We start from the raw sequence: 140785 nt of genomic DNA on the forward strand, positions 1-140785 counted from the left end.
CTTGCCAGACTTCAGTGGCCCCTGTTCTGCCTTGACTTGGTCTCTTGCCTCCCTGCCCTGATCACTTAATAGGAAGCATTTTGTGAAGACTTTGCTGCTATGTTAGTTTTACTATTTTTTTTTCAGTCAGTCAGGTTTTGATGGGGAAGTTATGGTGGTAGGTGCTTGTCTAGGCCTTGGGGTAGAGCAGTGGGCAGGGCTTCCCTTGTAGCTCAGTCAATAAAGAATCCACCTGCAATGCAGGAGACCCAGGTTCGATTCCTGGGTTGGAAAGATCCTGTGGAGAAAGAAATGTCAACCCATTCCAGTATTCCTGCTGAGAAATCCCATGGACAGAGGAGCTTGGCAGGCTACAGTCCATGGGTTTGCAGGAGTCAGACACGATTTAGTGACTAAACCACACCAGAGCAGTAGGCAAGATGGGCTTTTGTGGGATGTACATTCTCAAAGTGGAAAGTTAAAGTAAGTAGGCTGGTAAATGAAACAAGGTAGCTTGAGAGAACAGCCCGGAGGGTGGGCATCTCACAGTTGTCAGCTCTGCTGCTCAGGGCTGTGCCGAGGGAAGGTGTCATGTGCTCATGTCTGTTTTCTGGCAAGGAGACTGCAACGCCGAGAGGAAGACTCTGGTCCAGGGTCACACAGTTGATGAGCATCCAGGTTGAGTGAATTAGTGTGTGTTGCTGCATAACCTGTTACCCCAAAACAGTGGCTTAAGAAAATAACCATTTATATGTCTCATGGTTTTGTGGCTCAGGAACTCAGGACAGTGGAGAGATTTGAAGGTTGGGGGTTGGAATCCTCAGAAGGGTCTAGAGACGGGGGTTGGCCAAGACCTCAGCCGGGACTGTGGGCTGGAACCCCTACACCTTGCCTTTCCATGCAGTCTGGGATTCCTTATAACATGGTGCCTGGATTCCAAAGGCAAGGGTCTGAGCCAGCTGTGTTGAAGCCCAACTTTTTTCTGACACAGGCTTGGAAGTCACATAGCATCACTTCTGCTGAATCCCCAATGGTTGGGGCAGTCACAAGGCCATGCCCAGATTGAAGGAGAGGAAGAACGGACCCCACTTCATGGTGGGCTGAGCATCAGTCCCACTGTGAAAAGAACACGTGGGATGGGATAAATATGTTGCTGCAACCTTCTTTGGAAAGAAAGATCCACCGCATCTGGTCTGTCTGTTCCAAAGCAAGTGTTCATGGCACCTCACACACTGCTTTCTACCCACCCGGGCCCATCACCCAGGCATTGCTTGCTGTTTGCTGTCTTTCAGTCTCTTTCTGGGTCTTTGGTTGCTTCTGGATGCTTCAGGGCCAGCAGTAGTCCCACACCTAACCCTTCCTGCCAACTGTAGTTCCTCCCACGGTCCATTGTAATTTTAGGCCACTCTGGAGAGTTTATTCTCTCTGGTTTTTGAAGCAAGAAATTCTCTTATTTTGTACTTCAGGTTCCATTAACCAAAGGGGAATTGGAGAGTGGGCTTCAAATCAGACAGTCCTCTCCCCTCCCCCACCAAAAGGGTTGATTTTCAGAATACTTAATCAATGAAGCATCCACTTAAACAGCCTGTGGAGCAAGGAAGGGAATCCCCAGCGATGAAAGGGCTGCCACCGTGAACTGCACAGAGGCCTCCGCGAGAGGGCGCTGTGCTGGGACCGAGTGGCAGTAAAGCTAAGCAGGACAGGAGTGTTCTGGGGGTGGAGGGGAAGAGAAATAATCTTTTTCTTCTAGAACCCATCTAGGTTCTTTATTTAGCTGGGGCCCTGGAAATGAGACCAACAAAAGACAGATCAGCAAGAGAAAAACAGAAGTTTATTACCATGTGCATCGTGCATGCACTTGGGAATAGTCAGTGATGAGAAACCCAGAGAGACCATTAGAACTGGGGCTTATATACCGTTTTAGGCTAAACAAAGGAAAAGGGGTTTTGAGTTTCTGGGTGGTGGAGGCAAGTTTTGGGAAAGCGATCAGGAAAAGTGTGTGCTAAGTCAGTCGCTTCCGTTGTGTCTGACTCTTTGTGACCACATGGACTGTAGTCTGCCAGGCTCCTCTGTCCATGGGATTCTCCAGGCAAGATTGCTGGAGTGGGTTGCCTTTTCCTCCTCCAGGGGATCTTCTCGACCCAGGGATTGAACCTGCATCTCTTAATCTACTGCATTGGCAGGCAGGTTCTTTACCGCTAGTGCCACATGGGAAGGAAAAGTGTAGTTAATAAGTATTGTTACTAAGGTTTGTTATGCAGATTTAAGCCAGTTCCTTCTCTTTAGAGTGTTGTTAAAACTCCTTTTTCCAGGTACATGATGGGGAGACACATTAATAAATGCAAGTTTCTTTTATAAAAAGAAAACCTGTGCTCTGCTATAGAGCTTTTCCCACAGCTGTGGGTTAATGGCCTTTAGCTTAAAATAATCCATATACCAGAGAGACATGTTTTGGGGTAGCATATCTTGGAACCTTTCAGGCATGAGTGATGAATTCTGGTCAGGGCATTTGGGAAGGCAGGCTTCAGCAGATGCTGGAGGGACACAACAGAAGCTGGGCTTATGCTTCCGGACCTATTCGTGGTGCAGTGAGCCCTTCAGAAGTGAACTAGAGGTTATACCCTGAGGTTCCTGAATAAGGTCCTTTAAGTGCTTCTAGGGCTTTCCAGGCAGCGCTAGTGGTAAAGACTCTGCCTGGCAATGAAGGAGACTCAAGAGACTCCATCCCTGGGTTGGGAAGATTCCCTTGGGGAAGGGCATGGCAACATACTCCAATATTCTTTCCTGGAGAATCCTATGGACAGAGGAGCCTGGGGGACTACAGTCCATAGGGTCACAAAGAGTCTGACATGACTGAAGTGACTGAACGCTAGTGCTTCCAACTTGAATGTCCTACTGGTTAAGGAAGTGCCCACATTCACAGGGGGTAAATCTTATAGTCTTTAATTGTTTGTAAGGGTATCCCTTTTTCCACTTGTATCCAGTTCAATAGCTTCTACATGTTTCTATAATAACTTGTATTTTCCTTTTTAAACATTTGGCTCCCTGGTGTAACTCCTTTCCTCACATCTTTCCATCTTAATGCACAACATACATTAGCTCATTTCCACACAGTGAATTGGCAAATATTTCACGTTAATATTGTTCCCTCTGCTGTGTTTCAAGCCTCTTTGAGGAATTCTCTGATGCCCACACCACCCACACGTTCGTACACTTTATTCTTTCATTCTCTATGCCTTTGGCTTCATACTTGCCCGCAACTCAGTTGTGTGCATGCTAAGTCGCTTCAGTCTTGTTCAGTTCTTTGCGACCCTGTGGACTGTAGCCCACCAGGCTCCTCTGTCCATGGGACTCTCCAGGTGACAGGTGAGAATACCGGAGTGGGTTGTCATGCCCTTCTCCAGGGGACCGTCCCGACCCGGGGACTGAACCCGTGTCTCCTGCATTGGCAGGCAGGTTCTTTAGCACTGGTGCCACCTGGGGAGCCCCAACTCAGTTGTGTAGTGGTTACTTATGTTGGAATTGTGTCTCTGACCATCTCAACCTGCTTCAAACACTTTGAGGGTTGTGAGTAAGTGAATTTGTGCTGGATTTTCTCCTGGAGTATCCAGCAGATAACTGTCCACACAGACTAAATGCATTTGGAATGTTAGTCCTAAAGCCTCTGTTAAACCATTTATTCAACAAATTAGGTTTAATGAAAACAGATTATTTACACTGCTTCATTTAACTCTCTGTTGTATTTCCCCTAGAATCTCTAGAAAGGATTTTCCTGTATGAGAACATTAGGGTTTTTGGGCATAGGTAGCTGATAAACAGACAAAAAAGAGCAGAAATTTCCAGGTTCCACTGAGAGAAAGAGGATGGAGGTGATCATGAGGAAAAGGTATTACATAAGTGATTTGAAAAGTAGAACTAGGGTTGGCATCACTTGTGGGGTTGAGATTCAGTTCAGTTCAGTCGCTTAGTCATGTCCGATTCTTTGTGATCCCATGAATCCTATGCGATCACAGCATGCCAGGCCTCCCTGTCCATCACCAACTCCTGGAATTTTCCCAAACTCATGTCCATTGAGTCGGTGATGCCATCCAACCATCTCATCCTCTGTTGTCCCCTTCTCCTCCAGCCCCCAATCCTTCCCTGCATCAGGGTCTTTTCCAATGAGTCAACTCTTCACATGAGGTGGCCAAAGTATTGGAGTTTCACTTCAACATCAGTCCTTCCATTGAACACCCAGGACTGATCTCCTTTAGGATGGACTGGTTGGATCTTCTTGCAGTCCAAGGGACTCTCAAGAGTCTTCTCCAACACCATAGCTCAAAAGCATCAATTCTTTGGTGCTCAGCCTTCTTCACAGTCCAACTCTCACATCCATACATGACTACTGGAAAAACCATAGCCTTGATCAGACAGACCTTTGTTGGCAAAGTAATGTCTCTGCTTTTTAATATGCTATCTAGGTTGGTCATAACTTTCCTTCCAAGGAGTAAGCGTCTTTTAATTTCATGGCTGCAATCACCATCTGCAGTGATTTTGGAGCCCCCAAAATAAAGTCAGCCACTGTTTCCACTGTTTCCCCATCTATTTCCCATGAAGTGATGGGACCAGATGCCATGATCTTAGTTTTCTGAATGTTGAGCTTTAAGCCAACTTTTTCACTCCCCTCTTTCACTTTCATCAAGAGGCTTTTTAGTTCATCTTCACTTTCTGCCATAAGGGTGGTGTTGTCTGCATATCTGAGATTATTGATATTTCTCCAGGCAATCTTGATTCCAGCTTGTGCTTCTTCCAGCTCAGCGTTTCTCATGATGAGATGAGGATTAGTAAATTTAAAACAGGGATCTACATTGAGATTAGGATACAATCTAATTAGGAGGCCAAGGACACAAGAACATTAGTCCATGAAGGCTGAAATGAAGATTAGGATTAAAATAGAGTTAATGCTGCTGTGTTGTGCTGATGCCAGTGTAAATGTTGAATTAAAGCTGTTTTGTGTTGGGACTAGAATAAAACTAGGTTTTTCCTTGTTCTTATTTGTCAGCATGTGCCCGAGAGAATTTGGTGTTGTCTTTGCCATGGAAAAGTGGGAGACAGCAACTGTGAGAGTAGGATCCCAGAACCCTTTACACATTCTTTGGAAACATTAACTCATTCACTCATTCATTTATAGAACTAATTAGGGGCCAACTGTCTGCAACATTATGGTCTGTACTGGGAGTCTGAAATCTAGTGGAGAACTGAGGAATACACCCCATGAGCTATCCCGAAACTTCCTCCAGGCAAGCTATTGTTTCTTGTTCCCAGGGAACAAGAAGTTCCTTGGAGTTCCTGTAGGATGCTCTTAGTTCAGGGAAGCAAACCTCCTTCAGCTGAGGGATCAAATTATTTCTAGACGGGGATGATTTCCTCAATGTTCACTGAGAGCTTGAGACTTCTCACCTGTGCTGGGGAGACACTATTTGTATCCAGCCGCAGGGTTGAGACCATGAGGACTTGAATCAGTCCTCTTGGGTCCAAATATCTGACATGGTTCAACTGCTACGTAAACTCTGCTTTTGGGAGAGGATAATGATATCTATTTCATAGTGTTGTACTAGAGATTAAATGTGTGGTCTACTTTAATTTACCCCTGGGATATCACAATCACTATATAAAAACCAAATAATAACAATATGATAATTATCATCTTTCTGAGCAAGAGTACAGGATTGATAACCACGGTGGACCACCGCGAGGTCTTAGGTCAGGAGTCAGGGATGCCAGATGCAATACCACATTACGCCATTAGATGGCACCAAACCCACATTGTCCAAACATTGACTCCTGCCTCCTTGTTCTTAATCACATTAATAATTGGTTCTGCCTAATGAAGATAACTCGGAGAAGGCAATGGCAACCCACACCGGTACTCTTGCCTGGAGAATCCCATGGATGGAGGAGCCTGGTGGGCTGCAGTCCATGGGGTCGCTAAGAGTCGGACACAACTGAGCGACTTCACTTTCACTTTTCACTTTGATGCATTGGAGAAGGAAAGGGCAACCCACTCCAGTATTCTTGCCTGGAGAATCTCAGGGACGGGGGAGCCTGGTGGGCTGCCGTCTATGGGGTCGCACAGAGTCGGACACGACTGAAGTGACTTAGCAGTAGCAGCAATGAAGATAAACGGGAGAACTATATAAATACATTGCTCTGTTGGGGGAAGAAGGTTCTTTCCTGAACAATAAAAATAGAAGATTCTAATTTATAATTTAAGAACAGTGAATATGACTTTTCAAATGTTATCCTTATAACGCTACCTGTCAGGGACAATGCAGTAGAAAGATTTCTATGTGACTTTGATCTATCACATCAACCATGATGGTTTGTGTATCATTAGGAAATTTGAGTCAGCATCATATCAAGGGTTAAAAGGCTTCTGCATCCACTTTTACTTTGTTTGAAAAATATTTATTGGGACTTCCCTGGTGGTCCAGTGGTTAAGGCCCCATGCTTCCTGTGCAGTGGTTGCAGGTTCAATCCCTAGTCAGAGAATTAAGATCCCATGTGCTTTGTGGTGTGGTCAAAAAAATTAAATGAGAAGTATTTATGAAATTACAGCCAGGAACCTCAGAGGTCATCTAGCTCAAAGACTTCCTTTTACACATGATAATGTTGAGGGAGAGGGACATGAAGTGACTTCCTCATATCAAGTCACTAGTCAAAGGCAGTTTTGCTGGGTGCAACCTGGGGCTCCTGACTAAGGGTCTTTCCTGGACCCAGATGACTCTGGACTTAAAGGCTGCTACAGATGTGCTCTGCAAAGAGTTGGACACATGTGCTGGTCTGTATGGCTCATGATCGTCACACTAGATGGTAAGCAGGAGTGGCATGGACATTGGACACAGCCTGGAAGAGAGATTCACCACAGATTAAAATTCGTAGTCGGCAGTATACTGGGTTGTATTAATAGAGGTAGAGCAGCTGAAACAAAGGAGGTGATAGTTGTGATCTCCCCAGTGTTGGTTATACCAGCCTGGGACATTGCAGCTGTTTTCAGGCAGAACACACTTTCAAAGAAGGGGGTTGGGAGGCTCAAAGAGAAATCTGTCTTCAAGTATCTGAAGGGCTATCATGTGAGAGGAAGATTAGATTTCTACTTTGGCCCCGAGGAGTACAACCAGAAGCAGGGAAGCGGCAAAAGAGCACTAGTCTGGAAATCAAACAGGCTTGATTACACAGGGCCACTCACTAGTTATGACCTTGGGATGATTTACCTTATTGATGTCAAGTTTGTTCATTTATAGGAGGGAGATTCTACCTTCTTCATAGAATTTTCTGGTAAATATATCAACTAGGGTATACTAATATTTGGCTGCCTTCCTAAACTAAGGGTTCAGATCTGTAAATGAGCTCCAGTGGACACCTAAGCATGTGTGTGCTGCCATCCGTTCTCCCTCCGCGCTCTGCATGGTCTGGGTTTTCCTTTGCTGGTAAGGGACACATCACCCTGTGTGTGTTGTCTGCCCAACCTTCCTCGAGTTTCCTGCCTTAGGGCAACCACAGCCCACAGAAGCACTTCCTCCTGCTGGGCTTCGCCGACTGGCCCTCCCTGCAGCCTGTCCTCTTGGCCCTCCTCCTCTGCTGCCTCCTGATTGTAACTGGCAGCTCGGCGCTGGTCCTGCGGGCAGTGTGTGCCCATGTACTACTTCCTCTGCCATCTGACCCTGGTGGGCTTCACCACGAGCATGGTGCCACCCCTGCTGGCCAACATGCACCGCCAGGCGCTGAGGAGCGTGGTGGCTGCCTGGCACGGCTGTGTGCATTGCTGGCGCTGGGCTCGGCTGAGTGTGTCCTCCTGGCGGTGATGGCTCTGGACTGCGCAGCTGCTGGTGTGGTCTGCCATCATCCTGGCCTACCTGGTGCCGTGGCCCATGCTGTATGGGGCATGAGGACCACAGGCAGCTGCAGGAAAGTAGTGGGCACCTGTAGGTCTCACCTGACAGCCATCTGCCTGTTCCATTGATCCGCCATCTACCTCTACCTGCAGCCCAGGCACAGCTGCAACCAGCGTTGGGTAAATTCATTTCTCTTTTCTACACTGTAGTCACACCCGCCCTCAACCCACTCCTTACCACCCTCAGGAATAAGGAAGTGAAGGGGGCAGCGAAGAGGTACCTGGGGGCGGGGGTGTGGGGAGAGGGCAAGATGCACAGAGTCAGGCGGGGAGGGAAAGAGGGGAGTGTTACCCCAGGGCCCAAGGATGGGAATGCCCACTGGAAAGTCAGTCAGTTTAGCCTTCAGGCTGTTCATTTCTCTATGAGAATCTGTAAGATTTGTCCTTAAGCAGCCAGTGGTTAATGGGGGAGATCCCTTCCTCCCATCAGGAAGGGTTCATGTGCTTCTAGGGAAGTGTCTATATCTGTACACATGTAGGTTTAGTGTTGGTGGAAATGGCCCTCTGGCTCTCTCTAAGCCAATAAAGAGAGAATACATGATTTGAGGAAGAATTTCCCCATCCTCAGGGGATGCTATAAGCAACACCCCCCCCCCCCCCCCAGAGATTCCACGTGCTAAAATGATGTACGACTTGATCACGGCTGTTAGAAGAGACCATGGAAGACCCCGTGGCCTGCTATCAGAGTATCCCCAAATGACAAGAGGATCATGGATTTTTCCCTGCAGGAGACCCCATCCAGAAGCATAAGCCCTGGTCTCTCATCTCAGGGAATCAGTCCAACCACGTGTCCCCCTGCCCACTTGAATAGCACCCACCCCAGAACATCTGAGTCATGGTTTTGATGAGCAACACCTATGACTGTGCTTTGTGCTGAGTGGTGTTACGTTCAGAAACTCTTCTGCAGGAAGTTCTTGAGACAATTGTAAAGAAGGGAAGACACTAGTAGGGGAGAGGGTGGACATATATCAGGTCAAGAGAAAAGCATATATATGATCAGGAGGGAGACTTGACGTGGTGACAGAGGAGGAAAGGAAGGGAATGAGATGGAGGAAGCAGAGAGGGAAAAGCTCTGCCTAGCCAGACTGGGCAGAGTGTTGAGGTCAACCCAGAAACCAATCTCCACCCCCCTCACTCAACCCAGAGAAGACCTGCTAGAGCCTGAGGCAGGCAGGAAAGAGACTGCTCCTCAATACCCCACCTTTATGAACATGTTCCCACCTCCAGCATACCTGTTCCCAAAGAGCTCCCACTGGAGGCATAAAATCTCTAGATCTCCAAGGTGAATATCTTGCCATGATCACCATCATCTCCAGAAATAAGAACCATTTAAGTGGGTGTGAGAATAACAGGGGGCTTGGTACCAAGTTTCATTCATACCAAATAGCTTTTAAAAAGTCAAGAGGACATAGCGTAATTGAATTTCTGTATTATTTAAGAATAAGCCTGCAATCATGTCAGAGTAAGTAATTAACTCACTTCGTAATAAACTATTTCACTCTTCTCTGTAAATAGAAAGTGTGTTTGGCTCAATGTTTATTCACTGATATGACAGATGAAGAACTGGGCTAAACATAGATGCAAATACAAATATAAGTAAAACATGAGACCCCCACCTAAAACTTCCTATATTGTTGGATGGAAAAGAAATAGACATTTTGAGATAAATCAGAGGGAACCAAGAAAGGATTAAATTGCAAGCTTCCTTGAATGTTATCTCTAATTTGCCTTAAATTTTCATTTACTAGTTTATAGTATATTATGTCTATATTATATGAATTCTGCCATTTAGTCAATTATGTTAGAATCAAAGAATCTGAGCTAGAAATATTCTGCAGGTTTCCTCCCTACTCTGTCCACTCTTTGAGTTCTATTTATCTTTCTGATTAATTTTGAGAATTTTTCGAAGGATGTGATTAGTGAGTAAGAATAAAAACGGTAAACGGTGTTTTACTCCAGGTATCACCGCACTCCCAGGATGGTCATCTATCAGTGCAGTGCTATGTCAGAAAGAGTAAATGATCTTTGCTGTACCCCACAAAAAACACGACATTGCAAATCAGTTATACATCAACCATAACAAGTTTGAAATCATCCAAATGGACCCTGCCTCGCAGGGCAGAGGCCTACTTGTCCTGCTTCACTTCTGATCCCAGCTCCTTGCTAAAATAGTTTTTCAGCATATCCACCAGCTGCTCCTGCAGGGTCTCACTGCCCATGACCAGCATGGTCAGCTGCTCAACATTTGTCCAAGGCAGCTGCCTAAGGATGGCAATGGCATTGATAAACAGCCTCTCCTGTTTGTCAGCCAGTAGCTCCATTATGGTCTGAGGAACTGGCTTAAACTTTCCACTCATCATCCATGCACCTAACAGACCCCTGATGGCTCCCCCAATGGCTATTCCTGGTGGACCGCCCATCAAACCACCCACAAAGACCATAGTCCTGGTGACTATGGCGCCCAACCAGGAGTACTTGAAGGCCGCCTTCATCTTCCTCTTCTCAGAGATGGAGCACAACAGCCTCATGATGTCCTCCACTGAGACGTCAATGCTAGGCACATAGGCCCCATTCTCTCGGGATCCTCTGGGGGTCCTCTGGGGTTTTATGGTCTTCGAACTCCTCTGAAGGACTTTGTTTTTCACTGGAAACTGGTCTTCAGACCGGATGTGGTCAGTGATGTTCTTCACTCTGTCCTCCGAAGCCCTTTAATTTCCCTTGCTCAGACTGGACATTCACTGGGACAATGGAGGACAGAAGACAATTACCTACAGTGCCTGCTACCATTTGCACCCTTTATTCCCTCTTCTTATTGCTCCCACGCTTCAATGCCTGCCTGATCCTCCTCACCCATTACAACAAGCTATATCCCTTCCTTCTTTGCAATTTTCCAGGTTATAAGGCAAGAAAAACTGTCCTATTCCTTTGTGATCATACCTTGTACCCATCCCCAGATATTTCAATGATTTCCCACCTCATTTGCCTATTTCCTATCCATACAAAGTTTGTCAGATGTCAAGACCCACTGCAACTTGGAATTGACATATATACACCATTGATCCTATGTATAAAATAGATGCCTAACGAGAACAACTTACTGTATAGCACAGGGAACTCCACTCAGTGCTTTGGTGGTGAACTAAATGGGAAGAAAATCCCAAAAAACACGGGCTACATGTGCACATATATCTGATTGACTTTGCTGCACAGCAGAAGGTAACACGACATTGTAAAGACACTGTGTGTGTTGCGTGTGTGTGTGTGTGTGTGTCCATGGGCATGTACACATGTGCTTAGTTGTGTCTGACTCTTTGCAACCCTAAGGACTGTAGTCTGCCAGGCTCTTCTGTCCATGTGATTTTCCAGACAAGAGTATTGGACTGTGTTTTCATTTCCTTCTCCAGGGGATCTTCCTAAGCCAGGGATGGATCCTGGATTTCTTGTGTCTTCTGCTATGGCAGGCAGTTTCTTTACCACTGAAACACCTGGGAAGCCACCTGGGAAGACACTACACTCCAATAAAATATTTTTAAAAATTAAATACAATTACAAAGTATCCAAAGATGTACACCACATTTCCAAAGAGAGTTTCTCAGATTTGAGAACCTAATGAAATGCTCACAGGGCTTCCTTCTTGAATATGTTACAAGGAAATCCTGCTTAGAAGATGCATCCTCTGTCTTGTTAGTCTCTTTTTTAATGTCCCAATGGTTTATAGTAATAACTCATGTATTATAGTGACACTATGTTCAATATAGGTGGAATCAATATAGGGAGGAGAAACATCAACAACCTCAGATATGCAGATGATACCACTATAATGGCAGAAAGCAAAGAGGAACTAAAGAGCCTCTTGATGAGGGTGAAGGAAGAAAGTGAAAGCGCTGGCTTAAAACTCGTATTAAAAAAACTAAGACCATGGCATCCATCCCCATTACTTCATGGCAAATAGAAGGGAAAAAGGTGGAAATAGTGACAGATTTCCTCTTCCTGGGCTCTAAAATCACTGTGGATGGTGATGCAGCAATGAAATCAGACCTCTGCTTCTTGGCAGGAAAGCTATGACAACCTAGTGTGTTGAAAAGCAGAGACATTACTCACCGACAAAGGTCCATATAGTCAAGACTATGGTCTTCCCAGTGGTTACATTCAGTTGTGGGAGCTGGACTGTAAAGAAGGCAGAGCACCAAAGAATTGATGCCTTCAAACTCTGGTGCTGGAGAAGACTCCTGAGAAGACCCTGGACAGCAAAGAGATCAAACCAGTCAATCTTAAAGGAAAATCAGCTCTGAATACTTGTTGAATACTATCCTGAAGTTGAAATTCAGCTGTTCACATTAGATGACTGAAATACTGGACTTGTTGGAAAAGTCCCTGATGCTGGGAAAGATTGAAGGCAGAAGGAGAAGAGGGCATTAGAGGATGAGATGGTTGGACGGCATCACTGATGCAATGGACATGAACTTGGGCAAACTCCAGGAGATGGTGAGGGATAGAGAGACCTGGTGTGCTGCAGTCTATGAGGTTGCAGAGTCAGACACGACTTGGCAACTGAACAACAACAATAATGTTCAATATTTGGGCTTCCCAGGTGGCACTAATGGTAAAGAATCTTTCTGCTATAATACTAGAAACTATAAAACTCTTAGAGGAAAACATAGGCAAAACACTCAATGACATAAAGCAAGATCCTCTATGACCCACCTCCTACAGTAATGGAAATAAAAACAAAAGTAAACAAATGCGGCATGATTAAGCTTAAAAGCTTTTGCACAGCAAAGGAAACTATAAGCAAGGTGAAAAGACAACCCTCAGAATGGGAAAAAATAATAGCAAATGAAGCAACTGACAAAGGATTAATTTCCAAAATATACAAGCAGCTCATACAACTCAATACCAGGAAAATAAACAACCCAATCAAAAAGTGGGAAAAAGACCTAAATAGACATTTCTCCAAAGAAGACATACAGATGGCTAACAAACATGAAAAGATGCTCAACATCACTCATTATTTGAAAAATGAAAATCAAAACCACAAGGAGATATCACCTCACACCAGTCAGAATGGCCATCATCAAAAAGTCTACAAACAATAAATGCTGGAGAGGGTGGGGACAAAACAGAATGCTCTTGCGCTGTTGGTGGGAATGTAAATTGATACAGCCACAGTGGAAGATGGTATGTAGATTCCTTTAAAAACTAGGAATAAAACCACCATATGACCCACAATCCCACTCCTCGGCATATACCCTGAGGAAAACAGGGTTGAAAAAGACACATGTATCCCGTTGTTCATTGTAGCACTATTTACAATAGCTAGAACATGGAAGCAATCTAGATGCCTATCAACAGATGAATGGATAAAGAAGTTGTGGTACATATACACAATGGAATATTACTCAGCCATAAAAAGGAATGCATTTGAGTTAGTTCTGATGAGGTGGATGAACCTAGAACCTATTATACAGAGTGAAGTGAGTCAGAAAGACAAAGATAAATATCATATTCTAACACACATATATGGAATCTGGAAAAATGGTTCTGAAGAATTTATTTACAGGGCAGCAATGCCCTGTACAGACACAGAGAATAGACTTATGGACATGGGGAGAGGGGAGGAGAGGGTGAGATGTATGGAAAGAGTAACATGGAAACTTAGATTATCATATGTAAAATAGATAGCCAATGGGAATTTGCTGTACGGCTCAGGAAACTCAAACAGGGGTTCTGTATCAACCTAGAGGGGTGGGATGGTGAGGGAGATGGGAGGGAGTTTCAAAAGGGAGGGGATATATGTACACCTATGGCTCACTCATATTGAGGTTTGACAGAAAACAACAAAAGTCTGTAAAGCTATTATCCTTCAATTAAAAAAAAAAAGAGAGAGAGAATCCTGCCAATGCAGGAGACTTAAGAGGCATCACTTTGATCAGGAAGATCCCTTGAAAGAGGGCATGTAAACACACTCCAGTATTCTTTCCTGGCAAGTCCCATAGACAGGGGAGCCTAGTCAGCTATAGTCCATGGGGTCGCAAGGAGTCAGATACGACTGAAGTGACTTAGCATGCTTACGTTCAATATCACTTGCTCATCTGTATTTCCTGTGTTTTTAAATTTACCTGTTGCAGAAAATGATCTCTTCCTTTAATCCAGTCAGGGTTCCACTTACAGAAAGTAGGAGGCATGTCTAAGTCAAAAAGTTCAAAATTCTGAATGTGGGAATTCTAATACCTACCTTGTCACTGGACTGCCTCAGAGGACCTCTTCCAGGCTTCATTCAAAAATATCTTCCTAATCTAGATGCCACATTTCTTTCCTGAAGTCTCACTCTCCTGTGCTAAGCATTGCCCTGATGCCAAGTTCCTTCTGAGTGTTTATATTCTTACGAGGTTAACAGCTCAGGTCATAAAGAATATAGGATAATAGAGTTATGTGAACCTCTCTCTGGGGAGTAGAAGGAGGTTTAAGAGCCCTGGATCCCTAAACAAGATAAGGGAAATGGGAATCAAAACAGTGTTTCCATAGTTTGAAGTTTTGCCAGCTCTGCTGAGCACAAAGGCTACTCCCACTTCATACCACATACCCTACCAGTGGCCATGGCAAAGGTCTCAATACCAGAGAACTCAGGAGCCCAACAACCAGGTCCTCTTCATAGAAACTTACTTCACATTGCGTAGGTATCCATGCCTGTCTTCTCCACTTCCAGATGTCTTCCTGGCCACCCCATCTCCCCAGCACTGTCCCTCATGCACCCCTGAGAGCTCCATCAAATCTCTGAGGTCCTCTCTCTTTGCCCTTCGCAGTATCAAATCCCAACTTACACCACGGGTGGCAGCCATCTCTGCGCTCAAGAGAGTAGAAACGGGAGAGAGAGCAAGGGAACTGGCCTCCCGTTTATAGAAGCAGCTAAGTTGGAAATGCCCTGCCTGTCTGCTGTGTGTGTCAGGATTTTCTGGATCCTTTCTTCTTACAATTGCTTTCACTTTCTCTACAGCGGATTCTGTAAGCAGAAATGTCATCTAATCAAGCATGTCTCCGCGCAGCTAATCCATTGCCCTCCTTGTTTCTAATGTGAGATGACTCTTTTCTGTTGGAAATTGTGTGCTTAACCACCCACCACTCCAAATCCTGACTTTTATGTAGCCCTGGACCCTCAGTGACTGGAAGAATTTGAACACTCTGTGGTCCTCTCCAATGCTTTTAAGAACCCTACCGACCCTGACCCCTCCTCCTCCTGCCAGTAGTTAGGGGTCTTTCTGAGAGCAAGGGTGCCCTGGAGATGACAGTGAGAGTTGCTGTGGGTGATGTGACTAGGAGAAGCCTGTTCACACCAGCCTGACAGAATGTGTGAAGGAGGAGGAGACATGAGGAGCAGGAGGAGCAGACATAAGACACGTAACCCTGCACTGAGAAGAGACATGATTCTAGTCCAGGGACACCACCTGCTGAATTAACTTGGGCAAATCTGTTCATGTCCCGAGATGTCGGTTTTCTGGTCTATAAATGACATGATTGGAGAGAACTCCTAAAGGTCTTCAGGCTCAAGAAACTTTTTTAATAAACTGTCCCTTACAAAGAACTTTAGATTCCTGACTCTTGACTTCCTAGCAACTCTTCCTCTCCTGTCTGAGAACCTGCAAACCAAATCCACTACCTGAGAACTACCCAGAACCACCAGTCAAACACTGACTCCCACCTTCCAGATGTCAAAACAATCACACATCCACTCTCACACCGTAGTTCCTCTACTTCTTGGCCTTTCCTCCTGGAGACTCACTAGTGTCATCTCACACGTTCCTAAGGCGCTTCTTACCCATGCCTCTTTGGATTTGAATCGGGACGACAAGGGAGTACATAAGCTGTGTGTTCTCCTGGAAGTTTTTCCTTACCCTGATCTCCTAACTTCTCAGATTAATCTCTGCCCTCTTCCAAAGACTCAGGACATTTCTACACACCCCTCTCCCCTTTTCTGAGAGTGATTACTAAAAGTTCCTCCTAAAGTTCAACGTAAAAAGTCTGCAGAAATGCCAGGTATTCATCTTCATTTGCTGTGTTTCAGTGACCCTTTCGTGTACCTTCACTCCCTGACAGGTTTCAAATGATCCCATTTTACTTCCAGCTCTTTCTACCTGGAGAATATGATTTTACAGAAGTGTCCGTGTAATGAAAATAATGGGAGCTGAGAACTCATTCCAGTACTTTAAAAACCTTAACATAAATCATGTTCTCCTTTTTTAAATTCTCACTAGAGAGAGAATCAAGTTGGAAAACCTAATACTTATTTAAGCATATTTCGTGTGTGTGTGGGGAAGGACATATATTCTGAAACACACAGAATAAGTATGAAGGTGGAAGAATGCCTGATGGAATTGAGTGAAAACCTTGACCTGCCTTTTCTCCCTTCAGATAGTTTTCCAGGTTCCTATTGTCCCTGAGTTTAGAAGACAAGATTGTGACCTTGGGCTGAAGCACAGCAGCAAAGGGCTTCCCCCCACCCTCCCCGAGTCCACTGTCCAATAGGATCGGGGGATTCTGAAACCTCACCAGTGTCCAGGCAGAAAAGCTCAGATCAGGTTGAGGTTGATCTGGAAAGAGGAAGTCCTGCAGCAGGACAGGGATTGGGGATTGGCCCGGAGAGATTTAAAGTTTGTCTGTCTGAACTAGTGTGCTTCTACGTAATCACAGAATTAGGTGATTTGACTTTTTATAACTCTGCATCTCTAGAACCACGGGTCTATAAGTCTGAATGTCATCTCTTGCATTTATTCATCTCCAGTATGACTATAAAATCATCAAATCACTGGACCAAGGCGGTTCTGTTAGGTGAAACTCAGGTCTCCTGACTAATGTTTTTTCCTCCACACAGGTGTCTCTGCATTTAAATGCTGTTATACTTGTGCCCATCTGTGTTGCTCATGATCGTCACACTAGATGGTAAGCAGGAGTGGCATGGACTTTGGACATACCCTGGAAGAGAGACTCACCACAGATTAAAATTCAGTAGTCCGCACTATATTGAATGTATTATTAGGGTTATAGTAGAGCACCTGAAACAAAAGTGTCAGTTCTGATCTACCCCGTGTTGGTTATACTAACCTGGAGCATTTCATCTATTTTTAGGCACTTTTTTACATGCTTCCAAAGAAGGGGGTTGGGAGGCTCAAAATAGAAATCAGTCTTCAAATATCTGAAGGGCTATCACGTGAGAGGAAGTTCAGATTTCTACTTTCTACTTTGGCCCCTAGGAATACACCAGAAACAGGGAAGCAGCAAAAGAGTACTGGCTCGGAAATCAAACAGGTGCTGAGTACATGTCCAAAGGACCACTCAGTGGCTATGACCTTTGGATGCTTTATCTTATAGAGCCCAAGTGTGTTCATCTCTAGGAGGGAGATTCTATCTTCCTCATAGAATTTTCTGGTAAATACATCAACTAGGGTATCCTTATACATGGCTGTCTTCCTAAACTAAGGGTTCAGATCTGTAAATGAGCTCCAATGGACACCTAAGCATGTGTGTGCTGCCATCCATTTCCCTTCTGCACTTGCCATCCCTTTGCTTGTAAGGGATACATCACCCTGTGTGTGTCGTCCTTCCAAACCTTCTGTGAGTTCCCCCTTCAGGGCCAGGGGCAGTCGCAGGAAAGCGGTGGGCACCTGTGGGTCCCACATGAGAGCTGTCTGACTGTTCGGTGGATCCCTCCTCTGCAGCTACCTGCAACCCACGCACAGCTACAACCAGTGGCAGGCAAGTTCATTTCTCTTTTCTGCACTGTCACTCACCTGCCCTCAACCAACTGCTCTCCACCCTCAGGAATAAGGAAGTGAGGGGGCAGCGAGGAGGTTCCTGAGGGATTTGGGAGAGGGCAAGAGCACAGTGAGTCAGTCAGGGAGGGAAGGAGGGGCATGTTACCCAGGGCCCAAGGATGGGAATGTCTGGTGTAAAGACTTTAGCCTTCAGGCTATTCATTTCTCCAGGAGAATCTGCAAGATTTGTCCCTAAGGAGCCCGCGGTTAATGGGGAGTTCCCTTCCTCCCATCAGGAAAGGTTCACGTGCTGTAGGGAAAACCCCCATGTCCTTTATCTGTGCAAGTTTAGTGAGGGAGCATTGGCCTTTGGGCTTTCTCCTGATATGATGAAAAAAACTGTGATTTTGGGAGGGACTTTCCCATCTTCAGGGGTACTATATCTCCCAGTTAATAGCTCATTTGCTGGTAAGAGATGTACGAATATTCCAGTCTAGTGGAAGAGACCATGGAGGACCCCATGGTGTCTGCCATCAGACATATCCCTAAGTGACAATCAAATCATAGACTCAGCCGTGTAGGAGATTCCATCCAAAAAAAAGAAAAGCTCTAGCCTCTCATCGCAGGGCATCAGTACAAGCAAATGCCCTCCTAACAAGTTAATAGGGCCCACCCCAGAGCACTTGACTCATAATTGTAATGAGCAACACCTATGCTGAGTGGGGTTACGTTCATAAACGCTTCTACCAGAGGTGGTTCTTGAGACAGTTATAAAGAGGAGACTAGTGGGAAAGAGGGTGGACACGTTTCAGGCTGTGAGAAAACATACAGGTGATCACGAGGGAGATATGAGATGGAGGAAGAAAGGAAGGGAGGGAGATGGAGGACACAGAGAGGGACAAGCTCCACTAGCCAGACTATGGGCAGAGTGTTGGGGTCAATCCAGAAATCAACCCCCACCCCCACATCCAAACCAGAGAAGTCCTGACAGAGCCTCAGGCAGGCAGGCCAGAGACTGCTCTAACACTCACTCACTTTTCTGAAAGTTTGTTTCCACCTAAAGTATATCTATTCCCAAGGAGCCCCTGCTAGAGGCATAAAATCTTGAGATCCCCAAGGTGAATATCTTGCTATGACCACCATCATCCCCAGAAATAAGAGTGGTTTAATTGGGTGTGGGAACCAGAGAGTAAGAAGGGGCATGGTGCCAAGTTTCACTTCATAACAAACAGCTTTAAATAAGGAGAGGGGAAGTAGTTTAATTTTTCTAAATTTTATTAACATTATGTCACAGTAAAGAAATCACTTCATAATAAATCATTTCACTATTGTCTACAGGCAGAGAGTCAGTGTGACTCAGTGATTATTGAGTCATATGAGAGAGAAACACTGAGCTAAATATAGATGCAACACAGTAATTAGAAGAACATGGATCACAACCTAAAATGGTCTATCATGTTGATTGGGAAAAGAAATAGGAGTTTTTCTATGAATCAGACAGAACCAAGACAGGATGAAACTGCAACTGTCATTGAATATCATCTCTAATAGGCCTTCAAATTCTAATATATTCTAACATATCAAATACACACAATTTTGCCAAAATTCAAATTCATTCTTGCTAGAATGAAAGAATCAATTGGTTAGAAATATTCTAGTCTTTCGCTTCTCCTATCACTCCATCTGCAGGATGGTCACCCGCCAATGCAGTGGTATGTCAGGAAGAGTAAATGGCCCTTTTTGATGCCATAATCTCCCATGATCTTCCCATCTTCCAGTTTCTTTCCATTGCAGTTCACAATCTGCTTCTTAGGGGGTATAGCGGTCTTCATCTTGATCATCTTCTTCACCTGGGTCACTGAGCTGGATCTTCGCACCTGGAGCTCATGCCTCTGCCCCTCATAACCAGGCTCCACCAAAACCAAGGGCAGCTTCTCATCACTGGGCTTCACCACCTTCAGGGTGAGGTGGATGGTCGTCTCCTTGTCGATGCCATACGATGACAGAGTTCTCTGGGACTTCAGGGTCTTCGAGCCCAGCTGGAGGACCTGTTCCTGAACGGGAACCTTGGTCCTAGACCGGACATGTTCATTGATCTTATTCACTCTGTCTCCCGGATGGGCAGTGAAGGTCATTGGTCTCCATTGCTCAGAGTGGACAGTCACCTGGACAAAAAAAGGCCAAGAGACAGTTGCCTAGATTGCCTGCCCTCTTCTACACCCATTGTGCCCACTCCTTCATCGCTACCCCATTCACTGCCAGTCTGGTGCTCCAGATCCTTTACAACAAGCCGTGTCCTTCCCTTGTTTCAAACTTGTCTTTTGAAATTACTAGGTTATAAAGTGAGAAAACCAGTCTTATTCTTTTGTAAGCATACCTCTTATCCATCCCCAAAATGTTATCAATGGTTTCCCACCTCATTTACCTGTCTCCTATCCAGATAAACTTTGTCAGATGTCAAAAACAAAACATCTGAAAATGTACACTAGGATTTATAAACACCTCTCAAAGAGAATTTTGAAGACTTGACAATCTCATGGAATACTCATAGGGCTGTCCTCCATGACTGTGACTACTTTAGATGAAAACCCTGTTTAGGAAACATCTTCTCTGTACTGTTAGTACTTTTTTTGGTAATAATAATTCATTTCTTATAGTGTCCCTATTTTCAGTATCATTTGGCCACATGTATTTCCTATGTTTTCCTATCCACCCATTATAGAATATGATCTCTTCCTTTAATCAAATCAGGGCTCCACTCACAGAAAGTAGGGACTACTTCTGAGTCTTACTTCAGTAATCTCAACACAGGGAATCTCATTCCTGTGCTGCAGATGGAAAGTCTCAGAGGACTTCTTTCAGGCTTCATTCAAAAATATCTCCCCAGTCCAGATGCCACAGAGATTTCTTCACTGAACTGTCACTCTTCTGTGCTAAGCATGGCCCTCATTCCAGGTTCTCTTTGTAGAGAATATAGTCTTACACAAGGTAATGTAACAGGACTTTAACAACTTAAAATAAGTGAATCCTGTCAACCTCTCTTTTGGAAAAAGAAGAAAGCTTAAGTTTAATTGCCCTGGAGGCCTAAACAGGGTAAAAGAGAAAGGGATCAAGACAATATTTTCATAGTTTCAAGCTTGCCAGCCCTGTTGAGCATAAAGCCCACTCCTGCTTCCTATCACATACCCCTAAGTGTGACCAGTGCAAGGTCTTGACGTAAGAGAACTCAGGAGCCCAAGAACTCTTTATAGGAACTTTCTTCACATTCAGTAGGTATCGATGCTCATCTCCTCCCCTTCCAGATGTCTTCCCAGCAACCCCCCCTTCATCTCCCAGTGCACTGTCCCTCATCTATTCCTCAGTCCTTTCCCATGTCTCAGAGGTCTTCTCCCTTTCCCCACCCCTGGTATCAAGTCTCAACTCACATCGATGGCAGTGGCCGCCATGTCTGCGATCAGAGGAGCAGAATCAGGAGACAGAGCAAAGGACCTCGCCTCCAGTTTATATAAGCAGCTGAACCGGAAATGCCCTGCCTGCCTGCTCTGTTTATTAAGCTTCCCTGTACCATTTGCTCTTGCATGGTATGCTGAATTTACTTTCACTTTTGCTACTGGGGAGTCAATAAACAAAAACACCTCCTAACCAAGCACTTCTCAGGTCAGCCAATCCATTTGCGCTCCTTGTTCCAAACATGGGATGGTCTTTCTCTGTTGAGAATTTTTCTCTGATTAACCACCCACCACTTCCAATCCTGACTTGTGACTTCCAGCCTGCAGCTCTGACCCTCATTAGCTTGAAAACCTTTAACACTGGTGGTCCTCCCCTTAGCTTTTAAGAGCCCCCCCGGCCCTAACTGCCACCATTAGTCAGAGAACTTCCTGAGAACAGAGGTGCCCAGGAGAGGACAGTGAGAGTTGCCATGTGTGATGTGACCAGGAGCAGCCTGTTAACCCTAGCTTAGCAGAATGTGAGAAGCTGGTCTAGAGAAAACATGGGATAAATAACTCTGGACTGAGAAGAGCCATGAATTCTGGTCCTAGGACTGACACTCAGTTAACCTGGGCAAATCTGTTCACCTCCCTGGATGTTGGTTTTCTGGTCTATAAAATGATATGATTGGAGAGAATTCCTAAGTGTATTCCAGGCTCAGAAAATTTTGTTTATAAATATTATTTATAAAGAACTTTAGATTCCTGGGTCTTGAGCTTTCTAGCACTTCCTACTGTATCTGCAAACCAAACCCACTACTTGAGAGCAACCCAAATCCAACAGTCAAAAGCTGACTACCACCTTCCACATGGAAAACAATCACACATTTCTTTCGCACCACAGTGCCTCCATTTCCTCACCTTTACTCCTGGATATTCACTAGGAGCTATTTGCTCCCCGGCTCTTCAGATTTGGATTAGGACAAAAAGGGAATACATAACTGTGTGTGCTCAGGGAATTTTCTTGATATCTCCTCCGAACATTCCAAATTAATCGCTGTCTTTTCCCAAAGTCTCAGGTCTGTGCGCGCTAAGTCACTTCAGTCCTGTCTGACTCATTGTGACCCCATGGACTGCAGGCTCCTCTGTCCATGGGATTCTCCAGGCAAGAATACTGGAGTGGTTTGCTGTGCCCTCCTCCAAGGGATCTTCCCGACCAGGCATCAAACTCACGTCTCTTGTGTCTCTTGCATTGGCAGGCAGGTTCTTTACCACTAGGGCCTCCTGGGAACCCCCCAAACCCACTTTAAGAAAAACATTTATTGAAAAGTGCTTTAAATGCTTTCAGAATACAAGGTCTGTAAAAATGCCAAGTTGTTATCTTTGTTTACTGTGTTTTCACTGATCATTTACCATACCTTGAGAACTATCAAATGATCCCGTTTAGTCCAGGGATTTCTATCCTGGAGAACTTGGCTTTACACAAGTGCCTACACAGAGTAATGGGATCCAAGAGCTCATTCCAATGTATCAATAAGCTTAACATAAATTATGTTCTCCTATTTGAAGCTCTTATCAGTTAATAAAATTGGAAAAACTAATTGCCGTTTAAGTTATTTTGTGGGATAGACATACTTTTTTAAACTCATAGGGTGTGTTTGAAGGGGAAAGAATGCCTGATGGAATAGCTTGGAGACCTTGATCTTCTATTCTCCCTTCAGATATCTCACCACATTCTCTATTTAGAAAACATCATTATGACATCTAACTCCTCCACTGTCCAATAGGATATGGGGACTCTGAAACATCACCAGTGGCCAAGCAGAAAATGCCTGATCAGGTTGAGGGTGACAGAGAAAGTGAGACCCCTGCAGTAGGACAAGGATAGGGGATGGGTCTGGAGAGAGAAAGGGAAAACTGCACAAAGCAGACTTGAAGGAAGTGTTCTCAGTTTTCAAATTTTATTTGTACCTTAGGTCTTCATGTCATTTCTGGAAAGAGAACAGGGAGAGTAGATGGTTAAAACTTCTTATAATTAAATCTCTCTCTTCTCATAAACTTTCTCTCACCCCGAGGCATACAGGATCTTAGTTCTCTGGACCAGGGATTGAACCCATGCCCCTCTGCAGTGGGAGAGTGGAGTCTTAGCCATTGGACCTCCAGGGAAGTCTAGCCTACACCATCTTGGTGCCAACCTCTGCATTCTCTGGGGAAGCAGGGAACCTTAGTCAGAATCTCCTGGTGGGAGAGCCCAGGAATGACATTTCCCAGGGATGATATTTGTCTGTGGATACCCCTCAGATCTGTGCCCTCAGCCGGCCCTGAGCTGCAGATCTGTAGGTCTAGCTGCTTTCGTGCATGGTTCCCTGGACTCCCTGCATGTTTTGAACATGCCAAGGTCTCTCTGTCACTGGGTCACTGAGCATGACTTTCCATCCACTGTATTCCCAACACTGTGGATTTACAATAATATGCAAGGTAAGCAGCATCTCCTCCAGGAAAACCTCCCTGACTTTCTTCCATCCTGTTCAGGGTTACATACCATCTTCTGTTCTTCTATACTTCCTCTGCAAACCTCTCAGAGGCCATTTCTCAGCCATAAGTTCATCTGCTTACTTGTGCTTTACCCTCACTCAACAGTAGGAGTCTAGGAGGTCATAATTGTGTCTCTTTTTTGGCTGTGCCATGTAGCTTATGGGATCATAGTTCCCTGACCAGGGGTTGAACCTGTGCCTCCTGCATTGGAAGTGAGGCATTTTAATGTCTGGACCACCAGGGAAGTCCTTCATAATTGTGTCTTAATTGTCTTGGATGTTTAGCACTCCTCAGGCATGCTGTCTGGCACACTAAATAATAACTATTCAGTAAATGCATGAATGAATTATTAAATGGATAAATAAGTGAATAAAAAGTGAGAAATAACATTTAGTGAGTATCATTATATTTCAGAAACTGCACAGGTATTATTAAATGGTACCTCATTAAAATTTTAGCATTCTAGTAAGGTAAGTATTAGTAATTTTGTTGATAAGTAAGAGTCCTATTAGTAGTAGCTGGTAAGCAAGGGTTCAAATACAAACCTCTATTTCTACACTCCTTGTCTTCTCCTTTTCCTCTTTCAGTGGAAAGAAAAGTGAGGCTTGTGTACACGTGTGTGCTTTTTTATTACAGCAAAGATACAGGTTGAGGGTAGGAATAGAAAGATAAAGGAAAGCCGAGGATGCAAGGAGCCTTAGGATGAATGAGAGCAAGAAGGGTTTGGCGGAGGGGGGTCTATTCGTAGGTAGAAGCATCCCTGGGTGGTGGACCCTACCTGGAACAACATATGCGCCTCCACTGGGCAGAAGGGAACAGAGTCCGTGAGTGCAGGACTCAAAGTCTGGAGGAAGGCTGCACCCTGGTGCAAAGGTAGAGGAGAACTGCTTTCTCAGGACTATGAGTGGAAAAAGACAACACTGCAAGGCAATTCCACAGAGCAGTAAAGACACTGCCCATTGCAGCTGGGGATTTCCTGCTTAGACAGGATCTGGATTCTGGGAAACAGTGATCTTTCAAGGAAGGAGAATAACAAATCCAGACTTGGAGCTCTCTTTTCCCTCTTCCGTTCTTATGTGAAATTCCCTCCCAGCCCAAGTCCAGGGAGAGGGCTATCCTAAATGTCCCAATGTCCTTTTGCTGACCACAGGTTTTTCTTGGGAACTGACTCCTCTTCGCTTTTTACCGCAGCGTCCATCTGACTTTTTTTCCATCTGTCACAATTAAACTTTTTCAGAGGCAAATAAAAATCTCTTTTCTTTTGCTCCTCTAACAAATCTGGAAAACCAGCCAAGGTCAAAGATCATGCTGTGGAGATTTTGGCAGGTTTTAAAACAAGTATCTCAGACATCCAGAGCCTCCCAGCTTGGTCCTAGCTGGCTGGGTGATCTAGTGTTCGTCACTGTCCCCACTGGGATGCCCTGGAGCAGATGCTTCCTTCCCATAGCTTTCATAAATGCCCGTGAAAGAGGTTGTAAAACTGGGATCAGGAATATTGCTTCAGAAATGCCAAGCAAACTCAATCAAAATATACCTGTAAATTCTTATATAATGATGGTTAGGGGGAAAGTCCATCCACTCTCAAGAAGGACCATTTGGAAAATATCTGCCAAACTCCAAAATGGACATGCCAAACTAAAACAACCCAAATATTTTTCAGTAATAGGGAAATAGATAACTGAACTATAGAACAGCATCAGCAATAAACATGGCTGAATTATACCTGCAAGCAACGATACGGATGGACACGCCACATACCAATTGAGTGAAAGAAAACAAGGCCAAAGAGACTACAGAAAGTATGATACTCTTCATAACTCTTCAAGCAAAACTACACAGAGAGACAGAGAAAGAGATAAATTACTTTGAAATTCAGAGTATATTTGTTTTTTAAATAAATGAAGCCCAATCTAAATGCTGATAGGAGTTACTTAAAGATTTTCAACAGGGAATAGGCATTTAAGAACCCTCTGATAGCCTATCCTGTTATATTTAGAGTCTAAAGTTTAACTTTGGGAACTTAATGTTTGGTGACACAATGTATTGAATATAACTAATGTATGTTTGTGTTAGTCGCTCAGTTGTGTTCAACTCTTTGTGACTCCATGGACTGTAGCCTGCCAGACTCTTCTGTTTATGAGATTCTCCAGGCATGAACACTGGAGTGGGCTGCCATTTCCTTCTCCATAATGTGTGTTACCTTATTAATTAATTCAGAGATTAACATAAATTAATTAAGAGATTAACTTTATTAAAGGTACAATAATGTTATAACCTGGGCTTCCCTGGTGGCTCAGCTGGTAAAGAAATCTGCCAGCAATGTAGGAGACCTTGGTTTGATCCCTGGGTTGGGAAGATCCCCTGGAGAAGGGAAAGGCTACCCTCTCCAGTATTTGCCTGGAGAATTCCATTGAGCGTATAGTCCATGAGATTGCAAAGAGTTGGACACTATTCAGTGACTTTCATTCACTCACTCACTCAGTATTATGACCTAAAACATAAATGGTTCTAAAGGGAAATAAACATAAGCAAAACTGAATAATCAGTGTTTGGACCATATATGTGTGCATTTAAGCTGTCATAAAAATTTGAAAACCGTGAGTGTTGATTATGACAAAATTATGCTTTAGAGTTTGCATATATTACATATATTCATTTGTGATACCAAAGTTGGTGACAAAATTATAAGTTTTTAAAAAACTCATATACATATCCTAAATCCAACAATTCCACTTCAGGAATTTATTCTATTAATATACTCATATGTATTAAATAAAATATATGTCAATGCAAGTATATAGTCATGTGGTATTATTTGTAATTAAAAATAGAAACAACATTTATCAATAAGGAACTAAAAAAAAAAAAGAATGGGAAAAAATGACCTCAGATGATTAAAAAAATGATGAGTTGTAAGGGGATTTTGGTGCATCAAATGAAGATTAAACAATGTCCTAAATGGCTCTTCAAAACTTGAGATTCAAAAAAAAAAAAATAAAAACTTGAGATTCTTGAATTTGTGCTTCTTACCCTGTAGTCCAACACAGAGAGAATAAAATAAAAGAATCTGAAAATTTACAACGAAGAGAACAGCCTGCATTAGATTACCTCTCCTGTCAATAATAATTATAAATTCTCTGAAAATAAAAAATATATAAAAAACAACTTCACATAAAGTCAGTGGGCATGATCAAAAGCAAGGAGAAGCTAGAGGACATTTGACCCTTGAAAAAAGAGAGTTATTCTATCAGGAAATTAAGGAGAAAACCCAGGAAAGAGGAAACTGCAAAAGGACACTCCCCCACCCCCAAACTACATATTTATGAAAGAGAAATTCAGTCAAAAGTATTGCTTTGTTAATACCGTCTGGATACATAACAGAATATTGAGAAATAGTGCAGTATTCAACAAAATAGGTGCTTAATAACTGATTGCTGAATTAATGAAAACTAATTCATTAATCCATATTTTACATTAGTTTCTTTTGTCTTCACTTGGTGAGTCTGAGATTCCATTGTGAGGCTCCATGTGTTTTCTGCACGTTCATGGCTTCCTCACTCCCACTGGACCACATTTGACCAGGAGGAACAGGGGAAGAGAAGGAGCTGCTGGATGGTGCTGTGCTGGGAAAGAGGCTGAGTGAGTGACAACAGAAGAGAACGTCCACCAGGTATGACCTGACAAGAACCCAGGGTGAGCTATTATAAAACAGGTGAGAACACACGTTCAGACAGCCCTCAGGAAAAGGCCTCTAGGTCTGGACAGGAATAGGCCATGGTTAACCACAGCTCGCTGGTGAACTTCCTCCTTCTGGGCTTCTCTGAACACCCAGGGTTCCCAAAAAATCATGAGCCCTGACTTTTCATGGTTCAGTGAGCCCTTCAGAAGTGAACTGGTGATTATATCTTGAGGTTCTTGAATAATGTCCCTTACATGCTGCCAACTTATGTGTCATATTACATACACTCATAGGCTGTAGATCTTCTGATTTTTAATTATCTGTACAAATGTTTCCATTTGTATCCAATTCAGTAGCTTCTATATGTTTCTCTCTCTCTGCTCTACTAAGTGGTATCCAACTCTTTGTGACCCTGTGGACTGTAAGCTCCTCTCTTCATGGGATTTTCCAGGCAAGAATACTAGAGTGGGTTGCCATTTCCTCCTCCAGGGGATCTTCCCGACCCAGGGATTGAACCTGTATCTCCTTCATTGCAGGCAGATTCTTTACCTGCTGAATCATCGGGGAAGCCCCTCTATATGTTTCTAACATAACCTACATTTTTCCCTTAATCATTTGATTCCCCAGTGTAACTCTTCCTATCTTTCTTTTCTTTTTTGTGTGTAATAAAGTTTTATTAAAGTATAAAGGAGATAGAGAAAGCTTCTGACATAGGCATCAGATAAAATTTTATTAAAGTATAAAGGAGATAGAGAAAGCTTCTGACATAGGCATCAGATAAAGTTTTATTAAAGTATAAAGGAGATAGAGAAAGCTTCTGACATAGGCATCAGAAGGGGGCAAAAGAGTACCCCTTTGCTAGTGTTAGCAATGGAGTTATATACTCTCCAATGAATCCAAAGAATGTCTGGAGGTTGCAAAGACCTCACCAGACCCACTCCCATAATTTACATTTTAAGATAAAAGAGTTGGCCAGAACTCTTCCTATCTTAATGCACAACATACATTAGCTCATTTCCACACAGTGAATTGGTAAATATTTCATATTAATATTGATTCCTCTGCTGTGTTTCAAACCTCTTGGAAGAATTCTCTGATACCCACACTACCCACACACACACACTCGTACACTTTATTCTTTCATTCTCTATGCCTTTGGCCTCGTACTTGCCCCAAACTCAGTTGTGTAGTGGCTATTTATGTTGGAATTGTGTCTCTGACCATCTCGATCTGCTTCAGACACTTTGAGATTGTGATTGAGTGATCTCGTGGTGGAGTATCTAATAGATAAGTGTCCACACAGACTGAGTGCATTCGGAATGTTAGTCCTAAAGCCTCTGTTAAACCATTTATTCAACAAATCAGGTTTCATGAAAACATATTGTTTACACAGCTTCATTTAATTCTCTATTGTATTTCCCCTACAGTCTGTCTAGAAAGGACTTTCTTGTATAGGAACATTAGGGCCTCTGGGCAGAGGAAGTTGATAAACAGGCAAGAAGAGTAGAGGTTTTCTGGTTCCACTAAGAGAAAGAAGATGGAGGTGGTATATGGTCAGGCCACTCAAGATGGATGCTCTTTTGCTCTCTCTGTTCACTCCTGCTGACCAGTTCCTGCCTTACCTCTCCCTACTCACAGGACTGACCTTCCCCCCCTTAGTCATAGAGCTTAATCAGTAACTATCTCCGTGCTGGCCCCAGGCTCCGGCAGTGATTGTTCTTATCTTTGGGTCAGGTCAGAACAGTTTCACTATGCTAGTTTATCAGAGAAAAACATCTGATCCTTGACTGACGTAATGGAGGGGTTAACCTGCCTCCTGAGAAATCTGTATGCAGGTCAAGAAGCAACAGTTAGAACTGGACATGGAATAACAGAATGGTTCCGAATCAGGAAAGGAGTACGTCAAGGTTGTATATTGTCACCCTGCTTTAATATGCAGAGTACATCATGCAAAATGCCAGGCTGGATGAAGCACACGCTGGAATCAAGTTTGTCAGGAGAAAAATCAATAACCTCAGATGGGCAGATGACACCACCCTTATGGCAGAAAGTAAAGAGAAACTAAAAAACCTCTTGATGAAAGTGTAAGAGGAGAGTGAAAAAGTTGGCTTAAAGCTCAACATTCAGAAAACTAAGATCATGGCATCTGGTCCCATCACTTCATGGCAAATAGATGGGGAAACAGTGGAAACAGTGACAGCCTTTATTTTTGGGGGCTCCAAACTCACTGCAGATGGTAACTACAGCCAATGTGAGAAAGATTGAAAGTGGGAGGAGAAGGGGATGACAGAGGATGAGATGGTTGGATGGCATCACCAACTCAATGGACATGAGTCTGAGTAAACTCCAGGAGTTGGTGATGGACAGGGAGGTCTGCATGCTGTAGTCCATGGGGCTGCAAAGAGCTGGACATGACTGAGCGACTGAACTGAACTGAACTGAACTGATGAGAGGTGTGCTCCTCTGCTCGTTTCCCTGGTAATAGATGGGCAAACCAGAAGTCAATTTCCCCTATAACTGGTAACCTCCCCTCATCCCTACCCCCACAGCTAATGTCTGCTCTATGCCTTATGCTGTGCAGGGATCACTCCAAGATCTTTCTCTATCCAATAAACTGATATTCAGTAAATCATTGATGTCTCTGTCACTGTTCTGGGCTCTTTCTTCAGACTTAAGGCTGGGTGTTTACAGGGCTTGAGAACCTTCATGGTGTAGCCCAATAGGTAATCATGAAAAAAATGTATTACAAATGTTTGAAAAGTGGAATTAGGCTTAGCATTCACTGTAGGGCAAGATTAGAATTAATAAACAAAATGGGAGATCTACATTGAAATTATGATAAGGCTAGTAAGGAGGCCAAGGAGACAAGGTTAGTTCATGGATGGCTGAAATGAGGATTAGGATTAAAATAGAGTTAATGCTGCTGTTGTTTGCTGATGCCAGAGTAAATGTTAAATCAAAGCTGTTTTGTGTTGGGACTGGAATGGAGGTGGAAGTGTTAGTCACTAAGTTGTGCCCGACTCTTTGTGACCCCATGGACTGGAGCCTGCCAGACTCCTCCATCCATGAAATTCTCCAGGCAAGAATACTGGAAAAAAAAAAAAAGAATACTGGAGTGCCATTCCCTTCTCCAGGGGATCTTCCCGATCCAGGGATTGAACCTGGGCTCCACATTGCAGGTGGATTCTTTACCATCTGAGCCACCAAACCCAGGCTTTTCCATTTTCTTATTTTATCAGCACGTACCTGAGAGAATTTGGTATTGCTGTCATTGCCATGGGAAAGCTGGGACATGGTATCTGTGAGATGAGGACTCCAGAACCCTTTACACGTTCTTCAGAGACATTCACTCACTCATTCTTTTATAGAACTAATTAGGGACCAACTTTCTGCAACTTCCTGGTCCTTGCTTCTAGGACTCTGAAATCCAGTGCAGGAACTGAGGAACACACACCATGTACCAAAACTTCCTCCAGGCAGGCTATTGTTTCTTGGGATACTTTGGAGCATGTTATAAACTCTTATTCCAGGGGAGCAAACACTTTTTAGACTGGGATGATTTCCTCAAAGTTAAAAAAAAATACTTATGGTTGCACTGGGTCTCAGTTGCAGCATACAAGATCTTTTAGTTGTAGCATGGGAATACTTAGGGCATGTGGGGTCTAGTTCTCTGATCAGGGATGGAACCCAGGTGTTCTACACTAGGAGCATGGTCAGAGAAGTCCCCAATTTCCTCAAAGTTTACTGAGAGCTTAAGAATTCTCACCTGCACTGGGGAGACACTATTTGTATCCAACTGCAGGATGAAGATCATGAAAACTCAACCGAGTCCTCTTGGGTCCACATCTCTGACATTGTTAAGCTGCTACTAAATTTTGGGTCTTAGCTTCTGCATCTGATAAAGGATATTACATGTTTCATAGTACTGTAATAGAGATTAAAAGAGCTAATGTGTGTAAACTACTTTAAATGGTACCTGGGATATCATACTATTTAAATACTTAATAATAACAATATGATAATTATCATCTTTCTGAGCAAGAATAAAGGACTGATGACCCTGGACAGGTCTTAGGTCAGGAGTCTGAGATGCCAGATGTAATACCACATATTGCCATTAGTAGTGTTAGTCACTTAGTCGTGTCTGACTTTTTGAGACCCATGAACTAGCCCGCCAGGCTCTTCTTTTCATGGGATTCTCCGGGCAAGAATACTGGAGTGGTTTGCCATTCCCTTCTCCAGAGGATCTTCCCAACCCAAGGATAGAACCCGGGTCTCCTGCATTATAGGCAGATTCTTTACTGTTTGGGCTACAGGGAAGATCCATTAGATGGCCCCAATCCTTCCTTGTCAAAACTGTTCCACCAGCATAAATATTTTGATGTCTCCCTCTCTGTCTTAGAGGTTGGTCTGTCATCTGTGGGTGCCAGAGAAGAGGAAACAGCAGAACTGAAGAAACTAAGGTTTCTCCTAAGCCTCTGTTCTGACTTCCAGCCCAAGTATATGGAAATGTTTGATGCTGGTATGAAAACAACTGCCTGGAATTGTGAAGCTGCCTGATGGAACTCGTGGAACCTGGGATTTAGTCCTAACACTGTGTGTCCTTGGGTGAGTCTCGGAACTCCCTGGGCTTCATCTCCCTATCTCCTTGCTGTCATGTGGGGGTAAAATAGAATGAGATAGCAAAATAGACACATCAGTTCAGTTCAGTTCAGTCGCTCAGTTGTGTCCGATCTTTGCGACCCCATGAACCGCAGCACACCAGGCCTCCCTGTCCATCACCAACTCCTGGAGTTTACCCAAACTCAAGTTCACCGAGTCGGTGATGTCATCCAGCCATCTCATCCTCTGTTGTCCCCTTCTCCTCCTGCCCCCAATCCCTCCCAGCATCAGGGTCTTTTCCAATGAGTCAGCTCTTTGCATGAGGTGGCCAAAGTATTGGAGTTTCAACTTCAACATCAGTCCTTCCAATGAACACCCAGGACTGATCTCCTTTAGGATGGACTGGTTGGATCTCCTTGCAGTCCAAGGGACTCTCAAGAGGCTTCTCCAACACCACAGTTCAAAAGCATCAATTTTTTGGTGCTCAGCTTTCATCACAGTCCAACTCTCACATCCATACATGACCACTGGGAAAACCATAGCCTTGACTAGACAGACCTTTGTTGGCAAAGTAATGTCTCTGCTTTTTAATATGCTATCTAGGTTGGTCATAACTTTCCTTCCAAGGAGTAAGCATCTTTTAATTTCATGGCTGCAATCACCATCTGCAGTGATTTTGGAGCCCCCCCAAAATAAAGTCTGACACTGTTTCCACTGTTTCCCCATCTATTTCCCATGAAGTTATGGAACCAGATGCCATGATCTTAGTTTTCTGAATGTTGAGCTTTAAGCCAACTTTTTCACTCTCCTCTTTCACTTTCATCAAGAGGTTTTTTAGTTTCTCTTTACTTTCTGCCATAAGGGTGGTGTCATCTGCATATCTGAGGTTATTGATATTTCTCCCAGCAATCTTGATTCCAGCTTGTGCTTCTTCCAGCCCAGTGTTTCTCATGATATACTCTGCATATAAGTTAAATAAGCAGGGTGACAATATATAGCCTTGACAGACTCCTTTTTCTATTTGGAACCAGTTTGCTGTTCCATGTCCAGTTCTAACTGTTGCTTCCTGACCTGCATATAGGTTTCTCAAGAGGCAGGTCAGGTGGTCTGGTATTCCCATCTCTTTCAGAATTTTCCTCAGTTTATTGTGATCCACACAGTCAAAGGCTTTGGCATAGTCAATAAAGCAGAAACAGATGTTTTTCTGGAACTCTCTTGCTTTTTCGATGATCCATTGGATGTTGGCAATTTGATCTTTGGTTCCTCTGCCTTTTCTAAAACCAGCTTGGGGAAGTGGAAAAAACTTAAGAGAGAACTAAAGAAACTACAGTAGAAATTAGAAGTGGAGGTGAAGAGATAGTGACAATGTGACAAGGAGGTGAGTTAGAAATGGAAATGATAAAGTTGGGGAGATCAACATTCACAAAATAGGGAAAATATTAAATTTGATTCATACGCTTCATATACATAACTCCACTTAACACATTTTCAGTTTTTGTTTCTCTCTCTTTGTGTGTCTCTGTGTCGCACATACACACTCACACTTGTGTGCACGCACACACAGGGGCTGTCATCCATCTCTGAGGCATCTCTCTGTGTCACACATCCACACTCACACTTCCACGCACACAGAGGGGGCTGCCATCCATTTCTGTGGTATGATGGGTGTGAGGAGAGCAGAGTTGTGTGGACACAGACTTCCTGACAAAACTACTGAGAAGCTGTTCTTGCTTTTCCAGCACATCAGGCAGCTGTCCCTCGGCTTTCCCTGGAGTCCTTGTCTTTCCCCAGCAACCTCCTTAGTGCCCTCTTTACCTCCTTGTTCCTCAGGGTGTATATGAGGGGATTAAGTAAAGGAGTGCCCACTGCATAGAAGAGACCAAAGAACTTGCCCCTCTTCTGGGCGTAGGGATTTTTGGGCTGGAGGTAGACAGCAATGACTGAGCTGTAGAAAAGAGTGACCACGATGAGATGGGAGGAGCAGGTCCCCAGAGCCTTCCTCCATGCTACGGCAGTGTTAATCCTCAGCACTGCCCGGGTAATGGCACCGTAAGAAACCAGGATGAGGCTGAGAGGCACAACCAAGATGAAGACACTGGACACAGCTAACTGGATCTCATTGTAGGTGGTGTCTCCACAGGAGAGGCGAATTAGAGCTGGGACCTCGCACACAAAGTCATCCACTTGCTGGTGGCCGCAGAAAGGCAGACGAAGGGTTGGTGGTGTCTGGACCACTGACTCCACCAGCCCAACGACCCAGGCCACGGCCGCCAGCTGCCGGCACAGGCAGGGGTGGATGATGGTGGCATAGTGGAGGCGCTGGCAGACAGCCACGTAGCGGTCAAAGGCCATCATGGTCAGGAGGACACACTCCGTGGTCCCCAGGAACAGGAAGATGAAGAGCTGGACAGAGCAGCCAAGGAAGCTGATGGTCTTCCTTGGGCCCCAGAGGTGGACCAGCATTTGCGGGACACAGCTTGTGGTGACGCTGAGGTCCAGGAAGGAGAGGTTGGAGAGGAAAAAGTACATTGGGGAGTGGAGCCTGGGGTCCAGCACGGACAGCAGGATGATGAGTGTGTTGCCCACCAGAGTCAGGAGGTAAGAGATCAAGACAACCACGAAGAGGATTCTTTCAAGCCCTGGGTGTTCAGAGAAGCCCAGAAGGAGAAAGTCCACTGGGGAGCTGTGGTTGACCATGGCCTGTTCCTGTCCAGACCTAGAGGGATGAGGGCTGTCTGAGCTGTGTGTTCCCACCTGTCTTATAATAACTCACCCTGGGTGCTTGTCAGGTCATACCGGGTGGACATTTCTCTTCTGTTGTCACTCACTCAGCCTCTTTCCCAGCACATCACTGTCCAGCAGCTCCTTCTCTTCCCCTGCTCCTCCTGGTCAAATGTGGTCCAGTGAGAGTGAGGAAGCTATGAAAGTGCAGAAGATAGATGGAGCTTCACATTGGTCTCAGATTCACTGGTTCAGTTTAAAGAGGGCTGGTGTAAAGCATGGATTAATTAATTCACCCAACGTGCATTTATGGAGTGCTGCTATTTTCAGAGCACTATTCTAAGTGTTGTCTTTTTCCTTATGTATTTTTTGGAAGAAATAGCAAGGTATATACTTTGAATACATTTTCTGATTGTAAATGAAGTCTTTAGATTTGATCATTTCTCTATTGTTCTGATGAATTTTTAGAGCTACTTATTCATACTCCATGGATTTTATGCTTGTTTATTTTCATGTTAGCTTATCAGACACAGAATGTTTATCTAAGAGACAGGTTTTCCCTTTGTGTCTAATGACAGTTAAGTTTGCTTGCCTGAGTCACTGAAGCAGCAGTCCTGGTTGGTGAGTTGATCCACGCGCTCAGTCTCTGCCACAGAAAGCCTACAGGCAGGAGGCGAGGTGGTCCTGTGTACATTAAAATTATGGAGGAGATCTCGGGAACATTGTCAAAGACTCCTAGATAAAGGTCAGGAATACCAATACACTGAGTGAATTAGAGGAAAAGTCAGAAAGATGACAGACCAACTTGGGTAGGTGTATCTGGGAAAGCTTCCTAGAGGAGGTAACTGGATTAAAAAAAATAAATAGGGGAGTACTGGGGTATAGAAGGTCAGCTCAGGAATGGGGTGGAGGCTGCAGCCACTCTGGCAGTTCAGAGACAAGGACTCAGGGTTCTCTGGTCTTACAAGACCTTCAGAAGGCCGCTGGGGGATGGTGGCAGGTGGCAAAAGTGCCCCTGAAGCTCTAGGGTGGCCTGAACATCTTCCATCACAAGATCTCCATCCGTGTTTAAGCTCTATTGTATCCCCTTCTTGCCAGAAAGTTCTGCTTTTGTATCTTTCTTGGTTTGTTCTTTCTTTTTCTTCCATAGTTCTTTTCTCCTTTATAGGATATATTTAAAAGTACTTTCAGATTGTTATATGCTCAAATGAAAGTGTAAGCAAAGCATATCTCTATAGTCTAAAGAGTAATAAAGTCAACCCTGGTATACGTGCCAACCTGGACTGAACCAACGTCTCAAGTATCTTAGAAGCTCCTAGTGGCCCCTCCCTGACTGCTCAATTGCCTGTTCCTGAAAGTGTAACCACCATTTTGAATTTGTTTTTAACATTTTGAATTTTAAATTGTGACTTTGTTTTCTTTTTTGAAGATATATTTTACACACCATAAATTCACCCTTTTAAAGTGTATAACTTAATGGTTTTTCGTATATTCATAAATCGTGCAACAAGCATTATCAGTTCCAGAATGTTTCATCTCCCAAAAAAGAAATCCCAGGCCCCTTGAGCAGTCATCACCTCCTTTATTTTATTTACTATAAAAGCCCTTGTACCCTTAATCAATAACCAACTATTTTTTAAGATTAATTCACCAGCTATCATCCTAATCTTTTTTTTTTGCATTTCTAACTTTCTCATTCTTTCGCCATTTCACTCCCTTTCTTCCTCTGCTTTATTCCTGAGTCTCTTTAAGTGAGATCTTTCTTAGTGAGTCTCTTCTTTTTCTCTCCTTTGATCTGTCTTTTCTACTTTTATTTTCATTTAGCATCTTCCTCCTAGTCCCTTTCCCTCTGACACATTGATTCTTCAGCTTATGCATTGATACAGTTTTTGCACCCCAAAAGTACCAGCCTTGTGCTAGGAGCCAGGGCAGGGGTTGGCGGGTCCACTAAAAGGAGTTTTAAATAATCCAATGATTAGTACCTGCTTTAGCTATTAGTCACAACATTTGTTAAATACTTCCTACGAGTCAAGCTTGGTGCCGGTCAACTCTTTGAACACCTGGTTCTCATAGTAACGCTGCAATATGATGTTATTAACCCAAATTTACCAAGAAAGGGACAGTTTCAGAGAGGTTAAGTAACTTGGCTAAGGTCAACCAGCCAGTTAGTTTCGGGGCCGGGATTCTAGTCCCTGTTTTAGTTTGAAGCTGTTGAAGACATGTGAAACATGAAAACTCATGCCTCAAAGGAGGAGAACAGGCTATTTATTTACCCTCAATCACATAAAAATCTCTTCTGCTGCCAATGTTGACAAAACTCTTAACTGGTGCCTAGCCTTCTTTTGGACATCGAGGGGAAAACCTAAAGTAAAGAGGAATGGACATCCTTGAATGGGCAGTAGGTCTCTGATCACAATACAGATTGCTAATACTTATTGCTAGGCATTTTTCTAAGTGTATGTACATGTGATGTGTTGCAGTTGACTCATACTAGCTCTTGATTGTTTAATTTTCAGGAATTTTGTGAAACACATGCTAAACTATTGGTAGCTTGAATGGCAGAAATATTTACATAATGGAAACTGGCAACACTTCAATTTAAACACTTTAAGACAGGGCTCCGTCTCCCCCACAGCCAAGCTGGTTGTTAAACCTTTGCCGGCACATCGCTGATTGTCCTTACCACAGTTCTCTGTGTTATCTTCCTTTTGGCGGTAGTGGTGGTGGTTTAGTCGCTAAGGAAGATGAGAAAACTGAAACTAAGAATATTTAAATAGCTTGTGCTCCCTCTGGGCAGCACATATACTAAAATTAGAATGATACAGAGAAGATTAGCATGGCCCCTGCTCATGAATGTTTAAATAACTTTACCCAGACAATGTAGTTAGTAAGCTGATATTTGAAACTAAGTAGTGAGTTGTAGAACCCACTCCAGTATTTTTGCCTGGAGAATCCCATGGACAGAGGAGCCTGGCTGGCTACAGTCCATGGGGTCAGAAAGAGTCAGACATGACTGAAGTGACTTAGCACACACTCATACAGTGGGTTGCAGAGACTGTGCCCCAACCACAGCCCTGAATATCTCTGGAGGGAAGGTGAGGCCAATGGAGTGGAGGTCAGAGTTACCTATGCTGTGGAGCTCCTTGTGAACAATCTTCTCCCTCTGTCTAGAGGAGCTGTTAGCCTGTTTTAATGGCAAGGGAGGTTAAGGATTGACACTGTGTGCTGGTGGAGGGAGGGGTCCCAGGACTCCCATCCCACGGAGAGGTAGCACTCATTACTCTGCTAGGACCCTGGGGCCTCACAGTTCAGGTTAATTAGCTAGTCACTAGTCATTGTAGAGAGGGTGGGGGGAGCAGGGGAGGGGGATATCTAGAGGAGATGCGCCAGCAATAGTCATCCCTGTGGGAGGTAAAAAGGTCACCGACCCATTCTGTCAGTAGGGAGAACAAAGTGATCTCTCCTTTCTACCACCTCCAGAGAGTCCGCCCAGGCTTCCAGATAGTCCTTTCAAGCCTCTGATTCATCAATTCAGGATCCCATTTTTATTTTTTTGGCTCTGCCTGAGGTCTTAGTTGCCATGGGCAGGCTTTTCTCTAGTTGTGATTTTAGGGTTTCATAGCATGTGGGCTCTTAATTCCCCAGTCAGGGATTGAACCCGAATCCCCTGCTTTGGAAGATGGATTCTCAACCTCGGGACCATCAGGGAAGTCCCAGGACGCCATGTTTATTTTAGTTTTTAAAATTGATTAATTAATTTTTGGGTTTGGTTTTCATTTCTAAAGCATTATTTTTTCTATTCTGTTAATAGTGTGTTTTCAAAGCACTTTCTCACATTCTCTCATGAGACTTTACTCCTAGAAGGAAAGGAAGCATCTTCCCCATGGAGGACTTGATGGGTGGATTGATTTGGTCAAGGCCACTCCATCATCCTGGGGCAAGACGGGAGGTTCATGGGCCTATGTGCTACTTAATCCATCTCCTTAACCTGTCAGAATTCCCACAGTCTAATTCTACTCCTTGTCTGATTTATTTTTATATTGCTAGAGAATAAACAGGGTCTTCTCAGGTGGCTCAGTAGTAAAGAACCCATGTAGGAGATGTGGGTTCGATCCCTGGGTAGGGAAGGTCCCCTGGAGAAGGAAATAACAACTCACTCCAGTATTCTTGCCTGGGAAATCCCATGGACAGAGGAGCCTGGTGGACTACAGTCCATTGGGTCACAAAAGGGTTGGGCATGACTTAGCAACTAAGCAACAAAAACTGCAGAAAATAAATAAACTGAGAATATTCTGTCTTGAAGAGAGTTTTGCTTTTTTAGGACACAGAGCAAGAGAATCCATTCTGATGCTGCATTCGTAGCCAAGGATGTGTGAAAACTCCTGAGGAAAAAAAATGTTTTTGATCAAGAATGAAGGCAGCCAGGGAGTCCAGGTCTGTTCTGTCTCTGGGAGGGAGGTAATTTCACACAGGAAGGGAGGAGGAAAGAGGGATGACCAGGATCCCAGGTTTGTTTTCACATCTCTTGAAAGGGCAGCATTTCTCTGAACTCTGGCCCTCAATGGGTAGGAAATCCCCTGGGTTAGTCTTTCCCAGAAGGAACTCATGTTTCCTCCTGTAACAGCTGCAGGCTGTAAATCCCCAGCTCCAGTGGGCAGGTTCTCTGTTGTCAACTAGGGTCTGGCCAGTCAGGACCAACATGACACTCAGTGACTTTGGAGGTGAGGATTTCTATTTGTGAAATCTGTAAGGGGAGGGGGACTTACTGTAAGTGACAGCAAGAGGTAACTGACACACCTCTAAAACTCTGTGTCTTAAAGTATAGTGTATTAATAGATACAGATATGAAAATCGGTATGCCAACAGTTTGGAAAATGATGGCCTCTGAAGAGATGGTTTATTACTCATAGATTTCAAGAGCAGGTGGCCGTGCAGGGCCACATTAGAAAGCAGCAAAGTTGGTCACAGGAAGAGAGAGGAGCAGAGAACTGTGGGCAAGAGGCTTTCACATGGTTTCGGCAGAAAGGAGTGGACAAGACAGAAGGAGGTTGAGAACTAGCTAGTTTGTATAATTTCAGTGGACTCTGCCAAAGGGGCTGTTTCTAGTTGTCTGGAACCTGGCCCTGGCGAGATTAGGGTGGGTGGATGGTGGCCTGGAGTGTGAGAGCGTGATGAAGGAGGTGATTGGGGTCTGAGCTCTGAGTTGGTTGATTTGCATTTGAAAAGCCACTCTCAGGGTGACCGTTTACTGCGCAGCTGTTGTGCCAGGGCTTTCTCCAGTTGTGGCGGGGGCTGCTCTCTAGTTCCGGTGCATAGGTTTCACATGAGGTGGCTTCTCTTATTGCGGAGCACAGGCTCTAGGTGCATGGGCTTCAGTAGTTGCAGCACTCAGGGTCAGTAATTGTGGCTTTCTGGCTCTAGGGCATGCGGGTTTCAGAAGCTGCAGCATTGGGGTTCACTAGTTTTGGCTCAAGGATTCTAGAGCCGGCAGGCTTCATTAGTTGCGGTTCTCAGGCTCTAGAGCAGGGGCTTGGTAGTTGTGGCACCATTGCTCCGAGGCATGCAGAATCTTCCAGGACCAGGGGTTGAACCTGTGTCCCCTGCACTGGCAGGTGAATCCTTATCCATTGTGCCATCAGGGAGGTCCAGGAATGAGCTAGTCTTGGGGCAAGTCCCTCCAGAGTCAACAAAACCCCAGATGTCAAAGCATCAGGATATAACAAATGAAAGACATGATTAATATATTCTGCCTGGGAGTGGAGACCTCAGGGGTTTAGTCTTTGCTTTGCTCAACTGTTGAGACCCTGGCAACCCAGCAGGAGCCTGCAGGCCATGTGGCATCAGCTGATGGGTGCGAGTGTCGTCTGAAGTACAGGCTGGTGGGGCCCTGAACACTCACAGTCCTGGGGGAACAGTTCTTGTCTACCTGTCCTCCAGGCTGCATGCTTCCTTCAGGCCCCGTCCCCTGCATTCAGGGGCTGTTTTCTTCCCTTTGTAAAGTATGGGAAAAGTGCACGGGGAGGGGTAGCAGGGAAGGCCCGCCATCCAAAGACACTTTCTCCTGCCTACATGTAGACCCCAGACCTCTCCTTGATTTCACTCATACCAAAGCTCCTTGAAGTTCTCTCTACTCTTTTTTTTTTTTTAAACTCTGTTTCCCTTTTTCCAACACACATGTCTCCTGTAACATACACACACACAGACACACACACACAGACACACACACACAGACATACTGTGAACGGCCATAGTAACTTGGATAGGTATAGGGAAGGCTGTAGACTGGAGGGGTCAAACTTGTTCAAAAAAAAATAAAGAATATCCTCTCAATGAAAGCACATCAAGCAGCTCACCTTTAGTTCTCCCTGGAGTCCCTGTCTTTCCCCAGCAACCTCCTGAGCGCCCTCTTTACCTCCTTGTTCCTCAGGGTGTATATGAGGGGATTAAGTAAAGGAGTGCCCACTGTGTAGAAGAGACCAAAGAACTTGCCCCTCTTCTGGGCGTAGGGATTTTTGGGCTGGAGGTAGACAGCAATGACTAAACTGTAGAAAAGAGTGACCACAATGAGATGGGAGGAGCAGGTCCCCAGAGCCTTCCTCCATGCTATGGCAGAGTTAATCCTCAGCACTGCCCGGGCAACGGCACCGTAAGAGATAAGGATGAGGGTAAGTGGCATGACCAGGAAGATGACACTGGACACAGCTAACTGGATCTCATTGTAGGTGGTGTCTCCACAGGACAGTTGAATTAGAGAAGGGACTTCACACACAAAGTCATCTATCTGCCGATGTGGGCAGAAGGGCAGGCGGAGGGTCGGTGGTGTCTGGACTGCCGATTGGACCAGACCCATTACCCAGGCCACGGCTGCCAGCTGCCGGCACAGGCGGGGGTGGATGATGGTGGCATAGTGGAGGGGCTGGCAGACAGCCACGTAGCGGTCAAAGGCCATCACGGTCAGGAGGACACACTCCGTGGTCCCCAGGAACAGGAAGATGAAGAGCTGGACAGAGCAGCCAAGGAAGCTGATGGTCTTCCTTGGGCCCCAGAGGTGGACCAGCATCTGTGGGACACAGCTTGTGGTGACGCTGAGGTCCAGGAAGGAGAGGTTGGAGAGGAAAAAGTACATCGGGTAGTGGAGCCTGGGGTCCAGCACGGACAGCAGGATGATGAGTGTGTTGCCCACCAGAGTCAGGAGGTAAGAGATCAAGACAACCACGAAGAGGATTCTTTCAAGCCCTGGGTGTTCAGAGAAGCCCAGAAGGAGAAAGTCCACTGGGGAGCTGTGGTTGACCATGGCCTGTTCCTGTCCAGACCTAGAGGGATGAGGGCTGTCTGAGCTGTGTGTTCCCACCTGTCTTATAATAACTCACCCTGGGTGCTTGTCAGGTCATACCGGGTGGACATTTCTCTTCTGTTGTCACTCACTCAGCCTCTTTCCCAGCACATCACCATCCAGCAGCTCCTTCTCTTCCCCTGCTCCTCCTGGTCAAATGTGGTCCAGTGAGAGTGAGGAAGCTATGAATGTGCAGAAGACAGATGAAAACTCACACTGGTATCTCAGACTTACTGAGTGAAGGCAAAATAAACTGATGTGAAATATGGAATAATTAATTTGTTTTCCTTAATTCAACAATCATTTACTGAATGCCTATTTTGTTCTGAGGACTGTGGTAGTTTTGATATTCCCTTATGTCAGAAATCATTACCAAAGGAATCATTTTTACTAGTTTCCTTCCTGAGAGTATCTATGCAGTACTTCCTACTTTGGATAATAAATTGGATCACTCATGTTTTATTCCCTTTACTCTCATTTTTAGGAGAGCCACCAAAGGCAAAATGTATGAATTAAGGACATTTCTTCTCTGTATGAAGTGACCCCACCACAGAGCTATTAACTAGGTTATACTGTCCCATGAAAAAATTGTGATTGGGACTTCCCTGGTGGTCCAGTGGCTAAGACACCGAGCTCCCAATACAGGGGGCTAGGGTTTGATCCCTGATCAGGGAACCACATCCCACATACATGTCAGAACTGGCACAGGCAAATATTTAAAAAAATTGTGATTTATTAAACTAAGTACAAGAGTGTTTTCTATAAGTAAAAAACCCTGGTGGTCTTTCTATAAGTAAAAAACCAGAGGACTTCCCTGGTGGTCAGTGGCTAAGATTTTGAGCTCCTAATGCAGGAGGCCCAGATTCGATCCCTGGTCAGGGAATTAGATTCTACATGTCACAGCTAAAAATCCCACGTGCCACACTAAGACCTCATGCAATCGAATAAGTAAATAAATATTTTTTTTTATAAAGCCCTAAGCTCAACTTAAATTACATGCATGTCACAAAATAATACCAAACAGGCTGCCAGTTGTCTTGCTTTGGAAGTAGAAACATCTATACTAATTGGACCTTAAAATAAGGAAGATGATGTAATTAAAAAAAAATACTTTCCCTTTCAAATAAGATTACATCAAAAGGAAAACATGCTGAGTTGATATTGAGATATTTAAGTAGAATATAGAATTTGTTGAATGCTTTCTTAATTCTACTCAGTATTTGAGATTTTAAAACTTTCTATATCCAACTCTGAAAGTTGCAGAAAATTTCCAAGTCTAAAAATTCTTGTTTATTAATTGTAATTAATAAATTAATAATAAATAAATAAACTAATTTATTAATTAAACAATCAAATTATTAATAATATTATTAATAAATAAATTTATTAATTTATTAAAATTAAATATAAAATTGTATTAAAACTATTAATAAATTGTTAGTATTTGCCACTTTTAAATCATTCTATCTTTTCTTTATATACAGCTATATTTATTCAGAGCTATTGGCGAGTAAGTTGCATACATAATGCTTCTTCACACCTTCATATGTTAGCATGTAGTTTCTAATCAAAAGGAAATTCTTTTATGTAAACACAGTGAAGTGAAGTGAAGTCGCTTAGTCATGTCCGACTCTTTGCTACCCCGTGGACTATAGCCTTCCAGGTTCTTCTGTCCATGGGATTCTCCAGGCAAGAATACTGGACTGGGTTGCCATTTCCTTCTCCAGGGGATCTTCCCGACCCAGAGATCGAACCCAGGTCTCCTGCATTGCAGGCAGAATCTTTAACCTCTGAACCACCAGGAAAGCCCCAGTATAGCTACTCAATACAGAAAATCCACCATTGACAAAACATTGACTGTAGCTCATATTCATAACTTTGCTAATAATGTTTTTTATAGCAAATTTCCCCATAAAAGATCCAATGCCTATCACTTACGTGTGACCTTGGTCCTATAGTAGCCTTTCCTCAGCTACTGAAATAAACAAGTCTTCAAGTATAAGGTGATGGGTTCAAGTCTCACCAGGAGAAGCAGAGGTTGGCGTACAGCTGGCCTCATGCAGAAGTTCAAAAGGGAGGAAAGGCATAGAAAATGTCTACACTGCCAAGAAATTGAAGGCAAATAAAGCAAAGATGATGGGTGTGTGAGAGAAGGAAGTCTGCACAGTAAGGAGGATTCTGGGCAAGTAAGCCAAGAAAACATCCTGGAGAAGGTGACCTGAATCTTTGCTGTGATAGACAGTTTGGGTCACAGGTGAGCTCACAAACAATCCTAAAGGAAATCAGTCCTGAATATTCATTGGAAGGACTGATGCTGAAGCTGAAACTCCAATACTTTAGCCACCTGATGAGAAGAACTGACTCATTGGAAAAGACCCTGATGCTGGGGAAGATTGAAGGCACGAGGAGAAGGGGACGACAGTGGATGAGACGGTTGGATGGTATCACTGACTGGATAGACCTGAGTTTGAGTAAGCTCCAGGAGTTGGTGATGGACAGGGAAGCCTGGCATGCTGCAGTCCATGGGGTCACAAAGAGTTGGACATGACTGAATGACTTGACTGAACTGAGCCCACAGATGGTTGTGAGATGTGGAACCACTCCAGCAGTCAAGGGGCAGAACTGGGGGTCTTCTGAGAAGAGACAGTTGTAGGAAGCCATTCAGGGGATGTGGTGGCAAGCATGTGGGTAGCTTTGATGGCAGAAAATGTCCCAGAAGCTTCTGGAATGGGATAGGCTTCCATGTTGGCTCAGTGGTAAAGAATCTGTCTACCAGTGCAGGGGATGCAGGAGATGTGTTTGATCCCCGGGTCGGGAAGATCCCCTGGAGGAGGAAATGGCAGCCCACTCCAGTATTCTTGCCTGGAAGATTCCAGAGGAGCCTGGCAGGGTACAGTCCATAGGGTCACCAAAGAGTCAACACGACTTCGCTACTAAATAACAACAACAACAACAAAACATCTCTTCATCACAAAGTCGCCATTTTGTGTTAGAAGCTACATTTCATTCCCATTTTGTTAGGACTCCTTTTTGTCTTCTTCGCCAGTTCTTCTTCCATCATTACTTTTCTTTTGAGGATAAGATTTGTTCCCTTTAATAACTTTTTTTTTTTTTTGCAGCTTGCGGGATATTAGTTCCCTGACCAGGCATTGAATCCATGCAGTGAAAATGTGGAGTCCTAACCACTGGACCACCAGGGAATTCCCAACAATTTATTATTTGAGTAATAAAGAGTGTATAAAATATGTCTATAAGCTTTACAGGATAATAAAGTAAACACATGGCATACCTGCCCCCCGACTCTAATTTAAGAGCAGAACAAATGTTACCCATAGCTCTGGGTACCTCTCTGATCACATCTGATCACAAAGAGACATCTTCTCTTTGCCCTTTAGGAAGTAATCAGTATTCTGCTTATTTTAAATTTCTTTTGAACTTTATAGTTGTCCTATTGCTTGTATCTCAGCAATTACCTACCAAGTTTTATTTATCCATCAGCTGTAGAATTTCCCATATTCTTATTTTCTTGGCAATGTGTTGCCTTACTCTGTATGTTATTTCTGGATATCTTCAGGTTCTATCTTTCTTTGACTCTCTGTTCCTTCTTTTTGTCTGTCTTTTGTAACAGGTCTTTTCCTCACCCACTTTCTCTAAGTTCTTCTTTTCTCTTACCCCAAGAAAGGCAAATACTGCCTCCCAGTTACCATTGATTCCAATATTTATATGCATGTTTAATCTCTTATCGGTCACCAAAGAGTCAGTCATTTCTAAGAGCTACAAGGTCATGAGATGCAAAGTCTGCATCCAGTAATGATAATCTCATATGATTTTCATAGTTATCATCTCTTGAGTGTTTCCTAAACACCAGGCACTATGTTAAAAAAAATTCTCAATATCTGTATCTCATAAAAACCATGAAAAAACTTGTTGATACTATCCCCCATTTATAGAAGAAACAGCCTCAGAAAGGATAAGTAAGTCACCTAGGATTATCCAGCTAGTAAGTGCCAGGGCCAGATTTCTAGACCCTGTTTCATTTGTAATATTGATGATAATATATAGTAATGGATGGGCTATAGGAGAAGAATAAATATGTGACTTACCCACAATCAAGTCACAGTCTCCTCATTGCCTTGCTGCCAGGGCATCCCCATGATATGGAGCTTTTGGACTGGTTCAAGCCTTCACTTGATCCTCACACTGAAAACTAAAAGCAAATTATGAGAAATACTTTATCCTTGAAATTGATTAAAGCTCAGATTTCAGGTAAGGGTAAATGATTGCTATGGCTTCCCTCCCCAGTCACTTTGCAAAGCACATCATAGTATATTGCTCCTTATGACAACTTCAAGAGATGGGCACAATTATTATGTTCTCTTTTGGACAAAGAAATGAAAATGAACAGAGGATGAATCACTTGTTCTGAAAGTGTAGCTAGCAAGCACAATTGCTGAGATTTGAACCCAGGATGGTGGCTGAGGAGGTCATGTAATAACCACATCCCACCATCACTTTGCAGAATATCTGAGGCCAGAGGCAACCTTTTACTGTGGAGGTTTAATAACAAGTTCTCCTCCTCAGTCCAGGAAGTTAACTTCTCTTTTAGTGGTACCGGAGGTAGAAAGGGAAGAGTGGTGAGGTGATGGAGGGAGTGATCCCAGGACTCTTATCCCATGGAGAGAAACAGCTCCTCCATTCTGCCAAGACTGGGGGCCTCACAATTCACAATTAATTAGCGACTGCCACTAATCATGGTTAAGAAAAGACAGGAGGATCTAGAATAAATGTGCCAGAAACAATGCTCCCTTTGGTAAATAGAAAGGTCTCCCTCTGCTCCTCTGTGTCACAGGGGAGTACAAGGGTATTGTTTTCTTTTTACTACCACCTCCTGAGTGTCATGGGCTTCCTTCCTCGCTCAGCGGTAAAGAGTCTGCCTGCCAGTGCAAGAGATGCAGGAGATGCGGGTTCGATCTCTGGGTCGGGAAAATCCCCTGGAGAAGGAAATGGCAACCTACTCCAGTATTCTTGCCTGGAAAATCCCACGGACAGAGGAGCCTGGTCGGCCACAGGCCATGGGGTCACAAAAGAGTTGGACACGACTTAGCAACCAAACAACAACAAAAAGGGGAGCAACAACATGCCTACTCAGAGTAAAGACTGTTTCACAGCCTCTCTTTCAATTTCATGTGGTTGTAAGATGTCAGGCAATAGGATGTAGGAGAAATCTCTTCTGGCTACTTCATGGAGCCTTTTTAAAAATACCATTGAAGCCCTCTCTTCCTGGAATAATGATGTAATGGCTGGAGCACTAGATGCCATTTTGGACCATAACAATGTGGACTGTGTCTTAAAAACAGCAGAGCTCAAAGGAAGGTGGTCCTAAGTTGCTTTCTTTTGAACAGAATTATCACATTGGCTCTAAATCTTCTACTTTTAAGTTTTGAAGTCACTTTGTTTTTATGAAGACAAATATTTTTAGGTATCTGTTAATAGTAACAGAGCTTAATCCTAAGTGAAATCCCCTGCTGACAGAAGAAAGTACTAAGCTTGAGGATGGTTAAATAACTTGCATAAAAGTAGGAAGCAGAACCTGAATTTATTCTAGGAAGGCCTAACGGCTGCAAAGTAGACGTGGGCCACTGGCCCACATGCCACCCCACACATCCTAGTGCATTAACTACTCCAGGTATTTTGTGCATTTAGTCAATTTTCACATGTTGCCATCAGACTAAGATCGTGGTTCAGTGACAGTTCTTGAGTTGTATATATATAATATATATACTATATATATTTGGTTTATTTGGTTAGATTTGACCAAAAATCTAATCAAAGATTAGATTTGACCTCTGATTTTAGCTAATTTTAAATTCCCTTCATTTCAGATAATATTATAGAGTATATTATTGATCTTTCCAAGCTGTGGATTATGTAAAATATTAGTGGATGTTTCATGTTTGGGAGTAGGGAAGGCACAAGATCATGACAATTAACCTACTATCAGTTCAGTTCAGCTGCTCAGTCGTGTCTGACTCTTTGCAACCCCATGGACTGCAGCACGCCAGGCCTCCCTGTCCATCACCAACTCCTGGAGCTTACCCAAACTCATGTCCACTGAGTCAGTGATGCCATCCAACCATCTCATCCTCTGTTGTCCCCTTCTCCTTCTGCCCTCAATCTTTCCCAGCATTAGGGTCTTTCCAAATGAGTCAGCTCTTCGCATCAGGTGGCCAAAGTATTGGAGTTTCAGCTTCAACATCAGTCCTTCCAATGAACACTCAGGATTGATCTCCTTTAGGATGGACTGGTTGGATCTCCTCACAGTCCAGGGGACTCTCAAGAGTCTTCTCCAACACCACAGTTCAAAAACATCAATTTTTCAGCACTCAGCTTTCTTTATAGTCCAACTCTCACATCCATACATGACCACTGGAAAAACCATAGCCTTGACTAGAAGGACCTTTGTCGACAAAGTTATGTCTCTGATTTTTAATATGTTGTCTATGTTGGTCATAGCTTTCCTTCCAAGGGGTAAGCATCTTTTAATTTCATGGCTGCAGTCACCATCTGCAGTGATTATGGAGCCCAAGAAAATAAAGTCAGCCGCTGTTTCCACTGTTTCCCCATCTATTTGCCATGAAGTGATGGGACCGGATGTCATGATCTTAGTTTTCTGAATGTTGAGCTTTAAGCCAACTTTTTCACTCTCCTCTTTAACTGTCATCAAGAGGCTCTTTAGGTTCTTCTTTACTTCCTGCCATAAGGGTGGTGCATATCTGAAGTTATTGATATTTCTCCTGGCAGTCTTGATTCCAGCTTGTGCATCATCCAGCCCAGCATTTCTCATGATGTACTCTCCATATAAGTTAAATAAGCAGAGTGACAATATACAGCCTTGACAGACTCCTTTTCCTATTTGGAACCGTTCTGTTGTTCCATGTCCAGTTCTAACTGTTACTCCCTGACCTGCATACAGATTTCTCAAGAGGCAGGTCCTGTGGTCTGGTATTCCCATCTCTTTCAGAATTTTCCACAATTTATTGTGATCCACACAGTCAAAGGCTTTGACATAGTCAATAAATCAGAAATAGATGTTTTTCTGGAACTCTCTTGCTTTTTCGATGATCCAGCAGATGTTGGCAATTTGACCTCTGATTCCTCTGCCTTTTCTAAAACCAGGTTGAACATCTGGAAGTTCACGGTTCACATATTGCCCAAGCCTGGCTTGGAGAATTTTGAGCATTGCTTTACTAGCATGTGAGATGACCTACTATAGTGCTAGCTTTTCATGGCCATCTGTTTAGCAGCTAGTGATTGAACACAGAAACTGGTTCCCATCGGTGCATGGTGCAGAGCTTGTAGCCAGTTTTATCTTGAGCCAGTGACGGTATAAAAAAGATACATACCCCTTTGCTCACCCCTTTCTCTGTTCCCTCCTCTTTTTTGCTATTGAATAGGTAATACATACACAGGAGGCCGAGAAAAGAAATATTGCTGGCTGTATCAGAAAACAGTGTCACAGTCATCAGAGATGGCAGCACAGGTGAGCTGGTGAGCCCTGAGGGAACTCAGGAAGGAAACAAAGAGTACCTGCCATCTAGCATCCATCAGACTGCAGCCGTTCCTTACAGTGAGCCCTGAGAGAGCTCAGGATGAGAAAAATACTGGATACTGGCCCCAGAGAGCTGAGATGCATATCAAAGGAAGGATTTCATTGAGTCCAGACTCTTACATCTTCCCATAGGTAGAAAAGCACTGAATTCCTTAAGATACCTAGTTTTCTGTTATTAACAGTAATCTTTTATTTCTAGTACCTGCCCTTTGTTGCAAAACTCCTATATATCCTAGCTTCCACTTCACCTTCTTGAAGCAGTTTTCTCAGGGTTACTTGAGATGTTGCTCTAAAGCTTAAAGTTGTTGGTATGTCCCCTGAAGAAAACACAACCCTTAACTTTTAGGTTAAGATCATGGCATCCGTTCCCATCACCTCATGGCAAATAGATGGGGAAACAGTGGCTGACTTTATTTTTCTGGGCTCCAAAATCACTGAAGATGGTGATTGCAGCCATGAAATTAAAAGACGCTTACTCCTTGAAAGGAAAGTTATGACCAACATAGATAGCATATTAAAAAGCAGAGACATTACTTTGCCAACAAAGATCTGTCTAGTCAAGGCTATGGTTTTTCCAGTGGTCATGTATGGATGTGAGAGTTGGACTATAAAGAAAGCTGAGTGCCGAAGAAATGATGTTTTTGAACTGTGGTATTGGAGAAGACTCTTGAGAGTCCCTTGGACTGTGAGGAGATCCAACCAGTCCACCCTAAAGGAGATCAGTCCTGGGTGTTCATTGGAAGGACTGATGTTGAAGCTGAAACTCCAATACTTTGGCCACCTGATGCGAAGAGCTGACTCACTGGAAAAGACCCTGATGCTGGGAAAGATTGGGGGCAGGAGGAGAAGGGGATGACAGAGGATGAGATGGTTGAATGGCATCACCAACTCAATGGACATGAATTTGGGTGGACTCAGGGAGTTGGTGATGGACAGGGAGGCCTGGCGTGCTGCAGTTCATGGGGTATCAAAGAGTCGGATATGACTGAGCGACTGAACTGAACTGAACTTTTAGGTGTTGAATATATTTTTTTAGTCGACAATGCAAAACTAAAAACAGTAACAGCACAAGGCACATAATAAGTAAATCTCCCTCCCATTCCAGTTCCTTATGCAATACGGTTTCTTTCCTCTCAGAGATATTGCAAGTATGCATATTTCAGCATATGTGTGTATATATTTTTCTTTTTTAAATATCAGAAAATTATACATTTTGTAAATTGTTTCTTTCAGTTAATTCTTTTGTATACACTTTCATTTATTTAATTCCTTGTTGATAAATGTTGTTTCCATATTTTGCATGACAAGTAATACCACATGAATATGCTTGTATTGATACATATCTTATTTCATACATACATGAGTATACTGATAGAATAAATTCCTAAAGTGAAATTGCTGGGTTTAAGATAGATAGATGAAAAAAAAATTAGTTATAGCTTTAGTACCACAAATGAATCATGTAACATATATAAACTCTAAAGCGTAATTGTGTCATAATCAACACTTATGGTTTTTACATTTTTATGACAGCTTGATGATACACTCTATGGTCTTAAACACTAATTGTTGTTTTGCTTGTATTTATTTCCCTTTAGAACATTTATGTTTTAGGTTATAACATTATTTTATCTTTAATTGACTGAACATATGGTTTCTCTTAATTAATTAATAAGGCAACATACATTAGTTACATTCAATACATTGCTTCACCAAACATTAAGCTCCCAAAGTTAAACTTTAAACTCTAAATATGACAGGATGGGGCTTCCCTGGTAGCTTAGCTGGTAAAGAATCCACCTGCAATTCAGGAGACCTGGGTTGGATCCCTGGGTGGGGAAGATCCCCTGGAGAAGGAAATGGCAATCCACTCCAGTATTCTTGCCTGCAGAATCCCCATGGACAGAGGAGCCTGGTGGGCTATTGTCTATGGGGTCACCAAGAGTCAGACATGACTGAGCACAGAACAGCGTGTGACAGGATGAGCTATCAGAGGGTTCTTAAATGTCTTATTCGCTGTTGAAAATCTTCAAGTGACCCCTTTCAGCATTTAGATTGGGCTTCATTTATTTAAAAAGCAAATACACTCTGAATTTCAAAGAAGCTTATCTCTTTCTCTGTCTCTCTGTGTAGATCTGCTTGTTTTGAGGAGTTATGAAGAGTATCATACTCCCCGTAGTCTCACTGGCCTTGTTTTCTTTCACTCAGCCGGTATGTGGCATGTCCATCCATATCGTTGCTTGCAGGTATAATTCAACCATGTTTATTGCTGATGCTGTTCTACAGTTTCGTTATCTATTTCCCTATTACTAAAAGGTATTTGGGTTGTTTTAGTTTGGCATGCCCATTTTTTATTCTGACAAATATTTTCCAAATGGTCATTCTTTGAGATTAGACAGACTTTCCCTATAGCCATTATTAAATAAGAATTCACAGATGCATTTTAATTGCATTTGGTTGGCATTTCTTTTTATTTATTTATGGCTATCTGAGTCTTCCCTGCTGCATGGATGTATCTCTAGCTTCTGTGAGTGGGGACTTCTCTCTAGTTGCAGTACACGGGCTTCTCATCACAATGGCTTCTCTTGTTGCAGAACACAGGGTATAGGGCCAGCAGGCTTTGGTAGTTGTGGCATATAGGCCCAGCAGCTGTGGCTCCCCGGCTCTAGAGCACAGGTTCAATAGTTGCGGCGCGTGGGCTTAGCTGCTCTGTGGCATGTGGGATCTTCTCGGACCAGGGATCGAACCTGTGTCTCCTGCATTGGCAGGCAGATTCTTCATCACTGAGCCACCAGAGAAGCCTTCTGATTGGAATTTCTGAAGCAATATTCCTGATCTCAAGGCAGTTTTACAAACTGTTTCATGAGTGTTTTGAAAGAGATGGGAAAGAGGCTTCTGCTCCAGGGAGTCCCAGTAGGGACAGTGACATGCCCTAGACCACCAAGTCAGCAGAGAAGCCTTCTGATTGGAATTTCTGAAGCAATATTCCTGATCTCAAGGCAGTTTTACAAACTGTTTCATGAGTGTTTTGAAAGAGATGGGAAAGAGGCTTCTGCTCCAGGGAGTCCCAGTAGGGACAGTGACATGCCCTAGACCACCAAGTCAGCTAGGGCCAAGCTGGGAGGCTGTGGATATCCAAGACATTTGTTTTAAAACCTGCCAAAGTTTCCACAGCATGATCTTTGAACTTGGCTAGTTTTCTGAATTTGTTAGAGGGGCAAAGGAAAAGAGATCTTTCTGCCTCTGAAAAAGTGTATTGTGACAAGAGGAAAAAAACAAGGCAGATGGACACTGTGGTGAGAAGCAAGAGGAGTCAGTTCCCAAGAAGAACCTATAGACAGCAAGGGACATCGGAGTGTTTGGGACAGCCCCTCCCCCTGACTTAGGCTGGGAGGGAATTTCACATAAGAAGGGAGAAGGGCAAAGAGCGATCAGAGTCCAGATGTGTTATTCTCGTTCCTTGAAAGGACTGAGTTTCTCGGAATCCAGATGTTATCTGGGGAGGGAATCATATGAACTAGCTTTTCCTGGGAAAATCTGTGGCTTGCCCTAGAGTAACTTAAGGCTGTAAAATCCCCAGCTCCAGCAGGTGGTTTTTCTACCGCTCTGTGGAACTGCCTCGCAGCGTTGTCTTTTATTACTCACAGTCCTGGGAGAGCAGTTCTCTCCCAGGGCGCAGTCTTCCTCCAGGCTCTGAGTCCTGCACTCGCCACCGCTCTTTGCTTACCTCTGCCCAGGCAGGGTCTGCCACATGCATCCAAAGGCTCCTTGCATCCTCTGCTTTCCTTTATCTATTTATTCCCTCGACTCATACTTTTCCGGTAATAAAAAGGTATGCAAGGGCATATACTCCCCACCCTTCTTTCCACTGAAGTACAATGTGAGATGAGGACTGTAGAAATAGAGGTTTGCATTTGAACCCTTACCTGTTATTTAGTCTCTCAATTGGGTTCAACTCTTTGCGACCCTATGGACTGTAGCCCGCCAGGCTCCTCTGTCCAAGGGATTTCCCAGGCAAGAATACTGGAGTGGGGTGCCATTCCCTTCTCCAGGGGATCTTGTGGATCCATGGATTGAACCCATTTCTCCTTCACTGGCAGGTGAATTCTTTACTGCTGAGCCACCAGGGACGCCTGTGGAACCGTTACTTACCAGCAAGCACTAATATGACTGTGGGTAAGTTAGCATCCTGTTTATCCATAAGGGTACTAATACTTACTTGTCAGAATCCTAAATTACTTAATGAGGTACCATTTAATAAAACCTTGTGCAGTTCCTGTAATATAATTGGTACTCACTGTTATTTTCCTATTATTATTTACTTACTTATTCATTCATTTATTGATTTACTCATACATTTGGTAAATATTTAGTAAGAATGGAGTGTCAGACAGCCTGGGAAGTGTTGAAGATACAAGTTAAGACTTAGCCATGACCCTCAAGAGTCTCACTGTTTACTGAGGGTGAAGGACAAGTATGCTGATGACATTTCTAGAGAAACATGCTCTGGGAAGTTTGCTGAAGGAGTATAGAAGGACAGAAAATGGGCATGTAACCCAGCATAGGATGGAAGAGAGTCAGGGAGGTCTTCCTGGAGGAGACGCTACTTCTGTTGTATATTCTTATAAATCCATGGTGTTGGGGGTAGAGTTAAAGGGAAAGCCATGTTCAATGATCTGGTGGTGGAGAGCCTGGCATGTTAAAAAATACACAGGGAATTCAGGACCCCATGCATGGAAAGAAGTGTCTAGACCTACACATCTGCAGTTCAGGATGGGGCTGTGGATACAGATGTAAAGCATATCAGCAGACAAATATCACCCCTGGGAAATATTCCTGGGATCCTCCTCCCTCTGAGAATGTAAACATTGGCACCAAGGTGGTATAGGTGCTAATATTTATTCCCAGGCCAGAAAGGCAAAGCAGAAAGGGTATGAAAAAAGAATGATTTAATTTAAAGCAGCTTTAACCATCTATTCTCCCTCTTCTCTTTCCAATAATGATGTGGAGACCTAAGAAATTGAGGCGTGTAAATAAAATGTGAAAACTGAAAGCCGTTTCCTCAAGTCTGCTTTGTACAGCTTTTTCTTTCTCTCTCCAGACCCAACACCCATCCTTGTCCTGCTAGAGGAGTTTCACTTCTTCTTTCACTCTCAACTTGATCTGATGTTTTTTGCCTGGCCACTGATGATGTTTCAGAGTTCCCAGATCTTATTGGACAGTGGGTGAGGGGTAGCCCTTTTCTACTGTGGGGTAGCCAGAGGTCACAATCATGTTTTCTAAACAGAGAGACTCTTGGAACCTGCAGAAATATCTGAAGGGAGAAGAGAAGGTCAGGGCTTTTAGTCTATTCCATCAGGTTGCATTCTTCCCTCTTCATATTCATTCTGTTTATAGAAAAGTTTGTCTACCCCACAAAGTATATTTAAACAATAATTAGTTTTACCAACTTTATTAACTATCTATTAAGAGCTTCAGTTAAAAGAACATGATTTATGTTAAGCTTGTTGAAACATTGGAATGAGTTCCTGGATCCCATTACTTGTGTAGACACTTCTGCAAAGCCAAGTTCTCTAGGCTGGAAACTCCTGGAATAAAATGGGATCATGTGAAATTTATCAGTGAATGAAGGGACAGTAAATGTTCACTGAAAACCAGTAAAGAAATTAACTTTTTACAGACTTTTTACTTTGAAGTACTTTACTTGGAGCACTTTAAATACATATTGTATTTTAAAAAATGGGTTTTATGGAGATGTCCTGAGACTTTCAGAGAGAGCAGGGATTAACTTGAAATGTTAGGAGATCAGAGTGATCAAGAAAATCCTCTGAGCACGCACAGTTTTTGTATTCTCTCTCTTTTTAAAAAAATTATTCATTTACTTGGCAGTGCCAGGTCATAGCTGCAGCGGGTGGGATGGCATGGGAATCCTTCGAGGAGGCATGTGGGATACATTTCCCTGACCAGGTTGAACCTGGGTCCCCTGGATTGGGAGCTTGGAGTCCTAGTCACTGGACCACCAGGAAGGTCCCCTCTCTTTTTGTCCCCAATCCAAATCTGAAGATTCAGGGGTAAACAGCTCCTTAGGCATTTCTGAGGTCACACTAGTGAGGGTCCAGGGGTAAGGGTGAGGAAATAGAGGCACTGTGGTGCGACAAGGATATATGGTTGTTTTGCATGTGGAAGGTGGGAGTCACTGTTTGTTGGCTTCAGATTGTTCTCAAGTAGTGGATTTGGTTTCCAGGTTCTCAGATAGCGTGAGAAGAATGTTAGAAAACTCAAGACCCAGGAATCTAAAGTTCTTTGTAAAGGACATTTATAAAAAATTTTTTCTGAGTCTGGAAGACACTTAGGAATTCTCTCCAATCATATCATTTTATAGACCAGAAAGCCAACATCCAGGGAGGTGAACAGACTTACCCAGGTTAATTGAGTGTCAGCCCTGGGACTGGAACTTATGGCTCTTCTCAGTCCAGGGTTATTTATGTGTTTTCTCCAGGTCAGCTTCACACATTCTGCTAGGTTAGGGTTAACAGGCTGCTCCTGGTCACATGACCCATGGCAACTCTCACTGTCCTCTCCCGGGCACCTCTGTTCTCAGGAAGTTCTCTGACTAATGGCAGTGGGGGGGGGGGCGCTGCTCTTAAAAGCTAAGGGGAGGACCACAAGTGTTAAAGGTTTTCAAACTAGTGACGGTCAGAGCTGCAGGCTAGGAAGTCACAAGTCAGGATTGGGAGTGGTGGGTTGTAAATCAGGGGAAAATTCTCAACAGAGAAAGACCATCCCATGTTTGGAACAGGGAGGACAAATGGGTTGACTGTGGGGCCAAGTGCTTAATCATAAGGTATTTTTGTTTACTGACTCCCCAGTAGCAAAAGTGAAAGTAACTCGAGGAGGTCTGACAACAAAGGGTAGAGAAAAACTTGAAAACCACAGCAGGCAGGCAGGGGATTTCCAATTTAGCTGCTTATATAAACTGGAGGCTAGGTCCTTTGCTCTGCCTCCTGATTCTGCTCCTCTGATTGCAGACATGGCCACTGTCGTCGATGTGAGTTGGGATTTGATACTGAGGGTGGGGAAAGGGAGAGGACCTCTGAGGCATGGGAGAGAATTGGGAATGGATGAGGGACAGTGCTGGGAGGTGAAGCGGGGGTTGCTGGAAAGGCATCTGGAAGGGGAGGAGATGGGCATTGTTACTTACTGAGTGTGAAGAAAGTTTCCATGAAAAGAACCAGGTCGCTTGGCTCCTGAGTTCTCTTGCATTGAGACCTGGCACTGGTCACACTTAGGGGTATGTGGTAGGACATGGGCTTTGTGCTCAGCATTGGCTGGCAAGACTTGAAACTATGGGCATATTTTCTTGATCCTTTTCTTTCTTATCCTGTTTAGGCCTCCAGGGCTCTTAAACTTGAGCGTTCTCCTTGTCCCAAAAGAGAGGTCCACAGAATACATTTATTCTAAGTTGTTAATGCCTGTGTAAGACTATATGCTGTACAAAAAGAACTTGGAATGAGGCTAATGCTTAGCATAGAAAAGTGAGAGTTTAGTGAAGAAATGTCTGTGACATCTAGTTTGGGAAGATATTTTGAATGAAGCCTGAAAGAGGTCCTCCAAGACTTTCAGGTGATAGCACAGGAGTGAGATCCCCTGTGTTCATATTATTGAAATGAGACTCAGATGTAGTCCCTACTTTCTGTGAGCCGGACCCTGATCCAATTAAAGGAGGGATCATATTCTACAACAGGTGTATATAAGAACAGAGGAAACAGATGAACAGGTGATATTGAACATAGCTTCACTACAGTGTGTGGGTTATTATTTAAAGCATTAAGAAAGAAACTAACAGTACAGAAAAGATGTGTTGTAAACAGAATTTCCTTCTAAAGAAGTCATAGTCATGGAGGATAGCCATGTGAGTATTCCATTAGGCTGTCAAGTCTTGGGAATTCTGTTTGAGAGCTGTTTTTCAAATCTGGTGTACCTCTTTGGATGCTTTCTAGTTGTATTTAGTTTTTGACATTTGACAACATTTATCTGGAGAGGAGACAGGTAAATAAGATAGGAAATTATCAATAACATTTTGCAGTGGATAAGAGGACAAAGGGATAAGATTGGTTTTCTTGCATTACGACCTGGAAATTTCAAAGACAAGTTTCAAACAAGGGAGGGGCACAGCTTGTTGTAAAGGATCTGGAGGACCAGATAGACAGAGAGGGGTGGGAGCAATGGAGGAGGGGGTACAAAGGGTGTAGAAGAGGACAGGCATTCTAGGCAACTGTCTCTTGGCCACTTTTGTCCAGGTGACTGTCCACTCTGAGCAATGGAGACCAATGACCTTCACTGCCCATGCGGGAGACAGAGTGAATAAGATCAATGAACATGTCCGGTCTAGGACCAAGGTTCCCGTTCAGGAACAGGTCCTCCAGCTGGGCTCGAAGACCCTGAAGTCCCAGAGAACTCTGTCATCGTATGGCATCGACAAGGAGACGACCATCCACCTCACCCTGAAGGTGGTGAAGCCCAGTGATGAGGAGCTGCCCTTGGTTTTGGTGGAGCCGGGTGATGAGGGGCAGAGGCATGAGCTCCAGGTGCGAAGGTCCAGCTCAGTGACCCAGGTGAAGGAGATGATCACGATGAAGACCGCTATACCCCCTAAGAAGCAGATTGTGAACTGCAATGGAAAGAAACTGGAAGATGGGAAGATCATGGGAGATTATGGCATCAAAAAGGGCCATTTACTCTTCCTGACATACCACTGCATTGGCGGGTGACCATCCTGCAGATGGAGTGATAGCAGAAACGAAAGAGCTCATTTCCTCTTACTTCTTACTCACTAACCACACCCTCTGAAAATCTCCCAACGTTAATGTGAACGATAAATAGAAAGAGAAGATTTAGGTTGGGCTGGTGAAGAATGTTATAGAACATTTCTAATTCATTGATTCTTTCATTCTCACATGATTGAATAATTGCAAAATTGCATATAATACATTATATGTTGATATGTTAGAATATATTGGAATTTGAACACCTATTAGAGGTAATATTCAAAGCCAGCTTGTGGTTTGATCCTGAATTGGTTCTGTCTGACTCATAGAAAAACTATTTCCTTTCGCAATCAAAAAGAGTATATTTGAGGTTGTGATCCATGTTCTTCTAATTACTGTGTTTGCATCTATGTTTAGTGCAGTGCTTCTTCTATCATATCACTCAAAAATTGTTGAGCTACACTTACTTTCTACTTATAGAGAATAGTGAAATGCTTTATCATGAAGTGAGTTATTTACTGTGATGATTCCAATCTTATTAATAAATAATTTAGAAATTCAATCAAATGACTTCCCCTCGCCTTATTTAAAGCTATTTGTTATGAAGTGAAACTTGGCACCATGCCCCTTTTTACTCTCTATTTCTCATACTCTTATTAAACCATTCTTATTTCTGGGGATGATGGTGGTCATGGCAAGGTATTCCCGGTGGGAATCTAGAGATTTTATGCCTCTAGTGGGGGCTCCTTGGGAGTAGATGTACTTTAGGTGGGAACAGATTTTTAGAAAATTGAATGACTGTGGAGCGGTCTCTGGTCTGACTGCCTTAGGCTCTAGCAGGTCTTCTCTGGGTTGGATGGGGGCTGAGGGTTGGTTTCTGGGTTGACCCCAACACTTTACCCGCAGTCTGGCTGGTGGAGCGTTCCCCTCTCTGCTTCCTCCATCTCTCTCCCTTCCTTTTCTCCTCTGTCTCACCACCTTGGGTCTCCTTCCCAATCACCTATGTTTTTCTTGAGGCCTGAAACATGTCTACCCTCTTCCCTGCGAGTCTCTTCTCTTCTTTCTAACTGTCTCAAGAACCACTTCCTGCAGAAGACTTTCTGAACTTAACCCCACTCAGCACAAACCGCACTTACAGGTGTTGCTCACTATAATTATGGGTCAAGTTCTCTGGGGTGGGCGCTATTTAACTGGGTAGCAGGGCATTTGTTTGCACTAATGCCCTGCAATGAGAGACTGTGTCTTCTTTTTTTTTGGATGGAATCTCCCGCAGGGCTGAGTCTATGATTTTATTGTCACTTAGCGATATGTCTGATGACAGACACCACGGGGTCTTCCATGGCCTCTTCCACTAGACTGGGATCTTCATACACCTCTTACCATCTCTTACGGACTCTTGTCGGGGATATGGTAAGCCTGAAAATGTGAAAGGTCCTCCCCAAATCTCACTTTCTTATTTTCATCAGTTTAGGAGAAAGCCCCAGGGCCATCTTCGGCTCACTAAACCTGCACAGTTAAAGGACATGGCCGGGGGTGGGGGTGGGGGGTGGGGGGGTGTTTCCCTACAGCACAAGAACCTTTCCTGATGGGAGGAAGGGACCTCCCCATTAACCATGGGCTTCTTAAGGACAAATCTTATGGATTCTTGTAGAGAAATGAACAGCCTGAAGGCTAAACCCTTTCCACTGGGCATTCCCATCCTTGGGCCCCGGGGTAACACTCCCCTCCTTCCCTCCCCGCCTGACTCACTGTGCATCTTGCCCTCCCCCCACACCCCCCAGGAGCCTCCTCGCTGCCCCCTTCACTTCCTTATTCCTGAGGGTGTAGATGAGTGGGTTGAGGGCGGGTGTGACTACAGTGTAGAAAAGAGAAATGAACTTGCCTCGCCGTTGGTTGTAGTTGTGCGCGGGTTGCAGGTAGGTGTAGATGGCTGAGCCATAGAACAGGCAGACGGCTGTCAGGTGAGACCCACAGGTGCCCACCGCTTTCCTGCGGCTGCCTCTGGTCCTCATGCTCCATACAGCGCGGGCCACGCCGCCATAAGAGGCCAGGATGACGGCGGAAGGCACCAGCAGGATGAAGACGCGGGCAGCAAACATCTGGCGCTCGGTGGAGTCCTGGCCGCCGCCGTCGCAGGCCAGCTGGAGCAGCGCGGGCAGCTCACAGATGAAGTGGTCCACCCGTCGGGGCGCGCACAGCGGCCGAGCGGCCAGGAGCGCGGTTTGCGCGGCAGAGTTGGTGAGGCCACCGAGCCAGGCGGCGCCGGCCAGCGCGTGGCAGAGGCGCGGGGAGGCGAGGCCGGCGTAGCGCAGCGGGCGACACACGGCGGCTGCGCGGTCCAGAGCCATCACCGCCAGGAGGACGCACTCGGCCAAGCCCAGCGCCAGCGATGCGCACAGCTGCGCCAGGCAGCCGCAGCGCTCCAGCCTCAGCGCCCGGCCGCGCAGGTTGGCCAGCAGGGATGGCACCACGCTCGTGGTGAAGCCCGTATCCACCAGGGCCAGGTGGCAGAGGAAGTAGTACATGGGCGTGTGTAGTCGCGGCTCGCGCACCGCCAGCAGCACCAGCGCCGAGTTGCCCATCAGAGTCAGGAGGTAGCAGAGGAGGACGAGGACGAAGAGGACAGGCTGCAGGGAGGGCCAGTCGGAGAAGCCCAGCAGGAGGAAGCGCTCCTCTGTGCTGAGGTTGCCCTAAAGGGAAACGCGCAGGTTTGGAAGGACGACACACACAGGGCGATGTGTCCCTTACAAGCAATGGAAAACCCGGACCATGGGAGTGGGGAGGGGGAACAGATGGCGGCACACACATGCTTAGGTGTCCATTGGAGCGCATTTACAGATCTGAACCCTTAGTTTAGGAAGGCGGCCATATATGTTAGTATACTCTAGTTATGTATTTACCAGAAAATTCTATGAGGAAATAGAATCTCCCTCCTAGAGATGAACAGACTTGGGCTCAGTAAGGTAAAGCATCCCAAGGGCATAAATAAGTGAGTGGCCCTGTGGACGTGTACTCAGGACTGTTTGATTTCCAAAATCAGTGTTTTATCAGTGGCGTTCCTGCCAGAAGGGGAAATTTTAATTTGTGGTGAATCTCTCTTCTAGGCTGTGTCCAATGCCCACGCCACTCCTGCTTACCAGCTACTGTGATGAGCGTGAACAACACAGATGGACACACGTGTACTAGCCTTTAAATCCAGAGTCATCTGGGTAGAGAAAGACCACTAATCAGTAGACATGGGTTTCACCTAGTAGAACTCGCTTTGGCTAATGATTTGATATGGGGATGTCACTTCATTTCCTCCCACCTCAATTTTTTTTCATGTGTGAACCATTGAGTTTGAACTAAATGACCTCTGAGGTTCCTGTACTACCTTCCTGGCTCTCATTTTAATACATGTTTTTTTCATTTTAATAACTATTTTTCAAACAAAGTAAAAGTGGATGCAAAAGTCTTAACTTTTGAGGTAATGCTGAATCAAATTCTAACAGTACAGAAACCATCATGGTTGATGTGATGGGTAAAAGTTGCATAGAAATCTTCCTACTGCATGGTCCCGACAGTTATCATTATAAGGATAACTTATTTTAAAAATCATATTCACTGTTCATAAATTATAATCCTGTATTTTTTATTGTTCAGAAAAGAACCTTCTTCCCCCTAATACAACATTGTATTTGTATGGTTTTCTCATTTATCTTAAGCAGAACAAGTATTAATGTTTTGATTAACAATAAGGGTTTGGGGGACTTCCCTGGTGGTCCAGGGGCTAAGACTCGGCACTCCCAATGCAAAGACCCTTTGTTCAATCCCTTGTCAGGGAACCAGATCCCACATGCCACAACTAACAGTTCACGTGACACAACAAAAGAGTCCTGCATGCCGCAATGAAGATACTTTATGTTGTAACTAAGACCTGGCACAGCCAAATATTGATAAATAAATAAATATAATAAAAAAAACACAAGGATTTGGGAGTCAGACTGCCCCGTTCCATTCTTGCTTCTCTCATTTCTTACCTGAGCAACCTTGGCCAATGTTGTTTAACCTCTCTGTGCCTCAGTTTCCTCATATGAAAGTAGAATTGGTTAAGTAGGTCAAACATGTAAAGCTCTTAGATCAGTTTCTGACAACGTAGTAATGGTGAATAAATGTTAACTATTGAACCCTATTTCATATCAGGAAATAGGTTTTTAGAGGGTTCCTATACTAGGTAAGGACAAAACGGGTGTGTGAATTTATATCCCTTTTCATATATTCACTCTGACCTTATGTGAAAAATTAGATAATACCCTCATTTTATACAGTAAGAGAGGAGGGCAATTGAGGTTAAATAACTTGCTAAAAGTCATAGTTTGTAAATGCCTCTCAGGATTTCAACCCAAACCTGATTAATTTGGGGATCCTTGCTTTTATAAATGAACCAGGCTCTAATATGCTAAGGACTGTGATGGATAAAATTCCATACAAAGATTTACCTTTATTTCTGGATAATATTATAGTCATATCAGAGATGAAAAAAGTGTGAAAACTGACATTCAGGCTTATGGTTCAATGGCGTTAGGGACATTGAGTTATAAAAAGTCAAATTTTCTAATTCTGTGGCTACATAGACACACAACAGTTCACCTAGGCAAGCCTTAAGACATTCTTTTGCAAACCCACCAAACTCTGAAAACAGGCACACAGTGGTAAAATTGCACAGACATCTTTACTGCAGGTACACACAAATTCCCAAACACATAGCTCAGAGATGTTTGTACACACACACAAACACCCCATAACCCCCCTCAAGCATCCAGAACACAAATATGTCATAAAAAATATTCTAACGTGTCCTCACACATCATTTGGTGTTCTAGAATGCACCCCTCATCCATAAGACCATTTTTAAAAAATGGGATGCGGTAATAAGCCTACCTTCATGTCTTATTCTTTGGCACTGATGTTTAGGCCTTCAGCTAACAGATGAGAGGCTGGTCTCTTGCTCCTCCTCTGGATTCTCTGGGTTTGAAGTGGCCCGGGGAGGGATGAAAGAAAGGCCAAGTCACATGACTATTGATTTCTGGAATGGGTGCCTGAGATCAGAGCAGTTACCTTAGGGAAGAAGACTTAGGGTGTGTGATTCTTGCTGGTCAGCAGAGGAATGAATAGAATGTCCTGGGGCAAGAAGCCCCCTAAGTCCTGGGATACACTGAGATCCAGGTAGAGGTGGTGATGCAGGTTCCCGGAGAACCCTGTAATGAGGTTTAGACAAGGTGAGGACCTGGCCCTTGTGGTGATGGCAAATCAGTATTAGCTGGTGGTGGTAGCAAAGATGTCTTTCCTTAAAAATGCTTTTTAAAAAATGAAAAAAAGCCCACATCTCATTTTATTAGATTTGATTCTTATGTGTTAGAAACAAAAAAAAGAAGCATAAAAATATTTTTTTAAAAATAGAAAAAGTCCATATCCCACTTTATTAGATTTGATTCTTTATGTATTTAAAACAAACAAACAAAGAAACAAAAAACATTAAAATGTTTTTAAAATATAGAAAAAAAATGTCCGTCCCGATTCTTAAGGGCAGAGCAGTTGCAGAGAATGAGGAAGGAGCCCAGGAATTAACGGGTTCCTGTTATTTAGAGAGAAGGTGGAGCTCGGGGGACTCTATGACCCTCTCCCATAATTAGTCCTTTGTATGGAGGTGTCTGGAGATAGAGCTCTCCCAGGGTAGGCAAGGGAAAATACTAGAGGGAACAGTCCTTTTGGGTAGAGTGTCCCTGGCAGTGTGTGGAAGCCAGAGGCAGCATGATTCCTTCTCACATCGTTGCTACTCTTAATTTTTAACTGGTTTAGGATTTCATTCTCTGCTGGGTGACCTTCAGTCAGCTGTTCGACCTCAGTGATTCTTGATGTCACCATCTGTAAAACATAGATAGCAACCCTGACCTGTGGGAGATGTTGGATATTTGATGATGTCATCGTCAGTTTTTTTTTTTCATCCTCAGTTTTGAACGCAGATTCGGCTCTCACTTCATCAGCTTTACCCCCAACATTCTTCGTTGCTGTCATTTCCCACCTCACCCACTTTGTTTTCCTTTGAAACACACACATATGTATGTACCACTTTACATCTCCACCAACAGCACACCAGGGTTCTCTTCCCCACATCCTCACTGACACTAGTTCTCTCTCTTGTCTTTTTGATGACAGCTGTTGTAATGAGTGTAAGGTGATATCTCATTATGTTTTTTTGGGGGGGTCTGTGATGGGTCTTAGTTGTGGTGTGCTGGTTCTTTATTTGTGGCACTCGAGCTTAATTTCTCCGAGGCATGTGGGATCTTATTTCCCAGACCAAGGATTGAACCCGTGTTTCCTGCATTGAAAGGCAGATTCTTAACCACTGGACCACCAGGGAAGTCCAGTCCCCTCTCATTGTGGTTCTGAGTTGCATTTCCCTGATGACTAGTGACATCAAGCACCTTTTCATGTTCCTGGTAGCCTTTTTTATATCTTTGGAAAAAACATCTACTCAGATCCTTTGTCCATTTTTTAATCAGATATTTTTTTTTCCTGAAAAATATCTATTCGAGTCCTTTGACAATTATTTAATTAAAATTATTTTGCTAATGAGTTGTATATGTTTTTGTTTTGAATATTAACCCCTTATCAGATAATATGGTTTACAAATGTTTCCTCCCATTCTGTAAGCTGCCTCTTTTGGGGACCTAGTGAAAACACTTGAAGACAGAAACCTTCACCATGGTCCCTTTGATCTTCTCTCCATGTCTCTCAGGATCTTTCAGAGTCCTTTTATTCATCTTGAATTTAACTTAAATGATTCCTGCCTCCATAAGAGTGTTGGAAGGTTAGAGAAGTACGTGACTTTCTCCAGTGCCCCCTTCCCAGATAGAGCCAGTAGTCTGAGGTCTGGCATTCAAGGCTTCAAGAATCCTGCCTCAAGTTTCCAAGCCCAGCATGTGTTCTGCTTTTTCTCACATAAACTTGCTGCATTGGTGGGGTTGGGTGACTCTATGTGCATCCCCACCTCTCTATCTTCGCTTGAAGGAATGCCCTCCTTGTCCCCTTGCACTGACTTCATTCCTCCCCACCCCTCCAGCTTCAAAACAAGCATCACCTCCTCCAGGAAGCCTTTCCAAGCCTCTTTCCACTTCCCACAGCCTTTAGAATTTGCAAAAACAAACAATCTTTTTCACCTTCTGCATTTCATTTCATTATAGGGCTTCCCCTGTGGTCCAGTGGTTAAGAATCTGCCTGCCAATTTAGGGGACTTGGGTTGAATCCCTGGTCCAACATCTCTGGAGGACCCAGAGCTCCTGTTTCTCAGCCCCGTGGCACCTGAGTTTCTCCCACTTTCCTCTCCTCTTCCCCAGTTGACCCTGACAGTGAAAGCACACACCCTAGAGAGATAGAGAGGCTGCCAGTGAACAGAGTGAGCACCCACTCCTGTTTTCTGAACTGAGCTGAAGCCTTTGTCTCTATTCCTCACCCACTCCTGCTTCCTACATCTCTTTCCTGGCCCCCAAAGGAGATCCTCTACTGCCAGGCTCTCCAGTCCTTCCCTGCAACCCTGATCTGTGAATCCCAGAGAGCCTGGGGAGGAGGAGAAGCAAGGGGATCCGGGAATGCAGGCTGGGGAGGTGAGATCCATGCATGAGCGCGCTGCTCCATGGCTCCTAAAAGAGGCTGGCCTAGGGAGCCCAGACACCAATTTCCCTGTGAGCTAGCGGGTTTTCCTCTGGGCTGTTGTGGTGGTCCTTCTCTTCTCTACCAGCGGGTCACCCTGCCTGCAGCCCTCCTTTTCCTATCCCAGTCACCACCCACCTTGTTCTGCAGAGTGAGGGGCGGAGGCCACTTCCTGAGCGGATGCCTATGAGCGGGAGGCACTTTAGAGGGTGGGCCCTCTGGGGATGAGGAAGTTAAGGGAGGGAAAGTCAGGGGAGAAAGGCCGGGAAGAGGAAGCCTGAGGGAAAGGGCAGTGGGAGGTGAAGAGGAGGGCCAGGGGTTGTTGTGGGCAAGGGCAGGATCCGAGAATAGAGCAGGATGTGGATAGGGGTGATAGCTCCTAGGTGTCAGGTTCAGGGAGGCAGAATGGAGTGGGGGGTGATACCCTCAAGAATGGGATCTCTAATGGCCTCCCCAGCTTAACTTTCCCCTATCTTCATCCTCCACAGACTAACTGTGACATCCGTGCACTTTGCAAGTGGGGTTCAGGGGAGAATGTGGCCTCTTGACTTCCCCCTTGTCTTTTCTTCTACCTCTTCCTCTTTTCTACTTTTGTGGCGACTCTGTGTTCCTTTTCCTTTTTGCTCTTTGGGCTAGTACTCAGCCATCTCTTTCCTTTTACTCCATCTCACAAGCCTGACTGTTTCAATTTTCTCTGAACCCAAAGCTCTGACTTGTCTTATGATGAAACCAGGTGGGCAGGATGCATTCATTTGTTCATTCAGCTTGTATGTAGAGGCAAGATCACAATGGCCAGAGAACTTGGTAGGGCCAAAGGAGACCTAGGATTCTGATTCTGCACTAGGTAGGTTTGTGACCATGGACACATTTAAGTCTCTCTATGCCTTTGTTTTCTCATCTTCCAAATGATGGGATTAGACCAGATAAGCCCATTTTTCTGCTCAGATGCCCTATTGACTCCTTGATGCTGGAGTTATGTTTATTAAGCAGTGCTGGCCACCTAGTTCATTTGGTCCTATTGGTTCAGGTCACTCTGCCTTTATCTGCTCCTTATGTCATCCTCCTCTCTGTGTCTTTGAATCCTGCTTCCTCTTCACATTTGAATGTCCTTTCTTGTCCTTCAGCCCTTGTGTATCTCATCCTTGGGCTCTCATGCTATTCCAGGGTTGCTGACATTTGAGGAGGTGGCTGTGAGTTTCTTCTGGGAAGAGTGAGGGTGTCTGGACTCTGTTTTCCTTGTAGACCTCCTCATCATGGAATGGTTATTCTGCATATCCTCCCCCTATCCCCCACTCCCCACCCATATGGCTTCTCATCTGCTGGGTTTATATGCAGCTTACAGCTCTCTCTGAGTCCTTTAAGAGAGTTTCAGCTGTCAGTACTTCATAGCCCTAACACCCAGATCTCATTGTATTTTAATCCTTGCCTTGCTGGATTGGGTGGGTGAAAGGAGAAACTCCAGCCTAAAAGGGTTCTTGCTAAAGTTTAGGAAAATATTCTTGAATAAAGATTTCTCAAATTGTTGGATGTGAGAAATGGAATATTTCCTGCCATATTAATGAACAATGATGTCACAGTCCACAGTTGTCAGTGATTCCAGACCTCCAGTGTGAGCCTAAAGGCATCCAGGAAGGAGAAGAATACCTGAGATCTAATAGCCATCAGGTTGCAGCCACTCCCTACAGTGAGCCCAAGGGAGCTCAGGATGTGAAAAACACAAGATGCTGGCCCTGGATAGCTGAGACGGATATGAAAGGAATGATCTCAGTTAGCCCAGATTCTTTCTTGCATCCTCCCATACATAGAAAAGTGCTAAATTCCTTAACTTGAGATATCTCATTTTCTTTAATTAACAATAATCTTTTGATATTTAGACTATCTGCTCTTTGTTGCAAGACTTCTATAAAACCTGGCTTCTTCCCATCAGCTCCTCAGAGCAGTTCTCTCAGGGTCACTTGAGATGATCTCTCCTGGGCTTAAGTCCCAAAAATTCCCACTGAGTAAAACAAAGCTCAAGTTTTAGGTTGTGAATATTTTTTAAGTCGATAGGTGCATTTGGTCAATTTCTAGAGCCCTCCCATTATTGTTTTTGACAAATCTGTACAGTTTTTTTTGTTGTTGGTGGTGGTGGTGGTGAGAGTATTTGCTGAGTGCTTGCCTCACTCAGATATTTAAAAATTTCCCCTCCACCTTAACCTCCCTAACCCCTAAATAATGGTAAGTCAGGTAGAATCAGGAAATTAAATCTACTAAGACCAAGTAGAAACAACCTTTTATTTGCTTTCTTTTTGAAATGTCTGAGTTTCATGCGAGAATCCAGACCATGGAGTCTGAAGTAACCCTGGACACCTTCCCCTTTCCAAGTGCTCCATTCAGCACGTATTTATTAAACAGCTTTATAATCATACAGACCTGTTAAGTATGTCTTATTTCCCCCATTTTACAGATGAGGAAGAAGGCTTAGTTAGAGATCCTGAGTGATTTGCTCCATGGGTCAATATTAGCCTCAGTACTAAGGCTCCAATCTGCCAATTTGCGCTGCACTTCATTTCCACCCATCTAGAACCCTGGCCTCTGCTTTCCCCTACAGGCGACATCGTGAAATCCCTAGCGAGCCCAGGAGGTCTGTGAGGCAGGGACTCCTTTCCCCAGCTCTGTCAGTGGGGATGAGGTCTCCGAGGAGCCTTCTGATAAGGTTCTCTACTGGTGCCCGTTAGAGGGCAAGGAACTGACCCTTTGCACTGCCATCGACTCTCGCTGATGACCCTTTAATGCTCCAGACCCGCGCAAGCCTTACCAATGCCCGCGGCGGGGCAAGGGCGTCAGCCGCCCCTCCAAACGAACCGCCAACAGCGCAGCCCCAGGGAGGAGAAGCTTTTCCAGGGTCCACATCTCAATCAGAGCCTGAGCTGGAGCTCAGATCCGACGTGTCACTGCTCAGGCACCACGGGGAGGCTCCTTTCTGCTGCGCGCAGTCCGCGGAGCGCTTTGGCCTCAAATCTCTTGAGTTGCCGAGGACACGGGACATCGGCAGTGCATGCACGCCGCTGAGCTGCCCTGCCCGCAGTGCACCCGCAGCTTTGGCCGCATCTCATCATGCTCGCGCACCGGCGCATCCACAGGGGCCAGCAGCCCTACCGCGACAGTGAGTTTCGACAAGTGTTTCTGTTGCAGGAAGGGGGACCCCTTCCAGGGCCCAAAATTGGGCTCTATGTCTAACACTCGGAAATGAATTGTCCGAGGAGACACATATGCTGACAAAGCAAGAGATTTTATTGGGAAAGGGCACCCGGGTGGAGAGCAGGAGGGTAAGGGAACCCAGGAGAACTGCTCTGCCGCGTGGCTCACAGTCTTGGGTTTTATGGTGATGGGATTAGTTTCCAGGTGGTCTTTGGCCAATCATTCTAATTCAGAGTCTTTCCTGGTGGCGCAGGCATTGCTCAGCCAAGATGGATGCTAGCAAGAGGGATTCTGGGAAGTGGACTGACAGGTAGTGTCTCCTCTCAACCTTTCCCGAACTCTTCCGGCTGGTGGTGGCTTAATAGTTCTGTATTCCTTATCAGGATCTCCTGTCATAAAACAACTCATGCAAATGGTTACTATGGTGCCTGGCCAGGGTGGGCGGTTTCAATCAGTGTGCTTCCCCTAACATTTCTGCCTTGGCCAAGATCTGGCACCAGCTCATCCACGGTGGAAAGAGGCCCCACAATTGCGCGGATTGTACCAAGTGTTTCAGCCACCGCGCCAACCTCCTTCCGCCCAGGCGCGTCCCCACTGGCAAGAAGCCCGGCAAGACAAGTGGCGGGATGGCACGGAGCTCGCACCTCATCCCGCACCTGTGGCTGGGGATGGCTACGACCAGGGCTTCAGCAGATGGTCGCGCACCGCAGGGTCCATATGCGCGAGAAGCCCTAAGGCTGCGCGACAGGGGTGTGGGGAGCTGGGGTGGGGGTGGCAGGAGCTTCAGTCCTAAATCCAAACTCATCACGTCCAGAAGCTGCAAGCCTTTGGCCACCTGATGCGAACAATGGACTCACTGGAAAAGACTCTGATGCTGGGGAAAGAATGAAGGCAGGAGGAGAAGGGATGATAGAGGATGTGATGCTTGGATGGCAGCACTGACCCAACAGACATGAGTTTGAGCAAGCTCTGGGAGATGGTGAAGGACAGGGAAGCCTGGCGTGCTGCGGTGATGGGGTCGCAAGGAGTCAGACACGTCTGAACTACTGAACAACAACAACCAGGGTTTTGCCTTTTCTCAGGGTGAAGAAGAACTAAAGAGCCTCTTGAGGAAAGTGAAAGAAGAGAGTGAAAATGTTGGCTTAAAACTCAGCATTCAGAAAACTAAAATCATGGTATCAGGTCCCATCACTTTGTTGTAGCCACGAGTTCTAGGAAACAAACTCTCTCAGAAGGACAATGCAGATAGTGGAGTGCAGTTTATTACACCGGCGGGCCCAAGACAGAGTCTCCTCTTAGCCAAGGACCCCCACCAGTTTTTGTGAAAACCTTATATACCCTAAGTGTACATGCACAAACCTGCCTCCCCAAATTCCCTGAGACTAGTCTGAACAAAGGAAAAAGAAAGATACAATCAAAGTTTACCCGTGATTTGTATGCCTTAAGCCTAGGAAGTTAACAGTGGACAATTAGCAATAGGCCTGTGGTCATACTCCAATAAGCATTATAGAATGTATGATTCTATTTGGTTACCCAGATAATTAGGGTATTCTTTTAGGTTACAGAGAGCCCTGGGGCTCTTCCTTCTGGGGGCCTGGTTTTCCAGTTGGTATGTCGTTTCCATAGATACTGGGTATATAGCTCAAAGTCCACAGTCCGGCCGAAGATGGAGTCCTGCTTTCAAGATAGAGCCTGTTCTGTTTTCCTCCTTGACTTTATGGCAAATAGATGTGAAAACAATGGAAACAGTGAGAGAGTTTTTTTTGTTTGTTTTTTTGTTTGGGCTCCAAAATCACTGCAGATGGTGACTGCACCCATGAAATTAAAAGATGCTTGCTCCTTGGATGAAAAGCTATGACCAACCTAGACAGCATATTAAAAAGCAGAGACATTAAAAAAAAAAAAAGCAGAGACATTACTTTGCTAACAAATATCCATCTAGTCAAAGCTATGGTTTTTCCAGTAGTCATGTATGGATGTGAGAGTTGAACTATAAAGAAAGCTGAGCACCAAAGAACTGATGCTTTTGAACTGTGGTGTTGGAGAAGATTCTTGAGAGTCCCTTAGACTGAAGGAGATCTAACTAGTCCATCCTAAAGGAAATCAGTCCTGAATATTCATTGGAAGGCCTGATGCTGAAGCTGAAACTCCAATACTTTGGTCACCTGTTGTGAAGAACCGACTCACTGGAAAAGACCCTGATGCTGGGAAAGATTAAAGGCGGGAGGAGAAGGGAATGACAGAGGATGAGATGGTTGGATGGCATCACTGACTTGATGTACATGAGTTTGAGTAAGCTCTGGGAGTTGATGATGGACAGGGAAGACTGGCATGCTGCGGTCCATGGGGTCACAAAGAGTCCGACATGACTGAGTAACTAAATTGAACTGAGTGGCCTTCAGGCAAATCTCTGGGGTTGATGGTTACTAAGTAGAGTTTCTAAGCAGGCCTAGATCCTTCCTGCCTATTCAGTGTCTTCCATGCCCCATCCCAAAAGTGTAAGAAATCCTAGAGAGCATCAGACAGCAAATCCCTGGGTCCTTAGGGAATGATCCGGGAGCAGAAGGTACGGGGCAGGTGGTATGTGCTCAGATTAAATCTGTTTGTAGAGTTTTCTCATCTAACTTACATTATCTTATTTTCTAAGGTTTTTATTCTCACTTGTTGGAGCCCCTGGTTTATCTCATGGGAGAAGATAAAGAGGGAGAAGAAGGTGGCCCCTTTTTGAAGAGGTTCCTTGAAATATTTTCACCTCCCAAATGACCTGAGCCCTGCAGTCCAAGTGTTCTCATTTGCACCAGCCCATGGTCAACTTGCTCCTCCTCCCTCACCCAAATCTTTTGATTTTCAGAGTTCTGAATTTTGGTGTTATGGGGTTGTGTTGTTTTCTTTAGAATTGTATTCTGCTTCACTGGTGCAACTTCCTGCCTAAGTGCTGCATTAGGGCAGGATGTGGTGGGAGTCTGTGTGACTAGCAATTAAAAAAGCCAAACAAACAGCACTTTTTGTGTTTAAACAGAACTCAAAACAGGGGATAGAAGTCAAACACAGGGGAACTGGTGGTGGAGAGTTAGCGGCCCAGTTTCCTCTCAGCACCTGATGTTTTCTGGTTGAAGAGGTGTCAGAGGTGATATGGTAAGAGTAGCAATACCATTCTTTGCTCAGTCCTCCAACTGAAAATCAGACTTTCTGGAGGTGAAAGTTATCACCAAATTCCACTGGATGCACCTCCTAGAGGTTGGTACTTCCTATATGTTTCTTTGTGCACTGACTTTTCCCTTCAGTTAGCTGTCTTTTCGCTGGAAGAAAATTATTTTAAAGCTTGTGGTTGGTGGAAGCCAGCACTTCTCTTTCTAGATGAATTATTTGACCACTGGTTTAAAAATACTTTCATTTTGACTTTCCAATTCTGAACTTTCCAGGAACCTACCAAGTTCTGGGCAGAGGCCTTTCCCTCTGTCGTTACATTTAGGTAAAAATATCAGGAGTTCCAAAGGATAGCGAGTAGAGATAAGAAAGCCTTTTTAAGTGAACAATACAAAGAAATAGAGGAAAACAATAGAAGGGGAAAGACTAGAGCTCTCTTAAAAAAACCTAGAGATACCAAGGGAACATTTCATGCAAAGATGGGCACAATAAAGGACAGAAATGGTATGGATCTAACAGAAGCAGAAGATTTTAAGAAGAGGTGGCAACAATACACAGAACTATACAAAAAAGATCTTCACGACCCAAATAACCACGATGGTGTGATCACTCACCCAGAGCCAGACATCCTGGAATGCGAAGTCAAGTGGGCCTTAGGAAGCATCAGTATGAATAAAGCTAGTGGAAGTGATGGAATTCCAGCTGAGCTATTTCAAATCCTAAAAGATGATGCTATGAAAGTGCTGCACTCAATATGCCAACAAATTTAGAAAACTAGGTAGTGGCCACAGGACTGGAAAAGGTGTTTTCACTCCAATCCCAAAGAAAGGCAATGCCAAAGAATACTCTAACTACCACACAATTACACTCATTTCACGTCCTAGCAAGGTCATGCTCAAAATCCTTCAAGCTAGACTTCAACAGTATGTGAAGCAAGAACTTCTAGAGGTACAAGCTGGATTTAGAAAAGGCAGAGGAGCCAGAGATCAAATTGTCAACATCCACTGGATCATAGGAAAAGCAAAAGAATTCCAGAAAAATCTGCTTCTGCTTCATTTTTGACTATGACAAAGCCTTTGGCTGTATGGATCACAACAAATTGTGGAAAATTCTTAAAGATATGGGGTTACCAGACCATCTTAACCTGCCTCGTGTGAAAACTGTATGCAGGTCAAGAAGCAACTTTTAGAAATGCATGTAGAACAATAGACTGGTTCAAAATTGGGAAAGGAGTACATCAAGGCTGTATATTGTCACCCTGTTTATTTAACTTATATGCAGAGTACATCATGGGAAATGCCAGACTGGATGAAGCACAAGCTGGAATCAATATTGCTGGGAGAAATATCAATAACCTCAGATATGCAGATGACACCACCCTAATGGCAAAAAGGGAAGAGGAATTAAGGAGCCTTTTGATGAAAGTGAAAGAGGAGAGTGAAAAAGCTGGCTTAAAACTCAACATTCAAAAAACGAAGATCATGGCATCCGGTCCCATCACTTCATGGCAAATAGATGGGGAAACAATGGAAACAGTGACAGACTATTTTCTTGGGCTTCAAATCACTACAGACAGTGGCTGCAGGCAAGAAATAAAAGACACTTGCTCCTTGGAAGAAAAGCTGTGACAAACCTAGATAGCATATTAAAAATCAGAGAGTACTTTGCCAACAAAGGTCCATATAGTCAAAGCTATGGTTTTTTAGTAGTCATGTATAGATGGAGAAGGCAATGGCACCCCACTCCAGTACTTTTGCCTAGAAAATCCCATGGACGGAGGAGCCTGGTAGGCTGCAGTCCATGGGGTCGCACAGAGTTGGACACGACTGAAGTGACTTAGCAGCAGCATAGATGTGAGAACTGGACAATAAAAAATACTGAGCACTGAAGAATTGATGCTTTTGAACTGTGGTGTTGGAGAAGACTCTTGAGAGTCCCTTGGATTGCAAGGAGATCCAACCAGTCCATCCTAAAGGAAATCAATCCTGAATATTCATTGGAAGGGCTGATGCTGAAGCTGAAACTCCCAATACTTTGGCCACCTGATGCGAAGAGCTGACTCATTGGAAAAGACCCTGATGCTGGGAAAGATTGAAGGCAGGACGAGAAGGGGACGACAGAGGATGAGATGGTTGGATGACATCATCTACTCAATGGATGTGAGTTGAGCAAACTCCGGCAAATAGTGGAAAACACAGAAGTCCGGTGTGCTGCCGTCCAAGGGGACTCAGGGAGAGGCGGACTGAGAGACTGAACATCAGGATGTCAGGATTGGTCTGCCACCCTGTGGTCGTAATAGAGAACTGCATCATCTCCAGAATTCTGGCGAGCAAGACCCGATCCTGAAATTCTGTGGCAAGTATCCCTTGAGCTAAGGTCTAGACTACTAATTTTAGTCTCTAAGCTGGATTTTACCCATAGAATTCCTGATTCAGTAGGTCTGGGAGGCACCTGAGAATTTTACATTCCTACGTTCCTGAGAGATGTCGTTCCTGCTGGTTAGGAGACTGCATTTTAAGAACCACTGTCCTAGTTTAGTGAGAAGCCAGTAGTATAGAGCCCTCAGCTCCATCACTGCACTTTCCCACCCATATCCAAACCAAAGGTGATTAGGGTGTTCCAGTCTGTTCAGTCTGTATTGAAGAGATGGAGATTGTAATCTGTACCAGTCCCTGACCACAAGGGGGCGTGTTATAAAATTGTCTGTTTCATTAGTTCATCAGGAAAAGTTCAGAAAGTGCACGGAAATGAGAGAACCCAGATGAAGTCTGGCTTACCCAGGAGAAGCCCTACGGTTGACCAGGGCACACTGGGATGTGAACAAGGTCGAACTTGGCCACCTTTCCAGACCCTTCCTTTTATTTACTTAACATTTTGGCTGGATGACAGGTGGGATCTTAGTTCCCTGACCAGGAATGGAATCTGTACCCCCTTGCAGTGGAAGTGCAGAGTCTTAACCACTGGACCACCAGGGAAGTTCTCGGACCCTTCATTTTTATTTGGCCTCTCCATCTGTCTAGGTTTCATGTTATGAAGTGTCTTGCTCTTAGAACTCTACCTTAACCTGTGAATGAGAAATGATTACTTTTTCAGAAATTCCTGAAGTAAAAATTGCCTGTGATTCAAAGGGAAGGGCTTTTATGAGTCTTTAAAAGTGCGCTTCAGGCACCTGGTCAGGCAGTTGTGTTACTGTTTTTTGCATGTGTCTGGTGTGCAAATCCACCACGATGTTGGGACTGCCTCCTAATAACCCCGTAGATGCTGAGGAGACTTCCCCTCTTTGGGAGATCTCATCCAGACACAGGGCTGATGGCCTGTGTGAGACACAGTAACCTCAGATGACATTTTCTAGGTGGGTGAGATACTGGCTGCCTCGACACAGCTCCCAGATATGACGAGTATCCATCAGAAAGATGGGACAGAAGCCACATTGGATTTGGGAAGCAGATTCAGGTGTGTCAGATTCCTTAACCTTGGGTGATGATGGACACTGGCCACCCAGAAATCTCTCTGATAACTGGCTCCTCCCTGTATCTTTTCCTTCTTTCCTGATGAACATATGCTTGTCTGCTCTCTGCTAGAAATCTCCACGTGAATAAACAGAAATGTGAATTCTTTTATATCCAGGGTCATAGTTCAGAATTTAGAAACTTGCTGTCTATTTTGAGTGGTATTTGCCATGGCGGCAAGGGGACAGCTTGTGTTGGCCAAGATTCAAGCTTCCCTGGTGGCTCAGATGGTTAGAGTCTGCCTGCAATGCAGGGGACTCAGGTTCAATCACTGAGTCAGGAAGATCTCCCAGAGAAAGTAATGACTACCCACTCCAGTATTCTTGCCTGGAGAATTCCATGGATAGAGGAACCTGGTGAGGAGCCATGGAGTCGCAAAGAGTTGGACACAACTGAGCAACTAACACACATACACAATGTAGTTCAAGGTCCCTTGCTAGCAATGGTGGGGAGGGAGCGTTTACCAGATCTTTTTTTTGGTTCTTTATCCAAGAATCAGCCACAAGAAGCAGGAAGTCCTCAGGGAAATTGGCATGGAATAGTGGAGCTTGAACCTGACATAGAGCTCGTTTGATTCAGCCCTTTTCCTTTCAGCCCTCCTCTCTGCTGTCTTTTCTACGCTCATGACCCTAGATCTTGTTCTAGAAAAACTTTAACAAGCCTTACCTATTATCCACAAAGTAAGGATGAGGTAGACTGAACAAAGAAAACAGCAGAATAGAAAAAATAAGGTGATGTCAGATATCAGGTGAATATTTCAAAAGTGTACTGTGAGGGAATGTACATTCCTGGAGATGACTTACAAATTTGGCTTTAAGTTTACTAGTTGTCATGCAAGCAGGGCAAAGTGATTAATTAGTTTCTTAAAAAGTTAAACACTTTCCGTATGATCCAGCTATTCCACACCTAAATATTTTTTTTAATTTAAAAAATTTTAAAATATAAATTTACTTATTTTACTTGGAGGCTAATTACTTTACACTATTGTAGTGGTTTTGCCATACATTGACATGAATCCGCCATGGGTGTACATGTGTTCCCCATCCTGAATCCCCCTCCCACCTCCCTCCCCATCCCATCCCTCTGGGTCATCCCAGGGCACCAGCCCCGAGCACCCTGTATCATGCATTGAACCTGGACTGGCGATTCATTTCACATATGATAATATATATGTTTCAATGCCATTCTCCCATATCATCCTACCCTTGCCCTCTCCCACAGAGTCCAAAAGACTGTTCAATGCATCTATGTCTCTTTTTCTGTCTTGCATACAGGGTTATTGTTACTATCTTTCTAAAGTTCATATATATGCGTCAGTATACTCTATTGGTGTTTTTCTTTCTTGCTTACTTCACTCTGTATAATGGACTCCAGTTTCATCCACCTCATTAGAACTGATTCAAATGTATTCTTTTTAATGGCTGAGTAATATTCCATTGTGTATATGTACATATGTACATATGTGTATATGTACCATTCATATGTGTATATGAATAGCTTTCTTAGCTATTCATCTGCTGAGGGACATCTAGGTTGCTTCCATTTCCTGGCTATTATAAACAGTGCTGTGATGAACATTGGGGTGCACGTGTCTTTTTCAATTCTGGTTTCCTCGGCCACACCTAAATACTAACTGAAGAGAAATAAAAGCAGACAAAGACTTGTACATAATGTTCAGAGCAGCTTTATTTGTAATAACCAGAAACTGAAAACAACCCAAAATTCCACCAATAGGTTAATGGATAAATATTTTGTCATATGTTTGTATAATGGAATAACAGCAATAAAAAGAAATGAGCTGTTGATTCACACAACATAGATGACTTTCAAATTAATTGTGCTGAATGAAAGAAGTCACAAAAGAGTACATACTTTGTGATTCCATTTATATAAAACTCTAGAAAAGGTAAAATAATCTATAGCCACAGAAAGCTGATCAGAGGTTGCTTGGGAATGAGCAATGTGTGGAGGGGTAGAAGGGAGAAATTGAAACAGGACATGAGAAAACTTTTGAAGGGCTTGAATACTATTCCCTTCTCCAGGTGGTCGTCCCAACCCAGGAATGGATCAGGTCTTCTGCATTGCAGATGGATTCTTTATCAGCTGAGCCACCAGGGAAGTCTGATTCTCATAAGAATATTATCTTTATTGAAACTTTTTTCATTGCTCTCACTTCTTAAGGGCTTTTTTTCTACCTGGTGATGGATTTACTTAGGTATAATTATGTGTGCTAAGTACTAACCAGCAGGACCACCCAGAGAATAAATGCCTTACTTCAGAATTTACAAATGTCAAATAACTTCAAGGATCATTACTCTGGTTGGAAATTTTATTACCTTCATTGATGAGGACGACAATTTGCAACGTTTTCCCAACTGTCAACTTGCTCGGCTTATAAAGTTAATCCTCCATCCTAAATTTTTCCTGTTTCTTAGGAGAAGGCAGAATAGTGTTTGAATGCGTGTGCGTGCATGGGTTGCTGAAGTCGGAGGAGGGGTTTTGAGTCCAGTAGTTCTCTAAGATAACATTTTCATCTTGACAAGCTGCCCTCTCCCAAGAACCACACCTCCTCGCCCTTTGATCTTTGGTGATTTGGGGCTGACTGGGAATGGGGGTCATCATCAACGACGCTTTGTCAAATTTTTGCCGGCCCCATTTTCTGGATGGTTCTCTTTAGGGCAGCCTTGACATCAGCGTTCCGGAGGCTGTAGATGATGGGATTGAGGATGGGGGTGACTACAGCATAGAAGAGGGAGACAAGAGGGTCACTGGCAGGATCATAGCTGGCCTTCGGCCGGATGTAGATAAAGATAGCGGTGCCATAGAAAAGGCACACCACCACCAGGTGGGAAGAGCAGGTGGAGAAGGCTTTGAGGCGGCCAGCAGCAGAGGGGATCCGGAAGATAGTAGCCAGGATACGCCCGTAGGAACCCAGGATGAGGCCAAAGGGACAGAGGATGAGGAGAGCAGCGGCCAGGATAATCTGTAGTTCGTTGAGAGAGGTGTTCCCGCATACCAGCTGCAGGACAGCCTGGATCTCACAGAGGAAGTGTGGGATGGCATTGGGGCCGCAGAAGGGCAAGGAGAAGATAAAGGAGGTGTGGCCCAGGCCCACCAGTGCCCCGCAGGCCCACGCTGACCCAGCTAGACACAGGCACGTCCATTGGCTCAGTAGCAGTGGGTAGCGAAGGGGTTGGCATATGGCGGCGTAGCGGTCATAGGCCATGGCTGCCAGGAGGCAACACTCTGTGGCACCGAAAAGGAGAAAGAAGAACATTTGGAGAGCACAACCAGAGCGAGGGATGCGGCGCTGACCGGTGAGGAGGTGGTGAAGCAGCAGGGGGACCGTGACAGACCTGTAGCCGATCTCCAGGGTTGAGAGGTTTCGAAGGAAGAAATACATGGGGGTCCGGAGGGCAGCGTCAGCGGAGACCAGCACCACGATGAGGAGGTTGCCGGCCACGGTGAGCAGGTAGACGGTGAGAAAGAAGGAGAAGAGGAAGCCCTGGAGGTCGGCCAGGCGGGAGAAGCCGACAAGAATGAATTCAGTCACCACGGAGGTGTTTGTAGGCATCCTGCTCAAATCCCTTCTGATGAAGGACGAAAGAAATGGCGAGGGAAAGTTGCAATTATGGAGTCGTGAGGTGGGCAAAGATGGCGTTTTGTTGGGACTTCTCTGTCCGTCAGGTGGCTAAGACTCCTCTTCCAGTGCAGGGGATGCGGGTTCCACGCCTGGTAGGGGAACTAAGATCTCAGGTGGCACAGGGTGTGGCCAACAATTAAAAATAAATAAACCTTGTTTCAAAATTTGAAATTTTAAAAAAGATGACCTCTTGTATCTGAGCTAAGCATTGGAACTTCCCGTCTTTTACAATTTCATGGCCTTTTAGGCAGCACAGTCTTGAGTCCTTATTAGACTCTTGCTGGCTCTTGGAACCCTGGGTGAATAGTGCTCCCTGTGCCTAACTCCCTCACCGGACTTCTCCCTGGTGGTGCCCACCTTTCATAACAACACACTGAACTGTGTTTTCAGTTACTCCAGGGATGAAGGCTGGATCGTCCTAGCCTCCTTTTTGCTCTTTTCTCCCTTGCCCATCCTTCCCACAGTGCTGGGGACAGAATTTTCCCTCCTAGCAAATATTTCCCTCCTCAAAGTCAGATGTGTTCCATGTTCAGGGAGGGCATGAAAAATTCCGTTTTAGTCGGAATTTTCCTCTGTGTTTTTTCCTTTTTGAGTCCTTCTGTCTGTCTTTTACTTTCCTTCTTTCACATGTTTCCTTTTTCCATTCCCTCAATTTGTCTCCCCTCTCACACGATTTTCACATAGTTTCCCCCCGCTTTCAGCTCTTTCTTCAGTTACCAGATCCACTCAACCTCTCTCTCTCTCTCTTTTTCCCCATCAGTTTGCCATTAGATAAGTTTCATGGTTTTCAAAGGGGAGAGAAGAAATTAGAAAGATTCTCTCTCCTATAGGCAGTTAAACTGTTAATTATCCAAAGGAGTGAGAATTGCTCTAGTTTTTAAAGATACGCAGGAAGGAGGCGACAAAATCCTTCCTGGTTGCTTATTTCTGCATTTTACAGCCCTCAAACTTCATCTCTATTTATCTTAATATGTATGTAAAAATCCAAACCACATATGTAAACTTCACAGATCCACACACTAACATATTACATTTCTAAACACAAGCACAGAAAAATAGCCCAATAGCCTCAGATGCTAGAATCAGCTAAGGTCACAAATAAATCATGTACTGTATATACACACAAATATCATTACAAATAACAATGAATGTGAAAATACATTTAACCTAGAAATATAAATGCACCCAGATATATAATAGAAGCATAAATCTAAATTCTTTGCAAAAATAAAACCGTATTCAAGAACATCAATTAAAAATACAAGCTCACACACTGGTTTCCTTTCGCAGTTTGAAAGTCCTTGGTTCATTCCACCTTAGTGGCTCTTTCAGTGTTTTTCAGGAGATGTTATCAGAATTCTGTCTTTTTATTTGAAGAAACAGCCAGTGATAAAGGCAGATGGTCTTTGATGACTTGCTTATTTTCTCCTTTCCCTACACAGTGGATCCCTCCCGAGGAAGGTACTGTTCAATTTGGTGTCTCTTTCATGTCTCTGAGGACCTGAGTCTCCAAGCATATTTGACTTTCCAAAGGGAAGAACTCTTCACAAAACCAATTAATGTGTTATTTTAAAGTCTGTTTCTTAGGTTGCAGAAATTGTAGGGTGACTTGTCAGGAGCATATCAGAGAAAATGTCCAGGGCTATTGTTTTTCTTAGCTCTCCCATAACATAAAAAAACTAACCCAATTAAAAAAATGGGCAGATGAACAGACATTTTTTCCAAAGAAGAAATACAGATGGCCATCAGGCACATGAAAAGATGCTTAATATTGCTAATTATCAGGGAAATGCAAACCTGAAACACAATGACATATCACCTCACATTTATTGGAATGGCTATAATCAAAAAGAACACAAACAGCAAATGTTGGTGAGGATATGGAGAAAGAGAACCCTTGTACACTGTTGGTGAGAATGTAACTGGTTCAGCCGCTATGGAAAACAGTACAGAGGTTTCTGAAAAAACTACAAATAGAACTATGACCCAGCAGTTCCACTCCTGGGTATATATCCAAACCAAACCAAACCAAACTGAATCAAAACACTAAAAAAATACATGCACCCGTGATTGTAGCAGCGTTATTTACAATTGTCAAAAAATGGAGGAAACCTAAGTGTCCATCAACAGGTGAATGGATATGGGAGATGTATTACACACACACACACACACACACACACACACACACACACACAGAAAGGAATATTACTCAGCCAAAAAAGGGATGAAATAATGCCATTTGCAGCAACATGGAGGGACCTAGAGATTATCATACTAAGTAAAGTAAGCCAGACAAAGACAAATATTATATAATATTGCTTATATGTGGAATTTAAAAAATGATACAAATGAACCTCTATACAAAACAGAAATACACCCACAGACATAGAAAACAGATTTATGGTTACCAAAGGGGAAAGGAGGGGAGGGAAAATTAGGAGTTTGCTATTAACATATACACACTATTGTATGTAAAACAGATAACCTACAAAGAATCTATTGTATAGCACAAGGAACTGTACTCAGTATTTTGTAATAACCTTTAAGGGAAAAGAATCTGAAAAAGAAGGTATATATATATGAATAATTTTACTGTGTACCTGAAACTAACATAACATTGTAAATCAATTAAACTTCAATAAAAAAGAAAAGAACAGGCAAAGTTTATTTGGGCTGCTATAACAAAGTATCACAGATGGGATGGATTAAATAAAGAGATTCATTAACTCACAGTTCTGGAGTCTGGAGATCCAAGTGTTGGCAAGGTTAATTTCTACTGAGTCTACTCCCATTGCTTATAGAAGTCTGTTTTCTCCTATGTATTAAGACACTGGTTTTCCCTCTGTGTATCTGTGTCCTAGTTGCCTCTTCTTAAAAGGATACTAGTAGTCATTGGATTAGGCCCCATCCCAGGTACCTCATTTATCCTTAATCATCTCTTTAAAGATGCTGTCTCCAGATACAGCCTCATTCTGAGGCATGGATCATTAGGGCTTCAACATACGAATTTTTCTGGGTCGGAGGATGTGGTCACACACAGTCCAGCTCATAATAGCACTGCAAGGAAAGAAAACCACATACCAACGTAATCTAATAAACCAGCACTTGTTCACTGCTTTCAGTTTAGTTGCTCACCCATGTCCGACTCTTTGAGACCCCATGGACTGCAGCACACCAGGCTTCCCTGTTCATCACCAACTCCCGGAACCTACTCAAACTCATGTCCATCGTGTTGGGGATGCCGTCCAACCAGCTCATCCTCTGTTGGCCCCTTCTCCTCTTGCCTTCAGTCTTTCCCAGCATCAGGATCTTTTCCAATGAGTTGGTTCTTCCCATCAGGTGGCCAAAGTATTGGAGTTTCAGCTTCAGCATCAGGCCTTCCAGTGAATATTCAGGACTGATTTCTTTTAGGATTGACTGGTTGGATCTCCTTGCTGTCCAAGGGACTCTCAAGAGTCTTCTCCAACACCACAGTTCAAAAGCATCAATTCTTTGGCTTTGCACGTTCACTGCTTTGCATGTTATTAAGTCAACTGAAGATTAGAACTACTCTCTGAGAGAACTAAAAAGGATTTGATGTCCTTTGGTTACCTGCCCGATAGCAAGTGAGGGAGCTGAATGTCCAACCCAGATGCACAGACTATACACCCTGTGCAATTTCCCAGCACTTATATGAACACAAGAATATTCACTCTTCTGGAGAAGCTGAGCAATGGAAGGAACAGGCAGCAAATGCGCACGCTGGGTGGAAGGAGGTGCAACTGTTTCACTTAAAATGTGCCATGGATAACTCCCCAGAGCAAATATATAGACTTAATGATTAGACTTCCCTGGTCATACGGTGGATGGGAATCTGCCTACCAATGCAGGGACACTTGTTCAGTCCCTGGTCTGGGAAGATTCCTCATGCTTGGGGCAACTAAAGTGGGTGTGCCACAACTACTGAGCTCACACATTGCAACCACTGAAGCTCCTGTGCCTACAGCTTGTGCTCCAGAGCAAGAGAAGCCACTGCCATGAGAAGCCAGTGCAGTGGCAAGAGTAACCCCTAATTGTTGCAACTAGAGAAAGGCTGCACAAAGCAATGAAAACAGTGCAACCAAAAATTAAAAAAAATAAAAAGCTAAGTTAATGATTAAAAAAGTTACCTTGCACTGGTAAAACGCAATGACTAGGAGTTATTTTCTGCTGGATATCCCACAAGCTTTGCTTTCTCTGCTTCTCCTGTGGCTCCATCACTTTGTCTCCCTGCTTGAGTGGTAGACCTTTTTCATCCGGGACACCAAGACTTTCAGAGCTTCCTTGACATCCTTGTTACGGAGTGTATAGATGAGAGGATTGAGAAGGGGAGTGATGACTGAGTAGAAAATAGCCACAATCTTGTTGATACTTGACTCATACTTAACTGCGGGGCGGACATACATGAATATGAGAGTGCCAAAGTAGATGGTGACCACGGAAAGATGAGCTGTGCATGTGGAAAAGGCCTTACGCTGAGCAGCAGCTGAGGCCATGGCTAGAATTGTGGCCAGGATGTGGGCATAGGAAGCCATGGTAAAGACCAGGGCCCCTAGGATAATGACAGTGCTAAAAGCATAGCCCACAGCTTGGATGGCATATGTGTCTGTGCAAGAAAGGCGGAAAATCTGGTCAGCATCACAGAAGAAGTGGTTGATCTGGTTGGGGGTGCAGAAGGAGATCTGTGTAAGGAGGAATGAGGGGAACATGGGGCAGAGGAATCCCACACACCAGCAGACGCCAGCCAGGGTACCACATGTTTGAGGGCTGAGCAGCAGCGGGTAGTGGAGTGGTCGGCAGATGGCCGCATAGCGGTCATAGGCCATGGTGGTGAGAAAGAAGAGTTCTGTGGCAGCCAAAGAGAAGAAGAAGTAGTATTGGGTGATGCAGCTGGGAACTGAGATGACCCCTTGGGAACTGAGAAAATTGGCCAGCATTTTGGGCACGGTAACTGTGGTGTACCAGAGCTCTACCAAGGAGAGGTTGCAGATAAAGAAGTACATGGGGGTGTGGAGGCGCCCATCCAGGGCCACAATGAGCACAATGAGCCCATTGCCCACCAGGGATAAGAGGTAGACCAGGAGGAAGAGGGAGAAGAAGAGCAGCTGCAGATGTGGAGAGTTGGAAAACCTCACGAAGACAAACTGAGTGACCAAGGTGCGGTTGGCTCTCTCCATTCAGCCTGGTGGGTCAACTGGGCATGGAGAAGACATATGAAGATCTTGAGATGTCTTCAGTTACATGGTTTCCTCTCCAGCTTTATCCCACCATCTGGACTCCACACACTCCCAGTATTCCTTTTAATTCACTCTTTGACTGCCTCAGAGCTTCTCCAAAGCAGAGAGTACTCTACTTCTTGAAAAGTAGGGTTACTAAATATTCAAGACGCTCTCTCTTTCTCCTCATTGAAATAAGTCCTAAAATGCAACAGTTCCCAGGGATTCTCTTTAGAATGATTAGAGGGGAGGATTCAGCTTTGGTGGCTCTAAGTAGGGTGAACATGGAGCCACGCTGTCCCCAAGCATAGGTTGAATTGCATATTAGTGTAGATATCAACTTTTTTGGACCTCAGACCAGGAATTTCATATTATTTAGCTTAATGTTTCTGAGGGTTGGTTAGTGTGTATCCTTGAGCTCTTTGATCCCAAGAATCTTTAAACTTCAAGCTTGCAGAAGATATGGGATTTTACTGATCTTCTATCTGCCTGCTCTGGACAGTAGCTCTGTCTTTTGCCATCAGATCTCAGAAGGTGGGGAGTAGTGAGTGTGCTATCCTTTGTACAGATTCTAGGACAAGACTGGACAGAGGCCTTTCATGGAGACTCTTTGATTCTGAGAATCAAAGGCAGAGTAGGAGAGATCTTCTTGCTCAGTGGAGGGTAAGGAGTGGAATATAGTTTAACGTGAAGAGAAAATGTAGGCTTGGATTCCCAGATGGGAATTTGGGAATGGGTTAAGATTCTTAAAGGAAGCAACTGTTATAGATATGTGCTTAAATCCAAACTGATCACAAAAGCAAGGCTCAGAGGATAGTCAGGTTTGCATAGTTGAAGTTCATTGGGATGGATGAAGATGATAGCCCTGACGTTATTGAGACGTGAGTTTTACGTATTTTCCAAATCTTGCAGGTTTCTTCATTTGAAGTACTCTAAAAATGGAAATATCAAATATATTCATCATTAGAAGTAAGATTAATTATGCTATACATTAAAATACATGAAATAAATAAAATACATGAGAAATTGTTTTGACACAATGTAAAGGTATGATGCAAAATCTAATATTCAATATGATCTGGTATACATGCCCAAGATATCAGATTACCAGTGACTTCTTAAACGTAAATTTTTGTGTCATCAAACACTTTATAATAAATACACTTTTAATATCATGAGAGATATTTTATTTTGCTATTAAAATATTTATTTTATTTTGATGTCAGAAATAAGTTAGTTGATAAAGATTCTTTGGGCTGCAACCAAGTCCTGGCATAGCCAACTAAGTAAATTAATATTAAGAAAGAAATGCATTGAGTTAGTTGAGAAAAACTAGAAAAAGTTGACAAGTAGTAAAAAGAAATTAAGAATCATCTAAATATTTTCCATTCAATGTGAGAAACATTATTTATATTGGGATGTTAACTTTTGAAATATTTTATTTTGACTTATGTATTTATACACACATATATACACACACACATGCAAAGACAAATGCACACTTGAAACCATAAAAAGAAATTTCTGAACTGTTCATCCTTTACTTTCCATTCTTCTACTGCCATCCTGATTCAGGCTTGGTACCATCTCCTTTGTTCATGACGCTACCACCTGTCAGGTTTCCCTTACTGCAAATATGGATTCATGTTCAATGACTCCCTTGTTCCCTTCTCTCTTTCTCTGCCCCCATGTTAATACTTACTAAAGTGCTTTGTGATATATCTGTTTATGTCTATTTTTCTACTATTAAACTTCAGCTCCTTGAGGTTGGGAGCTCTACATTATTCACAGTTTTATTCTCAAAACCTAGGATACAGCATGGAAGACCGAGCAGTAAAAACTGTCAAGTGGAGGAATGAATAAATACAGCATCAAAGCTGCTTGCTAGTTGTTACCCAGCTTCTTTCTCTTCCAAAGTGTCCAGAATTCCCTGCCAGATGGATTTTCCTGGACACAGTTCATTCCATCATTCTTTTGCCTATGGCACAGTGATTCCTATGATACATTATATCTGGTTCCAATTCCTTTGCTTGGCATTCTTTTGCAGATCCTGCAAAATGTGTTCATATACCGCCTGTCTAAGAAAGTGTGGTTTTAAGTTTGCTGGTGGGATTTTTCCTATTTCCCCAGAACTCTTTCTAAATACAAACTTTCTGAGTCTGTTTTCTGCCAGTAAGAGCTGCTGAGAGATTTATGTCAGAAGAAAGAACTCTTCCTCTCCACTCTCTCCAGTCCCAAGTTTTTTACTTATCTATGAATAACATTGAGCTTCTGACTTCAAGAAGCTCATGCCTAATAGTAGAAATCTAGATATAGACAGATGTATCATGAAGCATTTTGGTAAGTGTTAAAAACATGGGCTAGTCAAAGAACCTTAAGGAAACCATCGCAGTTGAAGGATCTGACTTTTTAGAAGCAGAGAAAGGTTTCACAGAGGAGGTCAAATTCAACATCAGTCTTTATGAATACAAAGGAGTTTTTAGGTATCAAAGAGTAGGGTGTTTGCAAATGCATGGAGGCAAGAACTGAACACTGAGGAGTTCCCTAAGGCTTTGCTTAAGGTGAGGGCTGGGAGGAAGGGGTGGGTCATTTTTGTGAGGAAGGCAGGGCTTGCCTGCAGGGACAGGCTATCTCCATCTCTGACCTTCCAAAAATCTTCTTCCCTAAGTCAACTTCTTTCTTTCCTCGAAGGAAAAGGGAGACCTGCAGAGATAGCACACTGACTTCTGATTTCTTCACTGGATGTTCACCCACCAGCAGATACTGATGGGGCTAGGGGAGGAACTTTGGGAGAGGTGATGTGGTGAGACCTCCAGGTAGAGAAGAAACAGATCTTGCTTCCTTGAATTATTGATTTCTTAGTGGAATGAAGATGAATCCATGTGTAGGTACAGGCTCCAGAGTCAGGGCTATAGAGAGCTGATGCATTTGGGGCCATACTGGATCATCAGGCAAAGAGTTTGAGGCATCAGGAATTTCATATGAGGCTCTCAGTTGGGAGTCAACTGGCAAGATGAAACTGAGTGGATGGCCAAGGCTTAAGGGAGCTGCTCGACTTCTGTTTAAATTAACTAACTTTGGCTTGAGCCAAAGTTCCCACTAAGAAGAGGATGCAAACTTACCAGCATATTGTTCCTCTTCCTTATCTGCCCAACCAGATAAAGTAGGTATGGGGGGAGAGTGGGGTTCATGTGAGGAGGCAAGGTTCTCTCCCTTTTTCTCCTAATAGAGCTAATAGAGCAAATCTAGGACTGGCTGGCTGGGGTTATTAAAATGGAACATTGATATGAAAATGTGATTGGAACAAAAACTAACAGGGATTTGTGTGAAAAATTTTACCCTAATAGAAGCAAAGGAAAAGTAAATGTCTTAATAGCCAGAGAACACTTTGAAAAATAAAGATGACCGACAAATTAGGGAATCTGACTCAGGGTCATTAGGCAGTTGGTGACCCAGTGGAAAGGGAGGGGGTAAACAGTGTATGGCAGTAACCATAAAAATACAACTGCTGTACATTTGCAATCCATACATTGAGTCTTCTTAGTATACTATATACATTTATCAGCAATCACTGATGCACATTTAACATTTGGAGAATCTAGAGGTTGGGGGCCATTTTGGGCAGCTTTCCTTATTTTGCCCCAAACCCTAGATTCCTTCCTGCCACAGTGCCTTTGCTCATGCTTGGCATCCTCCCCATCCTCCCAGCAACCATTCTTTTTGATTCATTTATGAAGTCTCAACCAAATGTTCTAGTCCAGGGACTAGTGAAACAGTGCTGAATTCTTACTGTTCAGAGAGCTATACAGTTCAGAAGAATGGCAACTGGACCTGGAAATTCTGATGCAATAAACTTCACCTACAATAAATGCTCTGCAGCCCAGAGAGGAAGGGGCTTGGAACAATCTCATCTCTTTTCATCCATGCTGGATTCTGAATAACAGAACTGACGGCAGCATATTTAAATTTTATCTTTGTACCCTGGAACCGGTGTTCACAATACTATTGTTTTTCCCTGTATAAATCTGATATTTCTTACCATATTTTATTTTCCAGGATGGGAATGAGTGAGAAGGTATGGGGGAGTAAAACAGACTCTATGCTCCCATAAATTTTGTGGTCAAATAAGTAGTGATCCCCTTCCTCCCACCACCAAGAGGCTGTGCTTGTAGTTGCTGGTATCACAATATTTATGCCTAGAATTTGGGCCAGGAATTAAGAAATGGCATTTATCATTTCTCATTGGGTCATCTTAAAGAATTCATTTAATTTTCTGAGTCAAATGTTCCTCTGAAACTTTGGACAAATCATCTCTAATCCTAACTATAAAGACTCTTGGAAAATGTCTTGAAAACCATTTTCAAAATGTCATTGAAAACTCTTGAAAACCATTATAAATATGTTCCTTTTCTTACCTTCATTTATTATTTAATTTCAAAAACAGGCAAATATATAATTTTATTGAAAATAAATTTTCAGATATCATTGAGCGAGAGCCATTGACTGCGTCACTGCTCTTTGTGATGTTATGGACAAAGTTGAGTCAGAGGGATATACATGAAAATGGCCAGTCTTTAAAAATATCAGGTAGAGGTCAAACAGCGAGTTGGTGTTCAGTTGTCTCCGAGAAGCCGAGTATGATTCAGAAATGAACAGCTCTAGGTGCTGCACCTTCTCCATCGCTCTCCCTACTTCAGCAGCTGATAATACTTTTCTCTCATCCATCACTCTGGACATTTATTCTCTAATTCTAAAGAGGGGGAGAAATACTCTATTCCATTCTGCTGTTCAATGAGGCTCCAGGTTACTTTTGGAGTGTCCTATCATGGTCTTTTTGAATTTAGATTTTCCTTCCTTCCTTCCCCTACCCCCTTTCTTTCTTTTTAAAATAGAGACCCATGCTAAGTCACTTCAGTCGTGTCTGACTCTTTGTGACCCTATGGACTGTAGCCCTCCAGGCTCCTCTGTCCATGGGATTCTCCAGGCAAGAATACTGGAGTGGGTCACCATGCCCTCCTCCAGGGGATCTTCCCCACCCAGGGATCGAACTCCAGTCTCCTGCGGCTTCTGCATTGCCGGGCCAGCCGGAAGATTTCAGCGAGCAACACGACGCTTTCCTTTAGGCTAAGAAATAAGGAGACAGAACAGATGGGGTCGAGAGGATCGCTGCAGTCAACGATGATTCTTAATTTCTCAGGGTTACATATATACTAAACCAAGAAGAGAGGCATCTCAAAGAAAATTCTTCCCCATGTACATCATCTTTAAGATAACAATCACCAGAGCTCTCTCCTGGCGCCAAAGGCATCCTACTTATCTTAAGGGCAGTCGTGCAAAGCCATCTATCTGCACCTTGTGTGCATTCAAGGCTCACTAATGGTCTGTTAGGAGTTAACTTGGATAGTAAATTTCAGAGGGGTGGCGGGACAGAGAGCTATGTCTGCGAACAGACCCTCGATAATCAATCAAGGCAGCTCCCAGAGTCAGCTCTTTCAAGCCGCTCCCCGCACTGCATTGCAGGCAGATTCTGTCAGCCACTGCGGAAGACTTTAAAATAGGGATAATGCAACTGAACTCTGACTAACAGAGCAGATCTGGCTCACTATCATTAATTACACTCTAACTTTCCATTCCTAATTCTTTTTACATGAATAAAGACACTGACCCTCACTACCTTAGGCATCAGGGCAGGAGGAGATAGCACTCACCAATGATGGGAAAGAAGACCGGAAAGATGCATCAGTTGGTTTGCGGGACAAAGAGGTAGGATGCAGCTTTTGTCTTAGGAAAATCAGTAACAAAGTTCAACTGAGGGAGGTGGTGTTGGAGAGGAGTCCCCTGTGTCCTCTTCTCCCATCTCCCTTTTCAGAAGCATGTCTTCCTTAGAGGGTCAGGTTCTCTGGAAAACCATGGAATCTTCAGAAACACCTTCAGTGTATTTTCCAGTTTTTGAGCCTCCATGCTCTGAGGTGATTGCCCTGTGAAGGGAAGTGTTGTTGATGTGTGTCTCCTTTCCTCAGGGGAACTATACTTGCTGAGACCCATGCACCCCAGGGTGACTCACAGAGATGATTGGTGTCAGGAGCCCAGCGGCCACACTGTTCCCTTAGAGTCAGAAAGCCCTGCCAGTGCAGACAATTCCCTGTAGAAGGACCACATCTGCCTCTCTGTGTATGGAGCAGGCTGATGGGGACCAGGTTTCCTCTTCTGCTCTCTGGAGTGTCAACTCTGAGGTTATTGGTTCCAGGATTTCTTGATGTCATATTGTTCGATCTAGAGTCACTGAAGACGATCACTCCCCACACAGAGTCCTGTACAGTCAGCAATGACTGTTAGTAATTGGGAGTGTGTCCAATGCCCACCTCTTTTTTTTTAAGGTTATAATTTTTTTTATGTTTGTTTATTTATTTGGGCTTCCCTGGTGGCTCAACGGTAAAGAATCTTCCTGCAATGCAGGAGATGCAGTTTTGAGCACTGGGTCAGGAAGATCCCCTGGAGAAGGAATGGCAACCCACTCCAGTATTCTTGACTGGAAATTTCATGGACAGAGGAGCCTGGTGAGCCACAGTCTATGGGACCTCAAAGAGCTGGACACGACTGAGCGACCAACCAACAGCAACAATATGTTTATTTATTTGGCTTCACTGGGTCTTAGTTGCAGCATGTGGGGTCTTGTTCCCTGACCAGGAATAGAACCCGGACCCTCTGCACTGGGAGCGTGGAGTCTTAGTCATTGGATCACCAGGGAAGACCCCAATGCCCACTTTTTATGGTTTTGTTGAACACAAACATTTCTTTTCAGGCTTTAGGGAAGACCTTCCTCTGTGGGAGTAAACAGAGTTAAGGAGGGGAAAGGTAACAGCAACTTGCCTGAATTCATTAATGAGGGCTTGAGGAAATTTCTCCCAAGTACAGTTTGTGACAGGACAGGAAAAGTCCCATCAAGCTTGAATAATCACTACAATGAATATGCTGTTTTTTCATTCTATAACATTTTCAATTCACTGCTGCATTAGGGTAAAAAAATTTTGATATTGGAAAATCCCCCGAAGCTTGTCTGATGCCTTGTCCTCCTCCTCGTTTCCCTTGTGTGTTTTTTCTTTTCCTATTGTGTCCTAGGAAGTAAGCATACAGCAGAGAGAGCAGTGAACAGGCCAGGGTTTTGATCTTGGTTGTTGAATGTGATAAATAGAAAATAAATTTAAAGAGCAATTTGTATGGTAATTGGCAAACACATAAAATATTTAAACATGGTAAAGTTTTTATATGGGAAAAAACAAAAAAATGTATGAAATGAAAATCATGTCAATCACCCCAAATCCCCAATAGCAAGAATTAGTAATTTTGATGCCAACCAGGTTCTTGGCCTTCCACAGTCAATAGAAACTGACTACAGACCAGACAAGAAATTCAGGCAAGGCTTCATTGGGGCTCCTGCATCAGCTGCAGGAGGAAGAGAAAGCAAGTAACACATTCCCTTGCTTGTTCCAGGGGAGGGGCGAGCTCATTCCTTGCATGGGTGAGGGTAGGAGTGTTTTACCAATAGTCATGTACGGATGTAAAAGTTGGTCCATAAGGAAGGCTAAGCACCAAAGAATTGATGGTTTCAAATAGTGTTGCTGGAGAAACTCTTGAGAGTCCCTTGTACTGCCAGGAGATCAAACCAGTCAATCCTAAAGGAAATTAGCCCTGATTATTCTTTGGAAAGACTGTTGCTGAAGCTGAAGCTCCAGTGCTTTGGCCACCTGATGCGAAGAGCCTGCTCATTGGAAAATATCCTGATGCTGGGAAAGATTGAAGGCAAAAGGAGAGGGAGCAGCAGAGGATGAGATGGTTAGATCTCATCTAATCATCTTAGTTAGTTGATGCTAATTAACTAATGGATGAACTCAATGGACATGAATTTGAGAAAACTTTAGAAGATAGTGTAGGACAGAGGAGCCTGGTGTGCTACAGTGCATGGGGCCACAAAGAGTTGGACACTATATAGTGACTGAACAACAAGAAGTGTGTCCAGAGCTTGGGTTGGAGGTGTGGCTTAGGTGGTTTGCCCACCCTTTTGTGGTGTTGAGAGCAGGAGGGCATGTGCAGTACCCTGTTTTTGCTCCCGATACCTAGTTTTTGCTTCCAGCTCTTCAGAAATGGCAGTTGGAACTTTTGTACCTTTTGGTCTAGAATTTGCCCCAACTGCGTATGCACACAGTTATTTTTAGTCCCGTATAATTTCTTTGTATTTTGTAGCTGGAAGAGAGGTGTGTCCAGGTGTAAGCTTTGCAGTATTGCCGCAAAGGATCCCAGGTCTCAGCGTTGTCTCAATTTCTTGATTTTGTCCACAGAAACAGATGTGAGTGGTTTATTTTACTTTTTTATACAAGCAGGAATGGAACACACTAAGCATACTATTTTGTACTTTATTCTTTTCTGTTTAACAAATATTGTAGAGCTCTTTGGCACCACTGGAAATAATCATAGGATATTAGGGCTTCCCAGGTGATGCAATGGTAAAGAATCTGCCTACAGAGGCATTATATTTGCAAATGTTTTTATAAGTAAATGGAAAAGTATGTAAAGACAGATGCCAATATTTAAACAATGGTTTCATCAAGGTAGGTGGAGTGTTCTGGGGGAAGAAAGAGAGAATATTCATTTTCTTTAGAGATTGCTATTTTATTTGAATTGTTATAGTTAGGGTGCATTATATCTATGATTTAAGCTATTGAATTAAAAAAAAAGTAGTGGCATTTACTGTTGGCTGTAGATAGTGGACCTTACAGTAGTTCAGAGAAAGGGGCTTTCTCTGTTGGTCTGTTAGGAAAAAAAATAGGAATGAAGTAAGGGTTTGACTCAGATAGATGACAATGAAGTGACTGAACATACTGCTGGGGATGAGAAGTCAATAGATCAGCCTGGTATCTGTGGAGAATTCACAGAAGGGAACAATGGGAGAGGAGCTGTCAGGTAGGCATTTGGGCATGGAGGACACTGAAAGGCCACTTAATCATGTAGATGTTACTTTGTAAAAATATGCCAGCTTCCTTCCCCTTAAATCAGGCCCAGTATTGGCAAGGCTTTGATAATCCACATAAAATACTCCTCAAGGGCTTGTCTCAATTGAAATACTTTTCTGGAATGGTGAAAGGTCTGAAAGCTGGGTGTGGGGTGGAAGGGTTGAGAGCAGTCTTCTGGGAGGACCACTCTTGGGCATGGTGGTTTAGGGATGCTGTAGAGAACTTAGGAGAGTTTTGTGATGCGTTCTAGGGAAAGAGCCTGGGAATGGGGAATGGGATGCTTAGTGGAGTGCATTAGCCCCCATGGAGATGGAAAGGTGGGTTCCCATATAACCCCTGGTTTCTGCTCTACTTTTGGTCAAGCCAACAGTTCAGGAACCTCCTCTGGAGAAAGACAAGTATCTCAGGGGGCTGATATTTTCTTTTCATTTAAGGCTGTTCTCCAGTCAATCTGTAATTGGTTCTCAGGGGCCCCTCCCCTCTTGGCAATTGTCAGCCCTCTTTTGTGATAGAGGGAAGGACCTACAATGAAAAGCCAAAGGAATCGGGGAACTAGAAAAGGAGATGGAGAGTGGAAGAGAGAATGAATCTGGGGAGTGGAGGGTGAAAAGTATGACATTTCTAATCAACGTCCTACATTATTTCAGGTTGAGTTCAAGGGAGGAGATGAAATTGGGAAACTTCAATAATCTGAACTCTTCGGAAGATCTTAGCACATATTCTGCTTTTCACAATTTTTACCTTTAGAAGGGCTATTGCAGGTGAGTTTCCTATTTTTGTATAATTGTTCACAGCTTAGTTCACAGACTTTTTTATAAAAAGGTGAAGAATTGGTATTTATGGAGTTTTTTCCTCTGATCAGTAACACAGTTTGTTTAACCCAGAGAGTTAAAAAGTCTGTTTTTCAAAGTCATTTGAAGAAATCCCACAGTCTTCCTCTGGAATCCTAGTGTTGCAACGTCTTCCACTAAAACTTTCCCATTTGTCTATAATCCTCACATCCTTCTATCTCTTTTCCTCCTTCTTTCTCCCCACTTCCCCAATCCCTTGAAAAATAGAGTGGGAATGTGGTGATCTGAAAAGCCAGGATTATGCTATGACCTGAAAATAGTTTTCATGTGAGTGAATTTTTTTTAAACTTAATTTTATTATTATTATTTTCCCCACACAGCATGTGGGATCTCAGTTCTCCGACCAGGGATTCAACCTGTGTTCCCAGTGTCTACTGTCCTCCAAGCAGTGGAAACTTAGAGTCTTAATCACTGGACCACCAGGGAAGATCCTGACTGAACTTTTAAAACACTCCCAAGAACAGTCTTATTGTGGAGTTGACAACCATATTTTTCATACCTGCTGCTAGCAGACTCTGTGACACACACACACATGCATGAACAAATATCTGCATTTTTGCTGTACCATTCCCCTCTGCTTCCAATCATTTGATGTATTCTCATTTTTTAATAAAAACACACACATCCCTTTGGATAGCATATAAGATCTTCCTTGCAGGTACTCAGGTGCATTTCCAGCTCTTCACTCAATTATACATCTTTGCTTTCTATTATGTCTCTCCTGCCTAGAATGCTATGCTCACTGTCCTATCCTTTGCCTGGCCGATTCTTGTTCTTCAAGACTTTTTACCTACAATTACTTCCTCAGGGAGCCTCTCTGACCTTGATTCTCACACTCTCTCAGCTCCTAATCTGAGTTGGCTTTCTCTCTACTCACACAGCACCTATACTTTCCTCAATAATATTATTTATCACATTTGTATTATAAAATCTTGTATGAAATTAGAATTTAAAGAACATTATTTTTAAGGTAGAGGGCAATTGAGAGACTATAAGGTTATAATTGTGCTAAGATAAAGAGGTTGTGAGACGAATGGAGAGAGAATACATAGGAATTTTCCAAGTAACAATTGATTAGGTGCTTGAGGAACGAAGAGACAGTGTTAAGATAAAGATAGTCATCTTTATCTTATATAGCAAGCTTGGATATCAGGCAGAATTTCCAAACCACTCACAGTGAAGCTAATTGTCATCAGGGAAGATAAAACAGTTTTTTTTTTCTATAATAAGCTGATTGTAAGCTCTGATAGAACACAAAGCAGGCATTTGAAGGGCATTACACTGTTGCTCATGAGGAAGGCTCTATGACTGGTTACAGAGATGGAGAAGGTAGAATTTATTAAATCATAAAAATATTGGTGGTGGTTTAGTCACTAAGTTGTTTTAGACTCTTGTGACCCCATGGACTGTAGCTGCCAGGTTCCTCTGTCCATGGGATTCTCCAGACAAGAATACTGGAGTGGCTTGACATTTCCTTCTCTAATAAAAATGTTAGATTGAACTAATAGGTTAAAGTCTCTGAAGACTGGAAATTGTGAATTTGAATCATTGATCAAACTTGTTGAATCTTGAATATGTGCACAATTAAAGAATACAGCAGAGGACAGGAGTTGGAAAAGCAACTAAAAAGGGGACAGATGAGGATGTGTCTAAATGATTTTTGTTTTGGAGACTCACCTTTATCTTTTTCATTTTAGCTCTACTTATCTTGGGCTCAGTGTAGAAGATATGAAGATGTACTAGAATTTCTCCCTTAATCACTGCAGAAACTTGGATGATCTTCATGGAAATCATCTTCGTAGGAAACCAAACTATTACTGAATTTGTCCTTCTTGGTTTCTGTGTCAGAGCTGAGCTGCATCTCCTTCTCTTTACTGTGTTCAGTGTCATCTACGCTTCCATCATCCTAGGGAACATGCTAATCATTGTGGCGGTGGTTAGCTCGCAGAGGCTCCACACACCCATGTATTTCTTCCTGGCTAATTTGTCCTTCCTGGAGATCCTCTATACTTCCTCAGTGGTGCCCAGAATGTTGGAGGGCTTCTTGCAGGAGGCAGCCATCTCTGTGGCTGGTTGCTTGCTCCAGTTCTTTATCTTTGGTTCTTTAGCCACTGCTGAATGCTTCCTACTGGCTGTCATGGCATATGATCGCTACCTGGCCATCTGCTACCCCCTCCATTACCCTCTCCTGATGGGATCCAGACGGTGTTTGGGGCTGGTGGTCATAGCGTGGCTCTCTGGCTTCATGGTAGGTGTAGTGATTATAGCCCTCATGGCTCAACTGAGATTCTGTGGCCCCAACCACATTGATCACTTTTACTGTGACTTCATGCCTTTGATGAACCTGGCCTGCTCAGATCCCAGTGTAGCCCAGGTGACAACATTCATTCTCTCTGTGGTCTGCCTCACTGTTCCCTTTGGACTGATTCTGACATCTTATGGCCGGATCGCGGTGGCTGTGCTGAGAGTTCCTGCTGGGGCCAGCAGAAGAAAGGCTTTCTCCACGTGTTCCTCCCACCTAGCTGTAGTGTCCACATACTATGGTACTCTCATGGTCTTGTACATCGCACCGTCTGCTGTCCACTCCCAGCTCCTCACCAAGGTCTTTGCCCTGCTCTACACTGTGGTCACCCCTTTCTTCAATCCTGTGATTTATACCCTAAGGAATAAGGAAGTTCAGCAGGCACTATGGAGGCTTCTGTATGTTAAGCAAACTGAAACAAATGATTGAAGGAGGATGGTGGTAAAGATGTTAATTGGACTTTGGGATTGGTTGGGTAGAAATAACTTTGTCCTGTTTTGACATTTCTGTGAAAAGTTTTATAGTTACTGTACTCATACTGAAAATGAATATTGTAGAGCAATAATTTTAAAGTGCTTTAAACTTTTTGCTTTAATATTTGATAATTTCTTTACTAAATGGGCTATGAATGTTTCTTATAGGAAATAAATATATGAAAACAGCAATACAAAACAAACCTAGAGATAAGTTGAATCATGGAAGTTTGTAATGTGGTTTTTCATTGGTGACTAAGTCTTGAACCTCTTTTTATTTTAACCAATACGTATGTATTTTTTCCTCAGAGATTTTCAGCATAGCTAAACATGATTTAGGTGATCTCTGTTTGTGAAAGCTCGTAGTTGTTTTTTATTTTTTCACCATACAAATATAGTTCACATTTAGTTCACATATTTTCCTACAATAAATTCTTAGGAGTTGAATTGTCAGGGTAAAGGGAAAGCATATTAAAAAATTAAAGCTGAATGCATTTGTTTATTTTAACTATTTTATTGTAGAAAATTTCAAATATACACAAAAATAGATAGAACATTATAATGAATCCCTTACAGCCATCATCTAGCATCAATATCAACATTTGCCAATCCTATTTCTACTGCCTATAGCTCCTTTTTTTTTCCTGGAACATTTTAGAGCAAATTTCAGATGTTTAAGTATTGTGTTATGTGAGTAGTGTAGCTATGTATTCCATGTGCAAATACATTTGATCCTTAAACAACATGGATTTGAACTGCACAGTTTCACTTAAAGGCAGACATTTTTTTTAGTAGTAAATACAGAAGTATGGGATTTATGGCTGGTTGAATCTGCAGATAGGGAACCTCATATGTACAGGGGAGCCATGTATACAGAGAGCCAACTCAAAGTTATAGGTGGATTTTCAATTTCTCAGTGGGTTGTCACCCTGACCTTGGTGTTGTTCAAGGATCAAGTGTATTCAGTATGCTTGCTGACTGATGAAGGCATTTATAGAAAGAAACATGCCAACCCTGATGTTATGATGTTTAAAAGTACTTCCCCAATGGCATCGAATACCCAGGCTATGTTCAAATTTCCCCAATTATCTTTAAATAATTCTTAAAATTAGGACGTAAACAAGGTTCACACAATGTGTTATTATGTTTCTTAGTCCCTTATTTCACAGCAGTCCTTCTATCTTTTCTTTTTTTTCATACTTTTGACTTATTGGGGAAATTAAGCTCTCTGTAGAATGGTTTATATTTTACATTAGACTTTCTGCTGACTTATGGTTTAGTTTGATGTCTACCCCTATATCTTGTATTTTATATAAACTTGTTTTGTGTCGGTCTCAGCCTATTGATGGTGTTGTGATGCTATCAGCTAAGAATGCCTGAGGCACTCACCTGGGCTCTCCCTACAGACATTTCTCTGACCAAGGCTAATGCTGTGTCTGGGCCGACCCTTGTGGTTCTTATTATGATTGCAGGATGCATCTCAACAACAATCATTATGGAAATTTGAAAAAACAGGTTTATTACTTTTAGGTCCTGGAGGTTATATGAACACCTGGGGCCACACAAAGAGAATTTAGGGAGAGAGAGAGCATGGATCTGGGACTCTGCCATTATCGGGATTGAGGGTGGGGTGTCTAGGGTGTCATGGGTCCACTCTTCATCAATGAAAATAAAACACAAGGGGAGAAATTAAAGCATGGGAGGGAAAAGCAGGGCCACTTAAGTGGTCAGTTAATGGAGGTCATCCAAGATGTGTAGTTGACTATATGTTTATTTGAGGTAAATGTGTTTGAAATAAATGCCCATCAATCAAAAACTTAATGTTAGGCACTTGCATTACAATAAAAAGAGTAATTATCAGACACTTAGCACTACAAAACTAATATTTTAAAAAAATTTTTTCTTTTTTTTATTACTCAGCCATTAAAAAGAATATATTTGAATCTGTTCTAATGAGGTGGATGAAACTGGAGCCTATTATATAGAGTGAAGTAAGCCAGAAAGAAAAGCACCAATACAGTGTACTAATGCATATATATGGAATTTAGAAAGATGGTAATGATAACCCTATAGGCGAGACAGCAAAAGAGGCACAGATGTATAGAACAGTCTTTTGGACTCTGTGGGAGAAGGCGAGGGTGGGATGATTTGAGAGAATAGCATTAAAACATGTATATTATCATATGTGAAACAGATCGCCAGTCCAGGTTCGATGTATGAGACAGGGTGCTCAGGGCTGGTGCACTGGGATGACCCTGAGGGATGGGATGGGGAAGGAGGTGGGAGGGGGGCTCAGGATGGGGAACACATGTACACCCATGGCTGATTCATGTGAATGTATGGCAAAAACCACTACAATATTATAAAGCAATTAGCCTCCAACTAATAAAAATAAATGGAAAAAAAAAGATCATGCTTGTAAAATAAATAAATAAATAAATTTAAAGAGCAGTTTACATGATAACTGGTAAACATAAAAATTTAAACATGATAAAGTTTTTACACAGTAAATTTTTAAAAATGTACACAATGAAATTTACATCTATCACCCGAAACCACTGATATCCTTACCTAGAATCCAGGTACAGATAGAGAGAGTAGTTTTGGTATCCACCAGGGTTCTTGGATTTCCCCAATCAATAGAAATTGACTAGAAGCCAGACAAGAATTCAGGCCAAGACTTTATTGGGGCTCCTTCACTCGCTGCATGAAGGAGAAAACAAGTAACAGACGAGCTCCTTCCTTACATGAGGTGAGGCTGGGGGTGGGAAGAGGGATGGGGCCAAAGGGGTGGCTTAGACGGTTTGCCTACTGTTTTGTATTGTTGAATGCAGGGGGACATCCTCAGTACCTGCTTTTGCTCCCAACACCCAGTTTTTGCTCTTAGTTCTTCAGAAATGACAGTTGGGTCTTTTGTCTTTTGTATCTTTTGGTCCAGAATTTGCCCATGCCCACAGTTATTTTTAGTCTTATATAGTTTCTTTGTATTTTGTAGCTGGAGGAGAGGTGTGTCCAGGTGCAAGCTTTGCAGCACTATAGCAAAAGGTCCCAGGTACTAGGCCCGTCTCAGTTTCTTGACTATGTCCATACAAACAGATGTGAGTGGTTTATTTTATGCTTTTTACATAGATGGGAACATACTAAGCATACTATTTTGTACTTTATTTTTTCTGTTTAACAAATATCATGGAATTCTTTAACACCATTGGAAATAATCATTGGATATTACGGCTAACCACATGGTGTTATGGTGAAGAATCCACCTGTCAGTGCAGGAGACACGACAGACGCCGGTTCAAGCCCTGCGTTGGGAAGATCCCCTAGAGTAGGAAATGGCAACCTGATCTAGTATTCTTGCTTGGAAAATTTCATGGGCAGAGGAAGCAGGTGGGCTATAGGCCATGGGGTCACAAAGGGTCAGACATGACCGAGCAACTGAGCACCCACATTATGCTTGCATATGTTTTCACAACTAAAGGGAAAGGTATGTAAAGACAGACACCAACATTTACACAATGGTTTCATCAGTTGTGTGCAGTGTTTGGGGGGAAGAAAGAGAGATCTTCATTTTTTTAGAGGTTACTATTTTATTTGAATTGTTCCAGTTAGGGTGTATTATAGTTATGATTTAAGCTATAGAATTTTAAAAAAAATGTAGGTGGCATTTACTGCTAAGCTGTAGACAGTGGACCTTACAGGAGTTCAGAGAAGGGGGCTTTTCCCTGTTGGGGCATTCCCCTGTTGGGAATGAAGTAAAGGTTTGACTCAGATAGATGACGTGACTGAACACACTGCTGAGGATGAGAAGTCAGTAGATCAGCCTGGTATCTGTGGAGAATTCACAGAAGGGAATAGTGGAAGATGAGCTGTCAGGCAGGCATTTGGGCACAGAGGACACCAAAAGGCCATATAATCATGTAGATGGTACTTTGTAATAATATGCCAGCTTCCCTCCCCTTGAATCAGGCCCAGCATTGGCAAGGCCTTGATAATCCACATAAAATACTCCTCAAGGGCTGTCTCAATTGAAATACTTTTCTGGGATGGTGAAAGGTCTGAAAGCTGGGTGTGGGGTGGAAGGGGGTTGAGAGCTTAGTGGAGAGCATTAGCCCCCATGGAGATGGAAAGGTGGATTTCCATATAACCCTTGGTTTCTGCTCTACTTTTGGTCAAGCCAACAGTTCAGGAAGCTCCTCTGGAGGAAGACAAGTATCTCATGAGGCTGATATTTCTTTTTCATTTAAGGTTGCTCTCCAGTCAATCTATAATTGGTTCTCAGGGGCCCTTCCCCTCTAGGCAATTGTCAGCCCTCTTTTGTGATAAAGGGAAGGACCTACAATGAAAAGTCAAAGGAATCAGGGAGCTAGAAAAGGAGATGGAGAGTGGAAGAGAGAATGGCGCTGGGGAGTGGAGGGTGACAGGTGTGATATTTCTAATCAATGTCCGACATTATTTCAGATTGAGCTCAAGAAGGAAGGAGCTGAAGTTGGGAAACTTCAATAATCTGAACTTTTGGAAGATCTTAGCACATATTCTGCTTTTCACAATTTTTTTCTTTTGGAAGTGCTTGCAGGTGAGTTTCCTATTTTTGTATAATTGTTCACAGCTTAGTTCACAGATTCTTTTTTAAAAAAGGTAAAGAATTGGTATTTATGGAGTTTTTTCCTCTGATCAGTAATACATTTCATTTAACCTAGAGAGTCAAAAAGTCTGTTTTTCAAAGTCATTTGAAGAAATCCCACAGTCTTCCTCTGGAATCCTAGTGTTGCAACGTCTTCCACTGAAACTTTTCCATTTGTCTATAATCCTCACATCCTTTTATCTTCTCTTTTCCTCCTTCTTTCTCCCCACTTCCCCAACCCCTTGAAAAATAGAGTGAAAATGTGGTAATCTGAAAAGCCAGGATTATGCTATGACTTGAAAATAGTTTTCATGTGAGTGAATTAAAAAAAATTATTTCATTAATAATTTTTGGCTGCATAGCAGGCAGGATCTTAGTTCCCCGACCAGGGATCAAACCCATGCCCCTGTGATGGAAGTGCACAGTCTTAACCACTGGACCTCTATGGAAGTACCTGAGCAAATTTTTAAAACACTCCCAAGAACAGTCTTGTTGTAGAGATGACAACTATATTTTCACAAACTCTGCTAGCTGATTCTCTGATAACACACACACACACAGAGGAACAGCTACATTTCCCCTATACTTTTCCCCTCTGCTTTCAATCATTTGATGTATTCTCATTTTTAATAAACACACACATACAGCCCTTTGGATAGCATATGAGGTCTTCCTTGCAGGTACTCAGCTGCATTTTCAGCTCTTCATTCAGTTACGTACCTTTGCTTTCATTATGTCTCTCCTGCCTAGAATGCTGTATTCACTCTCCTACCCTTTGCCTGGCCGACTCTTGTTCTTCAAGACTTTACCTACAATTACTTCCTCAGGGAACCTCTCTGACCTTGATTCTCATACTCCCTCATCTCCTAGTCTTGGTTGAGTTTCTCTCTATTGGCACCTTTCTCTCTACATGGCACCCATACATTCCTCAACCTTATTATTTGTCATGTTTGTAGTATAAAATCTTAGAGACTGTGAGGCCAAAATTGTGCTAAGAAAGTCTTAAAGAGGTTGTGACACTAATGGTGGGATAGGGAAGAGGGAATATATAAGAATTTCCCAAGCAACGATTGATAAGGTGCCAGAGGAATGAAGAAACAGTGTTAAGATAATGATGATTCAGTTCAGTTCAGTTCAGTTCAGTTCAGTCACTCAGTTGTGTCCGACTCTTTGCGACCCCATGAACTGCAGCACGCCAGGCCTCCCTGTCCATCTCCAACTCCCGGAGTTCACCCAAACTCATGCCCATCGAGTCGGTGATGCCATCCAACCATCTCATCCTCTGTCGTCCCCTCCTCCTCCTGCCCCCAATCCCTCCCAGCATCAGGCTCTTTTCCAATGAGTCAACTCTTCGCATGAGGTGGCCAAAGTACTGGAGTTTCAGCTTCAGCATCAGTTCTTCCAATGAACACCCAGGACTCATCTCCTTTAGGATGGACTGGTTGGATCTCTTTGCAGTCCAAGGGACGCTCAAGAGTCTTCTCCAACACCACAGTTCAAAAGCATCAATTTTTCGGTGCTCAGCTTTCTTCACAGTCCCACTCTCACATCCATACATGACCGCTGGAAAAACCATGCCTTGACTAGACGGACCTTTGTTGGCAAAGTAATGTCTCTGCTTTTTAATATGCTGTCTAGGTTGGTCATAACTTTCCTTCCAAGGAGTAAGCGTCTTTTAATTTCATGGCTGCAATCACCATCTGCAGTGATTTTGGAGCCCAAAAAAATGAAGTCTGACACTGTTTCCACTGTCTCCCCATCTATTTCCCATGAGGTGATGGGACCAGATGCCATGATCTCAGTTTTCTGAATGTTAAGCTTTAAGAGGACTACAATATAGCAAACTTGGGTATCAGGCAGAATTTCCAAACGACTCACAATGAAGCTGGTTGTGATCAGGGAAAATAAAAGAGGTTTTTTTTTTTTTTTTTTGATCACGCTAATTGTAAGCTGTGATAGGACACAAAGCAGGCATTTGAATGGCATTATACTATTGCTCATGCAGAACACTCTATGACTGGTTATAGTGATTGGGAAGGTAGAATGTATTATATCACAAAAATATTAGATTGAACTAATAGATTAAGGTCTCTGAAGACTGGAAATTGTGTGTTTGGATCAATTTTCTTGAGTCTTGCATATGTGCACTGTTAAAGAATGCAGGGGAGGACAGGAGTTGGAAAGGCAGTAAGCAACTAAAAAGGGGACAGATGAGGATGTGTGTTAAAGATTCTTGTTTTGGAGACTCACCTTTATCTTTTTCATTTTAGCTCTACTTATCTTAGGCTTGGTGTAGAGGATGCAAAGATGCACTAGAATCTGTCACTTAATCACTGCAGAAACTTGGATGACCTTCATGGAAATCGTCTTCGTAGGAAACCAAACTATTACTGAATTTGTCCTTCTTGGTTTCTGTGTCAGAGCTGAGCTGCATCTCCTTCTCTTTATTGTGTTCACTGTCATCTACGCTTCCATCATCCTAGGGAACATGCTAATCATTGTGGCGGTGGTTAGCTCGCAGAGGCTCCACACACCCATGTATTTCTTCCTGGCTAATCTGTCCTTCCTGGAGATCCTCTATACTTCCTCAGTGGTGCCCAAAATGTTGGAGGGCTTCTTGCAGGAGGCAGCCATCTCTGTGTCTGGTTGCTTGCTCCAGTTCTTTATCTTTGGTTCTTTAGCCACTGCTGAATGCTTCCTACTGGCTGTCATGGCATATGATCGCTACCTGGCCATCTGCTACCCCCTCCGCTACCCTCTCCTGATGGGACCCAGATGGTGTTTGGGGCTGGTAGTCATAGCGTGGCTCTCTGGCTTCATGGTAGATGGATTGGTTGTAGCCCTCATGGCCCAACTGAGATTCTGTGGCCCCAACCACATTGATCACTTTTACTGTGACTTCATGCCTTTGATGAACCTGGCCTGCTCAGATCCCAGTGTAGCCCAGATGACAACATTCATTCTCTCTGTGGTCTGCCTCACTGTTCCCTTTGGACTGATTCTGACATCTTATGGCCGGATCGCGGTGGCTGTGTTGAGAGTTCCTGCTGGGGCCAGCAGAAGAAAGGCTTTCTCCACGTGTTCTTCCCACCTAGCTGTAGTGTCCACATTCTATGGCTCTCTCATGGTTTTGTACATTGCACCGTCTGCTGTCCACTCCCAGCTCCTCACCAAGGTCTTTGCCCTGCTCTACACTGTGGTCACCCCTTTCTTCAATCCTGTGATTTATACCCTGAGGAATAAGGAAGTTCAGCAGGCACTGTGGAGGCTTCTGTATGTTAAGCAAACTGAAACAAATGATTGAAGGAGGATGGTGGTAAAGATGTTATTTGGACTTTGGGATGTCTTCCAGGATTGGTTGGATAGGAATAACTGTCACGTTTTGACATTTCCCTCTGTGATAAGTTTAATAGTTATCATACTTACACTAAAAATGGGTATTGTAGAACAATAATTTTAAAGTGCGTACTTAAAATATTTTAATTTAATATTTTATTATTTCTTTATTAAATAGGCTGTCAATATTTCCTATAGTAAATAGCTATACAAAAATAGGAACACAAAACAAATCTAGAGATCTTGGCTACCTGTATTATATATATAAAACAAGTTGAATCATGGAAGTTTGTAATCTAGTTTTCATTGATGACTATGTCTTGAACCTCTTTTTATTTTGACCAATATGTACTTATTTATTCTTGTGAGATTTTTAGCATAGCTAAACATGATTTAAGTAATCTTCTATTGTGAAAGCTCTTAGTTCACCATACAAATATAGCTCACATTTAGATTTTCCTACAATAAATTCTTAGGAGTTGAATTGCCAAGTTTAAGGAAAAGCATATTAAAATAAATTTAAAGCTGAATGCATTTTAATTGTTTAGCTATTTTATTGTAGACAATTTCAAATATACACAAAAGTAGATAGAACATTATAATGAACCCCATATAGCCATCATCTAGCATCAATATCAACATTTGGCAATCCTATTTCTACTGCCTAAAACTTCTTTTTTTTTTTTCTGGAAAATTTTAGAGCAAATTTCAGATGTATAAGTATTGTGTGTGTTGTATAAATTGTATTCTGTGTGCAAGTACATTTGACCCTTGAATAATATGGGTTTGAACTGCACAGGTCCACTTAAAGGCAGACATTTGCAGTAGTAAAAACTACAACAGTACAGAATTTGTGGCTGGTTGAATCCGTGGATAGGGAACTTCATATGTACAGAAGAACCATGTGTATGGAGGGCCAACTCAAAGTTATCGTGGATTTTCACCTTCTTGGTGGTTCATTGCCCCTAACCTTGGTGTTGTTCAAGAGTCTACTGTGTTTGGTATGCTCACTGACTGATAAAGGCATTTAAGGGAAAAAAAGTGCCAAACCTGATGCTACAATATTTAAAAATACTACTCCAGTGGCATCTAATACACAGACCGTGTTAAAATTTCTCTAATTATCTTTAAGTAAATTCTTAAAGTTAAGATGCAAACAAAGTTCACACAATGTATCTTGTATTTCTTAGTCCCTTATTTCATAGCAGTCCTTCTTCCCTCCTTTTTTTTTCCTATGCCTTTGACTTGTTGGAGAAATCTCTTTATCTGTAGAACAGTTTATATTCTACATTAGACTTTCTGCTGACTTATGGTTTTGTCTGGTGTCTACCCCTATATCTTGTATTTTATATAAAATTGTTTTGTGTTGGTCTCAGCCTATTGTGTTGTGATGCCATCTGCTAAGAATGCCTCAGGCACTCACCTGGGCAGACCCCACAGACATTTCTCTGACCAAGGCCAATGATGTGGCTGGGCTGACCCTTGTGGTTCTTATTATGATTGCAGGATGCACCTCAGCAACAATCATGATAGAACTTTGAAAATACAAGGTTTGTTTTTCCAAAGTTCTGTAGACTGCCAGGCTCACTGTAGACTGCCAGGCTCCTCTGTCCATGGAATTCTCCAAGCCAGAATACTGGAGTAGGTAGCTGTTCCCTTCTCCAGGGGATCTTCCCAACTCAGGGAACAAAACCAGGTCTCCCACATTGTAGGCAGATTCTTTACTATTTGAGCTGCCAGGAAAGCCCTGAAAAAATAAGGTTTGTTATTCATAGGTCCTGGAGGTTACACGGCACACTTGGGGCCACACAAAGAGAATTTAGGGGGAGAGAGAGAAAGAGAGACAGAGGCTTTGCTGTTACTAGGGTCAAAGGTGGGGGGTGCCTAGGGTTTCATAGGTTTATTCTTTATAGGTGAATATAAAACACAAGAGCAGGAATTAAAGCATGGGCAGGAAAAGCAGAGTCACTCAAGTGGTCAGTTAAGGGAGGTAATCCAGGGTTTTCTAAAAGAGGAACTTTATGGGTTGGGTGGCCCAGCTCTTTATCTAGATGTGTAGTTGACTATACGTTTATTTGAGATAAATGTGTTTGAAATAAATACCTGGCAATCAGAAGCTTAATGTCAAATGCTCACATTACAATAAAAAGGGTAATTATCAGGCACTTAAACTACAAAACTAATATTAAGATAGAAGTTTGATTGGATCTGAGTTAGCTTTTTAGCAGAATATCACAGAGCTCCTGTGATTTCTACTGTACCATATCTACTGTATCATTTCTACTGTACCATATACCATGTGCACAACAATTGGTTGTCCCATTTTTAGTGATGCTATTTATATTATTGACCAGAGGGTTCAGGTGGCATCTGTCTGGTCTGTGTATTATTCAGTTTTCAATCAAAATTTTCACCTAATATCTTTACTCTCATCGATAAAAGTTGCTAATTAATGACCAAGTGATTTAATTATGTGAACATATTGTATTTTCTTTTAATGTTTTGAATGCATTTGTAACTGTTGTAAAACCTTAGTCTGTGGATTCTTATATCTGGGACAAATCAAGTTTAGTTTTTATTCACTTTCTTTTCTCTTGAATATTGATCAGATTTTACCAACTATTTGTATGACTAATAATTTTTTTTTTTTACTGAATATAGGTTGTTGAGGAAACTCTGGATTCTCTTATCTTCTTCAGAAGAAGATTGGTTTTTGTTTTAGCAGACATTTCAAGTCAAGGAAGGTCATCTTGACCTTGATGATCATCTTGAATCAAGTAGGCTTGGTTTTACGCTCTGGGAGTATGGATTTGTGGAAAACCCAGGGTGTCACTCTCTTGTGTGATATGACTCAGCCTCCAACTTCTCTCCTCCTGGGGGGCATGGTCAGGGTTTTGGATTTAGCCTATGTTTGTGTAGGTCTAGTGTAGGCCTTACCCAAGGATGTGGTTTTACTCTTAAGACTTGGACTTTAAGAGTGTTAGTTTAAAAAAAAAAAAGAGTGTTAGTTTGATAATAAGAGTACTAATAAGTTGTGCAGAACAGCCCACTTTCTTGATACTGCTGTTTTCCAAACCCTGCTCCACTTCTAGTGTGTTTTATTTCAATCCTATAGCAGCTTCTTTCTGATAAGTCTCAAATGGTCTTTCCATTCATATCTTGAAGTCAGCCACAACCACAACATCTGTTTCCCCCAAACTATTTTTGGATATCTTCTGCAAAGATCCCTCTTCTCTTGTGCCTTATCCTACAACTTTCAGTTGCTTGAGGTACCCCATGTTTCAAACCCTGATTTTTGCTTTCTTGGTGAGTGGGATTGCCCATGTATTGATTCACACCTTGGGAATTCCCTGGGTGAAATTTATAACTGATCCCTAAATATGGAAGGCAAGGAGAGACCTAGAATCTAGTTGTCCTGGTTTCTATATCAGTTTTATTTCCAGTTGTCTATGTAATGCTCTGGGAGAATCTTGATGTTAACTGATGTACTTGGTAAATGTGGTGGTGAAGTGGGAAGAGATTTTTTTCCAAATGCTTTTTTATGGAGATTATCCTTAATCCCAAGAACTCTTTATACTCAGAATCCTTTTCAGGGATCTCTTCACTTCCTTATTTCTTAAACTATAAATGAAAGGATTGAGAGTGGGGGTTACCAGGGCATACATGAGAGCAGCACCCAGCTCCCCAGAGGCATGAGAAGCTGACGGGGATTTCAGGTAGGTGGCAAAGACTGAGCTGTAGAAGAGGATGACCATGGAGAGGTGGGAGCTGCATGTGGCCAGGGCTTTCTTTTTCCCCTGTGCTGATGGGATCCGAGCTACAGCAAGGAAAATATGAGCATAGGAGCTTATGATGCAGAGGAGAGGGCTGATTCCTAGCAGTCCTGTCAGAACCATCATCAGGTCCTCATTGAGGTGTGTATCAGAGCAGGAAAACTTTAAGAGAGGTTTGAAATCACAAAAAAAGTGAGGAATCTCTAGATTAGTATAGAATGACAGTCGGGTTAGCATCAAGGTTTGGATCAAAGAGTCAGAGTGGGCCACTCCCCATGACCCACCCACCAGCAGCCCACATCTGCAAGGAGTCATCAGGAGTGGATAGTGCAGAGGATGGCAGATGGCAGCGTAGCGGTCAATAGCCATGGCCGTCAAAAGCAGGTTGTCCATATTAGCAAAAACTGCGAAGAAATATAACTGGGCCAGACACTCAGAGAAGGAGATCGATCCATTACTGGTCCACAAAGTCTCCAGCATTTTGGGGGCTGTGGTGGTAGTGGAGCAGAGGTCGACCAGGGAGAGCTGGCTGAGGAAGAAGTACATGGGGGTGTGGAGGTGGAGGTCAGCTCCGATAGCCAGAAGCAGTAGCGCGTTTCCTGAGACACTCAGCAAGTAGAGGGCCAGGAGGAGCCCAAAGAGGAGCTGCGGTTTGTCTGGGTCACTGGAGAGCCCTGAGAGGACAAAGTCAGGGTTCTTGCTGCAGTTCATTTCAGGTCTTGATGGGCTACAAGAAAACAATCAGCATGAAGAGGATTCACTCAGTTAGCTACAGATGGATAAAACCTTGGATCCTTTCTCTTGGCAATGGGTTTTACTTATACCACCAATGGGAAGAATGGATAAACAAAGTAACGATGGGAAAGACAAGGGTTGTACCTCACAAAAGATGGTCAAATTAAGGAAACATCAAGGTAAGAGAATGAGAGAAACAACAGAGATTTTCTGGAGGTATCAAAGTGTAAAGAGTTTTCTTAATGATACTTCGTATAATTGATGGTTTAACTACTTGCTTGTGAATCTGTTTTCTTCACAAGACCATGAGTCTTTCAAGGCAGAGGCTGCATTTCAGTACTTAGCTTAGTGCCCGGCACATAGAAGGAGCTCAATAAATACCTACCCACCTACACAGTCAGTATCCTCCTAACTATTTTCACAAGGATCATGCCCCCATCCAATACATTCGCCATACTATGGTCAGTGTGTCTTTTCAAAAAAGAAAATCTCATCATGTCACTTCATTGTTTAAAAAATGGGTCTCTACATACAAATGGCCAGTAGGTGCATGAAAAGATGCTCATCATTGCTAATTATTAGAGAAATGCAAATCAAAACAACAATGAGCTACCACCTTACATGAGTAAGAATGCCCACCATTAAAAAGTCTACAAAATAAAAAATGCTGGGGAGAGCATGGAGCAAAAGCAACCCTCTTACACTGTTGGTGGGAATGTAAATTGTTGCATCCATTGTGGAAAACAGTATAGAGGTTCCTCCAAAAACTAAAAGTAGAGTTGCCATATGACCTAGCAGTTTCACTTTGGGGAATACCCAGACAAAACTATGATTAAAAAAGTCACATGTACCCCTATGTTCATAGAAACACTACAATAACAAAGACATGGAAAAACCTAAATACCTATTGACAGATGAATGGATAAAGAAGATGTTGTATACATGGAACACAATGGAATATTACTCAGTCATTAAAAAAATGAAATAATACTATTTGCAGCAACATAGACTGACCTAGAGATGATCATACTAAGTGAAGTAAATCAGAAAGGGAAAGACAAATACCATATGATATCAGTTATGTGTGGAATCTAAAAAATGGCACAAATGAACATATCTATGAAACAGAAACAGACTCACAGAACTAGAGAACAGTCTTGTGGGAGTTCCCTGGCAGGCCGGTAGTTAGGACGCGCTGCTCTCACTGCCTGCCATGGCCGCGGATCAATCCCTGGTCAGGGAACTAAAATCCCCCAACTGCACGGACAAAAAGAGCAGACTTGTGGTTGCCAAGGGGGAGAGGGAAGAGGAGGAAACAGTGGAGGAGGTAAGTATTGGGCATTTAGGATTAGCAAAGCAAAGTATTATGTATAGGATGGATAAAACCAAGATCCTACTATATGGCACATGGAACATATTCAATATTCTCTGACAAACCATAATGGAAAAGAAGATGAAAAACAAAATATGTATAACTGAGTCACTATGCTGTACATCAGAAATTAAAACAACATTGTAAATCAACCATACTTCAATTAAATTTTAAAAAATGAGCCTCCAGAGAACCATTGCTGTAATAAAAAATACCCTGCCACGTCTTAAAAAACTCATTTGGTTTTGACCTTGAGGTGTCTCACTGTCCACTCATCGTCTGTTCCCCAGCAACACTGGCTGCACTGCATCACCTTACAAACACCACGTTCATTCTCTGCTTTAAGTCAGTTCTTGCTCATCCTTCTAACCTCTAACTTTCTTAGGAAAGTCCTCCTTCACCTCTTTGTCTAAGACAATGCTTCCTTTTCTGTGTTCTCATGGCACCTTGGTAGTTTACTGCAGTTGTAATATGGATGGTGTAGTCATATTTATTTAACTATTTAAGTTATTTAATTAACGTTGGCCTCCCTAACAAAGCAATAGGATCATTATGGCTGAGATTGAATCAGATTTTCCTCTCCAGTGCTTGGAATACAAAGTACAGTATATGTTAGAAAATGAAATAAATGTAAGTGAAGGTAGGAGAGGACGATGGGTTGTCTCCCCCCAAAAGTATTTTTCCATTTCAAGAATAAAATTTCTTTCCTACAAAAGCTGTCCTAGTAACATGGGTTGGAAACATTGATTCATCTAATTGCTTCATCAAATTGAGACCAAATATGATAAGTTTTATTTCCTATGAAATGTCCTTCATTTCAGACTCTTTCTCACCTTTTAAATTGTTATCCTTTTTTAGTTTTCTCTAGTCAACTCATTCCCAGTTAGTTTCATCAGCAGTTAACAGGCTTCACTATCTCTACATCTAGTTGCTAAGATCCAAGCTGTCAGCATCTGCCATAAATTTTAGGGCTTTCTTCTTTGGGCCTGATTCTCCCTGGTTTACGTTTTTCTAATATTTTGTTTCCTGTTGCATCACATATCCACTGGTGCCTCTTTATCAAGAACTTCTGCATCTGATCCTCCTATCAATAAGATAGGATTTTCCATTACTCAGCAGCATTCATTCTCCTTTTCTCAATTGTAGTATAAATTTCTGGGAGTAGAGACCATGCATGCGTGCATGCATGCTAGGTTGCTCAGTCATATCTGACTCTTTGCAATCCTATTGATTGTAGCCTGCCAAGCTCCTCTGTCCATGGGATTCTCTAGGCAAGAATTACCGGAGTGGGTTGCCATGCCCTCCTCCAGGAGGTCTTCCTGACCTAGGGATTGAAGATACATTATATCTTCTGCATTTTCAGGCAGGTTCTTTACTACTAGTGCCCCCTGGGAAGCCCAGTAGGGATGACGGTTCTTTAAAATATTTTAAGCACTACCTGGGACATGAGTATGTGGTTGTTTCCAAGGATTATTGTTCAGTAGTTGCTTTCAAAACATGAAGACATCTATGTACTTCTCATGTGTGAGTAGAGGAGAAAATGCCCTTTGTGTCAACTACCGTGAAGAGATGAGCTATACTCTGCTTCTTGGAAATAATCAATTACACCTGAATAAAAGTTTTATTTTTATTAGTGTCTGCTAATAATGAGTTGTGTAAGGTAGATGACCTTCAACATTTTTGCAGTCTGTGGCATCTATAATAAAAGTCTTATAAGGAATCTTGTGATAGGCACAGTTACATTTTCTTTTCCACTGATAGTCTCATTTCTCCCTTGTTTCTAACAAACTTTAAATGTTCTAATATTAACTGACTCGGGATAAAGAGACATAACGCTTTCCTTCTTCAAGCCAAGCATTTTAAAATACATGAGAACAGAGACTCTGAAACCTTAGGATCATTTGCTGAGTCAGTGAAGTCCCAGATTCCTGGGATCCACCCAGAGGTTCTGATTTAAGAGGTCTGAGGTGGAACATGAGAATTTGCTTTTCTATCATTCTCCAATATCAGATGATGCGGATGTCACTAATGTGCTGTGTAATTCAAATATAGCAAAATACATTCTTTTATCATCTGAATTGCTCTTTTTTGCTTTCATTTTCTCTATCCTTTTTAACTGAGAACTGAAAGATTTCCCACTTTTTACAAGATTAAGTCTTCCTGTACTCCTTTATCTCTTTCAGTTCAGTCACTCAGTCGTGTCCCACTCTTTGGGACCCCATGGACTCTAGCCCGCCAGGCTCCTCTGTCCATGGGATTTTCCAGGCAAGAACACTGGAGTGGGTTGCCATTTCCTTCTCCACTTATCGCGTTAGAATATTACTTCTTCAGCTCAGACAGGGCCGTACTTCTCACATTTCAAATCTCTCAGGTTGTGCCTTCTTGACTGTTACTGAATAGTCTCATTGTTATTATATCCACTTCTAGGTTTATATTATATACATCTCTCAGTTATAGTATAAATGAGAGAATTATACTATCATATATATGTATATATATTTAAAACTCTAGAGAATATATGGTTTACCTTAGGTCTCAAGACAAGTGTGGCTCAATACTGAAATTACCTAAGTCCTGTTTTAACATCTCAAAGTAATGAGGGTTTTTTAAATCCATTTTTAAAATTTTGGCCTCAGATAGAGCATACCCTAAACTGGTGAGTTCCCATAGCCTTCTCCCAATGATGGCCCACTTTTCTGATTTTAGAGCAAAGTCTTCAAAAAACTCAGTGTCTCCACTACTCATTGCCAATTACTTTTCAAACTGTTTGCCTTTAATCTTCTCTTGAACTGACTTCAATCAAACTTTTTCTCTTACCATTCCACTGAATTCACTCTTGTCAATGTCAAAGTTCAATTCTCAGTCTTTAAATTACTTGACCTGTCAGTAACACTTAACAGACTTGATCCTTCTTTTCTTACCAAACACTTAAAAACAAAAACAAAAACAAAAAATCTTGCTTTCAGAATACCCACCAAGCTCTCACTTTCCAGTGCAGACTTGATTTCAGTCTCCTTGGCTGCTTGCTGCTCTTCCTTCTTATTATTCACTTTTATACCTCTTCTCTTTTCTGTCTTCTATGCTTCATATATGTATAAACACACAGCTCTCAAATTATACCTTTAATTTTAACTTATTTTTCTAACTCTAGACATATATATTTAATTTCCAACTAGCCATTTTTACAATAGCAGTTTTACCATTTAAGGTATTTTCTTTCAGCTGGTTTGATTTATATACTGCCTTGGAAACAGATACACAAATCAAAAGAGACTTTCTATGTTATGGAGCCCAGCAGGTGCAGAACTTGAAGACTTTATGGTCCACTTTGAAAGCTGATTCTGTTACTCCATTTGCCACACGACATCTTCAACCCTTGCCTCTGGTTTCTCTAACCTTTACTCCGTAAATGATGACCTTAGGAATATTCATTCTATCCAGTGTTATTGATGGGCGGATGGGAAAGAACAAAGAATTTTAGGGCCTTGGAATACTCAGATGTACCAGCTAAAGATAATGCATTTAGGAGCTGAGCATTATCAATCTTCATTTCTCTTGGGACCAGAAAGAGTTTGACTGCAAAAGAAATCTTTCTGGCCTTAGAGACTCAGTTCCCAAAGTTACTCATTAGTGAAAAACCTAGAGGAATTTTCTGTTAAGAAAGTTTCCTATAGATAGGGTTGAGGATGAAAATTAACAGTTAAACAGTGGGAGAAGGTGAGGGTGGGATGTTCTGAGAGAATAGCACTGAAACAAGTATACTATCAAGGGTGAAACAGATCACCAGCCCAGGTTGGATGCATGAGACAAGTGCTCAGGGCTGGTGCACTGGGAAGACCCAGAGGGATGGGATGGGGAGGGAGGCGGGAGGGGGGATCGGGATGGGGAACACATGTAAATCCATGGCTGATTCATGTCAATGTATGGCAAAACCCACTACAATATTGTAAAGTAATTAGCCTCCAACTAATAAAAATAAATGGAAAAAAACCCCTCTAAACTCCCTTCTTTTCGTATTAAAAACAAACAAACAAACAATTAAACAGAAGCCTAACATTAATTTGGAAATAACTTAGAAAAACTACTTAAAACACAAAACTTCTACTATTCACTGCTCTGTCTTCTTATGTAAGAATAACTTGAAAAGACTTATACACAGCTACAATATTTCATATGTGTCCTTTTATTTTTAGTGCTATGAACTTTTGTCATAAAATATATTGAAGTTTATAAAATTATTTTCATACATCTATTGATAAAGTCATCTCAGTTGAGACCCGAAATATATTAAACAGAGTTAGTGCCTCCCTGTACTCTTCCCAATTTCTGAACCACAGAATAATCCAGGTTAATTAAATGTGTTTAAATTTCTGTGTTTTGGGTAACAGTGTGTCATGCAGCAGTAGGTAACAATGTGCTCCTCTATAGTTTAGTCTCTATGAAGGTTAAATTATGTAAAAAATTCTGATCCATAGAAATTCTGGTCTGAGATAGTTCAGGGTTAAGATGCCTTCTCCCCATACACGTTTTTTTATAAACAAAACTGGAATTGTCACTGTTTTGTCACTAGAACAAAACTGGACCGAAGAAGGTAGAGTTGGAGAACCATGTGAGTAAGATTAGAACCAAATTCTTTGGACCTACAAAAGTGAATGTAAACAATGTGAACGATCCATACATAACCTCAAAATATCCTCCTATATTCTTACATGTATATATCTCTATTTTACTTATTTATTATTATTATTTTTTTTATCTGTGGTTGTGCTGCCTAGCCTGTGGAATCTTAGTTCCCTAACCAGAGATTGAACCCCCTTGGCAGTGGAACTGCATAGTCCTAACCACTCCAGGGACACCAGGGAATCCTGTATCTCTAATAGTTGTAAGTGCTGGCACTCCCCATGGTTTCAGGTCCAGTGACACGTCTAAGAACTTAGAAAGTGAAGAACATAGTAATTCTTGTCTATTAACTCCAAAAATACTTCAGCAATTACTATTTAATAGTTTTCACTTAGTATAAGCTTGATGACAGGTAAGGAAAATAAGAAATTTTTGATGAGTTCTTCATATTTCACTAATATTACATCATATTATATCACACTGTAATCTGTGAAAGTAAATAGAGAAATAAAAAAGAAACTATATTAAAAGGAAAAGTCTTGAAACTCAATTTTCAAGAGACCAAAAATTGAGGGGAAAATATACCAATGGGCAAGAAAGGTATCCCTGAGATTTTTTTTAAGTTGCCTCCACTTATAACAATATTTTACAGTTATGTTTGACAGGTGGTTCAATTGACTTATAAAACATATTTGGAGTCAGAGTTCACAAAATTCTTTAGATAAACCATTGGCTATTTTATCTCTGTTAATTAATACTCAAAATAGTTTTTGCTTTAATTACTTACTTGCTTCCAGATTGGAGAAAAACAAATCATGACATACATGATTTATCACTTAAAAATATCCTTTGGCTCATATGTGAGTTACAATTTATTTTTCTGGTTGAGTAATCAGGGCCATTAATTCAATACCTTAAAATATTACAGCATAAGAATTTTATTGTTCACATTATGATATATAAACTTACAGGGAATACACAGGTAAACAGACCTAAATACTATTCAACTACAGAGTGCATGGGTAACTAAGACAAATTTCTGTATCTAATTTTATTCAAGAACACAAAAGAATACATAACAAATCAGTTTCATCAATTGATATCCCCCAAACAGATTCAGCATTAAGATTCCATCTCCGTTTGTTTAAGTTTCCATTTTATTATCTAGGAATGTATTATTTAACAAAATATACTGGACTTACCCATTTACATTTCCTTTATATACTTTCTTCTGTTTTTACAAATGGTAAGCAATTAGAAAACCAGTATAACTTCACATGTCAATTTTCTCATTGCCCCTTTATATTTATGCCTCAGAAGAATTTTCTAGACTTTTCAGGTCAGAGTTTTCTACTGATCACTCTCCTCAAGGCCCCCTTCACTTCCTTGTTCCTCAAAGTATAGATCAGTGGATTTAGTACAGGAGTGACCACACTGTACATAATGGCAATGATCCGTTCGTGCTCCACAGAGCTACCTGTGGCAGGACGAATGTAAGTGAAAACTGCGGGAGCATAGAAAAGAACAACTACCATGAAGTGGGAGACACAAGTAGACAGTGCTTTATGGAGCATAAGGCAAGAATGGGTCTTGAAGAAAAGATAGGTAATAATGTAGGAATAGGATAGAAGTGTTAGAAAAAATGGGCCAATGGCAAAGGTCCCTGTGACAGCATTGAGCAGCCACTCACTGAGCTCAGTGTTCCCACAGGCCAACTCCAGCAATGGCTTAACATCACAGAAGAAGTGATGGATATGGATGGAACCACAGAAGTTTAAGTGAGAGGTCATCACTGAGTGCAGCAGAGCATGGAAAAAACCAATGATCCAGACAGTGACAGCCATCTGGATACAGACCTGATGACTCATGATAAGAGTGTACCGAAGTGGTTTGCAGATAGCCACAAAGCGGTCAAAGCCCATCACAGCCAGCAACATGGACTCTGTGCTACCCAGGAAGTGGAAGAAATGAAGCTGGCTTATGCATCCTGAGAAAGAAATTGCTTTGTGTGTAGAAAGGAAGTTCTCCAGCATCTTTGGCAGAGTCACTGTGGAGAAGCAGATATCTAGACATGACAGGTTTCCCAGGAAAAAATACATAGGAGAATGGAGTCTTGGATCAGAGATGACAACCATCAGGATGGCTGCATTCCCAGACACATTGACAATGTAAGTTGCAAGGAAAATCACAAAGAGAATAGGCAGCAGTACTTGGTTGTCTGTCACTCCCAGGAGGAGAAATTCAGTAACTGAGGTTTGATTCAGCATCACTTGAAAGAAAAGACAAAATAACATATGGAATGTGATCTCTGAGGGGAACAGAGTCCCACAGCTGAGGATTTCCCATCTAGACAATAATATTTTGAGGAACATTGCTATTTAAATAAGGTCACATATTGGTTATGGACTGTTACTCAAACATTTTAAAAATTAGATTTATCATTAATATTTTTCTTTCTCCCAGGATTTAGCCAGACTGTCATCTTCTCTGATACAACTTGCCTTCTATCATCCTAAATCAACTCCAAAGGCAGGTAAATTTTTAAGCACTCCACCACAGTGCTGTCTCTTGACCTAGGAAGAAACCATCTGAAGTTTCTACTTAAGAAAAATAGACAATGAGAGAATAATAAGGGCTATAAGGAAATCTGAATAGAAGTGCAGACATTGGAGCACTTCCTATAAAAAGGACTCATTCAAAGTTTGGGAAATCTATGAAAGGAAAAAGATTTGATTTGACTAGAATAAAAAAGTGAATAAACTAGGGAACATTTCCAGAGATCCCATGGGATTATCACTTTTGTAGCTAGAGAAAATTTTGAGAAATTATCTAACCTTTATTACATCCTTGTTGCAGCCTGGCAGAGCAGAGACCAGAGCCTGCCCCATGACAGGAGGGTGCGGCAAACCGCTTCCCGGGAGATTGTCCTAGTAAGCATGCCCAGCGGACATATGTGGAGCTGGACGTGCTCTCTGCTCTGCTCCACTGGCTGCCCCTGCGTCCCTCCTCACGGAAACAAAACAAGATGTTCCTGATTAACAGCAGAGCCTTCATTTTACTCCCTCTGTATGGTGCGCTGATCAAACTCCCCGGTATAGCTATTTCCTAATGATCTCATGTGACTTCTGCCAATAAAAGTGCGGGCTGAAAGGAGCCATTTTCTCTTCCTGCTATGGAGAGCAGGAGGGCCCCCTGACTCCCTGCTTGCCAAGTTATATGTGTCTGTCTTTTCATTACGCCGCACCCCCCCACCCCCCGCAAACACACACGCATTTCAGGTCTTTCTTACCCGCTGTGCTGGACGCTGCAGATCTTTTTTGTAATGATGGCTTCAGGAATTTAGAGTAGCCTTCCATGATAGCCATGTATATTTTGTACACTGTTAAACTTTATCACTCCTGATCAAGATACACATATGTCAAATATTTTTGGTTCTCTACTTGCAAAACAAAATTATATAAAAAAATTCACTTGGGGGAAAAATCTTTCCCTAACATTTAAAGAAAATAACAATGAGATTTTCTGTACCAAATATTTATTTCACTGCATCTTGAATATTTATCGATTACACATTTACTTTGGAGACTATCTAGAGACATGGCAATAAAAATATAGGCAATAAAGAGTCTTCATAATCCACAAAGACAAGGTTCATGGTAAGATAGGAAACGGATCTAAATCCTTTACTTGTAAATTTAATACAGGCAAGAAGACGGAGGATATTGGCAACTCCCCAGCCTGTCTCCTGGTTCATTCTCCTACCTGATTGAGTGTTCAAATTCACAGCTAAGAAGGCTTCTCAGATTGACACTTGTGAAAAGTAAATAGAAAAATTTTTGAAAAATAAAAAGTAGAAAAATATTTGATGTGATAGTTTATATTGGAATTATAGCATAAGCTCTTCATCTTCTGAAACCTCTTGTTTCTGAAATTCTGCCTGTCTTTTATGATCTACAGATCTTTAGATATACAGAGCCTGAGAGAGAGTGTCCCTGGGGTTTGGGAGGATTATTGAAAGAATAAACAAGATACCTTTCTATACCTGCAATATAAGATAATTCTCCTTGGGGAATTTCTACCTTGAGTTCCATTTTTTCTTTGTTTTATTTTCCTTCCTTACTCTGTTTCTTTCTTAGTTTCATAACCACAGATAGTACAGTTCTCAAGGGCCTCAGGAATTCTTAAATTACATTTCATTTCCTGGGACAGAGATTTGGATACACTTCTTCATGTTGAGGACTTCCATGGAAAAATGGAAGGAAATTGGGCAATGACAGTTAAGGAATGAGGGCCAGTCAGTCATATCCCGTTGATCCATACAGAAAATTGATTATCGTTAAAATATTATACTCATTCATTACTGTGATTCTATGGAAAACACAAAAGAGGAATACGAAGAAATAGTATTGCTTTTGTGCCTTCTAAATCTGACTATTCACCGTTGGTAGTAACATTTAAATATTTTATTTAATTTTGGGGTCCCAAAAGCTCACATTTATCTCTAGGAGAATGAGGCTGGTCTCTCCAATGTGTATCTTCATTTATTGCTGTACCCTTTAGGTAACAATATTCTTTCTGCTTCATCCAAGGAATACCTACATGCAATCTGACATGGATCCAAGCATTCTAATTATTGTTGCAAATGCCATGTACTTTGTCCATCTATCACAGTTCATTTTTGTTGCAATGCAATTCATTACATATTCATCACAACAATTGCTTGTTACAGTATGCCATGAATATAATATAAATAAATAATTATTGTGTGCTCATTGCTTAAATTATTGTTCTGATTCCACGTTTGTATTTCTGTCCTTCCTTGACAATCTCTACATCTTTAAAGGGAGCCAAAATTGCTGGAAGACTCCCTCTCCACTCACAAAACAATTTCTTTTTTCAGATGCATAAGCCAGCTTCATTTCTTCCACTCCCCAGTGGCATGAAAAGTTGACAGGGACTTCAGGTAGGTGTCAAAGACTGAGCTGTAGAAGAGGATGACCATGGAGAGGTGGGAGCTGCATGTGGCCAGGGCTTTCTTTTTGCCCTGTGCTGATGGAACTCAAGCTACAGCAAGGAATTATATGGGCATAGGAGCTATGACACAGAAGAGAGGGCTGATTCCTGAGTCCTGTCAGAACTATCATCAGGTCCTCATTGAGGTGGGCATCAGAGCAGGAAAGTCTTAAGAGAGGTTTAAAATCACACAAAAAAGTGAGGCATCTCTGGATTAGTATTGAATGATAGGTTAGCATCAAGGTTGGGATCAGAGTCAGAGTGGGCCACTCCCCATGACTCACCCACCAGCAGTCCACATCTGCAAGGAGTCATTAGCAATGGATAGTGCAGAGGATGGCAGATGGCAGTGTAGCTGTTGATAGCCATGGCAGTCAAAAGCAGGTTGTCCATGTCAGCAAAAACTGCAAAGAAATATAATTGGGCCAGACAGAGAGAGAGACTGATGTCTACCACCTGGGTCTCTGCTCAGTGTTATGTGGTAGCCTGAATGGGAGGAGAGTTTGGGGGAGAATGAATACAGATATATGTGTGGCTGAGTCCCTTTGCTGTCTACCTGAAACCTACATAACATTATTAATTGGCTATTCTCCAATAAAAATAAAACTTAAAAAAATAATAAAAGTGAAAGCTACTCAGTTGTGTCCAACTCTTTGCGACCCCATGTACTATACAGTCTATGGAATTCTCCAGGCCAGCATACGGGAGTGGGTAGCCTTTCCCTTCTCCAGGACATCTTCCCAACCCAGAGATTGAACCCTGGTCTCCTGCATTGTAGGCAGATTGTTTACCAGCTGAACCACAAGTGAAACCTGAGAATACTGGAGTGGGTAGCCTATCCCTTCTCCAGCAGATCTTCCCAACCCAGGGATAGAACCCAGGTCTCCTGCATTGCAGGTTCATTCTTTACCAACTGAGCTATGAGCAAAGCCTAAAGAAAATAAATAAATAAATAGAAATAAATAGAAAGAGGTATGGTAATATAATAATATAATTCTCTGTGGTACACAATTGTGTAGCACAGAGAATTATAGCCATTATCCTGTAATAACTTTTATGGAGCGTGATCTGTAAAAATAATGAATGACTATGCTGTACACTTGATAGTAGGATAATATTGTAAATAAACTATAATTCATTTTAAAAAAGATAAAAGTTATCAAACTTGCTAAGAAACTAGATCTCAATTGTTCCCACAGTTACTCATTAGAGAAAAATCTGGAGAAATTTTTTCTTGAGAAAATTTCCTATAGATAGGGTTGAGGAATAAAATCAACAATTAAGCAGAAGCTAAATATTGATTTGGAAATAAAATTAGAAAGGTTACTTAAAACGTCACAATTTCTGCCTTGTTACTGCCCTGTCTCCTTAAGTAAGAAGAGTTGGAAGAGACTGACATACAGGCATAAACTGTTATATATGTCCTTTTATTTTTATTGTTTTGAGAATTTCTATCATGAAAATATATCACAGTTGATCAAATTATTTTCATACATCTCTAAATCAAGTCATCTCAGCTGAGACCTGTAACATCATTAAACAGAGTCAGTGCTTCCCTGCTGTACTCTTCCCAATTTCTGGATCACAAAATAATGCAGTTTAATTAAATAAGTGTTTAACCTTCTGTGTTCAGGGTGACAGCGTACCATGCAGCTATAGGTAATCACGTGTTCCTCAATAGTTTACAGCCTCCGTGTAGGTTGGATTATGTCAACAATTTTGTTCCACAGATTCTGAGACAGTTCAGAGTGTAAGACATCTTCTCCCCACATACATTCTTTTATAAACAAAACTGAAATTAAGAGGCCAAAGAAGGTAGAGTTGGAAGACAGAAGAAACATGTGAGTAAGGTCAGAACCAAATTCTTTGGATTTACAAAAGTGAATGTAAACAATTTGAATAGTCTGTCTATGAGCTCAAAATATTCTTTTACTGTCTTATTTGTCTGTATCTCTATTTAGTGTATTTATTTATTGCTGTGCTGCCTGGCTTGTGGTATCTTAGTTTCCCAACCAGGGATTGAACCCAGACCCTCGAGAGTGAAAGGGCAGACTCCTCACCACTGAACTGCCGCAGCATTCTGTATCTCTAAATAGTTTTAAGTGCTGGCCCCCACCATGGTTTCAGGCCCAGTGGCATTTCTAGGAACTTAGAAAGTGAGGAACATAGTAATTCTTGTCAATTAGCTCCAAAAATACTTCTGGAATTACTATTTAATAGTTTTCACTTGGTATAAGTTTGGTGACAGGTAAGAAAAACAAGACAAAAACTTTTTATGAATTCTTCATATTTCATCGGAGGAGGCAAATGCAACCCACTCCAGAACTCTTGCCTGGAAAATCACATGGATGGAGGAGCCTGGTAGGTTGCAGTCCTTGGGGTCGCTAAGTGTTGGACACGACTGAGCGGCTTCACTTTCCCTTTTCACTTTCATGCATTGGAGAAGGACATGGCAACCCACTCAAGTGTTCTTGCCTGGAGAATCCCAGGGATGGAGGAGCCTGGTGGGCTGCTGTCTGCGGTCGCACAGAGTCGGACATGACTGAAGCGACTTAGCAGCAGCAGCATATTTCATTGGTATTACATCATAGTATATCATGTTACAGTCTGTGAAAAGAAGTATAGAAATCAAAAAGTAAATAAAAAGGAAGAATTTTGAAACTCAATTTTCCATGACCAGAAACTGAGGGGAAAATAACATAATGAACTAGAAAGATATTCCTGAGATTTTTTTCAAGCTGACTCCACTTCGAACAATATTTTACAGTAATCTATGACAGGTTATTCAATTGAATTATTAAATATCTTTGGAGTCAGTGTTCACAAAACTCTTTAGATAAACCATTAGTTACACTATCTGTATTAATTAGAACTCAGACTACTGTTTATTTTAATTACTTGCCTCTCTGCTTAGAGAAAAAGAAATCATGACATACTGTTTAAAAATGTCCTTTAACTCATGGACTTTCTTGTGAAGTCCATGACCCTAAATTAAAATCCTTCAAGTGTAGCAGTTTAAGAAAACAGTTTAATTTAAAGTGTAATAATTTTTAAAAATTATTTTATTTTGTGGCAGTGCCATGCAACATGTGGGATCTTAGTTTTTTGACTAGGGACTGAACCTGTATCTTCCGCACTGGAAGCTTGGGGTCTTAACCACTGGGCCACCAGAGAAATCCCTGAAACAGTATAATTTTATTATTCACATTATGATATGTTAACTTGCAGGGAACACATTAGGTAAACATACTGAAGTACTATCCAACTATGCAATGTACGGGTAATTGAGGCAAATTTCTGTATCTGATTTTATTCAAGAACACAAAAAATAGATAACAAATCATTTTTATCAACTGATATCTCCAAAACAAATTCAACAATAAAATTCAATGGACAGTGTCCCATTTATTCAAGTTTTCCTTATATTATGTAGGAATGCATTGTTTAACGTGACTTACTGGACTTTTCCATTTATTATTCTTTTATACAGTTCCTTTTGTTTCACAGATAATAAACACTCTGACAAGCAGTTTAATTCCATATCTCCAGTTTCTCATTGCCTGTTGATTTATGCCTGAGAAGAGTTCTCTAGACTTCTTCAAGTCATTGACTCCTTGAAATCATCCTCTTCAAGGCCCCCTTTACTTCCTTGTTCCTCAAAGTATAGATCAGTGGATTTAGCACAGGGGTGACCACACTGTACATAATGGCATTGATCTGATCCTGGTCCATGGAGCTACTTGAGGCAGGATGAATGTAAACAAAAACACCAGGGATGTAGAAAAGAACAACTACCAAGAAGTGTGAGGCACAAGTAGACAGTGCTTTATGAAGCATGCTGCAAGAATGGGCCTTGAAGAAAAGATAGATAATAATATAGAAATAGGACAGGAATGTTAGAAAGCATGAACTCATGGCAATGGTGCCTGTGACAGTATTGAGCAGCCACTCATTGAGCTCAATGTTCCCACAGGCCAACTCCAGCAATGGCTTAACATCACAGAAGAAGTGATTAATGTGGTTGGAACCACAGAAGTTTAAGCGAGAGGTCATCACTGAGTGCAGCAGGGCATGGGAAAAACCAATGATCCAGACAGTGACAGCCATCTGGATACAGACCTGATGATTCATTATAAGAGTATAATGAAGTGGTTTGCAGATAGCCACAAAGCGGTCAAAGCCCATCACGGTCAGTAACATGGACTCTGTGCTGCCCATGAAGTGGAAGAAATGAAGCTGGCTTATGCATCCCAAGAAAGAAATTGCTTTGCGTGTAGACAGGAAGTTCTCCAGCATCTTTGGCAGAGTCACTGTGGAGAAGCAGATATCTAGACATGACAGGTTTCCCAGGAAAAAATACATAGCAGAATGGAGTCTTGGATCAGAGATGACAACCATCAGGATCGCTGCATTTCCAGACACATTGATAATGTAAATGGCAAGGAAAACCACAAAGAGAACAGGCTGCAGTACTTGGATGTCTGTCACTGGCAGGAGGAGAAATTCGGTGACTGATGTTCGATTCAGCATCACTTGAAAGAAAAGACCAAGTAAGGTATGGAATGCTATCTCTGATGGGAACTGGATTCCTCCTGCTGAGAATTTTCTCGCCCAGACAATAATATTTTGAGAGAGCATTGCTATTGAAATAGTCCCAGCATCGCAGATTGTACAATATTTGGGCCACTAGATTATTAAATATTAAAGTTACTTGGTGTTTGTGGACTGTTACTCAAACACTTTTAAAAAATTAGATTTATCAATATTTTTCTTTCTTCCAGGGATTCAGAGCATGTTGCCAGCCTACCATCTTCTCTAATAACATTTGTGTTTTATCATCTTAAGATCTAACAGAGAGTAGATTTTGAAATACTCCACTACACTGCTTTTTCTTAACAAAGTAAGAACTCATTTGATTTACTTAAGAAAAATCAACAATGAGAGAACAGTAAGAGCTCTAAGGAAATCAAAATAGAGATGCAAACCATGGAATGCTTTCTATAAAAAGGAAACATTTTAAGCTTGGGAACTCCTTGAAAGGAGAAGAAAAAGATTTGATGTGACTAGAATTAAAAAGTGAATTCAGTAGGGAAAATTTCTAGCAATTCCATGGGATTCTCACCCTTATAGCTAGAGAAAATTTGGAGTAATTATCTAACCTTTATATCACCTTTATTGAAGGCTGGCTTCCAGGTATTCAGAGTAGCTTTCCTTGATAACCATGTATGTTTTGCATATTATTAAACTTTATCATTCCTGCTTAAGAGACACATGACATGCCAAACATCATTTTTGGTTCTCTACCCTCAAGACAAAATTGTTTCAAAAATCCTTGGGGAAGAGAACTGTTTCGTAACATCTGAAGATAATAGTAATCAGACTTTATGTACCAAATGGCTTAATTCACTGCATCCTGAATATTTAAGGATCACATATTTAGTCTAGAGAACACTTAGAAAAAGGCAATAACAATGTAGGCAGTAATGATCCTTCATAATCCACAAACGCAATGGGGAGTCCATCATAAGATAGGAAACTAGCCCTAAATCCTGGGCATTCAACTTTAATACTCGCAAGAAGATAGACAATAAGTGCAACTCCTCAGCTTGTCTCCTGGTTCATTCTCCTACCTGTTTGAGTGTTTAAATTCACCGCTAAGAAAGTTTACCAGGTTGACACTCCTGTAAAGTAAGTAATAGAAAAACATTAAGAAAAATAAAGAGTAAAAATGTATTTGAAGTGACTTCTTATATTGGGACTAAGTATATAAGCTCTTTATCTTCCAAAACCTCTTCTTTCTGAAATTCTGCCTGTCTTTTATGTTCCACAGATCTTCAGACAAACCCTGAGAGAGAATGTCCCTGGGGTTTGGGAGGATCTTTCTATACCTGCAGTATGAGAGAATTCTCCTTGGGGAGCTCCTATCTTGAGTTGCATTTTTTTTTTTAATTTTTTTTATTGGAGGCTAATTACTTCACAACATTTCAGTGGGTTTTGTCATACATTGACATGAATCAGCCATAGAGTTACATGTATTCCCCATCCCGATCCCCCCTCCCACCTCCCTCTCCACCCGACTCCTCTGGGTCTTCCCAGTGCACCAGGCCTGAGCACTTGTCTCATGCATCCCACCTGGGCTGGTGATCTGTTTCACCATAGATAATATACATGCTGTTCTTTCGAAACATCCCACCCTCACCTTCTCCCACAGAGTTCAAAAGTCTGTTCTGTACTTCTGTGTCTCTTTTTCTGTTTTGCATATAGGGTTATCGTTACCATCTTTCTAAATTCCATATATATGCTTTAGTATGCTGTAATGTTCTTTATCTTTCTGGCTTACTTCACTCTGTATAAAACAAAAATGCAGTTTTTTAAGAAATCTCCACACTGTTTTCCATAGTGGCTGTACTAGTTTGCATTCCCACCAACAGTGTAAGAGGGTTCCCTTTTCTCCACACCCTCTCCAGCATTTATTGCTTGTAGACTTTTGGATAGCAGCCATCCTGACTGGCGTGTAATGGTACCTCATTGTGGTTTTGATTTGCATTTCTCTGATAATGAGTGATGTTGAGCATCTTTTCATGTGTTTGTTAGCCATCTGTATGTCTTCTTTGGAGAAATGTCTGTTTAGTTCTTTGGCCCATTTTTTGATTGGGTCATTTATTTTTCTGGAATTGAGCTTCAGGAGTTGCTTGTATATTTTTGAGATTAATCCTTTGTCTGTGGAGAAAAGGGAACCTTCTTACAGTGTTGGTGGGAATGCAAACTAGTACAGTCACTATGGAAAACAATGTGGAGATTTCTTAAAAAACTGCATTTTTTTTTCCATCATTCCTATTTTCTTTCCTTACTGTACTTCTTTCTTAGTTTAAGAATCACAGACAGTATAGGTCTCAATGGCCTACATTTTCCTTTTTTCCCGCAAACTTTAAATTTTCTATTTTTAAATGGAATATAGCCAATTAACAATGTTGTGGTAGTTTCACATGAAGAGTGAAGGGACTCAGGTCATACATGTAAATGTATCCATTCTTCCCTTCCAAATTCCCCTCGTATCCTGGCCAGCACATAACACTGAGAGAGTTCCATGTGCTATACAATAGGTTCTTGTTGGTTATCCATTTTAAATATAGCAGTGTGTACACAACCATGCCAAAGTCCCTAACTATCCCTTCCCCTGGCACCTGTAAGTTCATTTTCTAAGTTTGTGAGTCTTTTTCTGTCCCACAAATAGGTTCATTTGTATCATTTTCTTTGAGAATCCACATATAAAGGATGTCACATGATATTTCTCCTTCTCTGACTTACTTCACATAGTATTGCACTCTCTAAAATTATCTTTCACTTCCTGGGACAGAGGTATGGATACACTTTCTCATCTTGGGGACTGCTCTGGGAGAATTCTATATAAAATGGAGGGAAATTGGGCAATGACAGTTAAGGAATGAGCGCCACTCACATCCTATTGCTCTGTACAGAAAGCTGATTATCGTTTAGGTATTCTACTCATTTATTACTGTGGTTCTATGGAATACAAAAGAGAGGAATGAGGAGAAGCATATTCCTTTTGTTCTTTCTGAGTCTGACACTTCACTGTTGGTGGTTTTTTTTTTAAAATTATATTTGTTTATTTTTGGCTGCACCGAGTCTTCACTGCTGTGCACGGCCTTTCTCCCGCTGTGGTGAGCCCAGGCTACTCTCCAGTTGGGGTGCACGGGCTTCTCATTGTGGTGGCTTCTCAGGTTGCAGAGCATGGACTCTAGAGGGTGGGGGCTTCAGTAGCTTTGGTTTGCAGGCTCTAGAGTTTGGGATCAAGAGTTGTGGCGCATGGGATTAGCTGATCAGCAGCATGTAAGCTCTTCCCGGACCAGTAATGAAACCTGTGTCCCCTGCATTGGCAGGCAGATTCTTAACCACTGGACCACCAGGACTCTCCTACAGTTGGTTTTAACTCAAATATTTTCTGTTTTTTTGGGATCCGAGACCTCATACTTCTCTCTAGGAGAACGAGGCTGATATTTCCAAAGTGTGTCTTCACTTCTTGCTTTCTTTAGTAGTAGCTTTCTATCTGCTTCATCCAAGGAATATCTATATGCAATCCAACATCTATCCAAGCTTTCTAATTACCATTACAAATGCAATGTACTTGGTCCACCTTTCAATTGTGTTTCATTTTTGTTGCTTTGCCAAAGTTCATACTATATTCATCACATTAATAATTCCTTAATTATTAATTTCATCAGCAGCTTACCAGGCTCACTGTCCCTACCCTCTATTTCTAATGCCCATGGCATCAGCATCCATGCCATCGGCATCTGAAACAAATTTTGCAAACAGAAGTGTATACAGAGAGCTGATTCATGTTGCTCTACAGCAGAAACTATCACAGCATGGTAAAGCAATTATACTCCAATTAAAAAAAACTGCATCAGGAGAGCCGCCATGTTCACTGCTTTACAGTCTCCTTTGTGGTTACTGTTCTTCCTCCTATTATCCACTTTTGTGCATCTCCTCTTCTCTGTCTTCTAGTTCTGTGCTTTATATATCTATAAACAGATAACTCTCAAGTTATACTTTTAATTTCAACTTATTTTCCTAACTCTGGCTTATTTATTTGACTTCCATTTAGACAGTTCTACAGTAGCTGTCTTAATCATTAAGATATTTTCTTTCAGCTGGCTTGATTTACATACTGCATTGGAAACAGACCCACAAATCAAATAGACTGCCGACCTTACGCGGTCCACCGAGTGCAGAACTTGGACTCTCTGTAGTTCACTTTGAAAGCTGATCCCTTTACTCCATTTGCCAAATGACGTCTTCAACACTTGCCTCTGGCTACCCCAATCTCTACAAACAATGACCTTAGAACTATCCATTCTATCCAATGATATTGGTGAGTAGATGGGAAAGAACAAAGAAACCAGGGCCTTGGAATACACTGATGAGACCAGGTAAATATAATATAGTTTAGAAGCTGAGTATTATCAATCTTTATCTCTCTTGTGACAAGAATGATTTTGAGGAAGAAATCATTTTGGCCTTAGAGATCAGTTCCCAGAGTCACTCAGTAGAGAAAAACCTGGAGGAATTTTTCTTGAGAAAATTTCCTATAGATAGGGCTGAGGAATAATGTCAATAAAGAGAAGTCTAACACTGATTTGGGCATAAAATCAGAAAGATTACTTAAAACTCACAATTTATGTCTAGTCACCACCCTGTCTCCTTATATAAGAATAGCTCGAAGAGATTGACATACAGGCATAGCACATTATATGTGTCTTTTATTTTTATTGTTCTGAGAACATTTGTCATACAAATACATTGAAGTTTAACAAATCATTTCATTCATCTGTTGGTAAAGTCATCTCAGTTGAGACCTGAAACATTAAATAGAGTCAGTGCTTTTCTGTTGTACTTTCCCCAATTTCTGAATCACTGAATAATACAGTTTAATTAAATAGGTGTTTAACCATCTGTGTTTAGGGTGACAACGTGTCATAAAGCAATAGGTAACCATGTGCTCCTCTACAGTTTACAGCCTCTATGAAGCTTGGATTATGTCAAAAATTCTGTTCAATAGAAATTCTGTCTGAGATAGTGCAGGATGTAAGATGCCTTCTCCCACACACATTCTTTTATAAACAAAATTGGAATCAAGAGACCAAACAAGGTAGAGTTGGAAGATGGAAGAACCATGTGAATAAGGTTAGAACCAAATTTCTTGGATTTACAAAAGTGAATGTAAAAAATTTGAGTAGTCCGTCCATGACCTCAAAATATCCTTTTATAGTCTTATCTGTCTATATCTCTATTTTATTTATTTATTATTCTTATTTTTTAACTTATTGACTATGTTACCTGTTCTGTGGGATCTTAGCTCCCCAACCAGGAATTGAACCCGTGTCTTTGGCAGGGAATATCTGGAGTCCTAAACACTGGACACCATGGAATTCTGTATCTCTAAATAGTTGTAAGTACTGGCACTCACCATGGTTTCAGATTCAGTGGCATATCTAGGAACTTAGAAAGTGAGGAATATAGTAATTCTTATCTATTAGCCTCCAAACATACTTCAGCAGTTACTATTTAATACCTTTCACTCAGTATAGCTTGGTGACAGGTAAGGAAAGCAAGACAAATTGTTGATGAATTCTTTATATTTCAGTGGAATTACATCATATTATATCACATTACAATCTGTGAAAATAAGTATAGAAATCAAAAAACAAAACAAATGATAGGGAAAGTTTTGAAACTCAATATTCTTGACCAAAAATCGAGGGGAAAACAGCATGCTAAGAGCTAAGAATGTATTCCTGAGATTTTTTTCAAACTGACTATACTTTTAACAATATTTTACAGTAATCTTTGACAGGTTGTCAGTTGACCTATAAAACATCTTTGCAGTCAGAGGTCACAAAACTCTTTAGATAAACCATTGGTTACTTTACCTCTGTTAATTAGAACTAACAGCAATATTTGTTTTAATTACTTGCTTCCCTGCTTAGAGAAAAAGAAATCATGACATACTGATTAAAAATATCCTTTCACTCATGTGTGAGTTAACATTTACTTTTCAATTTGAGCCCATGATCCTAAATTCAAATCCTGAAAATACAACAGCATAATAACTTTATTGCTCACATTATGTTATATATATATATTATAATGTTTATATATAACATTATAATATGTTGCCAGAAGCACACAGATAAACTGACTTAAGTACTTTCCAGTTGTACAATGTATGAGTAACTGAGGCAAATTTCTGTACCTGATTTTATTTAAGAGCACAAACACGACGGATCAGTTGTATCAACAAATATCTCCCAAACAAATTCAACTTAAGATTCCATGAATAGCGTACATTTGTTCAAATTTCCCTTGTATTACCTAGGAATGCACTGTTTAACACAACTTACTGGGCTTTCTTACTTATTTTTTCTTTATACTATTCCCTCGATTTTATAGGCTTCTCAGGTGGGACTAGTGGTAAAGAACCCGCCTGCCAATGCAGGAGACATAAAAGACATGGATTCAATCCCTGGAGGAGGAAGTGGTAACTGACTCCAGTATTCTTGCCTGGAGAATCCCATGGACAAAGAAGCCGGATAAACTACAGTCCAAGGGTTGCAGAGAGTCAGACACGACTGAAGCAACTTAGCACACAAGTACTGTGTTTTACAAAGAGTAAACAATTTGAGAGGCAGTATAAACCCACTATCTCCAGTCTCTCATTACCTGTTCATTTATGCCTCAGAAGAGTTCTTCAGATATCTTCAAGTCAGCCTCCTTCACATCCTCCTCCTCAAGGCCCCCTTTACTTCCTTGTTCCTTAAAGTATAGATCAGTGGATTTAGTATGGGAGTGACCACACTGTACATAATGGCAATGATCTGATCCTGGTCCATGGAGCTACTTGAGGCAGGATGAATGTAAACAAAAACAACAGGGACGAAGAAAAGAACAACTACCATGAAGTGGGAGACACAAGTAGACAGTGCTTTATGAAGCATGCTGAAAGAACGGGTCTTGAAGAAAAGATAGATAATAATATAGAAATAGGACAGGAATGTTAGAAAGAATGAGCCCATGGCAATGGTGCCTGTGACAGTATTGAGCAGCCACTGGTTGAGCTCAGTGTTCCCACAGGCCAACTCCAGCAATGGCTTAACATCACAGAAGAAGTGATTAATGTGGTTGGAACCACAGAAGTTTAAGCGAGAGGTCATCACTGAGTGCAGCAGGGCATGGTAAAAACCAAAGATCCAGACAGTGACAGCCATCTGGATACAGACGTGATGATTCATTATAAGAGTATAATGAAGTGGTTTGCAGATAGCCACAAAGCGGTCAAAGCCCATCACAGCCAGCAACATGGACTCTGTGCTGCCCAGGAAGTGGAAGAAATGAAGCTGGCTTATGCATCCCAAGAAAGAAATTGCTCTGTGTGTAGAGAGGAAGTTCTCCAGCATCTTTGGCAGAGTCACCGTGGAGTAGCAGATATCTAGACATGACAGGTTTCCCAGGAAAAAATACATAGGAGAATGGAGTCTTGGATCAGAGATGACAACCATCAGGATGGCTCCATTTCCAGCCAAGCTGACAATGTAAATGGCAAGGAAAACCACAAAGAAAACAGGTTGCAGTACTTGGATGTCTGTCACTCCCAGGAGGAGAAATTCAGTGACTGAGGTTTGATTCAGCATCACTTGAAAGAAAAGACAAAATAACACATGGAATGCTATCTGTGATGGGAACCAGTGTCCCGTAGCTGAGGATTTTCCTATCTAGAGAATAATATTTTGAGGGAGAGCCCTGGTGTTTTTAATAGTCTCAGCATCACAAATTGTACAATATTTGGACCACTAAATTATTAAATATTAACATTACATGCCATTTATGAACTGTTATTCAAACACTTTTGCTTTTTATTTGATATATCTTTTCAAATATATATATATATATATATATATATATATATATATATATATATATATATATATACATCTTTTCAAAAGAAAATTCTTTTTTTTCTTTCCCCAAGGATTCAGAGCAAATTGTCAGCCTACCATCTTTTCTGATAAAGACTTGTCTTTTTTCATCCTACAATCTAACAGAGGGTAAATTTTTAAGCCCTCCACCACAGTACTGTCTCTTGATTTAGTACAAAGTCATTTGAAGGGTTTTTAGCCTAAGAAAAACTGACAGTGAGAGAATAATAAGAGCTATAAAGAACTCTGAAAGGAGATGCAAACAGTAGCGTGCTAGCTATTAAAAGGAATCATTCAATATTTGGGAAACCCATGAAAGGAGAAGACAAAGACATGACATGACTAGGATAAAAAAGTGAATTTAGTAGGGAACATTTCTAGAAATCCCATGAGATTATCACCTTAGATGTAGTGAGAATTTTGAGAGATTATTTAATGTTAATACATGTTTGTTGAAGGCTGGCTTTATGGAATTAAGAGTAACTTTCCTTGATAGCCATATATATATTGTATATGGTTAAATCTTATCATTCCTGCTTATGATACACACATGCCAAGCATTGTTTTTGGTTCTCTATTCACAAAACAAAATTGTATCAAAAATTCACTTAGGGTAAAAAACTTTTTCCTAATGTTTAAAGAAAATAGTAATCAGACTTTCTGTACTAAATATTTATTTCACTGCATCCTGAATATTTATCAACTATATATTTATTTTGAAAAATACCTAGAAATATGGCAATAAAAATGTAGCTAGTAAAAAGTCTTCAAAATCCACAAACACAATATCCATCATAAGATAGGAATTCAGCTCTAAATCCTTGGCATGTAAATTTAATATAGGTAGGAAGACGGAGATTGGTAACTCTCCAGCCTGTCTCCTGGTTTATTCTCCTACCTGATTGACTGTTCAAATTCACAGCTAAGAAGGTTTCTCAGCTTGACATTCCTAAAAAGTAAATAGTAGAAAAAATATTGAAAAAATATTTGACATGATAGTTTATATTGGAATTACAGTGTAAGATGTTCATCTTCTGAAACCTCTTTTTTCTAAAATTTTGCCTGTCTTTTATGATCCACAGGTCTTTAGATATACAAACCCTGTGAGAGAGTGTCCCTGGGGTTTGGGAGGATTATTGAAAGAATAAACAAGTTACCTTTCTATACCTCTAATATAAGGAAATTCTCCTTGGAGAATTCCCATCTTGAGTTCCATTTTTTTCATTGGTCTTATTTTCTTTCCTTATTAAGTTTCTTTCTCAGTTTCAGAACCACAGACAGTACAGTTTCAAGAGCCTCAGGAATTCTTAAATTACCTTTCATTTCCTGGGACAGAGGGATATACTTTCTTGTCCTGGGGACTTCCCTGGAAAAACTGTATAAATTGCTAGGAAATTGGGCAATGATATTTAAAGTTTGAGGGCTAGTCATATCCCATGGATCCATACAGAAAGATGATTATCTTTTAAATATTCTACTAATTTATTACTGTGTCTATGAAAAACAAAAAAAAAGGAAGAGGGAGAAGTAGTATTGCTTTTGTTTTTTCTAAATCTGACTCTTCACAGTAATAACATTAAATATTTTCTTTAATTTTGGGATCCCCAAAGTTCATATTTCTCTCTGAGAATGAGGCTGGTATCTCCAAAGTATCTTCACTTCTTGCTATATCCTTTGTATTCAGTTGCTCAAGTCACATCTGACCCTTCAGGCCCCATTGGACCCAGCAGTCTCCTCTGTCCATGGAATTTTCCCAGTAAGAATACTGGAGTGGGTTGTCATGCCCTCCTCCAGGGGTCTTCCCGACCTAGGGCTCAGACCTGCATTTCCTGCATTGCAGGCAGGTTCTTTACCTGCTGGGCCTTTGGGGACGCCCTGCTGTATCTTTGGTGCAAAAGTAATTGCGGTTTTTGCATTGTTGTTTGATATGGTAATGCTTTCTTAAATCAGTGTCCTCAGCTGGTAAAGAATCCTCCTGCAATGCAAGAGACCTGGGTTTGATCCCTGGATTGGGGAGATACCCTGGAGAAGGGAAAGGCTACCCACTCCAGTATTCTGGTATGGAGTATTCCAAATAAATAAACATTTATCATTGGGAATTTTTAGTTATATTCAATTATTTTCCATAAAAGTATATTTATATTCAGAATTTACCTTGATACATTCTTTATGGATTGATTGCTGTGTCTAAAGACATTGATATTTTAAAAAATATTTAATGCTGAATGCACTTTACTTTTTCATTTTAATGTTTAATGTAGAAAATTTTAAACATTCAGAAAAATACACAGTGGTGTAAAAACTCTCCTGTAGCTATCATCCTGCTTTGACATCAACATTTTGCCAATATTGTGCCAAATATCTAGCATTTCTTTTTTTCTGGAATAATTTAAAGAAAGTGTTAGACATTGTGTATCTATTATGTTATATAGACTATGTAATCATGTATTCCAAATGTAAATATTTATTATATTCTCAAATTTATGAAGACATTTTTATAAAATGTATCCACCATGCCATTATGATACTTCCCACAATTATCAACATAGCACGGAAACACAAAGAAATACAAGATTCTGAAAAATGAGGCATTTAAAATGAAAAAAATGCATAGAACCAGTTTCCACTCTCTTATTCATGGTGATGGCACTGGCAGTATTGATGGGGAAAGAACTGAAGATCGTAATTTGTAAGGTGATGCTAATGACAAAAAGATGATACAGACTATAGTAAAGCTGATGGTGAGGATTTTCATTATTAAACCAGTGATAGCCATGGAAATGATGGTCAAAATGGTGGTAATGATGAGAACAGATGACTAAGTTTCAATACTATTAGTGTTATAAGTCAACTTTAAAGAACAGCTCATCCAATCCACTCTTAAGTAAACTATTTTTGGCTAATATACTTAATTATATATATTATAATATATATGGTATTCCAATATATATAAAAATATATATATAAGAGAAGGAAATGGCAACCAATTCCAGTATTCTTGCCTGGAGAATACCATAGACAGAGGAGCCTGGAGGGCTACAGTCCATGGAGTTGCAACAGTCCCACATGACTTAGCAACTAAACCACCACAACCTGAAATGTGCTTCCCTAGTGGCTCATACTGCAAAGAATCTGCCTGCAAATGCAGGAAACCCAGATTTGATCCTTGGGTCAGAAAGATTCTCTGGAGAAGGGAATGGCAACTCATTCCATTATTCTTGCCTGGGGAATTCCATGGACAAGAGGAGCCTGATGGGCTACAGTCCATGGGGTCACAAACAGTCAGACACAACTGAGTGACTAACAATTTCACTTTGACATATTACTGATATATTTTGATATAATAATATAGATAATATATAAACCTAGAGCTAGCAGTTTAAGTGGGTTCTAGAAACTAGTTCTAATTTCTATTTAGTGTTCTTTACACTATAGCATATCATACTGTGCAATGGCCTTGGTGTTAATTGACTCACTTTATCAGTGTGGTGCTGAAGAGTGTAATTTTTTTCCCAAATCACTTGTTTCTTGGAATTATTCCTAATGCGATGAACTCTCTATGCCCAGAACCCTTTTCAGGGAACTCTTCATGTCCTTATTTCTTGGACAATAAATGAAAGAATTGAGAGTAGGAATTACCATGGTGTATATGACAGCAGCACCCAGCTCCCCAGAGGCATGAGAAGCTGACGGGGACTTCAGGTAGGTGGCAAAGACTGAGCTGGAGAAGAGGATGACCATGGAGAGGTGGGAGCTGCATGTGGCCAGGGCTTTCTTTTTGCCCTGTGCTGAGGGGACCTGAGCTACAGCAAGGAAAATATGGGCATAGGAGCTTATGATGCAGAAGAGAGGGCTGATTCCTAAGAGTCCTGTCAGAACCATCACCAGCTCCTCATTGAGGTGGGTATCAGAGCAGAAAAGCCTTAAGAGTGGGCTGAAATCACCCAAAAATGGAGAATTTTGAGATTAGTATAGAATGATAGTTGGGTTAGCATCAAGGTTTGGGTCAAAGACTCAGAATGGGCCACGCCCCATGACCCACCCACCAGCAGCCCACATCTGCAAGGAGTCATCAGGAGCGGATAGTGCAGAAGATGGCAGATGGCAGCATAGCAGTCGATAGCCATGGCAGTCAAAAGCAGGTTGTCCATATCAGCAAAAATTGCGAAGAAATATAACTGGGCCAGACACTCAGAGAAGGAGATCGATCCACTGCTGGTCCACAGAGGCTCCAGCATTTTGGGGGCTGTGGTGGTAGTGGAGCAGAGGTCGACCAGGGAGAGCTGGCTGAGGAAGAAGTACATGGGGGTGTGGAGGTGGAGGTCAGCTCCGATAGCCAGCAGCAGTAGCACGTTTCCTGAGACACTCAGCAAGTAGAGGGCCAGGAGGAGACCAAAGAGGAGCTGTGGTTTGTCTGGGTCACTGGAGAGCCCTGAGAGGACAAAGTCAGGGTTCTTGCTGCAGTTCATTTCAGGTCTTGATGGGTTACAAGAAAAGAATCAGCATGAAGAGGATTCACTACAGTTAGCTAGAACCTTGGATCCTTTCTCTTGGCAATGGGTTTTACTTATACCACCAATGTGAGGAATGGATAAACAACTAAAATAGCAATGGGGAGGACAAGGGTTGTACCTCATAAAAGATGGTCAAATTAAGGAGACGTCAAGGTAAGAGAATGAAAGAAACAACAGAGACTTCCTGGAGTTATGAAAGCATAAATGAGTTTTAATAAAATTTTGTGTGATTGGTATTTAACTACTTGCTTGTGAATCTGTTTTCTTCTCAAGACTACGAGTCTTTCAAGGCAGAGGTGACATTTCAGCACTTAGCTCAGTGCCTGGCACATAGAAGGGGCTCAATAAATACTCCCACCAACCCTCTCAGTGACTATTCTAGTTCAAGGTTTATGATTGGCTGGAGAAATGTTATCTCGTAACTATTGTAACATGGATCTTGCCCTATCCAATACATTCTCTATACTGTGGTCAGCGTATGGAGACCACTTTAAAAAAAAAAAAAAATCTCATCATGTCACTTCTTTATTTAAAAATTGGTCTCTACCCATGGAATTCTGCTCAATAATATGTGGCAGCCTGGATGGGATGAGAGTTTGGGGGAGAATGGACACAAGTGTATGTATGACTGAGTCTATTTACTGTTCACCTAAAACTATTACAACATTGTTAATTGGCTATAGTCTGATATAATAAAAAAGTTTAAAAAAGAAAATGAAGAAAATAAAATAAATAAGCAACAAGGATATATTATGTAGCACAAAGAATTACAGCCATTATCGTGTAATAACTTTTAAGGAAGCATAATCTGTAAAAATACTGAATTACTATGCTATACACCTGAAACCACTATAATTATTAGAGGAATGCAAATCAAAGCTATAATGAGGTATCACCGCACACTGGTCAGAATGGCCATCATTAAAAAGTCTACAAATAACAAATTCTGAGGGATTTGTAGATGGGAACGTAAGCTGGTATAACCACTATGGAAAACCATATGAAGGTTTCTCAAAAAACTAAGAGTTTCTGTATCATGTTTGATTCAGCGTTTCTACTCCTTGGCATATACTCAGACAAAACTATGATTCAAAAAGATATATGCACCCGTATGTTCATAGCAGCAGTGCTATTTACAATACCCAAAACATAGACACAACCTAAAGGTCCATGGACAGATGAATGGATAAAGAAGATGTGTTGTATAAACTTATATATATTATCATACTAGGTGAAGTAAGGATGAAATGGTTGGATGGACTCACTGACTCAATGGACATAAGTATGAGTGGACTCTGGGAGATAGTGAAGGACAGCCTGGCACGCTGCAGTTCATGGGGTTGCAAAGAGTCAGGCATGACTGAGTGACTAAACAGCAACAAAAATGAAGTAAATCTGAAGGAGATAAATACCATATGATATCACTTATATATGAAAAACCCCACCATGTCTGACAAAGCTCATTTGGTTTTGAGCTTCATGTCACCAGCTTCATCTTGCACCACAGTCCATTAACATCTGCTCCCAGCAACACTGTCTGCACTGCATTGCCTTGTATGGACCATGTTCCTTCTCATTGCTCTGAGTCAGCTCTTGCTCATCTTTCTAACCTTGGCTCTATTGGTAACTTTCTTAGGAAAGCCTTCCATGGCCTCTTTGACAAAGACAACCCTTCCTTTCTAGGCTTTTGGTCAATTGCTGAAGTTGTAATATGGAGGATGTAATCACATTTATTTTGTCTAAATATTTAAGTTATTTAGTTAGTGTTGGTCTCCTTAACAAGGTTTTCCTCTCTTGTGTATCTCGAGTACTTGGAATGCTAAATACGGTATTTGTCAGAAAATGAATAAATTGGTTAATGAAAAGTGAAGGCAGGAGAGGATGATACATTGTCTTTCCCCAAAAGTCCTCTTCCATTTTAAGAAAAAAACTTCTGACTAACAAAATATTGTCCTAGCAACATGGGTGGGAACATTGATCCATCTAATTCCTTCATCCATCAAGTTTAGACCAACGGCTAGAAATTTCATTTCCTATAAAATGTCCTTCATTTCAGACCTTTCTCACCTTTTAAATTGTTATCCTTTTTGAGCTATCTCTAATCAACTCACTTCCAGTTAGTTTCACGTTTCATCAGCAGCTTAACATGCTTCACTGTTTCTACTCTCTAGTAACTAAAATCCATGCCATTGGCATCGATGCCATCAGCATCTGAAACAAACTTTGAGGAGACATGTGCATACATATAGTTTATTCACATGTCTATACAGCAGAAACTAACACAACATTGTGAAAGAAAGTGAAAGTGAAGTCGCTCAGTCGTGTCCGACTCTTTATGACCCAGTGGACTGTAGCCTACCAGGCTCCTCCCTCCATGGGATTCTCCAAGCAAGAATATTGGAGTGGGTTGCCATTTCCCTCTCCAGGGGATCTCCCTCACACAGGGATCAAAGTGGGTCTCCCGCATTACAGGCAGATGCTTGACCCTCTGAGCCACCAGGGAAGTCCATTGCAAAGCAATTATATTCTAATTAAAACATAACATTGTAAAGCAATTATACTATAATTAAAAAAATATGCATTCAGGAGACCCACCAGGTAGACTCCTTTCCAGTCTCCTTGGCTGATTACCGCTCTTCCTCCTTATTATGCACTTCTGGCCCTCTCCTCTTCTCTGTCTTCTAGTTCTAGGCTTCCTATATATAAACATATAACTCTCCAATTATACCTTTAATTTCAACTTATTTTCCTAACTCTAGACTTACATATTTAACCTCCAACTAGACAGTTCTACACTAGCAATATAATGATTTAATATATTTTCTTACAGATGGCTAGATTTATGTACTGCATTGGAAACAGACACACTAAACGTTATGCAGTCCATCAGGTGCAGAACTTGAACTCTCTATGGTCCACTTGGAAGGCTGATCCC

General features: G+C 42.2%; 14 protein-coding genes, 1 non-coding gene and 2 pseudogenes across 15 annotated transcripts; 4 read left to right on the forward strand and 13 right to left on the reverse strand.

Annotated features, from left to right (window-relative positions):
* Positions 1-9436: 9436 nt before the first annotated feature.
* LOC122697782 (protein C19orf12 homolog) lies at positions 9437-14737 on the reverse strand. The gene is made up of 2 exons (XM_043908779.1): positions 14576-14737; positions 9437-10650 (listed from the first exon to the last, which is right to left on the reverse strand). Exon 2 carries the CDS (start codon positions 10438-10440, stop codon positions 10039-10041), a length of 402 nt encoding a protein of 133 aa, XP_043764714.1. The 5' UTR covers positions 10441-10650; positions 14576-14737; the 3' UTR covers positions 9437-10038.
* A 4587-nt stretch (positions 14738-19324) lies between these two features.
* On the reverse strand, positions 19325-21252 carry LOC122697783 (ubiquitin D-like). The gene is made up of 2 exons (XM_043908780.1): positions 21084-21252; positions 19325-19823 (listed from the first exon to the last, which is right to left on the reverse strand). Exons 1-2 carry the CDS (start codon positions 21102-21104, stop codon positions 19353-19355), a joined length of 492 nt encoding a protein of 163 aa, XP_043764715.1. The 5' UTR covers positions 21105-21252; the 3' UTR covers positions 19325-19352.
* Positions 21253-33112: 11860 nt separating this feature from the next.
* On the reverse strand, positions 33113-53642 carry LOC122697366 (olfactory receptor 2H1-like). The gene is made up of 3 exons (XM_043908138.1): positions 53492-53642; positions 46060-46156; positions 33113-34820 (listed from the first exon to the last, which is right to left on the reverse strand). Exon 3 carries the CDS (start codon positions 34597-34599, stop codon positions 33646-33648), a length of 954 nt encoding a protein of 317 aa, XP_043764073.1. The 5' UTR covers positions 34600-34820; positions 46060-46156; positions 53492-53642; the 3' UTR covers positions 33113-33645.
* LOC122697895 lies at positions 37404-37509 on the forward strand. The gene has a single exon (XR_006342225.1). It is a non-coding gene; the product is annotated as a U6 spliceosomal RNA (small nuclear RNA).
* LOC122697367 (olfactory receptor 2H1) lies at positions 38884-42128 on the reverse strand. The gene has a single exon (XM_043908139.1). It carries the CDS (start codon positions 41915-41917, stop codon positions 40979-40981), a length of 939 nt encoding a protein of 312 aa, XP_043764074.1. The 5' UTR covers positions 41918-42128; the 3' UTR covers positions 38884-40978.
* Positions 53643-56385: 2743 nt separating the features above from the next.
* LOC122696802 (ubiquitin D-like) lies at positions 56386-58895 on the forward strand (the record flags this gene model as incomplete). Its single annotated transcript, XM_043906933.1, has 2 exons — positions 56386-56613; positions 57866-58895. Coding segments are annotated over 2 exons (699 nt in total), but the record flags the coding sequence as incomplete, so codon positions are not given.
* Positions 58896-58993: 98 nt separating this feature from the next.
* Positions 58994-62281, reverse strand: LOC122697369 (putative olfactory receptor 2I1). The gene has a single exon (XM_043908141.1). The coding sequence runs from the start codon at positions 60913-60915 to the stop codon at positions 60079-60081; it is 837 nt and encodes a 278-aa protein (XP_043764076.1). The 5' UTR covers positions 60916-62281; the 3' UTR covers positions 58994-60078.
* Positions 62282-72337: 10056 nt separating this feature from the next.
* On the forward strand, positions 72338-97437 carry LOC122697365 (olfactory receptor 11A1-like). The gene is made up of 3 exons (XM_043908136.1): positions 72338-72439; positions 94391-94504; positions 96292-97437. Exon 3 carries the CDS (start codon positions 96369-96371, stop codon positions 97323-97325), a length of 957 nt encoding a protein of 318 aa, XP_043764071.1. The 5' UTR covers positions 72338-72439; positions 94391-94504; positions 96292-96368; the 3' UTR covers positions 97326-97437.
* On the reverse strand, positions 78494-79515 carry LOC122697368 (olfactory receptor 10C1-like). Its single transcript, XM_043908140.1, has one exon. It carries the CDS (start codon positions 79430-79432, stop codon positions 78494-78496), a length of 939 nt encoding a protein of 312 aa, XP_043764075.1. The 5' UTR covers positions 79433-79515.
* Positions 83737-84696, reverse strand: LOC122696803 (olfactory receptor 6N2-like). The gene has a single exon (XM_043906935.1). It carries the CDS (start codon positions 84694-84696, stop codon positions 83737-83739), a length of 960 nt encoding a protein of 319 aa, XP_043762870.1.
* A 6909-nt stretch (positions 97438-104346) lies between the features above and the next one.
* On the forward strand, positions 104347-105294 carry LOC122696772 (olfactory receptor 11A1-like). Its single transcript, XM_043906916.1, has one exon. It carries the CDS (start codon positions 104347-104349, stop codon positions 105292-105294), a length of 948 nt encoding a protein of 315 aa, XP_043762851.1.
* A 3586-nt stretch (positions 105295-108880) lies between these two features.
* Positions 108881-109810, reverse strand: LOC122697784 (olfactory receptor 1361-like). Its single transcript, XM_043908781.1, has one exon. The coding sequence runs from the start codon at positions 109808-109810 to the stop codon at positions 108881-108883; it is 930 nt and encodes a 309-aa protein (XP_043764716.1).
* Positions 109811-117166: 7356 nt separating this feature from the next.
* LOC122697785 (olfactory receptor 12D2-like) lies at positions 117167-118120 on the reverse strand. The gene has a single exon (XM_043908782.1). The coding sequence runs from the start codon at positions 118118-118120 to the stop codon at positions 117167-117169; it is 954 nt and encodes a 317-aa protein (XP_043764717.1).
* A 2621-nt stretch (positions 118121-120741) lies between these two features.
* Positions 120742-122918, reverse strand: LOC122696804 (annotated as a pseudogene).
* A 1524-nt stretch (positions 122919-124442) lies between these two features.
* On the reverse strand, positions 124443-125387 carry LOC122697786 (olfactory receptor 12D2-like). Its single transcript, XM_043908783.1, has one exon. It carries the CDS (start codon positions 125367-125369, stop codon positions 124443-124445), a length of 927 nt encoding a protein of 308 aa, XP_043764718.1. The 5' UTR covers positions 125370-125387.
* Positions 125388-132136: 6749 nt separating this feature from the next.
* LOC122697787 (olfactory receptor 12D2-like) lies at positions 132137-133072 on the reverse strand. Its single transcript, XM_043908784.1, has one exon. The coding sequence runs from the start codon at positions 133049-133051 to the stop codon at positions 132137-132139; it is 915 nt and encodes a 304-aa protein (XP_043764719.1). The 5' UTR covers positions 133052-133072.
* A 3804-nt stretch (positions 133073-136876) lies between these two features.
* On the reverse strand, positions 136877-137805 carry LOC122697789 (annotated as a pseudogene).
* Positions 137806-140785: the final 2980 nt, after the last annotated feature.

The sequence above is a fragment of the Cervus elaphus genome, chromosome 7 (genome assembly GCF_910594005.1).
Source record: "Cervus elaphus chromosome 7, mCerEla1.1, whole genome shotgun sequence".
Classification (NCBI taxonomy): domain Eukaryota; kingdom Metazoa; phylum Chordata; class Mammalia; order Artiodactyla; family Cervidae; genus Cervus; species Cervus elaphus.

Coding starts and splice junctions, on each gene's coding strand:
- LOC122697786 (XM_043908783.1), bottom strand. CDS start 125,369: ATGCTGAATCGAACATCAGTCACCGAATTTCTCCTCCTGCCAGTGACA.
- LOC122697369 (XM_043908141.1), bottom strand. CDS start 60,915: ATGGGCAACTCGGCGCTGGTGCTGCTGGCGGTGCGCGAGCCGCGACTA.
- LOC122697782 (XM_043908779.1), bottom strand. CDS start 10,440: ATGAGGCTGTTGTGCTCCATCTCTGAGAAGAGGAAGATGAAGGCGGCC.
- LOC122697366 (XM_043908138.1), bottom strand. CDS start 34,599: ATGGTCAACCACAGCTCCCCAGTGGACTTTCTCCTTCTGGGCTTCTCT.
- LOC122697367 (XM_043908139.1), bottom strand. CDS start 41,917: ATGGTCAACCACAGCTCCCCAGTGGACTTTCTCCTTCTGGGCTTCTCT.
- LOC122697784 (XM_043908781.1), bottom strand. CDS start 109,810: ATGAACTGCAGCAAGAACCCTGACTTTGTCCTCTCAGGGCTCTCCAGT.
- LOC122697783 (XM_043908780.1), bottom strand. CDS start 21,104: ATGGCGGCCACTGCCATCGAT. Junction 19,824..21,083: donor TGGCGGCCACTGCCATCGAT/GTGAGTTGAGAC, acceptor TTTTTTGTCCAG/GTGACTGTCCACTCTGAGCA.
- LOC122696803 (XM_043906935.1), bottom strand. CDS start 84,696: ATGGAGAGAGCCAACCGCACCTTGGTCACTCAGTTTGTCTTCGTGAGG.
- LOC122697368 (XM_043908140.1), bottom strand. CDS start 79,432: ATGCCTACAAACACCTCCGTGGTGACTGAATTCATTCTTGTCGGCTTC.
- LOC122696772 (XM_043906916.1), top strand. CDS start 104,347: ATGGAAATCGTCTTCGTAGGAAACCAAACTATTACTGAATTTGTCCTT.
- LOC122697365 (XM_043908136.1), top strand. CDS start 96,369: ATGATCTTCATGGAAATCATCTTCGTAGGAAACCAAACTATTACTGAA.
- LOC122697787 (XM_043908784.1), bottom strand. CDS start 133,051: ATGCTGAATCAAACCTCAGTCACTGAATTTCTCCTCCTGGGAGTGACA.
- LOC122697785 (XM_043908782.1), bottom strand. CDS start 118,120: ATGTTATTTTGTCTTTTCTTTCAAGTGATGCTGAATCAAACCTCAGTT.